This window comes from Bos indicus x Bos taurus, chromosome 8, assembly GCF_003369695.1.
Source record: "Bos indicus x Bos taurus breed Angus x Brahman F1 hybrid chromosome 8, Bos_hybrid_MaternalHap_v2.0, whole genome shotgun sequence".
Classification (NCBI taxonomy): Eukaryota; Metazoa; Chordata; class Mammalia; order Artiodactyla; family Bovidae; genus Bos; species Bos indicus x Bos taurus.
This window is the reverse complement of record NC_040083.1, coordinates 59,709,043-59,849,087: the sequence shown is the minus strand read 5'-3', so window position 1 is coordinate 59,849,087 and position 140,045 is coordinate 59,709,043. Positions and strand designations below refer to the sequence as shown.

Below are 140,045 nucleotides of genomic sequence, written 5' to 3'. Positions count from 1 at the left end.
GAAGCTCTGGCCACAGGTCCAAGGGCCTGCTCTACTGGTTGTGTGTGTGTGTGTGTGTGTGCATGTGTGTGTGTGAAAGAGAACAAGAGTGAGTGCCTGCTGCACATACACTCAAGCAAAGGACTGTACATGCACACATGAGCCTGATGTGGTGTGTATACTCACAGGTGAACGTGTGCACCCGGCTTCCAGTCAAGTGTTTGTGCACACAGGCAGGCAGGTGCCTGTGTGGTGGCCTGTGTGGGTGTATGTATCTTCTGACAAGCGTGTCTGCAGCCATTGACTGCAGACAGTTGCCAATGACTTTAGGGGATAAATTCTGTGGTCCGTTGAACTACGCAAAGAAGGAGGCCATGGTCTGACCCAGCCACTGGGGCTGTAGCACAGTGCCCACCACCTCTGTGCCTCCCCAACCCTGGTACGGCTCCTGCTGCCACTGCTACTCCATCCAGGGTGCCTCTCCAGGAAGCCAGCCTGGAGTTTCCCTGCTGAGACTTGAAGGGAGCTCCCAGCTCACGCTCTGCTGACCCAGCAATGTACATAGAAACAGTCAAAGTGAGGGAAGACTTTCTATCTGAGATCCCAGGGCAAGGCCAGTGCTCTCTTTGTTGCAGAAATGCCCCTCCGCCTCCGAGGCAGCGCGCAAAGCTCGGGACCCCACGTCTGTGCATGTGAGGGCAGAGTCCACAGGGGCCCCAGCCTGGGCCTGACTGGGTGCTGGAGGCCCAGGGAGACCCAGAGTGAGTCCACATCAGGAAGGATTTCGTGACGCGTCGAGTGGCCTGACAGCAAAAAGAAAAGTGTATCTAAGGGAGTAACCTTCCCGTCACTAGAAGCATGCCAACAGAAGCAGGATGAGGCTCAGCTAGGAACTGGAGAGGATTTTTATCAGGGAATGGTTGAGGATTCCTGACCTGGGGGCACATGTGTTCTCATTCCTTCCGCTAATGCCTAGCACCCTGTCTGGGGTGTGACAGGAACTCAATCCCTTCTCGATTCTGAAAGCAATAAACATGGTAGGACTAACAGAAGGAAATTGTCTCCCGCAAGGGTGGCATTGAGAGGACTGGTGCCCAGCCCAGACCAGGCTTGGACAGTGTGTCCCACGGGTTCCAAGAGCCCAAAACACTAGGGAAAGTTTAAGTTCTGCTCCTTAGCTGGTGAGAAGATTAGGAGTAGGGGGAGACACTTAGGAGAAAGATGTCCATCTAGGGTGATGAAAGAACAACCAATATTTGGGGTTTAACAGAAGCAAACATCTGCTGTGAGCTCAGTGCAGCTGTCATGCTGTTAGGAGAACAGGATTCTAGACTCATCTTGCCAGGAACCCACTGTGCAGCCTCAGTTTCCCTACCTGCACAGTGGGAGCTCCAGTGGATTAATGTCTCAGAGCTTATTGCAATTTGATGCCTAGGAGTTCATGAAGCCCAAGCAGCCCTGGCAAAGGTTAAGAGAAAATTGTAGGCAGGCTGAAAGGCCCATCAAACTTTCACTCAAAAACACATCAGTAGTCAGTTCAGTTGCTCAGACGTGTCCAAATCTTTGTGACCCCATGAACTGCAGCATGCTAGGCTTCCCTGTCCATCATCAATCCCAGTGCTTGCTCAAACTCGTGTCTCTTGATTCAGTGGTGCCATCCAACCATCTCATCCTCTGTCTTCCCCTTCTCCTCCCGCCTTCAATCTTTCCCAGAATCAGGGTCTTTGCTAATTGGTCAGCTCTTTGCATCAGGTGGTCAAAGTATTGGAGGTTCAAATTCAGCATCAGTCCTTCCAATGAATATGGTGAAGATCAATTCTGAAGGTCAATCCACAGTAGCTGATGAAGCAGGACCTATGGGCTCACAGGTGGACGAGCCCCTAATAGGCTCAAAGGCCAGGACCCCCTCCAATACAAAGCACGTGTGCTTCATGCATGGAGACCAGAGCTGACTGCAGAGGTAAATCAGAGTTTTGCAGGCTGGGAGATAAATGAGACAGGTATCTCCATCCGTGGGAACAGTATGATACAACTCAAGACTTCCTGAAAGCCAGGAAGACCCTCAGAGACCATCTAGCCCAGTGATTCTCAAAGTGTGGTCCCCTGACCAACAGAACAGCATCACTCAGACTGAATAAGATAGAAACTGTGCTTTCACAAACTTTCCAGGTGATTCCCATGTAATCCTTACAGGTGATTCTAAGATTTGAGGACCTTCCATCCAGCCCATTGTTCCCAAAACTGTGCTGCTAGAATACTTATTTGCAGGAGGTTAACGGGTGCTCTGTAAAAGGAGGATCTATGGTCAAATAAGTTTGGGAACTACCTACTCTCTGCATCACTTTCAGAAAGTCACCAATCACAGTGGTGTGATAACGACTCTGAGAAGTTCCACAGTAAATTCTTTGCTTTTGATTAATCCAACGTTGTTTCAAATTGCTTTTTCAGATTGCCCACATTTCCATTAACACTCTCTTAGAGAAATTCTGACCCACCTCATTCCTCATTTTTCACATGGATCTATTGAAGATTGGAAGAAGTATGGGGACTGCCCAGAGTTTCAGAGACATAGTGTGTCAGGGATCGAAAAGCCCTAGCAATACGCTTCACCCATAAACCCTGCACCCTCTTTCCCTGCCTCCTAGCCGTGCGTCCCTCCAGAGGTCTGTGATATGGAGCCAGTCAACAGCACAGAGGTGTCTGAGTTCTTCCTGAAAGGATTTTCAGGTTACCCTGCCCTGGAGCACCTGCTCTTCCCTCTGTGCTCAGCCATGTACCTGGTGACCCTGCTGGGGAACACAGGCATCGTGGCAGTCAGCGTGCTGGATGCCCGCCTGCACACACCCATGTACTTCTTCCTGGGCAACCTCTCCATCCTGGACATCTGCTACACATCCACTTTTGTGCCCCTGATGCTTGTCCACCTCCTGTCAGCCCAGAAGACCATCTCCTTTCTTGGCTGCGCACTCCAGATGTGTCTGGGTCTGTCTACAGGCTCCACAGAGTGTCTGCTGCTCACCATCATGGCCTATGATCGCTACCTGGCCATCTGCCGGCCTCTTAGGTACCCCGTGCTGATGAGCCACCGGCTCTGCTGGTTGCTGGCGGGAGCCGCCTGGGTCTTCTGTCTCTTCATGTCAGTGACTGAGACAGTCATCGCCATGAGGCTGCCCTTCTGCGGCCACCGTGTGGTCAGTCACTTCGGCTGTGAGATCCTGGCAGTCCTGAAGCTGGCCTGTGGTGACACATCCATCAGTGAGGTCTTCCTGCTGGTGGGTGCCATCTTGCTGCTGCCCGTGCCCCTGGCCTTCATCTGCCTGTCCTACACGCTTATCCTGGCCACCACCCTGAGGGTACCCTCAGCCGCCGGGCGCTGCAAAGCCTTCTCTACTTGCTCAGCACACCTGGCCGTGGTGATGCTTTACTACGGCACCGTCATCTTCATGTACATGAAACCCAAGAGCAAGGAGGCCCGTATCTCTGACGAGGTCTTCACGGTCCTCTATGCTGTGGTCACACCCATGCTGAACCCCGTCATCTACAGCCTGAGGAACAAGGAGGTGAAGGAGGCTGCCAGGAAGGTGTGGGGCAGGATACAGACCTCCAGGTGAGGGAGACCAGGGCTCCTGCAGGTTAACAGCTCAGGTCTGCCTTCGCCTACAGAGAGGATGGGTAGGGCACAGGGTTGGGGGTCTGGAATCTTCAACCCAGAAAGGCAGCACCACCTCCCACTGATCCTGCCACAGATCCAAGCTCACAATTCCACCTTTGTTCCTTCCCCAGGCAGAGCCCTGGGCCAGCTCTCAGCATCAGTCTCCGCTACTTGACACCAGCCTCCCGGCTGGACTCAGGATTTCAGTCTTGTTCCAGCCAATCTATCCTCCAAGGATCATCCAAAGGGATATTTCGGAAAAGTCTATTTGATCATGTGTCTCTCTTGGCTAAAACCCCTGAATGGCTCCCAGAGCTCTCAGGATGAAGTGAAAGGGCTTTGCTGGGGGTATTCTAGACCCCTGTAGCCTGGCCCTGCTGGACATGACCAATCCCCTTCCCCGCCCTGTGCCCCACAGACTCCCTCCTGTCAGCCACACACACCAACCCGGCAGGAGCCTTGTGCTCCCAGCAATACCCGACTCTGTGCCCTTCTTGGTTCTTCCCACAAGGCAGCCCCCAGCCAGCACACAGCTCCCTGTGTAAAAGGACTATCTGATCCTCGAGGCCTGTCTTTTTATTTTTAAAATGTAATTCCCTACGCTACACATGAGGTCCTTGTTGTTTTCCTATTTTACATAGAGTACTGTAAATCTGTTAATCCCCAACTCCTGATTTACCCCTCCCCCACCTCAAGGCCCATCTTGAATGACACCTCCTCCAGGAAGCCTCCCCACTCTGCACCTCTCACTGTGCTCCTCCTGCTTTATTTCAGTGTTGCTCTAAGAGCCAGTAATACCGGATTTCACTCTGTCCCAAGGTCTGGCCCTGCCCAACCCCAAGCCCACACCGGTTTCTCAAATGAACAGAAAATACATCAATGTAGGGCAGAGCCTGGGGTCCTCCCCAAATCTGAGCAGAGCTGAGATGAAGTTCACAGATGACAGGCACAGTCTAGTGCCTGGGGAGCTCACAGCAGAGGCAGTGCCAAGGCCCAGCCTCCAAGATTTCCAGCCCAGCCCAGGCCCTGGGACGCTGGTCACCGGAGCAGTGGAGGGTCTGGCTTCCTCTGTCGCTTTAGCAGCAGCCGCTCCACTGCCTCCCTGCCGAGCGTCCAGGCTTCATGTGACCTTGGGGAGACTCTGCTTCACCCGTCCTCAACCCATCTACTAAGACCCTGCCATTTCCACCTCTTCCTGGAGCTCAGCCTCTTCCCAGGTTTGAACACACAGAGGAAATGGACTCAGGCTTGACAGCATCTCCATTCCCTGCCCCCTCTGGCCTCAGTGGTACCATCTTGTGTGATGGGAGAGCTCGGCCGCCAAGCAGCAGGCCAGCTCTCCTGCGCCCTGTAGGTAAGCACAGTGCTTCTCTGAGCCCTCAGGTACCCTCCAGTCTGTCTTCCTGCTTCCTCTGCTGGTCAGAACAGAGGCACAGAGGAGAGCAGCGCAGCCCGCAGCCCACAGCTGACCAAGCCTGGGTGAAGCTTCTGCAGAGATGTTCTGCTAGGCCTTTGATGCCATGACAGGAGTTTGGACTTTATGCTGTGGGGACGGGAGTTTACAATCACACTTCCTTTTAGCAGGGTCACTGATTAGACACCATACTTCACCCATGAAACTGCAAAGAATTTTTCTGACATATATCGCTAACTATTGTGCGGTGAAGCAGCATATATCATACACAGCTGGGGAGGGTGTGAATAAATTTATATGAACTTCCTGCCAATTAAGTTGTGCATATGAATCAAGAGACTTGAAAACTTCACACGCTTTGACCGAACACCTCTACTTTTAGGAACTAGTCGGAGAAAATTGTTACAGGTACAAAGATTTGTCTATTTATCTATATGTCATTAATCAGAGAGGTATTTTTGGTAATACCAAATTCTAAGACTCATAATGTCTAACTAGAGCAGAATGTGTAAATAAATTCTGGTCGAGCAAAATGATGGATTGTGACACAGCCATTGTAAATCTTATTTTTTGAAGAATAATTGATGAAGGGAAATGCTCACACTGTAATTAACATAAAAAAGGTTGAACAAGTAAGTTTGTACTCAATATAATCTCAATTTTTTTTTATAATCTCAATTTTTAATGATATTTTCTTAAGGATATATGAATAAGTATGTATATAGAAATTCCTGGAAAATTAGGACAAAACATTAACTAACAAATGTTTCCTACAGGTGATGGAGTTACAGATTAATATTGCTTTCTGAATTATTCTTTCCAACCTTGTTCAATAGTTCTAAAATGAACATGACTTAGAACTTAAAAGAAGTATTATTTTTGAGAAATGGAAGATCACGTGGCTCCAGATAGAGCACAGAGGGGAAGCGCCCATGCCTGAGGGCAGGAAGTGAGGAAGTATGGATGGGGCCTGAGCCAGGTGGGCGGTCAGGCAGAGAGCCTGCAGCTGATGTCCTGGGGACATCAGGCTGACGGCAGAGGCAGCTGAGGAAGGAGGAGACTTTCGTTTGATGCTTGAGCTTCTGGGGATTTTGGATGGATATCGCATCACCTTGAGTGACGCCCTGAGAAATAAGGAAGAAAAGAGTAGGCTGGAGGTGGCGGGAGGGCTCGGGGGAGCTTGTCTGTGGGCATCCACGGAGTGGCAAGATGGTCCTGTTCCTCAGCAGTTAGAAAACAAGCGGTGACAGTCTTCCAGTGTTTTATTTCGACCTGTGTTGTTGACAAAAAGATATTCCCAGAGACATATCACAGTTTATTCAGAAAATGTGCAATTGCTGCCACATTATTTAAGGCTGTTTTTAGTCCTAAGCTCTGTCAAGTTGTCATCGTTTCTTGTGAAGGAAAGAGAAAGGCACAGCAAGGGAAACATGAAAGGGGACCTGCAGAAACTCACACACCCAGCGCAATCACTGGCTTCACATGCATCACAGGGGCCCAGGGCCTCACCCTGTACAGCAATTCCCTTTCCTTAACCTTCCCCGGTGGCTAGTGGTCAAGAACCTGCCTGCCAGTGCAGGAGACACAGTTTTGATCCTTGGGTGGGAAGATCCCCTGGAGAAGGGAATGGCAACTCCAGTATTTCTGTGTAGGAAAGCCCATGGACAGAGTAGCCTGTTGGGCTACAGTCCACAGGGTCACAAAACTCACAAAAAGAGTCAGACACAACTTAGCGGCTGAACTATAACAACAACCTTTCATGAGCACAGGTTCCCTCGGCACTCCTGCCAGGAGACACCCCACTTCATAGCCCCCAGGTTGAGGTCCAAGGGCAGGGCTGCAGTGAGACCCAGTCTTCAGATTCCTGTCCAGTGTCTCTCCTGTGCCCACCTCACCCAGCCAGGCCCTCCTGGGGCAGCACAGGGAACCTGGAGTCTCTGAAGCCACATTGTGCCAAGTCTGCAAACTTGTGTCATTGCAGAGTCTAAACTTTAAATTGGGCAGGGACTACGAGTCCTGGAAGGCAGGGAGCAGGAGAGATGGCTACGTGGCAGGGGACCAGGAGGCTGGGCCTCGGGAGCTCGGGGCCTCGATCCTGGCTCACCCAGCACAGTGTGTCTGCTGGTAATGAACTCAGCACTCCCTCACCCTGCTCTCCCAAGCCTCAGATCACCTCACCTGGCAGCTTCTCCAGCCACCTGCCTGCCCTAATGTCACTGGACAACAGGTAGGAAGCAAGGAAAATCCATCTAGCATGTTGACTATTCTCATGAAATCTTTTTTCATCATACAGAAACCAGAATACCTGCTTAGAGAAGGGAACAAAGTCACACTATAATATCCACTTCACTTGCTGAATACTTACCCTGTGCAAACATCCGTGCTAACACCTTTCACTGAATCCTCAAATTCCCCCACAAGAAAATACTATTCTTATCCCTACAGGTAAGGAGGCTGAGACTGAGATAGCCAATAGCAAGTGGCAGGTCTCAGACTTGGGCTTGGCGGTCTGACTCCAAAGCCCACACTCACCGGCTCTGCCATCACAGTGTGGAGTGATCCGGGAAACAGATGAGGGAATTTCTGGGTCATTCTAACAGGAGCTTCTTCTTCTGCTCCTCAACTTCCTTTTAAAATCATGTCTGAAGCTTAAAATAAGAATGAAATGGTTCAAACTAGATTTACCAGCCAATGAAACATGATATTTACCTGGGTTGGAAGTTGCTAGAACGATGAGGGAATATTTCGGGGATGGTACAGAGTGTAAGAAACCACATATTGAATGATTCCATTTCACACAAGGAGAAACTCAATGAAGGTCATAGAGCAGAAGGGGAACAAGGGCAAGAATCAAACCTGGACCCCTCACTCCCAGTCTAGGGCTCCTTCCAGGGCATCACCTTGCCTCTCAGAAGGGCTACAAGTGGGGAGAGAGTTAGACAGTGATTGTCTGTGAACCTGACTTTCCAGGACATGATGAAATGACAGACCTGTCAAACAGATGCTATAGTGGTTTCCTGAGTCTACTGCAAAACACCATTGTCACCAAAATGCTCTGCAGCCTGTCTGGTCCTCCTCCTCTGGGCATTTGTAGGATTACACAGGGCAGCAGGCTGTGGACAGATGGGACACATGTCGCTTTTGAATCGGAGCCGTGACCTGCTGGCGTGAGATTCTCTGCTGTGTTCTTCCCCAGCTGTGAGAACTGGTGATGTCCCTGAGGGTGGAACCAGGGCCACTTAGGATGAGAACCTGGAACAGAGCCCCCTGAAAACCTGCAATGGATATGAAGGGTGAAAACTAAACCTCTGTCCTGCTAAGTCACTATAATCACGAGGTTGTGTGTTACTGCAGCAAGACTCTGCTCACCCACTGTAAGGTCTTTTTTATTTTAAACTTTAAGCTTTTTATTTTGTATTGGGGTATAGCTGATGAACAATATTGAGGTAGTTTCAGGTGATCAGGGAAGGGACTCAGTCATTCAGACACAAGGACCCATTCTCCCCTCACCCTCACCACCATCCAGGCTGGCACATAACAGTGAGTACAATTCCATCTGTTGTGCAATACGTCCTTGTTAGTTATCCATTCTGAAAATAGCCAAAACTCAGCTCATCTTGATGGACCAAGAGAGCTACAGTTGCTGTCTGTGGTGCCAGCCTGAGCCCATGTTGCAGTCCAAGCTGGCAGTAACCTGGCAGCATGGTGTTTTCTACACAGAGTCTTATTTCTTTGGGGTCACAAGCTACAGCCTCATGGGCTATTTCTGATTTCCATGGATGTTCTGTTCAGATGCTTAAATTGCAAGGAAACCACCTGTCTCCTCATTTAGCTCTGAGAGAGAGCAGTTGTTCTTGCATGGACGAGATGGCACCACCAAAGCTCTCGTCCTTGTGATCACATCCTGTGTGTGCACATGGGGGAAAGGGGAAGGAGGGTGATCTCACGGTAGGAAATCGGGGATCAGGATTTTAGCAGAAGGAAAGCACTGGATCTTAAATGGCAGCTCCTGTGTGGGGTGCTGGGGAGGTTGGGGGTAAATTGGACACAGCCCTGTGATTTCCGTGGCTCACAGTCTATTATATAAGAGAGAATGACACGCACAAGAAACCGTGCTAACAACTGTGTGAGCATCACGGTGTCAGGATGGTCAGTGCTATGGAGACGTCGAGAGGGCAGCCCCAGGGAGGAGGTGGGTGTGAGCTGAGCCTTGGAGGATGACCACAGAGAGAAAGGTGCTCCAGCCTGAGGAAAGCAGAAGAGGGAGGGGACAGGAGCTGGTGGGGTTTGTCCACCAATGGGGAGTGTGATCTGCTGAGGTGTGGAGGCATGCCCGAAGGCGCAGGAGGTGAGGCGGGGTTGAGGGGAGGCCAGAGCCTGATGACAAAGCCCTCCGATGTCCATGCTATTCCCACTTGGTCTCTCTGATGGAGACAAGATTGGGGAGAGAAATGCAGAGTCAGGTGGTTTCCTACCGTTTACTTGCCTGAAAACACCCCCACTCCTGTGTCCAGTGTCGGAATTGGAGGTTATCAGGACTCTTGGACATAGACAAAGGCCTTATACTTGAATCTGAAATGAAGCTGTGGACTTAATCCAGCCACAGGAAGTCATAACCTAGGAGAGACCTGCCCTTTTAACTTCTGCTTTCCAGACCTCAAGTTTTACTCTGTCTTTACATTCCAGACTCAAAGAGAATCTAGATGTTTCTAAAGCCAAGTGAGAGGAGGGAATAGGATCAAGGTCACCAAGAGACAAGGGGATGCCTGCAAACACTGCGAGGGAAGAAGGCACATAAGCCTCTGCTGTGTCGCCAGCACTCAGTGCATAGTAGGTGCTCCATAATAATATCCTGGATGTGCGAATTAATAAGCCATCACACTGAGGGAGTTATTCACCTGTTTGCCAAACTTCAGCAAGAGAATCCCTACCTTCAAGTGTTTGCATGAGTAAGATTTACGGTCAATGACTGACCCTGATTAATCACATACCCCATATGATCCAGAAACTTCCTTAACAATATCACCCTGATATAGGCTGGAGGAGGGAAAACCAGCACAATTTCTGGGGAGAGAGGGAGTCCTGACAGATGCTGGAGGTCTTGTCTGGGAGGAGGGGAGCGCCGATCCAGCAGGTGCCATGGTTGAAGGCACAGTCTCTGACCTGAAGCCTTGCCGCTAGGTGATTTACCAGTACTTTTTTATGTGAGTCTCAACTGGACTACACAGAATCCCTTTTCAAAAGGAAATTGAGGCTCACAGGCCAAGTGACTTGGTCAATATTGGAGAGCTATACTTAGTTATGAAGCTGTTATGCAGTGCTGGGTTTTTGAACTGACTGTCTGTTGACTGACTGGCCTTAGAAGCATTCGCAATATGAGGTGCCTGGAGGAAGTAGACAGAGTCTGCTCTCAGGTGTGACAGAGGAGCCAGGTGTGCAGCACAAGAACAGGGAGGTTGGCCAAGGGCTGTGGGAGGAAGAAGGGAGCAGACAACTGTGCAGGGGGCAGGTGGGAGAGGAGGAGAGAGGAGCTGGGCTCTGAAGAGGACAAGAAGCATCCCCCTAGTTTGGAGGAGAGGGAGGACAAGGCTTCCAAAGGGTACTTCTTGGGAAAAATTATAGTTTTGGGGACAGACATGGTTTATTTAGGAAGAGTAAGCTCACCGGCTGATATGAACGATAGATGCAATTCTACAGGAAGAATGAGAGGGAGGGAACCATTGCTGAAGGACAGAGAGGACTCTAATGTTGTCATAGGACATTGGCCTCACGTCCATCAAGGAGTGAAGAGATGGAGGGAGGGATGATTTGATCTTCTGACAAGTTAAAGTTCACTATCAGCTCCTATTTATCCCTAAGAGCAGGGGGTCACCTGGGCCACAAGACAGCTCTCCATCTGACACTTGACACTTGGCTCCCTCCAGACACTGGCATTTCCCAAGGGGCTGAGCCCACCTCAGAAGAGACATGGAGGCTCCTGGGCAAAGATGTGGCTGCTTCCCACCCTCCTTTTATAGAGTGGGTCAGTGACCCAGGACACCTCTGCCAGATTAGAACCTGCATTTCCCTCCTGTGTAATATTATTGTCAATATCATTTATTCTAAAAAGCTATATGGAGGCCAAGAGGAGACTCAATTGGCTTTTATATCCAGAGTTAAATATTGTGACCAGTGGCTCTATTGGGATAAGTATGTTCTTGTATATTCTTTTAAAAATCAATGCATGGTCTGTGATCTTAAGGAGAGACACGTGAATAAGGCTGTACATCCTATGTAGTAGAAATGTTCAACCTTTATGCCCAAAGGAATGAGGTGACCATCATTCAAAACCCATCTGCCTTCCCAAGCTCATCTCATTTAATTTGAGAAAGAGGAGCAGCACTTGTTATAATTGTAGCATCTTTGTTCACTTAGTTTTCTTACTGATATAGCCCAGCACCTAAACACCCTGCACAGGGTAGGCACTGTCAAATCCTCAGTAAGTGAATGAATCTGAAATCCTATGGGCATCATTCAGCCATATGAAGTCATAACCTAGAAAACGTGCTTTCTCTTAACAGCCAAGAACACTGCAGATTCAAAAGGAGCTCAAGAAACAAGAATTTATTCTCTTGTCTCCCCTAGGTCAGCCTGGGGAGAAGAGAGAAGAGCCTAGAAGTATGAATGGACCCCATCTCCTATAACTTACACCAGAACTACAGAACAGAGAGAGTTGGCTTGCAGACCTGAAGTCCACTCTCTCATTATAACGAAGGTGAAACTGAGTTCCAGAGGCAGGGCTGAGTCACCCCAAGTAACACATCCATGTTGCTTGGCTCCCAGGCCCACTGGTGCTTAATCCAACATCTTCGTGGAACAGACGGGAAAAGAGGGAGAATGAGATGGATGGAGAGTGAGACGAATGGGGCAAACCAGACGGTCGTGACAGAGTTTGTCCTGCTGGGGCTACACGACCACCACAACCTAGAGATGGTCCTGTTTGTGCTCTGCCTGGGTATCTACTCTGTGAACGTGCTGGGGAACGCACTCCTCATTGGGCTGAACATGCTGGACCCCCGCCTGCACACCCCCATGTACTTCTTCCTCAGAAACCTCGCCCTCATGGACATCTCTGGCACATCCTCCTTCGTGCCTCTCATGCTGGTCAACTTCCTGGAAACCCAGAGCACCATCTCCTTCCCTGGCTGTGCCCTGCAGATGTACCTGACCCTGGCGCTGGGCACCACAGAGTGTGTGCTCTTGGCCATGATGGCATGTGACCGGTACGTGGCCATCTGCCAGCCGCTTCACTACTCAAAGCTCATGAACCAGCAGACGTGCACGTGGATGGCGGTGTTGAGCTGGGGAGCAGGCTTTGCCAACTCCCTTCTCCATTCCATTCTCACCTAGAGCCTCCCCTTCTGTGGCCACAATATCAACCACTTCTTCTGTGAGATCTTAGCAGTGCTGAAACTAGCCTGTGGGGACATCTCTCTCAATGCACTGATATTAACGGTGGCTTCAGCGGTTGTGACACTGCCTCTGCTGCTGCTCATCTTCCTGTCCTACGTGTTCATCCTCACTACCATCCTGAGGGTGCCCTCTGCTGCCAGCCGGCACAAAGCCTTCTCTACCTGCTCTGCCCACCTCACAGTGGTGGTGATTTACTATGGGACTATCTCCTTCATGTACTTCAAGCCCAAGGCCAAGGACCTCTACTTGGATAAGCTTCTTGCGTTGTTCTACGGGGTCGTGACGCCCTCGCTTAACCCCATCATCTACAGCCTAAGGAATGCAGAGGTGAAGGCTGCCAGCATAGCTCTGTTGAGGGGAGACCTTCTCTCCAGGAAGATGGCCTGCTTTCCTGTTGTTCTCTAAGTCCATCAGGCAGGTGTGTGTGTGCTGAGTCGCTTTAGTCCTGGCCAAATCTTTGGGAATCTATGAGCTCTAGTCCGCCAGCCTTCTTTGCCCATGGCACTCTTCAGGCAAGAATACTCGAGTGGGTTGCCAGGTCCTCTTCCAGGGGATCTTCCCAACCCAGGTATTGAACCAGGAACTCTTATGTCTCCTGTATTGGCAGGGAGGTTCTTTACCACTCGCGCCACCTTGGGAACTAGTTATACTGTGGCGTGACTTCAAAATTGCAGAGGCTTAAAAACACAAAGGTTCTTTTTCTTGCTCACTCTCCGGGTCCATCAGAGGTTGGATGGGGGATCTACTTCATCTTTTTCATCCTGTGGGCCTCAAGATGATAAAGCATCTGCCTTATGCACACTGCTGGTCAAATGGCAAAAGAAGAAGAGAAGATGACAAAGCCTGTGTGGATTCTTTCAGCTCCCACTCAGAAATGACCTGGTACTTCCACTTCTACCTCCTTGGCCAATCATTCAGGGCACAGGCCAGAGCGGACACCAAGGCCTGGGGATGCCCACCTACCTCACTTCTGGAGGGAGGGGGAACACTAAGGAATTCCTGAAGAGCCTGGTGACAATGCCACTACCCTACAGTCAACCCAGGAGCTACTAGAGGTTTCTAGAGCTTCCATTCTCTGGCCAGCTGTGCCTCACTGGCTGCTTCCAGGTTAATCAACCCAGGGAGCACTGCTTAGCTGGGTTGTGGTGACTCTGGACTGGAGTATCCAGCTAGGTTTCCACCGGCCCTCCAAGAGCTTTCTTTGCTCTCAGGTTCTGGGTTCAGGCTGAGCACGAGAGAATCTGGAAGAGATGGAAAGGCAGAGGCAAGGCCGCGCTGAGGTGGTGGAGCCCTCACTTGCTGTCAGTGCAGCCCCTCGGGCTCCTGCCAGGCCACCTGCAGTTGCTCTGAGGCCCGAGAGAAGGGAGCTCCAATGCAGAGAGTGCCAGCTCCTCCTGTGAGTCACCAGTGTCACTGAGTCCAAGGCAGCGAGGGCCAGACACGGGTTCCAGTGTGTCCTCCTGGGTGCTGGTCTGTCCCCACCTGCCCCTTCATGCCACCCGAGCACAGCTTCAGACCTGACACCAAGGGCAGAGGCCCAGCATGGCACAGGCTTCTCCTACAGCTCCCGCAAATGACAGCTCTGTTCTCCACAACAAAGCCTTACATCATTCACACTGGTCCTGCTACTTTGGCTGGATTCTGGCTGATTCACCACCCAAGAACCTATGCTTGCTCCCCATTATCAGAGCAGGAAGATCACATTCTTCAGCTGAGTCCTCGGGACTCCAGAAAAGAGCCCCCACTTTGTGAGCCTGATGTTCTACTCACCCCCGCACACCACCAACCCCTCTCCACACTGTCGGTACTCCCCACATCTCTGTATGCTGTTCATGCTGTTCTTTGGGGAGATCTGGGACTTTTATTCAAGCCACCTTAGACACCATCACTTGAACACAGCCTTTCCTAGCTTTTTAAAGGGGCTCTCTCCTTTGTGTCCCACCACACTTTGTTGGCACATTTTGTTTGCTATGTAAACCCTTCTGACTGATGTTGAGGCTGAAACTCCAATACTTTGGCCACCTGATGCAAAGAACTGACATTTGAAAAGACCCTGATGCTGGGAAAGATTGAAGACAGGAGGAGAAGGGGACAACAGAGGATGAAATGGTTGGATGGCATCACCAACTCAATGGGCATGAGTTTGAGTAAACTCCGGGAGTTGGTGATGGACATGGAGGCCTGGCATGCTGCACTCCATGGGGTCACAAAGAGTCGGACACAATTGAGTGACTGAACTGAACTGAAGCCCTTCTGCTTTGTGTCCACAATGTTTCATAACAATGTGGGTGCCTCGAGGGCAGGACTCTTTAGGGGCTTGTCTCTGCAGCTCCACAGAGCTTTCCCAACAGAAGGTTATTGAACTGTCACTCAAATACGCAGATGACACCACCCTATTGGCAGAAATTGAAGAGGAACTAAAGAGCCTCTTGATGAAGGTGAAAGAAGAGAGCAAAAAAGCTGCTTTAAAACTCAACATTCAAAAAACAAAGATCATGGCATCCAGTCCAATCACTTCATGGCAAACAGATGAGGAAACAATGGAAACAGTGACAGACTATTTTCTTGGGCTCCAAAAATCACTGTATATGCTGACCACAGCCATGAAATTCAAAGACACTTGGCGACTTGGAAGAAAAACTATGACAAACCTAGACAGCATATTACAAAGCAGACACATTACTTTGCCGACAAAGGTCTGTCTAGTCAAAGCTGTGGTTTTTCCAGTAGTCCTCAATGGATGTGAGAGTTGTGCCATAAAGAAAGCTGAGCACCAAAGAATTGATGCTTTTGAACTGTGGTGTTGGAGAAGACTCTTGAGAGTCCCTTGGACAGCAAGGAGATCAAACCAATCAATCCTAAAGGCAATCAATCCTGATATTCATTGGAAGGACTGATGCTGAACCTGAAGCTCCAATATTTTAGCCACCTGATGCGAAGAACTGACTCATTGGGAAAGACGCTGATGCTGGGAAAGGTTGGAGGCAGGAGGAGAAGGGGAAGACAGAGGATGAGATGGTTGGACGGCATCACCAACTCAATGGACATGAGTTTGAGTAAGCTCTGGGAGTTGGTGATGGGCAGGGATGCCTGGCATGCCGCAGTCCATGGAGTCACAGGAGTTGGACACGACTGAGCAACTGAACTGAACTGAATTGAACTGTCACTCAAAAGCCCTCACATGTCACACCTGGGGACTGGATCCTGTGCTGTACTAAGCAGTCAGGGGCTTAGTCTGAACAGACACGAGTGGGGAGCAAAAGTATCTCATGGTGACAGCCCTGCCTTCTAGGAAGTCACTGAAACAAGTCAGGAGACAGCAAAGGACCACCATTTGGGGAGCCAGGAGACCACGGTTCCAGACGTGCTTCAGTTGCTTTTCCCAGCAAGATGTTCCTGCTGGCCCTTCCCCTCCAGGAATCCCAAAGGCACCTCACACTTAAACTGCCCACAGCTGAACTCATCCCTCTGCCCCTAAAGGTCTGTCACCCTCTCAGGGAACAGCACCAAAACTCCCTAAGTCACCCAGCCAGAAACCAGGCAGTCATCAGAGGCATATATATCTCACGCTCACCACGCCACACATCCAATCCATCACCACGGCCCAGAGCAGCCACCTCACAGCAGCTCCTGGTCAGTCCTCTCCTTCCTCTGATGTCACTGTCACCTCCTCTCTCTCTCAGATAGTGAAACAGCTGTGCCAGACTCTAAAATCCATCCTCTGCACTAACTAAAAAAAAAAAAATCTTTCTGAGAAAAGAAAACAAAAAATCACACCAATCTGATCATACTACACACTTGCTTAAATCCCTCCAATGTCACCATTGCTCATAGGATAAAAGCCAGACCGTCTACCGGCCCAACCTCATCACTGCTTGCTTATTTCCACCACACACCACACACACACACATTCCAGACACACTAAACTAGTCCCAGTTTCCCCATGAACATCATGCCCCTTCTGGCCTCTCTGTCTTCCCCTTGCTGTTGCCTCTCATGTCCAAACACCTCTGGCCCTTTAGCTAACTTATATTGGACACTTATCACACACCAGGCTAGGCACTGTACTTGTGTCCTCAGGGCTTTACTGGCTGGGGACCAGATGGGATGATGCAAATCTCATGTGAGGAATGCAGTATGCACACTAGGGGCCAGAGAGACCACCTCCCCAATATCTTGGCATTATGGAAATTCATTCAGTTCTCACTCAGTGCCCACACCCACCCCCCTTCCAGAAAGCCCCTTCTGATCCCTCCTTCCTGGGTGAGGTCTGTCTCAGCTCTGTCTCCCTCTTCAGGGCCTTCTGTGCTATGCTGACTGTGTCCTGAATCCCAGCTATTTAAGTTATGGGTATGCATCAAGAGATTTCAAAACACCAAACCTTCTGACCCAACCCCTATACTTCTAGGAAATACTCTGAGAAAATTACTAGAGATGCAAAGATTTCTATATGGGTATTAATCCGAGAGTTATTTGCGGTAAAAAAAAAAAAAAATTGTAAAACTCTTCAAGCGCAACCATAGCAGAATGTTTAAATAAATCCTGGTGGAGCCCAATCATAGATTGTGACCCAGCCATTAGAAATCTTATATTTTTAAGAATATTTGATGGTTTGAAATGTTCACACTGTAATTAACAGAAAAAGGCAGAACAAATAAGTTTGTATTCCATATAATCCCACTTTTTAAAGGTATTTTTCTTATGGATATATGAATAAGTATGTCTATAGAGTATTATGGAAAACTATAAAAAATATGGCTAACAATTGATTCCTCTGGGAGATGGGATTACCGATAAATACTATTTTCCTGATTATTCTTTCCAGTAATGGTCAATACTTCTAAAATGAACATGGTTTTGAATTTTAAAAAATATTATGTTTAAGAAATGGAAGATCATGTGGCTTCAGATAGAGCACAGAGTAGAAAGGCCCCCGCCCAAGGGCAGGAAGTGAGGAAACACCGATGGGGCCTGACCCAGGTGGGCAGTCAGGCAAAGAGGGTGGAGCTGAGAAAGCTTGGGGACAGTCAACTGATGGCAGAGGTGGCTGAGGGAGGAGGGGACTGTAGGGCCATGACAGGCTTCTGGGTTATTTGGGCCGATAGTGCTCTATGCTGTGAGACACCCTGAGAGATTGGGAAGAAAAGAGAAGTAGGCTGGAGGGTGAGGGAGTGCTGTCAAGGAGCTTGTTTGGATGTTTGTGGGCATCCATGGGGTGCCAAGATGGGCCCGGTCCTGAGCAGCTAGAAAATAAGTGGTGATGAATGCCAATATTTTATTTGACCTGTATTTTGACCAAAAAAAATTCCAAGAGACAAATCACAGTAAACGGGAAGTTTACAATTGCTGCAGTGTTACTTAAGGCTGCTTTGTAAGCCCTGAACTGTGTCAAGTTATTGTTTCGTGTGAAGGAAAGAGAATGGCATAAGAAGGGAAAAATGAAAGGGGACCTGCACAAACTCACCCACCCCCTCAATCCCTGACTTCACATCCCCAACAAGTGTCCGGCGCTTCACCCCCTACAGCAATTCACTTTCCTTAACCTTTCATGAGTGCAGGTCCCCACAGCACTCTTGCCAGGAGACACCCTGGACACCCAGGCGAGGCTACGGAATCACAACCCTCGAGCCTCACATCCAAGGGGCAGGGCTGCAGTGAGACCCAGTCTTCATATTCCAGTCCAGGGTCTCTCCTGGGCCCACCTCACCCAGCCAGGCCCTCCTGGGGCAGCACAGGGAACCTGGGGTCTCTGAAGCCCCATCGTGCCAAGTCTGCAAACCTGTGTCATTGCAGAGTCTGAACTTTAAATTGGGCAGGGACTGCGAAGTCCCTGGGGGCAGGGAGCAGGAGAGATGTCTACGTGGCAGGGGACCAGGGGGCTGGGCCTCGGGGGCTCGGGCCTCGATCCGGGCCCACCCCAGCACAGTGTGTTTCCTGGTAATGAACTCAGCACTCCCTCACTCTGCTCTCCCAAGCCTTGGGTCACCTCACCTGGCAGCAGCTCAGCTACCTGCCTTTACTAATGTCACTGGACAACAGGTGGGAGGCAAGGAGAGTCCATCTAGCGTGTTGACTACTCTCCTGAAATCTTTTTTAAACATACTGAAACCAGAATATCTGCTTGGAGAAGGGAACATAATGATATTAATAATATCGGTTGCCACTTACTGAATATTTACCCTGTGTCAAGCTCTCTGCTAAGACCTTTCACTGGATTCTCAAAATCATCCCATGAGAAATGCTACTCTTATTTCTACAGGTAAGGAGGCTGACACTGCGAAAACCATTAACAAATGGCAGGTCTCAGACTTGGGCTTGGCAGTCTGACTCCAAAGCCCACACTCACCGGCTCTGCCATCATAGTGAGGAGGAGTGACTCAGGAATCCAGATGCAGGCACTTCTGGGACATTGTAACAGGAGCTTCTTCTTGTGCCACTCACCTTCCTTTAAAATCATTTCTGAAGCTTAAAATAAAAACGAAATGGTTCAAACTAGAATTACCAGCCAATGAAATTGACATGATATTTACCTGGGTTGGAAGTTGCCAGAAAGATGAGGGAATGTTTTGGTGATGGTACAGAGTACCAGAGATCACATATCGAATGGCTCCACTTCACACAAAGAGAAACTCATCCAAGGTCATACAGAAGAAAGGGAACAAAGGCAAGAATCAAACCTGGATCCCTCACTCTCAGCCTGGGGCTTCTTCCATGGCATCACCCTGCCTCTCAGGAGGAGTAAAACTGAGGAGAGAATTAGACAGTGATTCTCAGAGACACTCAATCTCCCATCACTCTGTAAACCTGACTTTTCAGGACATGATGGAATGAGAGACCTGTCAGACAGATGCTAGAGTGGTTTCCTGAGTCTACTGCAAAACACCATTGCACCAAAAAGCTCTGCAGCGTGTCTGGTCCTCCTCCTCTGGGCATGTGGTAGAATTACACAGGGCAGCAGGCTGTGGACAGATGGAACACATCTCACTTCTGAGTCAGAGGAATGACCTGTCAGTGTGAGATATTCTGCTGTGTTCTTCCCCAGCTGTGAGAACTGGTGATGTCCCAGAGGGTGGAGCCAGAGTCTCTGAGGTTGACAATCTGGAACAGAGCCCCCTGAAAACCTCCAATCTACACGAAGGGTGAGAACTAAACCTCTGTCCTGGCGAGCCACTAAAATCACAAGGCTGTGTGTTACTGCAGCAAGACTCTGCTCATCTTTTTTCTTTTCACTGTAAGATCTTTTATATTTTCAAACTTTAAGCTTTTTATTTTGTATTGGAGTATAGCTGATGAACAATATTGAGGTAGTTTCAGGTGAACAGGGAAGGGGCTCAGTCATTCAGATACATGGACTCATTCTCCCCTACCCCTCCCCACCATCCAGGCTGGAACATAACACTGGGTAGAGTTCCACGTGTTGTGCAATATGTCCTTGTTGGTTATCCATTCTGAAAATAGCCAAAACTCAGCTCATCCTAATTGATGGGCCGAGAGAACTACAGTTGCTGTCTGTGGCGCCAACCTGAGCCCATGTTGCAGTCCAAGCTGTCAGTAACCTGGCAGCATGGTGTTTTCTAGACAGAATCTTATTTCTTTGAGGTCACAAGCCTATAGCTTCATGGGCTGCTGCTGATTTCCATGAAAATGTTCTGATCAGATGCTTAAATTGCAAGAAACCCACCTGTCTCCTCATTTAGCTCTTGAGAGAGAGCAGTTGTTCTTGCATGGAGAAAATGGACCCCCAAATCTCTTGTCCCTATAGTCAAATCCTGTTTGTGTACATGGGGGAAATGGGAACGAGGGTGACTAGGAAATCCGGGATCAGGATTTTAGCAAAAGGAAAGAACCATCTCAAATGGCAGCTCCTGTGTGGGGTGCTGGAAGGTTTGGGGGGGAGTTGCACACAGCCCTGTGATTTCTGCAGCTCACTGTGTGAGAGAGAATGATACACACACACAACAAATCAATCGTGCTAACAGCTGTAGGCATCATGCTGTCAGGATGGTCAGTGCCGTGGAGACGTCTCAGAAGCTGACCCCACAGAGGAGGTGGGTGTGAGCCGAGCCTTGGAAGATGGGTCGGAGAGAAAGGTGCTCCGGCCTGAGGCAAGCATGAGAAGAGGGAGGGAACAGGAGCCTGTGGGGTTTGTCCACCAGCAGGGAGTGGTCTGCTGAGGCTGGAGCAGGCCAGCACAAAGGGATGTGTAGGAGGTGAGGGCAGGCACAGGCCACAGCCTGATGACAAAGGCCTCTGATGTCCATCCATTCCCACCTGATCTCTCTGATGGAGACAAGGGTGTTGAAGAGAAAAGCAGAGTCAGGTGGTATCCTGCCTTTTATCTCCCTGAAAACACTCCCCATACCTGTATCTGGGGTCAATACTGGAGGTTACCAGTTCTTTTTGCAGCAACACACCAACAAAGACCAAGTTCTTATAAATGAATTAAGTTAAGCGGCAGGATTAATCTAGCCACATAAAGTCATGACCCAGGTGCCCTTTTAACTTTTGCTTCCCAGACCTCAGGTTTTATTTTGTCTTTACATCCTAGACTCAAAGAGAATCTAGAGGTTTCTAAAGCCCTGAGAGAGGAAGGGATATGACCAAGTCACCAAGGGACAAGGGATGACTATAAACACTGCGAGGGCAGAAGGCCCTATTTGCCTCTGCTGTGTTCCCAGCACCAGCACATAGGAGGTGCTCAGTAATAATTTGCTGGATGTGTGGATGGATGAGCCATCGTACTCAGGCAATTCTTCACCGTTTTCGCCAGACTTCAGCAGGAGAATTCCTACCTTTAATGTTTACATGGATAAGATTTATGCTCAATGATTAACACAGATTAAACAACTACCCCTGTCTGTTTCATAAACTCCCTTAACAATCATCCTGATTTAAGCTGGAGGAGGGAAAATCAGCATTGCCTCTGGGGAGAGAGAGGGTCATGGCAGATGCTGGAGCTCCTGTCCTGGAGGCAGGGAGCACAGGTTCAGCAGGTGTCAATAGCTGAAGGCACGATCTCTGATCTGGAGCCTTGCTGCTGGATGGATCAGCAGCCTTTTTCTCTGTGAGTCTCATCTGCACTACACAGAATCCCCTTTCTTCAGAAGGAAATTGAGTCTCAAAGGTCTAGTGACTTGGTCAACATCACACAGTTAGGCTGGTGATGAAGCTGTTATGCGATGATTTTTTAATTATTTTTTTTAATTGAAGGATAATTGCTTTCCAGAATTTTGTTGTTTTCTGTCAAACTTCAACATGAATCAGCTATAGGTATACATATATCTCCTCCTTTTTGAACCTCCCTCCCATCACCTTCCCCATCCCATCCCTCTAGGTTGATACAGAGCTCCTGTTTGAGTTTCCTGAGTCATACCCAAATTCCTGTTGGTCATCTATTTTACATATGGTTATGTAAGTTTCCATGTTACTCTTTCCATACATCTCACCCTCTCCTCCCCTCTCCCCATGTCCATAAGTCTCTTCTCTATGTCTGTTTCCCCATTGCTGCTCTGTACATAAATTCTTCAGTACCATTTTTCTAGATTCCATATATATGTGTTAGAATACGATATTTATATTTCTTTCTGACTTCCTTCACTCTGTATAATAAGTTCAAGGTTCACCCACCACATTAAGACTGACTCAAATGCATTCCTTTTTATGGCTGAGTAACATGTTCTTTGGAAGCACTGATGTTGAAGCTGAAATTCCAGTACTTTGGCAACCTGATGCAAAGAGCTGACTCATTTGAAAAGACCCTGATGCTGGGAAAGATTGAGGGCAGGAGGAGAAGGGGATGACAGAGCATGAGATGGTTGGATGGCATCACCGACTCAATGGACATGAGTTTGGGTAACCTCCGGGAGTTGGTGATGGACAGGGAGGCTTGGTGTGCTGCGGTTCTTGGGGTCAAAAGATTTGGACACGACTGAGCGACTGAAATGAACTGAACTGAATATTCCTTTGTGTATATGTACCACAACTTCTTTATCCATTCATCTGTTGATGGACAGTTAGGTTGCTTCCATGTTCTAGCTATTGTAAATACGGCTGCAATGATCAATGGGATACATGTGTCTTTTTCAATTTTGGTTTCCTCAGGGTATATGCCTAGGAGTGGGATTGCTGGGTCATTTGGTGGTACTATTCCTAGTTTTTTTTAAGGAATCTTCTTATCATTTTCCATAGTGGCTGTATCAATTTGCATTCCCATCAACATTGCAAGAGCATTCTCCACACCCTCTCCAAATTTGATGTTTGTAGACTTTTTGATGACGGCTATTCTGACCAGTGTGGGGTGGTATCTCATTGTAGTTTTGATTTGCATGTCTATAATAATGAGCATGGAAAAGAAATGCAGAAAAGCAAAATGGCTGTCTGGGGAGGCCTTACAAATAGCTGTGAAAAGAAGAGAAGCAAAAAGCAAAGGAGAAAAGGAAAGATATAAGCATCTGAATGCAGAGTTCCAAAGAATAGCAAGAAGAGATAAGAAAGCCTTCTTCAACGATCAATGCAAAGAAATAGAGGAAAACAACAGAATGGGAAAGACTAGAGATCTCTTCAAGAAAATTAGAGATACCAAGGGAACATTTCATGCAAAGATGGGCTTCATAAAGGACAGAAATGGTATGGACCTAACAGAAGCAGAAGATATTAAGAAGAGATGGCAAGAATACACAGAAGAACTGTACAAAAAAGATCTTCACGACCCAGATAATCATGATGGTGTGATCACTGACCTAGAGCCAGACATCCTGGAATGTGAAGTCAAGTGGGCCTTAGAAAGCATCACTACGAACAAAGCTAGTGGAGGTGTGGAATTCCAGTTGAGCTATTTCAAATCCTGAAAGATGATGCTGTGGAAGTGCTGCACTCAATATGCCAGCAAATTTGGAAAACAGTGGCCACAGGACTGGAAAAGGTCAGTTTTCATTTCAATCCCAAAGAAAGGCAATGCCAAAGAATGCTCAAACTACCGCACAATTGCACTCATCTCACACGCTAGTAAAGTAATGCTCAAAATTCTCCAAGCCAGGCTTCAGCAATATGTGAACCGTGAACTTCCTGATGTTCAAGCTGGTTTTAGAAAAGGCAGAGGAACCAGAGATCAAATTGCCAACATCCGCTGGATCATGGAAAAAGCAAGAGAGTTCCAGAAAAACATCTATTTCTGTTTTATTGACTATGCCAAAGCCTTTGACTGTGTGGATCACAATAAACTGTGGAAAATTCTTCAAGAGATGGGAATATCAGACCACCTGACCTGCCTCTTAAGAAATTTGTATGCATGATCAGGAAGCAACAGTTAGAACTGTACATGGAACAACAGACTGGTTCCAAATAGGAAAAGGAGTACATCAAGGCTGTATATTGTCACCCTGCTTATTTAACTTATATGCAGAGTACATCATGAGAAACGCTGGACTGGAAGAAACACAAGCTGGAATCAAGATTGCTGGGAGAAATATCAATAACCTCAGATATGCAGATGACACCATCCTTATGGAAGAAAGTGAAGAGGAACTAAAAAGCCTCTTGATGAAAGTGAAAGTGGAGAGTGAAAAAGTTCGCTTAAAGCTCAACATTCAGAAAACGAAGGTTGTGGCATCCGGTCCCATCACTTCATGGGAAATAGATGGGGAAACAGTGGAAACGGCGGCAGATTTTATTTTGGGGGGCTCCAAAATCACTGCAGATGGTGACTGAGGCAATGAAATTAAAAGACACTTACTCCTTGGAAGGAAAGTTATGACCAACCTAGATAGCATATTGAGAAGCAGACACATTATTTTGCCAACAAAGATTTGTCTAGTCAAGGCTATGGTTTTTCCTGTGGTCATGTATGGATGTGAGAGTTGGACTGTGAAAAAGGCTGAGCGCCAAAGAATTGATGCTTTTGAACTGTGGTGTTGGAGAAGACTCTTGAGAGTCCCTTGGACTGCAAGGAGATCCAACCAGTCCATTCTGAAGGAGATCAGCCCTGGGATTTCTTTGGAAGGAATGATGCTAAAGCTGAAACTCCAGTACTTTGGCCACCTCATGCGAAGAGTTGACTCATTGGAAAAGACTCTGATGCTGGGAGGGATTGGGGGCAGGAGGAGAAGGGGATGACAGAGAATGAGATGGCTGGATGGCATCACTGATTCAATGGACGTGAGTCTGGGTGAACTCCAGGAGTTGGTGATGGACAGGGAGGCCTGGCGTGCTGTGATTCATGGGGTCGCAGAGAGTCAGACACAACTGAGCAACTGAACTGAACTGAATTGAATAATGAGCAATGTTGAGCATCTGTTCATGTGTTTGTTAGCCATCTGTATGTCTTCTTTGGAGAAACGTCTGTTTAGTCTTTTTCCCACTTTTTGTTTGGGTTGTTTGTTTTTCTGGTATTAAGTTGTATGTGTGGCTTGTATATTTTGGAAATTAATCCTTTATCAGTTGTTTCATTTGCTATTATTTTCTCACATTCTGAGGGTTGTCTTTTCACCTTGCTCATAGTTTCCTTTGCTGTGCAAAAGCTTTTAAGTTTAATCAGGTTCACTTGTCTATTTTTGTTCTTATTTCAATTTCTGTTACTCTAGGAGGTGGGTCATAAGGATCTAGCTTTGATGTATGTCATCGAGTGTTCTGCCTATGTTTTCCTCTAAGAGTTTTATAGTTTCTGGTCTTATATTTAGATCTTTAATCCATTTTGAGTTTATCTTTGTGTATGGTGTTAGGAAGTGTTCTAATTTCATTCTTTTACATATAGCTGTCCAGTTTTCCCAGCACCAGTCATTAAAGAGGCTGTCTTTGCTTCATTGTATATTCTTGTCTCCTTTGTAAAAAATAAGGTACCCATAGGTGCATGGATTTATTTCTGGGCTTTCTATCTTGTTCCATTGGTCTATATTTCTGTTTTTGTGCCAGTACCATACTGTCTTGATGACCGTAGCTTTGTAGTATAATCTGAAGTCAGGAAGGTTGATTCCTCCTGCTCCATTCTTCTTCCTCAAGACTGCTTTGGCTATTTGGGGTCTTTTGTGTTTCCATATGAATTGTGAAATTCTTTGTTCTAGTTCTATGAAAAATTCCATTGGTAATTTGATAGGGATCGCACTGAATCTGTAGATTGCATTTGGTAGTATTGTAATTTTCACAATATTGATTCTTCCTGCCCAGGAACATGGAATATCTCTCCCTCTGTTCATGTTATCTTTGATTTCTTTCATCAGTGTCTTACAATTTTCTGTGTACAGTTCTTTTGTCTCCTTAGGTAAGTTTATTCCTAGATATTTAATTCTTTTTCTTACAATGGTGAATGGGATTGATTCCTTAATTCTCTTTCTGATTTTTTGTTGTTAGTATATAGAAATGCAAGTGATTTATGCATATTGATTTTATATCTGAAACTTTGCTAAATTCACTGATAGGCTCTGGTAATTTTCTGATACTATCTTTAGGGTTTTCTATGTCAACAATGGGTTTTTGAATCATGTGTTGACTTTTGTGGGACTACCATTGGCAGCACTCACTGTATGAAACACAGGAGGGAGGTATACAGAGAGAGTCTTCTCTCTGGTGTGGCAGAGGAGAAAGGTGTGCAGCATAGGAACAGGGAGGATGACCAAGGGCTATGAGAGGAAGAAGGGAGCAGGTAACTCTGCAGGGGTCAGGTGGGAGAGGAAGAGAGATGAACTGGGTTCTGAAGAGGAGGAGAAGACCCCCAAATGGGGAAGAAAGGAAGGACATGCCTTCAAAAGGAAACTTCTTGAGCAAAGATGTAGCTCTGGGAAAAGGCATGGTTTATTCAGAAAAGGGTAGGTCCATTGGCTTACAAGAATGATAGATACAATCTAGCAGGAGAATTCAGGGATATAGCCAGCCCTGAAGGAGCTACCAGGCTCTAATATTTTCACAGGACACTGGCCTCAAGTCATCTAGGTGTGAAGGGACAGAGGGAAGAGTAATTATGTCTTCTGAAAGGTTAAAATTCACCATCAGTTCCCGTTCCTCCCATAGAACAGAGATCACATGGGCTACAAGACAGCTTTCCATCTAACACTTGACACTTGGCTCCCTCCAGACACTGGCATTTACCAAGGGGCTGAGACCAGCTCAGAAGAGACATGGAGGCTCCTGGGAAAAGAATGTGGCTGCCTCCCACCTTCCCTTTATAGAGCTGGTCAGTGACCCAGGACACTTCTGCCAGATTAGAACCTGCCTTTCCCTCCAGTGAAATATTATTGTCAATATCATTTATCCTAAAAATGGAGGCAAGAGGAGACTCACTTGGCCTTTAGGACAAGAGTTAAATGTTGTGACCAATGGCTCTATTGGGATACATACGTTCTTATATACTCTTTTAAAAATCAATGCATGGTCTCTGATCTTATGGAGAGACACCTGAATAAGGCTTGTACATCCTATGCAGTAGAAATGTTCAACCTTTATGCCCAAAGGAATGAGGTGGCCATCACTCATCACCCATCTCACTTCCCAAGCTCATCCCACTTAATTGGAGAAAGAGGAGCAACACTTGTTACAAATGTGGCATCTTTTGGTCCACGTAGTTTTCTTACTGCTATAGCCCAGCACCTAAACACCCTGCACAGGGTAGGCATTCAACAAATCCTCAGTGAGTGAATGAATCTGAAATTCTACTGATGTCATTAGCCATGAGAAGTCATAACCTAGAAAACATGCTTCCTCTTAACACACAAGAACACTGCAAATTCAAAAGGAGCTCAAGAAAAAAGAATGTATTCTCTTGTCTCCCCTAGGTCAGCCTGGGGAGAAGAGAGAAGAGCCTAGATGATTAGAATGGACCCCATCTCCTGTAAGTTACACCAGAACTGCAGAACTGAGAGGGCTGGCTTGCAGACCTGAAGTGCACTCTCATTATACCGGTGGTGAAACTGAGTTCCAGAGGCGGGGCTGACCTGCTCAAGGTCACACATCCACGTTGCTCGGCTCCCAGGCCCACTGGTGCTTAATCCAACACCTTCATGGTGCAGAGGGGAAAAGAGGGAGAATGAGATGGATGGAGAGTGAGACGAATGGGGCAAACCAGACGATCGTGACAGAGTTTGTCCTACTGGGGCTACACGAACACCACAACCTAGAGATGGTTCTGTTTGTGCTCTGCCTGGGCATCTACTCTGTGAATGTGCTGGGGAACGCCCTCCTCATTGGGCTGAACATGCTGGACCCCGCCTGCACACCCCCATGTACTTCTTCCTCAGCAACCTCGCCCTCATGGACATCTCTGGCACATCCTCCTTCGTGCCTCTCATGCTGGTCAACTTCCTGGAAACCCAAAGCACCATCTCCTTCCCTGGCTGTGCCCTGCAGATGTACCTGACCCTGGCGCTGGGCTCCACGGGGTGTGTGCTCCTCGCCATGATGGCGTGTGACCAGTACGTGGCCATCTGCCAGCCGCTTCGCTACTCAGAACTCATGAACTCGCAGACGTGCACGTGGACGGCGGTGCTGAGCTGGGGGGCAGGCTTTGCCAACTCCCTTCTCCATTCCAATCTCACCTGGAGCCTTCCCTTCTGTGGTCACAATATCATCAATCACTTCTTCTGTGAGATCTTGGCAGTGCTGAAACTAGCCTGTGGGGACATCTCTCTCAACACGCTGCTAACAGTGGTGTCTGCAGTTGTCTTGACGCTGGCCCCGCTGCTGTTTATCTTCCTGTCCTACGTGTGCATCCTCACTGCCATCCTGAGGGTGCCCTCTGCTGCTGGCCGGCACAAAGCCTTCTCTACCTGCTCTGCCCACCTCACAGTGGTGGTGATTTTCTATGGGACTATCTCCTTCATGTACTTCAAGCCCAAAGCCAAGGAACTCAACTTGGATAAGCTTATTGCATTGTTCTATGGGGTCGTGACCCCCTCGCTGAACCCCATCATCTACAGCCTAAGGAAGGCAGAAGTGAAAGCTGCCACCATAGCTCTGCTGAGGGGAGATCTCTCCAGGAAAATGTCTCGCTTTCCCGTTGTTCTCTAAGTCCATCAGGCAGGTGTGTGTGTGTGCTGAGTTGCATTCAGTTCAATTCAGTCACTCAGTTCTGTCTGACTCTTTGTGACCCCATGAATTGCAGCATTCCAGGCCTCCCTGTACATCACCAACTCCTGGAGTTCACTCAAACTCACATCCATCGAGTCAGTGATGCCATCCAGCCATCTCATCCTCTGTTGTCCCCTTCTCCTCCTGACCCCAATCCCTCCTAGCATCAGAGTCTTTTCCAATGAGTCAACTCTTCGCAGGAGCTGGCCAAAGTACTGGAGTTTCAGCTTTAGCATCATTCCTTCCAAAGAACACCCAGGACTGACCTCCTTTAGAATGGACTGTTTGGATCTCCCTGCAGTCCAAGGGACTCTCAAGAGCCTCCTCCAAGCCACAGTTCAAAAGCATCAATTCTTTGGCGCTCAGCTTTCTTCACAGTCCAACTCTCACATCCATAAGTGACTACTCGAAAAACCATAGCCTTCACTAGATGGCCCTGTGTTGGCAGAGCAACGTCCCTGCTTTTGAATATGCTATCTAGGTTGGTCATAACTTTCCTTCCAAAGAGTAAGCATCTTTTAATTTCATGGCTGCAATCACCATCTGCAGTGATTTTCGAGCCCCAAAAAATAAAGTCTGACACTATTTCCACTGTTTCCCCATCTATTCCCATGAAGTGATGGGACCAAATACCATGATCTTCATGTTCTGAATGTTGAGTTTTAAGCCAACTTTTTCACTCTCCTCTTTCACTTTCATCAAGAGGCTTTTTAGTTCCTCTTCACTTTCTGCCATAAGGATGGTGTCATCTGCATATCTGAGGTTATTGATATTTCTCCCAGAAATCTTGATTCCAGCTTGTGCTTCCTCCAGCCCAGCGTTTCTCATAACGTACTCTACATATAAGTTAAATAAGCAGGGTGACAATATACACCCTTGACATACTCCTTTTCCTATTTGGAACCAGTCTGTTGTTCCATGTCCAGTTCTAACTGTTGCTTCCTGACCTGCATATAGGTTTCTGAAGAGGCAGGTCAGGTGGTCTGGGATTCCCATCTCTTTTAGCATTTTCCACAGTTTATTGTGATCCACACAGTCAAATCTTTGGCATAGTCAATAAAGCAGAAATAGATGTTTTTCTGGAACTCTCTTGCATTTTCAATGATCCAGCAGATGTTGCTTTCAGATCAGATCAGATCAGTTGCTCAGTCGTGTCCAACTCTTTGCGACCCCATGAATTGCAGCACGCCAGGCCTCCCTGTTCATCACTAACTCCCGGAGTTCATTCAGACTCACGTCCATCGAGTCAGTGATGCCATCCAGCCATCTCATCCTCTGTCGTCCCCTTCTCCTCTTGCCCCCAATCCCTCCCAGCATCAGAGTCTTTTCCAATGAGTCAACTCTTCGCAGGAGGTGGCCAAAATACTGGAGTTTCAGCTTTAGCATCATTCCTTCCAAAGAAATCCCAGGGCTGATCTCCTTCAGAATGGACTGGTTGGATCTCTTTGCAGTCCAAGGGACTCTCAAGAATCTTCCAACACCACAGTTCAAAAGCATCAATTCTTCAGTGCTCAGCCTTCTTCACAGTCCAACTCTCCCATCCATACATGACCACAGGAAAAACCATAGCCTTGACTAGACGAATCTTTGTTGGCAAAATAATGTGTCTGGTTCTCAATATGCTATCTAGTTTGGTCATAACTTTCCTTCCAAGGAGTAAGCATCTTTTAATTTCATGGCTGCAGTCACCATCTGCAGTGATTTTGGAGCTCAGAAAAATAAAGTCTGACACTGTTTCCAGTGTTTCCCCATGTATTTCCCATGAAGTGATGGGACCAGATGCCATGATCTTCGTTTTCTGAATGTTGAGCTTTAAGCGAACTTTTTCACTCTCCACTTTCACTTTCATCAAGAGGCTTTTTAGTTCCTCTTCACTTTCTGCCAACATAAAGTGTTGCTTTAGTCCTGTCCAAATCTTTGGGAATCCATGGACTCTAGTCCACCAGGTTTCTTTGTCCCTGGCATTCTCCAGGCAAGAATACACCAGAGGATCTTCCTGAGCCAGGTATCGAACCAGGATCTCTTATGTCTCCTGTATTGTCAAGGGGATTCTTTACCACAGGCGCCACTTGGGGAACTAGTTATAGTGTGGTGTGACTTCATAACTGCAGAGGCTTAAAAACACAAAAGTTCTTTTTCTTGCTTATGCTGCAGGTCCATCAGAGATTGGATGGGGGATCTACTTCATCTTTTTCATCCTGTGGGCCTCAAGATGACAAAGCATCTGCCATATGGCACACTGATGGTCAAATAGCAAAAGAAGAAGAGAAGATGACAGAGCCTGTGTGGATTCTTGCAGCTTCCACTCAGAAATGACCTCTTCCTTCCACTTCCACTTCATTGCCCAATGTGAGGTACAGGCCAGCGCTAACACCAAGGGTTGGGGATGCCCACCTACCCCACATCTGGAAGGAGGGGGAGGACTAAGGAATTCCTGAAGAGCCTGGTGACAATGTCACCACCCTACAGTCAACCCAGGAGCTACAAGAGATTTCTAGAGCTCCCATTCTCTGGCCAGCTGTGCCTCACTGGCTGCTTCCAGGTTAATCAACCCAGGAGGCACTGGTTAGCTGGCCTGTGTGACTCTGGACTGGAGTATCCAGCTAGGTTTCCACCGGCCCTCCAAGAGCTTCCTTTGCTCTCAGATTCTGGATTCAGGTTGAGCAGGAGAGATCTGGAAGAGATGGAAAGGCAGAGGCAAGGCCACGCTGAGGTGGTGGAGCCCTCACTTGCTGTCAGTGCAGCCCCTCGGGCTCCTGCCAGGCCACCTGCACCCGCTCTGAGGCCCGAGCAAAGGGAGCTCCAATGCAGAGAGTGCCAGCTCCTCCTGGGGTCACGATGTCACTGAGTCCGAGGCAGTGAGGGCCAGACACGGGTTCCAGTGTGTCCTCCTGGGTGCTGGTCTGTCCCCACCTGCCCCTTCACGCAACCGAGAGCAGCTTCAGAGGCGACACCAAGTGCAGAGGCCGAGTGTGGCACAGGCTTCTCCTGCAGCTCCCACAAATGAAAGCGCTGTTCTCCACAACAAAGCCTTACATCACTCACACTGGTCCTGCCTCTTTGGCCATATCCTGGCTGTTTCTCCACTCAAGAACATATGTTTGCTCCCCATCATCAGAGCAGGAAGACCACATTCTTCAGCTGATTCTTCAAAACTCGAAAACCAGCCTATCCACTCTGTCAGCCCGATATTCCATTCACCTCTCATACAGTCGACCCATCGCTAGTGTCTATACTGTATCGCATCTTGGTTTGTTGCGCAGGCTGTTCTCTGGGGAGACCTGGGACTTTTTTTCAAGGCAGCTTAGACACCATCTCTCTGATACAGCCTTTCCTGGCCCTTTAAAGGCGTTCTCTCCTTTGCGTCCCACAGCACTTTGTTGGAACCTTTCCCTTGGTATCTATCCCTGTCTCCTTTGCATCCATGATATTTCACAACAATGTGGGAACTATGAGGGCAGGACTCTGTGGGGTCCTGTCTCCTCAGCTCACACAGAGCTTTCCTGATAGAGGGTTACTGAACTGAACTGTCACTCAGAAGCCGTCACTTGTCACACCTGGGGACTGGATCCTGTGCTGCTCCAGACAGTCAGGCTCTTAGTCTGAACATGTGGATGGACACGAGTGGGGAGCAGCAGTATCTCCTGGTCACGCCCTGCCTTCCACGAAGTCACCGAGACAAGTCAGGAGACAGCAAGGAACCACCATTTGTGGAGCCAGGAGACCAGGGTTCCAGACCTGGTCCAGCTGCTCTCCCTGCAAGGTCTTCCTGCTGGCCCTTCCCCTCCAGGAACCCCAAAGGCACCTCACACTTAAACTACCCACAGCTGAACTCATCCCTCTGCCCCCAAAGGTCTGTCACCCTCTCAGGGAACAGCACCAGCACTCCCTAAGTCATCAAGCCGTCTGGGCAGTCATCAGAGAGGTATATATCTGACACTCACCACCCCACACATCCAATCCATCACCACGGCCCAGAGCATCCACCTCACAGCAGCTCCTGGTCAGTTTCTCCTTCCTCTGATGCCACTATCACCTCCTCTCTCTCTCAGATAGTGCAACAGCTGTGCCAGACTCTAACATCCACCCTCTGCACTAACTAAAGAAAAAAAAGAAAAAACCTGTCTTAGAAAAGAAGACAAAAACCACACCAATCCAATATTACTACTCATCTGCTTAAATCCCTCAAATGTCACCATTGATCATCTCTCCTAGGATAAAAGCCAGATCCCATCTACCTGCCCAACCTCATCACTGGCTGCTTATCTCCACCCCACTCCACCCACACACACATTCCAGACACAGTTCCCTCATGAATATCAGTCTTTCCTATGCTTCTGTCACCCCCTTGCTGTTGCCTCTCATGTCCAAACACCTCTGGACCTTTAGGTAACATATACTGGACACTTATCACACACCAGGCTAGGCACTATGCCAGAGTTCTGAGAGCTTTCCCGGCTGGGGATCAGATGGGGTGATGGAAATCACAGGTGAGGAATGCAATATGGACACTGGGGACCACAGAGACCAGTCCCCCAGCATCGTAGCATTATGACCACACATTCAATCCTCACTCAATGCCTCCACCCCAGCCCCCTTCCAGAAAGCCCCTTCTGATCCTTCCTTCCTGGGTGGGGTCCCTCTTTCTCAGCTCTGTCTCCCTCTTCAGGGTCTTCTGTGCTCTGCTGACTGTGTCCTGAATCCCAGCTATTTAAATTATGGGTATGAATCAAGAGATTTTAAATTTCATACCTTTTGACCTGACACCTTTACTTCTAGGAGTTCTTTGAGAAAATTACTAGAGGTGCAGATTTATGTAAAGCATATATATGGATGTTAATCACAGAGTTATTTGTGGTAACAAAAATTGGTAACTCTTAAAGGGCAACCATAGCAGAATGTTAAAATAAATCCTGATGGAGCCCACTGATAGACTGTGACACAGCTATTAGAAATCTTACTTTTTGAGGAATATTTGATAATTTGAAATGCTCACACTGTAATTAATAGAAAAAAGTAATACACGTAACTTTGTACTCAGTATAATCCTAATTTTAAAGGTATTTTTCTTAGGATATATGAATAAGTATGTATCTAGAAAACCAGGACAAAATATTAGCTGACAATTATTTCCTCTGGGAGATGGGATTACAGATAAATACTGTTTTGTTAATTATTCTTTCCAACATTGTTCAATACTTCTAAAAGAACATGACTTTGAACTTAAAAGATAGTATTATTTTTGAGAAATGGAAGATCATGTGGCTCCAGATAGAGCACAGAGGAGAAGGCCCCATGCCCAAGGGCAGGAAGTGAGGAAGCACGGATGGGGCCTGAGCCAGGTGGGCGGTCAGGCAGAGAGCATGGAGCTGAGGACATTGGGCTGATGGCAGAGATGGCTGAGGAAGGAGGAGACTGTGGTTTGTTACTTGAGCTTCTGGGTTTTTTGGGTGGATATCGCACCACCGTGAGAGACAGTCTCAGAGATGGGCAAGATGAGACAAGCAGGTTGGAGGAGGTGGGAGACTGGAGAGAGCTTGTTCCGGGCATCCACAGGGTGGCAAGACGGCCCCAGTCCTGAGCACCTGGAGACTAAGTGGTGACAATCTTCCAATATTTTATTTTGACCTGTACTCTTGAAAAAGTATTCCAAGAGACAAATCATAGTATAATGGGGAAATTTGCAACTGCTGCTGTGTTGTTTAAGGCTATTTTTTAATCCCTGAGCTGTGTCAAGTTGTCATTGTTCCTTGTGAAGGAAAGAGAATGGCATGGGAAGAGAAACAGAAAAGCGGACCTGCAGAAACTCACACAACCAGCTAAAACCCTGACTCCATGTCTGTTGCAAGTGTCCAGGCCTCACCCTGTACAGCAATTCACTTTCCTTAACCTTCCCTGGTGGCTCAGTGGTAAAGAACCCGCCTGCCAATGCAGAAGACACAGATTCCATCCCTGGATAGGAAGATCCCCTGGAGAAGGAAGTGGCAACTCAATCCAGTATTTCTGTGGAGGAAATCCCATGGACAGAGTAGCCTGGTGGGCTACTGTCCATGGGTCCCATAAGAGTCAGACACAACTTAGCAACTAAACTATAACAACAACCTTTCATGAGTGCAGGTTCCCACAGAACTCTTGCGAGAACACACTCCATTTCAAAGTCCAGGACACCCACCTGAAGGACACAGGGTCACAGCCCCTGAGCCTCAGGTCCAAGGAGCAGGGCTGCAGTGAGATCTGGTCTTCAATTCCTGTCCAGGGTCTCTCCTGTGCCCACCTCACCCAGCCAGGCCCTTCTGGGGCACCACAAGTAACCTAGGGTCTCTGAAGCCCCATCATGCCAAGTCTGCAAACCTGTGTCATTGCAGAGTCTGAACTTTAAATTGGGCAGGGACTGCAAGGTCCCTGAGGGCAGGGAGCAAGAGAGATGTCTTCGCGGCAGGGGACCAGGAGGCTGGGCCTCGGGGGCTCTAGGCCTCGATCCTGGCCCACCCCAGCACAGTGTGTCTGCTGGTAATGAACTCAGCACTCCCTCACTCTGATCTCCCAAGCCTTGGGTCACCACACCTGTCATCTGCTCAGCCACCTGCTAATACCAAGGTCACTGGGCCAACAGGTAGGAGGCAAGGAGAATCCATCTAGCATGTTGACTATTCTCATAAAATCTTTTCTAAACATAGAGAAACCAGAATATCTGCTTGGAGAAGGCAACATAATGATACTATAATATCCACTAGTACTTACTGAACACTCACCCTGTGCCAAGCTCTGTGCTAAGACCTTTCAATGGATCCTCAAAATCATCCCGTAAGAAAATGCTACTCTTATTTCTACAGGTAAGGATACTGAGGCTGAGAAAGCCGTGGTAACTGGAAGATCTCAGACTTGGGCTTGGCAGTCTGACTCCAAAGCCCACACTCACTGGCTCTGCCATCACAGTGAGGAGGAGTGACATAGGAATCCAGATATGGGCACTTCTGGGACACAGTAACAGGAGCTTCTTCTTCTTGTGCCCCTCACCTTCCTTTTAAAATCATGTCTGAAGCTTAAAATTAGTATGAAATTGTTCAACATAGATTTACCAGCCAACAAACCTGATATGATATTTACCTGGGTTGAAGTTCCTAGAAAGATGAGGGAATGTTTTGGAGATGGTACAGAGTACCAGAGATCATATATATTGAATGGCTCCATATCACATAAGGAGAAACTGAACCAAGGTCAAACAGGAAAAAGGGAACAAGGGCAAGAATCAAACCTGGATCGTCACTCCCAGGCCGGGGCTCCTTCCATGGCATATCCTGCCTCTCAGGAGGAGTAAAATTGGGGAGAGAATTAGTGACTCTCAGAGACACTCAATATCCTATCACTCTGTAAACCAGATTATCCAGGAAATGATGGAGTGTAAGACCTGGCAGACAGATGCAAGAGTAGTTTCCTGAGTCTGGTGCAAAGCACCATCGTGCCCAAACACCCTGCAGTGTGTCTGGTCATCCTGGGCATGCGGTAGGTTTACACAGGGCAGTGGGGTTTGGACAGATGGGATGCATCTCGCTTCTGGGTCGACGCGGTGATCTGCTGGTGTGAGATGTTCTGCTGTGTTCTTCCCCAGCTGTGAGAACTGGTGACGTCCCAGAGGGTGGAGCCAGGGTCTCTAAGGATGACAACCTGGAACAGAGCCCCCTGAAAACCTGCAGTGCTACAAAGTCTGAGAACTAAACCTCCGTCCTGGTAAGTCACTAAAATCATGAGGTTGTGTGTTACTCTAGGAAAACTCTGCCCATCTTTTTTTTTCTCCACTGTAAAATCTTTTTTATTTTCAGACCTTAAACTTCTGTATTGGGGTGTAGCCGATAAACAATACTGTGGTAGTTTCACGTGAACAGGGAAGTGACTCAGCCATAGATACACATGTAGCCATTCACCCCCAACCCCTTCCTGTTCTCCAGGCTGTCGCATAACATTGAGTAGAGTTCCATGTACTGTGCAATATGTCCTTGTTGGTTATCCGTTTTCAATATAGGCAAAACTCAGTTCATCTCAACTGATGGACTAAATGAACTAGAGCTGCTCTCTGTGGTCCCTGACTGAGCCCATGTTGTAGTCCAAGCTGTCAGTAACCTGGAAGCATGGTATTTCCTAAACACAGTATCTCATTTCTTTGGGGTCATAAGCCCATTGCCTCATGTGCTGTTCCTAATTTCTGATTGAATGCATTCTGATAAGACTCTTAAATTGTAAGGAAACCCACTGCTCTCCTCATTCAGCTCTTCAGAGAGAAGTTCTTCCGTGCAGGAGATGGCACCCCCATGGCTGTGACCCTGGGACCTCCACATGGGCATCCTGGGCCCTGGAATGGAGTGTATCCTGGCAATAGTGCTGTGGGAACCTGCACTCATGAAAGGTTGTTGTTTTAGTCCTCCCAGCAATCACATCCTGCGTGTGCATGTGGGGAAAAGGAGAGGAGGGTGATCTGAAGGTAAGAAATCTGGGATCAGGATTTTAGCAGAAGGAAAGCACGGGATCTCAAACAGCAGCTCCTGTGTGGGGCGCTGGAGAAGTTGGGGGTTAACTGGACTCAGTCCTTTGATTTCCGTGGCTCGCGGTCTATTGTATGAGAGGGAACGACACACACAACAAACCAACTGTGCTAATGGCTGTGTGAGCGTCACGGTGTCAGGACGGCCAGTGCTGTGGAGACATCTGAGAGGTCAGCGCCAGGGAGGAGGTGGGTGTAAAGCTGAGCCTTGGAAGATGGGTGGGGGAGAAAGGGTGCTCCAGCCTGAGGAAAGCAGGAGAAAAGGGAGGGGACAGGAGCCTGTGGGGTTTGTCCACCAGCAGGGAGTGGTCTGCTGAGGCTGGAGCAGGCCAGCACAAAGGGATGTGTAGGAGCTTAGGGCAGGCACAGGCCAGAGGCTGAGGACAAAGCCCTCTGATGACCATGCCATTCCCACCTGGTCTCTCCTATGGAGACAAGGGCGGGGAAGAGAAAAGCAGAGTCAGGTGGTATCCCACCTTTTATCTGCCTGAAAACTCTCCCCACACCTGTATCCAGGGTCACAATTGGAGGTTGCCAGTTCTTTCGTTCAGAGAAGGCAATGGCAACTCACTCCAGTACTCTTGCCTGGAAAAATCCCATGGACCGGGGAGCCTGGTGGGCTGCAGTCCATGGGGTCACTAAGAGTCGGACACGACTGAGCGACTTCACTTTCACTTTTCACTTTCATGTATTGGAGAAGGATATGGCAACCCACTCCAGTGTTCTCTCTGGAGAATCCCAAGGCTGGTGGAGCCTGGTGGGCTGCTGTCTCTGGGGTCGCACAGAGTCAGACACGACTGAAGCGACTTAGCAGCAGCAGCAGCAGTTCTTTCTGTAGCAACACACCCAATAAACACCAAGTTCTTATAATGAAATCTTAAATTAAGCTGCAAGCTTAATCCAGCCACATGAAGTCATGACCTAGGAGAGATGCTTCCTTTTAACTTCTGCTTTCCTGACCTCAAGTTTTATTTTGTCTTTATATGCCAGATTCAAAGAAAATCTAGATGTTTCTAAAGCCCAGAGAGAGGGATATGACTAAGGTCACCAACAGACAAGGGGATGACTGTAAACACAGGACTGTACACTTCCGAGGGTAGAAGGCACATCTGCCTCTTCTGTGTTCCCAGCACCCAGCACATAGTAGGTGCTCAATAATAATTTCCTGAAAGACTGAATGAATAAGCCATCACACTCGGGCAGTTATTTACCTTTCTGCCAAACTTCAGCAAGAGAATCCCTACCTTAAAATGTTTACATGGATTAGATTGATGGTTAATGACTGACCCAGGTTAATCAACTACCCTTGTATGTTTCATAAACTCCCTTAACAATGATCTTGATTTAGGTTGGAGAGGAAAAACCAGCACAGACTCTGGGCAGAAGGGTGTCATGACAGATGTTGGAGGTCTTGTCTGGGAGGCGGGCAGATAGATCGGGCATGTGCCCATGGTTGAAGGTGTCGTCTCTGATCTGCAGCATTGCTAGGAGACTCATCAGACCTTTCCTCTATGAGTCTCATCTGGACTACACAGAATCCCCATTTTTCAAAAGGAAACTGAGTCTCAAACCAAGTGACTTGGTCAACATCACACATCTGGTTAGTGCTGATCCTGTTACACAGTGCTGGGTTTTTGAAACATGTGTGTACTACCTGTTGAGGGACTGCCCTTGGCAGCACTCACTGTATGAGATGCTGGAAGGAACGTGACCGAGTCTGCTCTCAAGTGGGGCAGAGGAGACAGGTGTGCAGCACAGGAACAAAGACGATGGCCAAGGGCCGTGGGAGGAAGAAGGGAGAGGTAACTCGGCAGGGCTCAAGAGGGAGAGGAGAAGAGATGAACCGTGCTCTGAAGAAGAGAAGCAGCACCTCCACTGGGTAAGAGACCAAGGACCTGCTTACAGAAGGGAACTTCCTGGGCAAAGCTGTAGCTCTGGGAAAAGACATGGTTTATTCAGAAGAGGGAGAGCCCATCGGCCCCTACGATGATAGATGCAACTGAGCAAAAGGACAGGACCTGGAGTAGGAAATGGCAACCTGCTCCAGTATTCTTGCCTGGAAAATCCCATGGACAGAGGAGCTTGGTGGGCTACAGCCCACGGGGTCACAAGGAGTCTGACACAACTGAGTGACTGAGCAGGTGCATGACGGGGAAAGATGCAGCACTAGGACGGTAGGACTCTAGTGCTTACAGGAACCTGGCCTCACAGCCAGTGTAGCTCTGAAGGGACTGAGGGACGGGTGATTTGATCTTCTGACAACTTAAGGTTTCCCATCAGCTCCTATTTGTCCCTCAGACCAGGGATCACAGGGGCCACAAGACAGCTTTCCATCCAGCACTTGACACTTGGCTCCCTCCTGTCACTGGCATTTCCCAAGGGGCTGAGACCAGCTCAGAAGAGACATGGAGGCTCCTGGGCAAAGACTGTGGTCTCTTCCCATCCTCCCTTTATAGAGAGGGTCAGTGACCCAGGACACCTCTGCCAGACTAGAACCTGCCCTTCCCTTCTGTGTAATATTATAGTCAATATCATTTATCCTAAAAAGCTATATGGAAGCCAAGAGGAGACTCACTCGGCTTTTAGGACCAGGGTTAAATGTTGTGACCGTGGCTCTATTGGGATATGTATATTCTAGTATATTCTTTTAAAAATCAATGCATGGTGTCTGATCTTATGGAGGGATGCCAGAATAAGGCTTATACATTCTATGCAGTAGAAATGTTCAACCTTTATGCCCAAAGGAATGAGGTGACCATCACTCATCACCCACCTGCCTTCCCAAGCTCATCCCACTTAATTTGAGAAAGAGGAACAGCACTTGTTACAATTGTGGCATCTTTTTGTCCACGTATTTTACTTACTGCTATAGCCCAACATCTAAACAACACCCAGGACAAGGTAGGCACTCAACAATTCTTCAGTGAGTGAATGAATCTGAAATCCTATGGGCATCATTCAGTCACATGAAGTCATAACCTAGTAAACGTGCTTCCTCTTAACACCTAAGAACACTGTAGATTCAAAAGGAGTATGGCGAACGTGAATCCCATTTTATTGTCTCCACAGAGCCCTCCTGGGGAAAAGAGAGAAGAGCCTAGGTGATTAGAATGGACCCCATCTCCTTTAAGTTAACCAGAACCACAGAACTGAGGGGGCTGGCTTGCAGACCTGAAGTCCACTCTCTCATTGTACCGATGGTGAAACTGAGTTCCAGAGGCAGGGCTGACCCGCCCCAGGTCACACATCCATGTTGCTTGGCTCCCAGGCCCACTGGTGCTTTTATCCAAACCTTCATGGTGCAGATGGGAAAAGAAAGACAATGAGACGGATGAAGAGTGAGACGAATGGGGCAAACCAGACGGTCGTGACAGACTTTGCCCTGCTGGGGCTACACGACCACCACAACCTAGAGATGGTCCTGTTTGTACTCTGCCTGGGCATCTACTCCATGAACGTGCTGGGGAACGCCCTCCTCATCGGGCTGAACATGCTGGACCCCCACCTGCACACCCCCATGTACTTCTTCCTCAGCAACCTGGCCTCATGGACATCTCTGGCACATTCTCTTTCATGCCTCTCATAATGGTCAACTTCTTGGAAACCCAAAGCACCATCTCCTTCCCTGGCTATGCCCTACAGATGTACCTGACCCTGGCACTGGGCTCCACGGAGTGCGTGCTCCTGGCCATGATGGCGTGTGACCGGTACGTGGCCATCTGCCAGCCGCTTCGCTACTCAGAGCTCATGAGTTGGCACACGAGCATGTGGATGGTGGCGCTGAGCTGGGGGGCAGGCTTGGCCAACTCCCTTCTCCATTCCAATCTCACCTGGAGCCTTCCCTTCTGTGGCCACAATATCATCAACCACTTCTTCTGTGAGATCTTGGCAGTGCTAAAACTAGCCTGTGGGGACATCTCTCTCAATGCACTGATATTAATGGTGGCTTCAGCTGTCTTGACGCTGGCCCCACTGCTGCTCATCTTTCTGTCCTACGTGTTCATCCTCACTGCCATCCTGAGGGTGCCCTCTGCTGCCGGCCGGCACAAAGCCTTCTCTACCTGCTCTGCCCACCTCAGAGTGGTGGTGATTTTCTATGGAACTCTCTCCTTCATGTACTTCAAGCCCAAAGCCAAGGAACTCAACTTGGATAAGCTTATTGCATTGTTCTATGGGGTCGTGACCCCCTCGCTGAACCCCATCATCTACAGCCTAAGGAACGCAGAAGTGAAAGCTGCCACCATAGCTCTGCTGAGGGGAGATCTCCTCTCCAGGAAAATGTCTCGCTTTCCCGTTGTTCTCTAAGTCCATCAGGCAGGTGTGTGTGTGCTCAGTTGCTTTCAGTTCAGTTCAGTCACTCAGTCATGTCCGACTCTTTGCGACCCAATGAATTGCAGCACACCAGGCCTCCCTGTCCAACACCAACTCCTGGAGTTCACTCAAACTAACGTCCATCGGGTCAGTGATGCCATTCAGCCATCTTATCCTCTGCTGTCCCCTTCTCCTTCTGCCCCCAATCCCTCCTAGCATCAGAGTCTTTTCCAATGGGTCAACTCTTCACATGAGGTGGCCAAAGTATTGGAGTTTCAGCTTTAGCATCATTCCTTCCAAAGAAATCCCAGGACTGATCTCCTTTAGAATGGACTGTTTGGATCTCCCTGCAGTCCAATGGACTCTCAAGAGTCTCCTCCAAACCACAGTTCAAAAGCATCAATTCTTTGGCACTCAGCTTTCTTTACAGTCCAACTCTCACATCCATACATGACTACTGGAAAACCATAGCCTGCTCTAGATGAACCTTTGTTGGCATAGTAATGTCCCTGCTTTTGAATATGCTATCTAGGTTGGTCATAACTTTCCTTCCAAGGAGTAAGCATCTTTTAATTTCATGGCTGCAATGACTGTCTGCAGTGACTTTCGAGCCCCCAAAAGCAAAGTCTGCCACATTTCCACTGTTTCCCCATCTATTTCCCATGAAGTGATGGGACCAGATGCCATGATCTTCGTTTTCTGAATGTTGAGCTTTAAGCCAACTTTCCCACTCTCCTCTTTCACTTTCATCAAGAGGCTTTTTAGTTCCTCTTCACTTTCTGCCATAAGGGTGGTGTCATCTGAATATCTGAGGTTATTGAGATTTCTCCCAGCAATTTTGATTCCAGCTTGTGTTTCCTCCAGCCCAGCGTTTCTCATGACATACTCTGCATATAAGTCAAAGAAGCAGGGTGACAATATACAGCCTTGACGTACTCCTGTTCCTATTTGGAACCAGTCTGTTGTTCCATGTCCAGTTCTAACTGGTGCTTCCTGACCTGCATATAGGTTTCCCAAGAGGCAGGTCAAGTGGTCTAGGATTCCCATCTCTTTCAGAATTTTCCACAGTTTATTGTGATTCACACAGTCAAAGGCTTTGGCATAGTCAATGAAGCAGAAATAGATGTTTTTCTGGAACTCACTTGCTTTTACAATGATCCAGCAGATGTTGCTTTAGTCCTGTCCAAATCTTTGGGAACCTATGGACTCTAGTCCGCCAGGCTTCTTTGTCCATGGCATTCTCCAGGCAAGAATACTCCAGAGGATATTCCCGACCCAGGTATTGAACCAGGATCTCTTATGTCTCCTGTATTGCAGGGGGATTCTTTACAACTAGCACCACCTGGGAACTAGTTATACTGTGGTGTGACTTCATAACTGCAGAGGCTTAAAAACACAAAGGTTCTTTTTCTTGCTTATGCTGCAGGCCCATCAGAGATTGTATGGGGGATCTACTGCATCTTTATCATCCTGTGGGCCTCAAGATGACAAAGCATCTGCCATATGGCACATGCTGGTCAAATGGCAAAAGAAGAAGAGAAGATGACAGAGCCTGTGTGGATTCTTGCAGCTTCCACTCAGAAATGACCTCTTCCTTCCACTTCCACTTCATTGCCCAATGTGAGGTACAGGCCAGCGCTGACACCAAGGGTTGGGGATGCCCACCAACCCCACATCTGGAAGGAGGGGGAGGACTGAGGAATTCCTGAAGACCCTGGTGACAATGACACTACCCTACAGTCAACCCAGGAGCTACTAGAGGTTTCTAGAGCTTCCATTCTCTGGCCAGCTGTGCCTCACTGGCTGCTTCCAGGTTAATCAACCCAGGAGGCACTGGTTACCTGGCCTGTGTGACTCTGGACTGGAGTATCCAGCTAGGTTTCCACTGGCCCTCCAAGAGCTTCCTTTGCCCTCAGGTTCTGGGTTCAGGTTGAGCACGAGAGAATCTGGAAGAGATGGAAAGGTAGAGGCAAGGCCGTACTGAGGTGGTGGAGCCCTCACTTGCTGTCAGTGCAGCCCCTCGGGCTCCTGCCAGGCCACCTGCACCCGCTCTGAGGCCCGAGCAAAGGGAGCTCCAATGCAGAGAGTGCCAGCTCCTCCTGGGGTCACGATGTCACTGAGTCCGAGGCAGTGAGGGCCAGACATGGGTTCCAGCGTGTCCTCCTGGGTGCTGGTCTGTCCCCACCTGCCCCATCATGCCACCCGAGAGCAGCTTCAGACGCGACACCAAGTGCAGAGGCCGAGCGTGGCACAGGCTTCTCCTGCAGCTCCCACAAATGACAGCGCTGTTCTCCACAACAAAGCCTTAATCACTCACACTGGTCCTGACACTTTGTCCAGATCCTGGCTCATTAGCCACCAAAGAAACTATGTTTGCTCCCCATCATCAGAGCAGGAAGACCACATTCTTCAGCTGAGTCCTCAGAACTCGAAAACCAGGCTCTACACACTGTCAGCCCGATATTCCATTCACCTCTCACACAGTCGACCCCTCGCTAGTGTCTATAAGGTGTCATATCTTGGTTTGTTGCTCATGCTGTTCTCTGGGGAGACCTGGGACTTTCTTTCAAGGCACCTTCAACACCATCTCTCTGATACAGCCTTTCCTGGCCCTTTATAGGGGTTCTCTCCTTTGCGTCCCACAGCACTTTGTTGGAACCTTTCCCTTGGTATCTATCCCTGTCTCCTTTGCATCCATGATATTTCACAACATGTGGGAACTACGAGGGCAGGACTCTGTGGGGTCCTGTCTCCTCAGCTCACACAGAGCTTTCCTGATAGAGGGTTACTGAACTGAACTGTCGCTCAGAAGCCGTCACTTGTCACACCTGGGGACTGGATCCTGTGCTGCTCCAGACAGTCAGGCTCTTAGTCTGAACATGTGGATGGACACGAGTGGGGAGCAGCAGTATCTCGTGGCCACGCCCTGCCTTCCACGAAGTCACCGAGACAAGTCAGGAGACAGCAAGGAACCACCATTTGTGGAGCCAGGAGACCAGGGTTCCAGACCTGGTCCAGCTGCTCTCCCCGAAAGGTCTTCCTGCTGGCCCTTCCCCTCCAGGAACCCCAAAGGCACCTCACACTTAAACTGCCCACAGCTGAACTCATCCCTCTGCCCCCAAAGGTCTGTCACCCTCTCAGGGAACAGCACCAGCACTCCTTAATCACACAGCCAGACACCGGGCAGTCATCAGAGAGGTATATATCTGACACTCACCACCCCACACATCCAATCCATCACCACGGCCCAGAGCATCCACCTCACAGCAGCTCCTGGTCAGTCCTCTCCTTCCTCTGATGCCACTATCACCTTTCTCTCTCAGATAGTGCAACAGCTGTGCCAGACTCTAACATCCACCCTCTGCACTAACTAAAATTGAGAAAAGAAGACAAAAAACCATACCAATCCAATATTACTACTCATCTGCTTAAATCCCTCAAATGTCACCATTGATCATCTCTCCTAGGATAAAAGCCAGATCCCATCTACCTGCCCAACCTCATCACTGGCTGCTTATCTCCACCCCACTCCACCCACACACACATTCCAGACACAGTTCCCTCATGAATATCAGTCTTTCCTATGCTTCTGTCACCCCCTTGCTGTTGCCTCTCATGTCCAAACACCTCTGGACCTTTAGGTAACATATACTGGACACTTATCACACACCAGGCTAGGCACTATGCCAGAGTTCTGAGAGCTTTCCCGGCTGGGGATCAGATGGGGTGATGGAAATCACAGGTGAGGAATGCAATATGGACACTGGGGACCACAGAGACCAGTCCCCCAGCATCGTAGCATTATGACCACACATTCAATCCTCACTCAATGCCTCCACCCCAGCCCCCTTCCAGAAAGCCCCTTCTGATCCTTCCTTCCTGGGTGGGGTCCCTCTTTCTCAGCTCTGTCTCCCTCTTCAGGTCCTTCTGTGCTCTGCTGACTGTGTCCTGAATCCCAGCTATTTAAATTATGGGTATGAATCAAGAGATTTTAAATTTCATACCTTTTGACCTGACACTTTTACTTCTAGGAGTTCTTTGAGAAAATTACTAGAGGTGCAAATTATGTAAAGCATATATATGGATGTTAATCACAGAGTTATTTGTGGTAACAAAAATTGGTAACTCTTAAAGGGCAACCATAGCGGAATGTTGAAATAAATCCTGATGGAGCCCAATGATAGACTGAGCCACAGCTATTAGAAATCTTACTTTTTGAGGAATATTTGATAATTTGAAATGCTCACACTGTAATTAGTAGAAAAAAGTAGTACATGTAACTTTGTACTCAGTATAATCCTAATTTTAAAGGTATTTTTCTTAGGATATATGAATAAGTATGTATCTAGAAAACTAGGACAAAATATTAGCTGACAATTATTTCCTCTAGGAGATGGGATTACAGATAAATAATGTTTTCTTAATTATTCTTTCCAACATTGTTCAATAGTTCTAAAATGAACATGACTTTGAACTTAAAAGATAGTATTATTTTTAAGAAATGGAAGATCACATGGCTCCACATGGAGCACAGAGGAGAACAGCCCATGCCCAAGGGCAGGAAGTGAGGAAGCACCCATGGAGCCTGACCCAGCTGTGCGGTCAGGCAGAGAGGTTGGAGCTGAGACCTCTTGGGGACATTGGGCTGATGGCAGAGATGGCTGAGGAAGGAGGAGACTGTGGTTTGGTGCTTGAGCTTCTGGGTTGTTTGGGTGGATATCGCACCACCGTGAGAGACACTCTGAGAGATGGGCAAGATGAGACAAGCAGGTTGGAGGAGGTGGGAGGACTGGAGAGAGCATGTTTGGGGCATCCACAGGGTGGCAAGACGGCCCCAGTCCTGAGCACCTGGAGACTAAGTGGTGACAATCTTCCAATATTTTATTTTGACCTGTGCTCTTGAAAAATATTCCAAGAGACAAATCATAGTATAACAGGAAAATCTGCAACAGCTGCTGTGTTGTTTAAGGCTATTCTTTAGTCCCTGAGCTGTGTCAAGCTGTCATTGTTTCTTGTGAAGGAAAGAGAATGGCATGGGAAGGGAAACAGAAAAGCGGACCTGCAAAAACTCACACAACCAGCTAAAACCCTGACTCCATGTCTGTTGCAAGTGTCCAGGCCTCACCCTGTACAGCAATTCACTTTCCTTAACCTTCCCTGGTGGCTCAGTGGTAAAGAACCCGCCTGCCAATGCAGAAGACACAGATTCCATCCCTGGATAGGAAGATCCCCTGGAGAAGGAAGTGGCAACTCAATCCAGTATTTCTGTGGAGGAAATCCCATGGACAGAGTAGCCTGGTGGGCTACTGTCCATGGGTCCCATAAGAGTCAGACACAACTTAGCAACTAAACTATAACAACAACCTTTCATGAGTGCAGGTTCCCACAATACTCTTTCGAGGACACACTCCATTTCAAAGTCCAGGACGCCCATCTGAAGGACACAGGGTCACAGCCCCTGAGCCTCAGGTCCAAGGAGCAGGGCTGCAATGAGACCTGGTCTTCAGATTCCTGTCCAGGGTCTCTCCTGTGCCCACCTCACCCAGCCAGGCCCTTCTGGGGCACCACAAGTAACCTAGGGTCTCTGAAGCCCCATCATGCCAAGTCTGCAAACCTGTGTCATTGCAGAGTCTGAACTTTAAATTGGGCAGGGACTGCGAGGTCCCTGACGGCAGGGAGCAGGAGAGATGTCTATGTGGCAGGGGACCAGGAGACTGGGCCTTGGGGGTTCGGGGCCACTATCCTGGCCCACCCCAGCACAGTGTGTCTGCTGGTAATGAACTCAGCACTCCCTCACTCTGATCTCCCAAGCCTTGCGTCACCACACCTGTCATCTGCTCAGCCACCTGCTGATACCAAAGTCACTGGGCCAACAGGTAGGAGGCAAGGAGAATCCATCTAGCATGTTGACTATTCTCATAAAATCTTTTCTAAACATAGAGAAACCAGAATATCTGCTTGGAGAAGGCAACATAATGATACTATAATATCGACTGCTGCTGCTGCTGCTAAGTCGCTTCAGTTGTGTCTGACTCTGTGCGACCCCAGAGACGGCAGCCCAACAGGCTCCCCCATCCCTGGGATTACTGAACACTCACCCTGTGCTAAGCTCTGTGCTAAGACCTTTCACTGGATCCTCAAAATCATCCCATGAGAAAATGCTACTCTTATTTCTACAGGTAAGGAGGCTGAGGCTGTGAACGCCATTAGCACATGGCAGAACTCAGACTTGGGCTAGGCAGTCTGACTCCAAAGCCCACACTCACCGGCTCTGCCATCACAGTGAGGAGGAGTGACGTAGGAATCACATATGGGCACTTCTGGGACATTGTAACAGGAGCTTCTTCTTCTTGTGCCCCTCACCTTCCTTTTAAAATCATGTCTGAAGCTTAAAATTAGTATGAAATTGTTCAACATAGATTTACCAGCCAACAAACCTGACATGATATTTACCTGGGTTGGAAGTTCCTAGAAAGATGAGGGAATGTTTTGGAGATGGTTCAGAGTACCAGAGATCATATACATTGAATGGCTCCATATCACATAAGGAGAAACTGAACCAAGGTCAAACAGGAAAAAGGGAACAAGGGCAAGAATCAAACCTGGATCGTCACTCCCAGGCCGGGGCTCCTTCCATGGCATATCCTGCCTCTCAGGAGGAGTAAAACTGGGGAGAGAATTAGTGACTCTCAGAGACACTCAATATCCTATCACTCTGTAAACCGGATTATCCAGGAAATGATGGAGTGTAAGACCTGGCAGACAGATGCAAGAGTAGTTTCCTGAGTCTAGTGCAAAGCACCATCGTGCCCAAATGCCCTGCAGTGTGTCTGGTCGTCCTCTGGGCATATGGTAGGCTTACACAGGGCAGTGGGCTGTGGACAGACGGGACGCATCTCGCTTCTGGGTCGGCGCAGTGATCTGCTGGTGTGAGATGTTCTGCTGTGTTCTTCCCCAGCTGTGAGAACTGGTGATGCCCCAGAGGGTGGAGCCAGGGTCTCTGAGGATGACAACCTGGAACAGAGCCCCCTGAAAACCTGCAATGGTACAAAGGCTGAGAACTAAACCTCCGTCCTGGTAAGTCACTAAAATCATGAGGTTGTGTGTTACTCTAGGAAAACTCTGCCCATCTTTTTTTCTCCACTGTAAAATCTTATTTTATTTTCAGACCTTAAACTTCTGTATTGGGGTGTAGCATGTAAACAATATTGTGGCAGTTTCAGGTGAACAGGGAAGTGACTCGGCCATACATATACATGTAGCCATTCACCCCTTTCCTGTCATCCAGGCTGTTGCATAACATTGAGTAGAGTTCCATGTACTGTGCAATATGTCCTTGTTGGTTATCCATTTTGAATACAGGCAAAACTCAGTTCATCTCAACTGATGGACTAAATGAACTAGAGCTGCTCTCTGTGGTCCCTGACTGAGCCCATGTTGCCCAAGCTGTCAGTAACCTGGATGCATGGTATTTCCTAAACAGAGTATCTTCTTTGGGGTCATAAGCCCAATACATCATGGGCTGTTCCTAATTTCTGAATGAATGTGTTCTGATAAAACTCTTAAATTGCAAGGAAACCCACAGCTCTCCTCTTTGAGCTCTTCAGAGAGGTGTTCTAGCATGCAGGAGATGGCACCCCCATGGCTGTGACCCTGGGACCTCCACATGGGCATCCTGGGCCATGAAACGGAGTGTATCCTGGCAATAGTGCTGTGGGAACCTGCACTCATGAAAGGTTGTTGTTTTAGTCCTCCCAGCAATCACATCCTGCGTGTGCATGTGGGGAAAAGGAGAGGAGGGTGATCTGAAGGTAAGAAATCTGGGATCAGGATTTTAGCAGAAGGAAAGCATGGGATCTCAAACAGCAGCTCCTGTGTCGGGGACTGGATAGGTTGGGGGTAAATAGGACACAGCCCTTTGATTTCTGTGGCTCACGGTCTATTGTGTGAGAGGGAACGACACACACAACAAACCAACTGTGCTAATGGCTGTGTGAGCGTCACGGTGTCAGGATGGCCAGTGCTGTGGAGACGTCTGAGGGCAGCACCACGGAGGAGGTGGGTGTGAGCTGAGCCTTGGAGGATGAGTATAGAGAGAAAGGTGCTCCAGCCTGAGGAAAGCAGGAGAAAAGGGAGGGGACAGGGGCCTGTGGGGTTTGTCCACCAGTGGGGAGTGGTCTGCTGAGGCTGGAGCAGGCCAGCACAAAGGGATGTGTAGGAGCTGAGTGCAGGCACAGGCCAGAGGCCAAGGACAAAGCCCTATGATGTCCATGCCATTCCCACTGGTCTCTCTGATGGAGACAAGAGCGGGGAAGAGAAAAGCAGAGTCAGGCGGTATCCTGCCTTTTATCTGCCTGAAAACTCTCCCCACACCTGTATCCAGGGTCAAATTGGAAGTTGCCAGTTCTTTCTGTCAGAGAAGGCAATGGCAACTCACTCCAGGACTCTTGCCTGGAAAAATCCCATGGACCGGGGAGACTGGTGAGCTGCAGTCCATGGGTTGCGGAGTCAGACACAACTGAGAGACTTCCCTTTCACTTTTCACTTTCATGTATTGGAGAAGGAAATGGCAACCCACTCCAGTGTTCTTCCCTGGAGAATCCCAGGGACGGAGGAGCCTGGTGGGCTGCGGTCTATGGGGTCACAGAGTTGGACAAAACTGAAATGACTTAGCAGCAGCAGCAGTTCTTTCTGTCGGAGAAGGCAATGGCAACCCACTCCAGTACTCTTGCCTGGAAAATCCCATGGACAGGGAAGCCTGGTGGGCTGCAGTCCATGGAGTCGATAAGAGTTGGACATGAGTGAGCGACTTCACTTTCACTTTTCATTTTCATGCACTGGAGAAGGAAATGGCAACCCACTCCAGTGTTCTTGCCTGGAGAATCCCAAGGATGGCGGAGCCTGGTGGGCTGCCGTCTCTGGGGTCGCACAGAGGCAGACACGACTGAAGCGACTTAGCAGCAGCAGCAGCAGTTCTTTCTGTAGCAACACACTCAATAAACACCAAGTTCTTATAATGAAATCTTAAATTAAGCTGCAGGCTTAATCCAGCCACATGAAGTCATGACCTAGGAGAGATGCTTCCTTTTAACTTCTGCTTTCCTGACCTCAAGTTTTATTTTGTCTTTATATGCCAGATTCAAAGAAAATCTAGAAGTTTCTAAAGCCCAGAGAGAGGGATATGACTAAGGTGACCAACAGACAAGGGGATGCCTGTAAACACTGAGGACTATACACTTCCGAGGGAAGAAGGCACATCTGCCTCTTCTGTGTTCCCAACACCCAGCACATAGTAGGTGCTCAATAATAATTTCCCGAATTCCTGAATTAATAAGCCATCACACTCGGGCAGTTATTTACCTTTTTGCCAAACTTCAGCAAAAGAATCCCTACCTTAAAATGTTTACACGGATTAGATTTATGGTTAATGACTGACCAAGATTAATCAACTACCCTGGTATGTTTCATAAACTCGCTTAACAAAGATCTCGATTTAGGTTGGAGAGGAAAAAACAGCACAGGCTCTGGGCAGAAGGGCGTCATGACAGATGTTGGAGGTCTTGTCTGGGAGGCAGGGAGACAGACCCAGCATGTGCCCATGGTTGAAGGTGTCGTCTCTGATCTGCAGCATTGCTAGGAGACTCATCAGACCTTTCCTCTGTGAGTCCCATCTGGACTACACAGAATCCCCATTTTTCAAAAGGAAACTGAGTCTCAAACCAAGTGACTTGGTCAACATCACACATCTGGTTAGTGCTGAACCTGTTACGCAATGCTGGGTTTTTGAATCATGTGTGGACTATCTGTTGAGGGACTGCCCTTGGCAGCACTCACTGTATGAGATGCTGGAAGGAATGTGACTGAGTCTGTTCTCAAGTGTGGCAGAGGAGACAGATGTGCAGCACAGAAACAAAGACGACAGCCAAGGGCTGTGGGAAAAGAAGGGAGAGGTAACTCGGCAGGGCTCAAGAGGGAGAGGAGAAGAGATGAACCGTGCTCTTAAGAGGAGAAGCAGCACCTCCACTGGGTAAGAGACGGAGGACCTGCCTACAGAAGGGAACTTTTTGGGCAAAGATGTAGCTCTGGGAAAAGACGTGGTTTATTCAGAAAAGGTGGAGCCCTTTGGCCCCTATGATGATAGATGCAATTGAGCAAGAGGAATGAAGGAGAGCTGGGTTAGGAAATGGCAACATGCTCCAGTATTCTTGCCTGGAAAATCCCATGGACAGAGGAGCTTGGTGGGCTACAGTCCATGGGGTCATGAGGAGTTGGACATGACTGAGTGACTGAGCAGGTGCATGACGGGGAAAGATGCAGCACTAGGACGGTAGGACTCTAGTGCTTACAGGAACCTGGCCTCACAGCCAGTGTAGCTCTGAAGGGACTGAGGGACGGGTGATTTGATCTTCTGACAACTTAAGGTTTCCCATCAGCTCCTATTTGTCCCTCAGACCAGGGATCACAGGGGCCACAAGACAGCTTTCCATCCAGCACTTGACACTTGGCTCCCTCCTGTCACTGGCATTTCCCAAGGGGCTGAGACCAGCTCAGAAGAGACATGGAGGCTCCTGGGCAAAGACTGTGGTCTCTTCCCATCCTCCCTTTATAGAGAGGGTCAGTGACCCAGGACACCTCTGCCAGACTAGAACCTGCCCTTCCCTTCTGTGTAATATTATAGTCAATATCATTTATCCTAAAAAGCTATATGGAAGCCAAGAGGAGACTCACTCGGCTTTTAGGACCAGGGTTAAATGTTGTGACCTGTGGCTCTATTGGGATATGTATATTCTAGTATATTCTTTTAAAAATCAATGCATGGTGTCTGATCTTAAGGAGGGATACCAGAATAAGGCTTGTACATTCTATGCAGTAGAAATGTTCAACCTTTATGCCCAAAGGAATGAGGTGACCATCACTCATCATGCACCTGCGTTCCCAAGCTCATCCCACTTAATTTGAGAAAGAGGAACAGCACTTGTTACAATTGTGGCATCTTTTTGTCCACGAATTTTTCTTACTGCTATAGCCCATGGAGAAGGCAATGGCACCCCACTACAGTACTTTGCCTGGAAAATCCCAGGGATGGAGGAGTTTGGTAGGCTGCAGTCCATGGGGTCGCTAAGAGTCGGACACGACTGAGTGACTTCCCTTTCACTTTTCACTTCCATGCATTGGAGAAGGAAATGGCAACCCACTCCAGTGTTCTTGCCTGGAGAATCACAGGGACGGGGGAGCCTGGTAGCTGCGGTCTGTGGGATCACACAGAGTCGGACACGACTGAAGGCACTTAGCAGCAGCAGCTATAGCCCAATATCTAAACAACACCCAACTCGAGGTAGGCACTCAACATATCTTCAGTGAGTGAATGAATCTGAAATCCTATGAGCATCATTCAGTCACATGAGGTCATAACCCAGTAAATGTGCTTCCTCTTAACACCCAGGAACACTGTAGATTCAAAAGGAGTATGGGGAACTTGAATACAAGTCTATTGTCTCCACAGAGCCCTCCTGGGGAAAAGAGAGAAGAGACTAGGTGATTAGAATGGACCCCATCTCCTTTAAGTTACACCAGAACCACAGAACTGAGGGGGCTGGCTTGCAGACCTGACGTCCATTCTCTCATTGTAATGATGGGAAACTGAGTTCCAGAGGCAGGGCTGACCCGTCCCAGGTCACACATCCACGTGGCTTGGCTCCCAGGCCCACTGGTGCTTAATCCAACACCTTCATGGTGCAGAGGGGAAAAGAGGGAGAATGAGATGGATGGAGAGTGAGACGAATGGGGCAAACCAGACGGTCGTGACAGAGTTTGTCCTGCTGGGGCTACACGACCACCACAACCTAGAGATGGTCCTGTTTGTGCTCTGCCTGGGCATCTACTCTGTGAACGTGCTGGGGAATGCCCTCCTCATTGGGCTGAACATGCTGGACCCCCGCCTGCACACCCCCATGTACTTCTTCCTCAGCAACCTCGCCCTCATGGACATCTGTGGCACATCCTCCTTCGTGCCTCTCATGCTGGCCAACTTCCTGGAAACCCAAAGCACCATCTCCTTCCCTGGCTGTGCCCTGCAGATGTACCTGACCCTGGCGCTGGGCTCCACAGAGTGCGTGCTCCTGGCCATGATGGCGTGTGACCGGTACGTGGCCATCTGCCAGCCGCTTCGCTACTCAGAGCTCATGAACCGGCAGACGTGCACGTGGATGGTGGCGCTGAGCTGGGGGGCAGCCTTTGCCAACTCCCTTCTCCAATCCATTCTCACCTGGAGCCTCCCCTTCTGTGGCCACAATATCATCAACCACTTCTTCTGTGAGATCTTAGCAGTGCTAAAACTAGCCTGTGGGGACATCTCTCTCAATGCACTGTTAATAATGGTGGCTTCATCTGTCCTGACGCTGGCACCGCTGCTGCTCATCTTCCTGTCCTACGTGTTCATCCTTACTGCCATCCTGAGGGTGCCCTCTGCTGCCGGCCGGCACAAAGCCTTCTCTACCTGCTCTGCCCACCTCACAGTGGTGGTGATTTTCTATGGGACTATCTCCTTCATGTACTTCAAGCCCAAGGCCAAGGACCTCTACTTGGATAAGCTCCTTGCATTGTTCTACGGGGTCGTGACCCCCTCGCTGAACCCCATCATCTACAGCCTAAGGAACGAAGAGGTGAAAGCTGCCACTATAGCTCTGCTGAGGGGAGATCTCTCCAGGAAGATGGCCCCCTTTCCTGTTGTTCTCTAAGTCTGTCAGGCCGGACAGGCTAGTTACACTGTGGTCATGACTTCAAAATTTCAGTGGCTTTAAACCACAAATGTTTTTCTTCTCGCTTACGCTGCAGGTCCTCCAAGGTTGGTTGGGGGATCTGACTCATCTTCATCCTCTGGGCCTTAGGGTGATAAAGTAGCTACCACATTACTGGTCCAAATGGCAAAAAGGAAGGGGAAAATGACAAAGCCTGTGAGGATTCTTAAAGCTTCCACTCAGAAGTGAGGTGTTACTTCCACTTCCACCGCATAGGCCAATGCAAGGCACAGGCCAGGGAGGATCACAAGGGAAGGGGATGCCCACCTGCCCCACATCTGGAAGGAGGGGGAGGACTGAGGAATTCCTGAAGGGGCTGGTAAGGACCCCAAACCCTACAGTTCACCCAGGAGCTACTATCGATTTCTACAGCTGCCATTTTCTGACCAGTTGTCCCTCACTGGCTGCTGTCAAGTTAATCACCCCAGAGAGTGCTGTTAAGCAGGCGCGTGGAGACTCTGGACTGGGGCATTCTAACTAGGTCAGATCCAGGCCTCACAGAGCTTTCTTTGCTCTCAGGTTCTGGGTTCGGGTTGAGCACAAGAGAATCTGGAAGAGATGGAAAGGCAGAGGCAAGGCCACATTGAGGTGGTGGAGCCCTCACTTGCTGTCAGTGCAGCCCCTCGGGCTCCTGCCAGGCCACCTGCAGCTGCTCTGAGCCCTGGGCGAAGGGAGCTCCAATGCAGAGAGTGCCAGCTCCTCCCGCGGGTCACCAGTGTCACTGAGTCCAAGGCAGTGAGGGCCAGACACGGGTTCCAGTGTGTCCTCCTGGGCGCTGGTCTGTCCCCACCTGCCCCTTCACGCCACCCGAGAGCAGCTTCAGACGCGACACCAAGTACAGAGGCCGAGCGTGGCACAGGCTTCTCCTGCAGCTCCCACAAATGACAGCTCTGTTCTCTACAACAAAGCCTTACATCACTCACACTGGTCCTGCTACTTTGGCCAAATCCTGGCTGATTCACCACCCAAGAACCTATGATGCATCCCCCTTACCACAGAAGGAAGACCACATTCTTCAGCTGAGTCCTCAGAACTCGAAAACCAGGTTCTCCACCTTGTCAGCCCGATATTCCATTCACCTCTCACACAGTCGACCCCTCGTAGTGTCTGTACTGTGTCGCATCTTGGTTTGTTGCTCATGCTGTTCTCTGGGGAGACCTGGGACTTTTTTTTCAAGGCAGCTTAGACACCATCTCTCTGACATACCTTTCCTGGCCCTTTAAAGGGGTTCTCTCCTTTGCGTCCCACAGCACTTTGTTGGAACCTTTCCCTTGGTATCTATTCCTGTCTCCTTTGCATCCATGATATTTCATAACATATCATGGGAGCCTCAAGGGCAGGACTCTGTGGGGACCTGTCTCCTCAGCTCACACAGAGCTTTCCCGATAGAGGGTTACTGAACTGAACTGTCACTCAGAAGCCGTCACTTGTCACACCTGGGGACTGGATCCTGTGCTGCTCCAGGCCATCAGGAGCTTAGTCTGAACGTGTGGACGGACACGAGTGGGGAGCAGCAGTATCTCGTGGCCATGGCCCTGCCTTCCAGGAAGTCACCAAAACAAGTCAGGATACAGCAAACAATCCCCATTTGTGGAGCCAGGAGACCAGGGTTCCAGACCTGGTTCAACCGCTCTGTCCAGCAAGGTCTTCCTGCTGGCCCTTCCCCTCCCCAAAGGCACCTCACACTTAAACTACCCACAGCTGAACTCATCCCTCTGCCCCCAAAGGTCTGTCACCCTCTCAGGGAACAGCACCAACACCCCAAGTCACCCAGCCAGACACCAGGCAGTCATCAGAGGTGTCCTCTCACCCTCACTGCCCCACACATCTGATCCATCACCACGGCCCAGAGCATCCACCTCACAGCTGCTCCCGGGTCAGTCCTCTCCTTCCTCTAACGCCACCATCACCTTCTCTCTCTGAGTGTGCAACAGGTGTGCCAAACTCTCTAAAATCCATCCTCTGCACTACTTTAAAAAAAAAAAAAAAAACCTGTCTGAAAAAAGAAAACAGAAAACCACACCAATCTGATTATGCTACTCATTGGCTTAAACCCCTCCAATGATACCATTACCCATCTCTCCTAAGATAAAAGCCAGATCCCATCTACCTGCCCAACCTCATCACTGGCTGCTTATCTCCACCCCACTCCACCCACAGATACCTTCCAGACACAGTTCCCCATTAATATCAGTCTTTCTGCCCCTCTGTCTCCCCCTTGCTGTTGCCTCTCATGTCCAAACACCTCTGGATCTTTAGCTAACATATATTGGACACTTATCACACACCAGGCTAGGCACTATACTAGTGTTCTGAAAACTTTACTGGCTGGGGATCAGATGGGGGATGAAATCTCAGGGGATGTATGGGATATGGACACTTCTGACCAGAGAGGACACCCTTTCCACGTCTCAGCATTATACAAAACCCTTGGGACTTGGCTGTGACCTTTGTGGAAAGAGAAGAATATCCAAAATGACAAAAGATTACGTTTCTGGCACAGGGGCAAAATGGGGGTTGAAAAAGGAGCTACAGTCTTGTGATATATCTTGCAGATCTGAGATTCGTACCAGCTCATCCCATCTCCTGAGCCCTCAGCTTCCTTCCCTGTTGAGTGTGGGCACCACAAAGGAGGTCTGTTTCACTGATTTGCATCATCTCATCAAGTACACACACACACACACACTCACAACTCTGTACCAAGCTGCTGCAGCCTGACCCAATAGGGCAAAAGTCTCAGGAAGCTGCTCCAGCAGCTCATGCCAGCTGGGCTGCGTCACCCACGCCCCTCTCCTCAGGGTCCATCTCTCCCTCCTCTTCCCCAGACCCCTGCCCACAGGAAAAAGGGCAGCACAGAATCAGGAAATTCTTCATTGGAGACACACCAGACTCCACCTGTATCACGCCAGGGTACTAGCACCCCCAGCCCAGTCCCCGCCCTGTCTGTCCTGCACCCCCTCGCAGTGCAGCACGGCCCTGACACTGCCCCCGGGAAGGAAGCCAAGGCCAGAGAGGCTGAGCTGCTGGGAGACAGGGGACTCAGTTTCCCCAAGATGGACTCCATCTCCTTAGGGACAAAGCTGTGTCCTGTTAGGGCTCTGTCTCCACATCCTCAGCAGGTTCCACACCCTGGACAGGACCCCTCAGTCCTGAGGGGGCTTGGTGGCCCTGCACAGGCTCCAGTCCTGAAGATGCTGGAGGTCTCCTGGCCCTCAGGAAGTTGCCAGGTCCCCAGAAGAGTTCCATGTCCTTAAGAAAGACTCCATGTCCTCAAGAAACACAACTTGTCTCTTAGCCCTGAGAGGGCTCCATGCTCCCAGGAGGAACCCCAGGAAGGGCTCTGTGCCCTGAGGAAGGGTTCCAGTTCTCCCAGGGCCGGCCCTAAGCCCCTCTCAGCTGGCACAGATGCTGCTGACAGTGGCCCCTCCCGGACCCACAAGGCCCAGCTCCTCCTGCTCATTGATGCACAGCTGGTACCCGCAGCCCCGAGCCCGGGCTCCAGAGGGGACCCGGCGGTCAGTCTTGGCACGAGGGGGCAGCAGGAAGCCCACACTGCCAGCGATGAGCATGTGCCAGATGCTGTGAATGTAGAAGTAGTTGTCTCGGGTCTCCACAAAAGCATACAGCAGGATGGCACTGCCTGCGATGAGGCTGCCCGGGCACAGGCAGAAGAGCCAGCGGCGCCATGTGGGCGGGTAGCAGTGCCGGCGGCGGACGCTGCGTACTGTCTGGGGGAGGCAGAGAAGTGGGGCTCAGGGACTGACTCTGGAACCTAGGCCAGAGCCGGTCGCTCTCAGGTGTCCCCTGAGCCCTGGTGGTGACCCTCGGCGTCTGCCGAGACGAGTTCGGCTCTGTAAGCAGCAGAGTGATGACAACAAGGTCCGGGCCCACCTTAAACTGGAAAGTGGATACCCAAGTACCTGCACCCAAGTCCTGCTGGGACCTCCCCTCCCCCAGCCCTCCCAGCCTTACCCAGGCTGTGGCCAAGATCCCCAGAGCAAAGAGACTCGGTCCAAGCAGGTTCCAGAGTCCATGCCGGTCAAGCTGCAGAGCCATGGACAGCAGCATCGCCCCCAGCAAGTATAGCACCTAGAGAAAGAGGTCTCCAGGGGCTGGGCCAGGGTGGTGAGGGTGCTTGGCCATGCCCCCGGGAGAGGTCGGGAAGTGAATTTCAAATAGATTTGGGCAATGGTTGTCTCCCAGGGCCCTCTCCAGACTGACCTGCTTGACCACAGGCTGTAAGCGAGCCATGGCAATGACAGTGACCCACACGGACATTAAGGAGCCCAGGAAGTCACAGAACTGCAGCACATCATAGTCCATGATGCAGAAAACCACAATGCCAGGCTGGTCACAGGCATGGTAGAACTGGAGGAAGAAAGGACAAGCATTGAGAGAACTCAGGGCAGAGAGCCAGTCTACAAAGCTGGAGAAACAGGCCACGGGGTGGAATGCTGTTGTCAGAAAAGCAGAGGGCAGAGGGAACCAACTGAGCAGAACTGGGGAATGCCTGACTCCCCACCCCTGAGAGTATGGTAGAGGCCAGTCTGTGTCCTATTGCATGTACCCGACAGCCCTGAACCTCGGCCTCACCTTCCTAATCTTCCTGCTTCCGGAATGTCCTGTCAGAGCACCAGGCCTGGGGGAGGCCAGGACTCTCAAGCTCAGGCCAATCCTTGCCTATAGCTCCCTGTACTCACACAGGGGTCCCACATGTAATCCTCAGCCTGACCCAAGCTCTGGGGCTGGACTCTGACCTCCTGGTCAATCCAAACCCCAAGCCTCATTTGATAGTTCAGACTCTTGAGTTATGTTTCACCTTCAGATCTTGGACTAACTGGTCCTCTGCATCCCTTCCCACCCAATAACATGGAGGCAGGAGGCAGTAATTAAAAAGGCAGTCTCTAAAGCCATGGAGAAGAGCATGGCACCTTGGGGAAGGGACAGTGTTCACCTACCCTACACTGTGGAAACACAGCAAAGAATAGAGTACTAAGGAGTTTAAGAAGGGAACGTGCTGGGGACACAAGTAGAACTGGAATAAGCTCTCTAATATTCTATGACTGATCTACAACTGATCCAAGTATACTAAAAGGTCAAAGAGATTGTTTAAGTTGCAGATAACCCATAGGGGTAGAGTTAATTAAAGCTTCAGGGTGAGGTGAACAACATGATCTACATTTCACCAGTCCTGACCAGGCCACTGTCACCTCTCAATGTCCAAAATGCCATCAGTAAAGTCCATCACTGACTCCATCATGCAGCACAATTTGTTAGAGGAACCAGCCAATAACTTGTGGCAGCTCACTTCATTAAAACTCCTCAACCTGAAGGAGACAGCATCTTGTCATCATATATTCTACGCATATGTCTGTCTCTTCTACCTGCAGTGCTTCAGCCTGCTTTGTTATTCATGGAGCAGAATTCATTATCGATTGCCATGGCACCCATTCATTGCCATCTCTAACCAGAAGACACAATTTATAGTAAATACGGTTAAGCAAACTTCACTGGTGTAACCATTTACCCATAACCTAGAAGCAACTGGCTGTATCAAATACTGGAATGAGCTTCAACATTCCAAAAACTAAGATCATAGCATTGGTCCCATCGCTTCATGGCAAACATTGACAGACTTTATTGTCTTGGGCTCCAAAATCGCTGCAGCCATGAAATTAAAAGATGTTTGCTCCTTGGAAGAAAAGCTGTGACCAATTTAGACAGCATATTAAAAAGCAGAGACATTACTTTGCCAACAAAGTTCCATCTAGTCAAAGCTATGGTTTTCCAGTAGTCATGTATGGATGTGAGAGTTGAACCATAAAGATAGCTGAGTCCCGAAGAATTGATGCTTTTGAACTGTGGTGTTGGAGAAGACTCTTGAGAGTCCCTTGGACAGCAGGAGATCAAACCAGTCAATCCTAAAAATCAGTCCTGAATATTCGTGGGAAGAACTGATGCTGAAGCTGAAATGCCAATACTCTGGCCACCTGATGCGAAGAACTGATTCATTGGAAAAGACCCTGATGCTGGGAAAGACTGAAGGCAGGAGGAGAAAGGGACGACAGAGGATGAGGTGGTTTGATGGCATCACCGACTCGATGGACATGAGTTTGAGCAAGCTCCGGGAGTTGGTGATGGACAGGGAAGCCTGGCATGCTGCAGTCCATGGGATCACAAAGAGTTGGACATGACTGAGCGACTGAACTGAACTGAAGGCTGGGTTATATATGGTGGCACCTGGGAGAGACTACCCTGAAAGTCTGGAATACTCTCCTATATGTTTGGCACACAGTATGTGCTCAATAAATGTTAGTCATCTTATACTTTATATCATGTATATTCATGGGATAATATCCCCACACTAACAGACTTTCCCCTATACAAAAAAAATCTATGTTTATATAGCACTACTGTTGTCTCACAGAAAATTGTGGACTAAATTTTAGGTTAATATTCCTTTTGCATTACCAATAAAAAGTGGTAGAAATAACACAGAAAGACTGGGAGGTTTAAGAAAACAAATTCAGACTACAAACTGGCTTCCATTAGTATAATCTGACATCTTCCTCAATTTTGGCCATCTCTTTACTTATAAGGTAATTTTGGAAAATTATCCTAAATTGTTCTTCTCTGTGGATTTTTATATTTTTATAACATAACTATATAGCTCATCTAATGCTCCAAATAGAGTATCCTGGCACTACAGAATTTTAAATTGGAGATGCAAATATATTCATTCTGTACGAAGATGGGAATATTTATACTCAGGATAGACTGAAACTTACTGCTATTCTCTTATTTTCTGCTTCTGTTTCCTCTTGGAAACATCATGGCATTTTGCCAAGGGCCACTGAGAATGACTGTGCTGATGTGAGGAATAGAAGAGGAGGTGGAATAATGAGTAGGTGGGCTTGCAGCCAGGATCTCAGTAATCAGCAAGGAAGGCTGCCGGGGCCCCAGAATGCCAGCTCTGTCTGGGTCTTATGGGATCCAATTATGAGGTCTCTAGCACTGGGAAGGACATGTGGCTTGAGCTGTATGAGCAAGAGATGTACAACCTCCATGTCTGATACATTTTCCCTGTTCTTTCTAATATATGGCTTGGTTATAATTTCTGACCAAATTATAAGCCAAATTATTTTTGGCTGGCTCTCCTTTAAGAGTTTAAGAACTACTAACCTGAGGTCATTAGTATCCCCACATACTCCTGGGCTTCTGAGAAGCTAGATTCAGGTTGGGAATGTATGTACGCATGCTCATTGCCTGGGGCAAGGACAGCCCTACAGCTCAGTGGTGACATGAGAGGGACCAAGAGGCAGGCTGAGTGATAAGTCCAGTTTCTCCACTCACCTCAGGCCTTAACCAGAGTATTTAAACTTTCCTCATCTGCAAAAAAGGGATGATAATAATAATAGCAGTACTTCTCCATTGTTACAGTGCTATGGGAAGGATTCAATGAGCAGTGTCTGACACACAGCGTGTATCAGCAGATGTGTTTTTTCTGTTATCGTTATCTGAACTATCAGTTCAGTTCAGTCACTCAGTCATGTCCTACTCTTTGCGACCCCATGAACTGCAGCATGCCAGGCCTCCCTGTCCATCACCAACTCCCAGAGTCCACCCAAATCTATGTCCCTCGAGTCAATGATGCCATCCAACCATCTCATCCTCTGTCGTCCCCTTCTCCTCCTGCCCTCAATCTTTCCCAGCATCAGGACTATCAGCTACATACAAAATCAAGTGCTGGGTTTGTAGCCTGTTTTGTCTTTTTTTAAAATACATTTACATTTTGCACTTTAAACTCCTGGATAACAAAGCTACTGTCTGCTCCCAGGCCCTGGACAGGAATCAACACACTACTCCCAGATGTAGACTGTCCTGGATTTAAGACAGGAGAAGACTGCCGCCTCCGGTGCTGGTGCTGACACCTGCAGTAGGACCGATGGGTCCTTACACGGAGACTGCTGAGGAATGAATGAAGTCTACGCTAAATAAAGAACAAGAAAGAGGGACTAGAGGGATCCTGCCTGGGAAAATGGAATCACAAGTAGCTCTACACTTTGGCACACATGGGAAAAGAGCAGGAGTTAGAGCAGGACTTTAGGCAACCCCTCAGAGCCAGTATCTTCTCCGTGATCATTTGCTTACTGCCTTATTTACAAAAGTGGAGGCATTGTTCGTGGGACCAGGCACTTTTGGCCCCCACAGTGTTCCTACTAGGGGAAGGTCTTTTCTTTTCAGGATGATATGCCATCAAACCCAGATGATGAGGAGTCATCTGGTACTAAACACCCTGGGGCCAATTTTCAGGATGCCTTGTGAAGTGCAGGAGACTGGATAAACTCTCCTCACATGCTCTAGGCTCCTGACTCACTTAGATGTTCTTACTAATTGTGAACCACATTATATCTGCACACAACTAAGAATATACTGGTGAAACTGCTGTTGCTGGAAGATTTGGTGAGCAACAGTATAAAGGGCATCTGGCAATAAAGAAGAGAGAGGAGAATATTGAAAATAAAAGTATAATGGAGCATTGTCAGAACAGGTCTAAAAGGGGGGGCATTCAGACAAAACTGGGGTGTGCCATTCTCATGCAGGTTAAGAGGCCAAGGTCTCACTGCATGCCACAGTTACAACCACTGTTCCTCACCTATGGAGAAGTATCCAGGACCTTAGAACATGACCCCTCAGTCCCCACTTCCTCCTAAGATGACAGGTAGAATTTTTGTGATTTGGACAGAGGTCTGATCTATTAATACTGGACAACAGGGAGGCATGTACTGGTTTCTGTGATATCCTTGTTCCTAAGAAACATGGAAGCCTGAATCCATCTAAGACGTTTGCAGTGCTCATAGGTAGGCACTGTACATCACAAGATGCCAAGAGCCCACGGATGAGATGAACAGATCCCTAGATATAAGCATCTCAGGGGAATTGTGTAGACACAATTCCGTATTGTAGGTCTGAGCTTCTTGGCTAGCGTGTTGAGGTAAAGGTCCCCTCACCCCTTAGAGTGGACAGGTAGGGTGCGGGATGCTGAAGACCCCATGCTGCCTGTAGTGGCGTTATCTTAAGTCGCAAACAGCCTTGTTCATTTATTCCCATGTGTCTTATAAAAATTATCGTGTTCTATGATAGGAAGATATGATATCTATTATCGCATGCCATGATAGGAAGCGGTGGGGAAGCCCTGCTGTAGAGGACAGTGAAGAGAGACAGCTCCAAACCCCGGGAGGCCCATGGTGGAAATGTAGACCCTCATCCACCACCACCGCTAAGGACTCGGTGCAGACACTGATGGCACCGCATACCGTGGAGAAGAACATGGTGAAGGTATAGACAGCCGCTTCCAGCACATATCGGCTCCGAATGGCCAGGACCACGGGTGGCAAAAACATGAGGTTGCTCAGGCAGAGCAGTAGTGTGGACAGCAGCTGGAACCCGTAGGTGAGCGCGTCCGCACTGTCCGTGCAGCCCCAGCCCCGCCATCCTGCAACGGGACAGGCACAGGGTGGAAGAGGTCAGAAGGCAGCCCAGGGTTCAGCAGACACTCCTGCTGGCCCTTCTGGTCAGGCCCTATGTTACTGCCAGGGAAGGGTACCCTGACCCCGCACCACCCTCTCCAAACCCTGCTACATAGGTTACCATCTCCCTCCCTCCCGCCCCAGGCGGGCTCCCTCACCAGCCCAGCCTGCTCACCGGCCTTGCACTCGCAGGCCGCGTACAGGTAGTTGTGCGTGCGCAGCAGCTTGCACTGGCCATAGGGCCCGCAGTCATCTACACACGGGGACAGGAAAGTTCGCAGCCGCACCTCCGCGGTCGCGTTTCGGCATCGCACGAACCTGCGCACAAACTCGCCGTCACCTGGCGCTCAGGCGCATCCTTCCGGGCCCCACCACCGAGGCCCCGCCCTGCTCACCGAGGCCCCACCCCACACAGGGAGCGCAAGGTAAGGAACCAGGTCCCCGTCTGCGGAAACGGGATTCTCAGCCTGGCCACTCTGGAGGCGGCACTGACCGTGAGCAGGAAGCCGGCCAGGGACTCTGAGGGGAGAAGGGAGAAGCCAGTGTGGGGTCAGGACCTAAAGAACCCTCACCCGCCTGCCCTCAGTTCCCAGACGCCCTAGCCCATCTTTCCTCCATACCCTACCCCTGCCCTGGTCTTCCAGCCCCTCTTCTTCCCCAGTTCCTCACCCTACCTTTGGAACAGGTCACTGCGGCATCCCCCAGGCTCAAGGGCACCTCATGAGTCAGGCATCCAAACACTGTCACATTTTCTTGGCGCAGGGAGCTCTGGGCAGGCAGATACAAACATGAGGCTGCCACATCCTCCAGGTCTTCCCACCACCACCCCCAGATTCCTCCACCTCTTAACCCTTCCCTAGAAACTCCTCCAGGCCCTCACCTAACACCCCTGGTCCTGTAGGTGCTCCCACAGGAAGCACACCCACCCCCTTCACTCTAACAACCAAAAAATGGGGAAACACCATCACCAGATCTTCCATAGCAGAGATCTTTCAAAGACTGATGAGAAGCCAAGGCCACTTCTAAACCCTTTCTTTGGGCAGAATTGTTTAAATTCTGCCTAGGCAAGAGACAGCACCCACTTTTTCAGTCCTACCTAGCTTTTTTGGGGGGGTGGGGGGAGAAGAAGAGCACTGTTGCTGGATGTAGAAACTAGCTGTAAAAAAGCTCTGCAATTGTGCAGCTCATAAATCATCATCACATCTTCACATAAACCTGAAAGCAGGAAGTGTGTAAAGATACACACGATTCCTCAGGTGAAATGATTCTAGGTACTAGTGGTAAGAGAACACCTGTAGGACTAAATGTAGCAACCTGGCTGGGACTGAAAGAAACTGGATATCCACAGGACTAAATGAAAAGGGTTGTCTACAAGAATAAAGGTAACAGGATCTCATAAGCTCACCTCATTCAAGAAGGATTTGGGGCAGCTTATTAAATACAAATAACAGGCCAGAATAAATGCATGAGGGAAATTTATACATCAGGATAAGAAAAGAAAGTCTGTACCTAGATGTGAGCCATATATTTGACGCTGACTTTTAAGCAACCAAAGCAAGGAAATGTGAGTTCATCACTGCTCTCAGCCCAGTCTTGTTCAGTGCTGAAAATAATGACTAAGAGGTTTAGAAGTGTGTGAATTATACAAAGTAGTAAAGGCCCACAGTTCAAACCAATGTTAGGCAATGCCTCAAAGATGAACATTTGATTATGAAAATAAGGAATGTCTTGGGGTTGAAGAATCAGCTCTGTCCTAATCAGCAGGATCACTAGAAATGTGAGTCCACGCGATAAGTTAATCAGGGTCTTGGGAGAAGCACTGCACCCAGAGGGATGGTTCTTAGTTAAATTCATATCAAAGAAGCACTGTGTGCTGCCCCGTCTCCAATGCTTAGCTGCAAGAGTGAACTTCATGCAACTTGCTCCTAACTTCCCTCAACGCAAGCCCAGAAGACACCAAAGTTTTATTCAGCAAAAGCCATTCTGGTGGGAACCAGAAAATGTCCTCTAGGTATGCAGTTCTCTGTTCCAAATGTCCAGTTCTTGATGCAAGGGAAAACATCAAAATGCTTGGAGGGAAAGATCAGAGTAGGTGTACCAATATACCTCTCAGAATAAATAGAACAGGTGCTCTGAGGTATGTAGCTGTGTCATGGCATGCAGATGATAGAATGTAAGCAGATGCCCTTTAGAGAAAATAAACAAGAATGCAGACAGTGACAGGGCAAGACAGTAGGGGAGGCAGGCCTCTCCTTTCCAGAAACAGAGGAAGAGAATGCGTGAGGCTGGGCTCTGACACAGGTTCTACAGTTTCAAGGTCAAATCGAGGCTTCACTGTCATTGCCTAAAGGCATGGCAATAAGCAAACACAAAATATGTACAGTCTTAGCCAGAACACGGTCAGAGAAAATTTGAGTATGAAAATAAGGAATGTCTTGGGGTTGAAGAATCAGCTCTGTCCTAACCAGCAGGATCACTAGAAAGTTCTGAGCCATGTCCCACAAAATACCACCTCAAGTCACAAACCAGGTATCAGATGGACTGATAGGAAAATGGTCCCTGCCCCAGAGCTGAGGAATAGTAAAGTTAAAATGATTAATGATTCTTGGCTCAGGGAACAGTAGATAAATAATTAGATCAATGCCAACCCAAGACAGTTGCCAAAGGCCTGAAAGGGCTCTGCTCTCAGCCCAGTCTTGTTCAGTGCTGAAAATAATGACTAAGAGGTTTAGAAGTGTGTGAATTACACAAAGTAGTAAAGACCCACAGTTCAAACCAATGTTAGGCAATGCCTCAAAGATGAACATAAATTCTTCCATTCAGGTTAAAAAGTGCACTGCAAAAATACAAGATAGGAATTGGCAGCTGTTCACATGAACCATGCTCAGAGCATGAAGATGTGTGTGGTCCTTGGTTACAACTTGATAAACACATCAGTTACTGTGGATAAGGACTAGGACATATAACCAAAAAGCTAAGCAGTTGTGTTACGGGGGATATCTTCCTCTATTTTCCAAAGTTTTTATATGTGATCCTATCATTTTTATAATAAAAAAGCAAATGTATCTAATTGTTTTGAAGCAAAAACAGGAAGTAAAGAAAAACGATCCAGAGGTCTTAGTCTACCACAAGCCTCAGGTGAGGCAGCAGCTGAAAGAGGTACCTTGATCTCAGGCTGCACAAACACTGCCTGCCACCCAGGTCAGACCACCTGGGATCACTTGTTTCAGAGGCATGATGACCAGAAGTATGACCAGAGGAGACAGCAGAGGAAAAGAAGTCTCAGATGTGGAGGTTGTTCAGCTTTGGCAAGGCTGAGAGGCATCTGAAAGACTGGACAGGGATGCAGCAAATGTACCACACTAACATAAAATGTAAGTAATAGGGGAAACTGCGTGGGGAAAGAGGAGGACTCAATTTACTTTCCTCAATTTTCCTGTAAGCCTACAACTACTCTGAAAAATAAAGTCTATTAATTTTTTTTTATAAAAGGACAGGAGTAGACTACTGGATATAACTTCTAGGACAAAACAAAGATCAGTGGGCAAAAATCCATGGAGACAAATTTTGATGGAATGCCAAGAATGCCTCTAGCAATCAGAGCTGTCTAAACATGGACTGCATGGCCTCAATAGGCGGTAAGCTCCCCATCACAAGAGATACGTAAGGAACAATGAACACCTGCCACGGAGAGAGGCCTTTAGTGAGTGGCAGGTAAGCCTACAAAACGGGAAATCTGGATCCCTCTGAGCTGCCCTGGCTGACCCAGCCCATTTGCAGTAAATGCTCAGAGCACATTTGTTGACCAGAAGTGGGCTGAGGCATAGTCTCTAACCATAAACTGGAAGCAACCTGGACGGGCTTCCTGGAGGAGGTAAGGGCCCCTTCACCCCTGACATCTTCTCCTTCAGATTCCCCCACAGGGCCACCTCCCTGCCCTCCACAAAGAGTACCACGTTGAGCTGGAGCTCCAGGCTGAGCACACCTCCGCTGTCCAGCACTGGCAGCAGCCTCAGGGCAAACACGGCCGGGCGCTCAGGAGGGAGGGCCACGCTGGGGCCAAAGAAGATGTAGAAGTGGACGGAGAAGGTGTCCAGTTCATTGCGCAGCGTCGGGCGTACCGGCCAGCAGTGCTCAGGTGGGGATGTGGCCCCAGGCCCCTCGGCAGGGGTCCTGAGGGATGGTGGCTCTGGGGGCAGCGGCTGGTTGCCCAGTGACTGGGGCATGTTCATAGCAGCTCCAGGGACCAGGGCACGGGACAGGCTGGGCTGTGGGCACTCTGTGGGGCAGAGGAAATCTGAGCCGTGGCCTGCCGCCCTCCCAGTCCTGCAGCCCTACCACACACTGGATCTGAGCCACACAGGGTTTAAGAGAGGGTGGGGAGGGAGAGAACTCGAAGCAAATATCCCTGTGGCGTTTGGCATCTAAAGTCACAGGACTGGGTCCAGGCACTTTCTAGTGGTCACAGCTAGTGGCATGTCATGTTGGAGGGACTGAAGGTCATCTCTCCCTCCCCAGTGGCAGTGAGGGCAGTGCTGAAACGGATGATGGACCCTCTCACTGGCCTGCAAGGGCTCTGGCAAGAACCATGTCCCAAAGGTCCTAGCTGTCCCTGCCTGCCCCATTACACTGGGAGGTTAGATCAAGGAGAGTAAGTCCCTTAGTAAGCCTAAGTCAGGTACCAAAAGTGACCTGAAGGCCTTCTCATGACTTGAAGCTCCAAGTGGGAGGGCTTTGGGGAATAAGGAAGCCGGATGGTGCTGGGGAGGTCACAGGGACATGGCCGAGGACCAACGAGCACAGCCATCACGCCTGCCTCTTCCCAGCCACAATGTCAGCACAGGCCAGGTGGCTGGGGCAGGTGCAGGGCTTCTGACCTTGCAGCCACATGCACAGCTGGAAGCGGACGGTCCTGCCAGGGCCCCGGGATGGTGTCTCCACACGCACGTAGACCCAGTGCCCCCAGGGGGCAGTGCCAGCTCCAGCTGGCATACCGAGGCTCCTCCACAGGCCACAGAGCTTGAGTTGTGCAGGGGTGGGGCCTTGGGACGTAGGCGCAGTGTCAGGGGGCAGGCGGATGCCCCACGGCCCCCCACACACACCAGCTGTGCTGAAACTCTGTAAGTGAAGCTGGGCACGAAGACCCTGGGCAGAAGGGAGGGTGGAGATGAGAAAAGACAGGGTACAGAGAGGTGAGAGGGACACAGGATGAGGGGAACACTGGGAAGAATGGAGAGGTGGAGGACAGAGGAGAACAGGAGGCCTTTTCTGGTCTTCCCCTCCATGCTAGGGGAGAGGGAGGGGTCAGACCCACCCTGGGGTTCTGGGTGGCCCAGCAGTCCAGGCTAGCCAGGGGGAGTGCAGGATCAGCAGGCAGACTGAGGCCAGGGAAGGAAGATGGGAAGGGCCCGGGTTGGGGGAGCACTCGACTTACTTGTACAGGGCTGAGCGATTGTGGGCGGAGAGGGTCTGCTCGGAGGGTCTCCCAGGCACCAGCACGGCCACGTCCAGCAGACGCCGGACAATCAGCTGTGGCTGGAGGAGGTACTGACACTCATCCTGGAGACCCTGAGGCACAAGCAGGGGTGGCAGGAGGGGAGAGACCGCAATGCACTACTAAAGCGAGGCCAAAGCCTGCGGAGGTGGGACAGACCTCTGGCCCTCCTGCTTCTGGGGCTGTGACTACGGTCTCTCTAAGCTCTGGGTCCTTCCTTGGTCTGCAGGGTCTGCTATGATCCTCAGGATTGGGGTTTTGAGGGCCTCAAACCCCACTGAGGTTTAGGGGCTCAAATCCAAGCCCCTCCTGACAGGCCCTGCCTGCCCTTCCTCTAGTAACCCCTCCTGCACACCCCCAGACAGCCCATCAAGGTCATTTCAAACCAGCCCATTCACCTACCAAGCCCACAGGAATCAGCACTCTTTGGGTACTAGCATGCCCCCCAAATAAAGTTCCTTAAAGGCCTCCAGTCCAAACCTCCCCCCTTGCCCCATTTGAATCTCTCATTTCCTTTTCTACCTGCCCTCCCCAAGTGTTAATACCTGTCCAGCCTCTGCTTTAACACCCCCAGGGAAGAGTCACCCTACCTCCGCAGGCAAATTCCCAGACTACAGGTAACTTGAAAACAGAAACCTGGTCTTATTTTTGCTCCTCCAGACACAAAGCCTAATGTAAAGTGCACACCTCACAAATGAATGTTTGCCGGATAAATGAATAAGTGAATCAACCCAGCTGGGGGAGCTGTGACCTTTCTGAAGCCAAAGCCTATCTTCTGTCTCCCCATATCGTTCTGCCTCAGGGGCCCCAGATACATCCGCTCCTTCTGTCTAAGCCTGGGTTCCTTCTGTCACTGGAGGAGAACCACCACATCTCCCCGAGCTGCTCTTCTGGATAAAATCACTAACACTTCTCTACTCAGGGGACACCACCCGGGCCCAGGCAGCTGCAGCATCTCCAGTGAGGACGGGCTCGTTAGTTCCAGCATTTGCACTTCTCTGGGCCCTCAGTCCTAGCAGTTCAGGGGAGCAGGGTGGCGGGGTGGGGGGGCCTTATTAGGTTTCTCTCATCTTCTGGACAAACTGCCTTACACTAGCCGAATAAACTAGAGGCCACTGTTCACTTTTGTAGTTCTTCTGACCAAGACACACCATTAGCCTTGATCTGGGACAAGAATTCCAGGCTCTGACATCCTACTGAGTTCCCTGTCATGGAACAAGCCAGCCAAGGCTTGTTTGTTGACTTGTAGCAAAGATCCACAAGGCTGGAAAGGGGCCTTGATGGGTGCCAGTCCGGAACACCTTATTACCCTCTGCCTGGAATTTTCCTGTGTCTTTTTTATCACTGCATTCCCAACACCTATCACACCACCTGGCACATACTAGGTGCTAGAAAATACCTGCTGAGTTAAAGAACAAGCGTCAAAAGAGGTCCCTTCAGAAAGCTCCTGAACCCACCTTGTTGCTCAGAAACCTCCATCTCTGCTATACAAAGCAGATGTCCCTCATCTTTGGTGAGGACCAGAAATACTCTCATGAGTTATTTCACTGAGCCCACTTCCTAAGGTAGGAATCACCACCATAATATCTTGCGGTTAATGACCCTGAGGGTGGGGACTCACACTTCAGGAGATAGCCCCCATCCTTACTAGACGGTCCAGAAGGAGGAAACACCTTGTTCCATGTCTTGCTTGCTGTTGGCCTAACAAAGGATCAGTGGACATGACCTCTCTGGTTAAGATGTGCTTCTTCCTGAAACTATATTGTGTGCATGTCTAACACCTCCCTTATTGTGGACGCGAGTGTTCAATCAGTGGAGACCAGGGAAGGTGCACGAACCTTCACCCTGACACAGAACCACAGAGAGGGCACCAGAAGTCAGGTCTCAAGAGCTGCCAAGACAAAAGTCAAGCGAGAGCATCCAAACTCAGTCAACAGCAGCAGTCATGGAGGGAGTAGGGCCAAAGTGAGGCAGGTTGAGAAACCAGGAGGGCCCAAAATGAGAAGTGGAGTGAGAAGTGATCTGAACGAAGCTAGCGTGGAAGACCCTCAGCTGATTCCTAGATTGTACTAGTACAGGTGGGCTAAGTTTCTACAGAAGCACCTGAGCTTCTGGGTGAGGCTTGCAGGCTGAAGATGCCCAAAGATCTTGGTCTCTGTGGCCATCTCTGTGGGAATACTCCAGCATTCAAGACAGCTCCAGCCCACAGTTAGCTGGCACCAATCAACATGGAAGCAAATGAGCGCTGGACAGATGGCAGGGGGCAGGAGTGGAAGCAAAGAGGCCACTTCGGAGGTTACTGTGACGGCCCAGCAGATGGCTGAGGGAAGGTGCTAAGAGTGAACAGAGAAGTAGATGTATCCAGGGCATGCTTTAGGAAGAGAGTCTCAAGACTTTTTCTTTATGGATTAGTTGTGTGGAAATAAGGGAAAAAGAAGAATCAAGTATGACCCCTAAATGTGGGGCTTTGAGCAACTGGTGACTAGCTGTGCCACTTACTGAGAAGATTAGAGAATGAAGAGGCTTAGACTTGGGAGAAGTGAATTAGGAATTAAAGAGATTCCTGACTTCAGGCTTTGTTTGGATATGTACTTGATAAGTTTGAGATAGGTCTTAGACATCGGAGATGTCAAGTAAGCCGCTGAGTATAAAATCTGAGATACAAATAAATTAGGGCTCACTTAAAACTCTTGGAAGACATGAACTTATAGGTGGTATTTAAAACTACTGTGCTGGAGACACTTAGTAAGAGAATGGAGAAATAAAAAGGAGTTATCCCAGGACCAAGCTTTGGGTACCACAACACAAACAGATCAAGCAGAGGAGAAGCCAGGAAAGGAGACAGAGGAGGGGGTGGTGGGCAGGAAGAAAACCAGGATGGTTCTATAAAGTCACAAAGGACAAGAGAAGAAAATATTTCAAGAGGAAAGAGGTACTAGGTAATAGCTAGTTACTAGTTAACTCTGGAGAGGGAACGTGGAGACCGAAAGGGGATGAAGGGAAGAGGAAGACTTACTTTTCACTGTATGCCTTTTGTACCTTTTGAATGTTGTACCAGGTGCATATATTACCTATTTGAAATACAAATAAAATAATTTAGGAGGAGGAGGAAGAACAGAAGGAAGATGGTTAGCAGATCTGAACCCCTTCGGTTGAGATGCTGAGTGAGCCACACTTAAGTTCGAGCTGGTGGAGTCAACTGAATTTGCTCCTTTTCTTTCCTTATGGTTGTTTTCATTATTTTATCTGCTTTCATTTGCTTTCAAATCTTGGAGCTGGGAAGAGGAAGCATTCAAGGAGAACCGTGCCCCAGGCATTTGGAGAACCTCTCCTAATAAGGCATTTGGGTGCCAGATGTTACCCAAAACCCAAAGGCCAGCCTTTCAGGACAGACTGGCTGGACACCAGAGGATGAACACATGCTCCAACACAAGACAGGCAAGGAGATGGAAGGCAGAGGTTAAGACAAAAGAGGTTGACGGAAAGAAGGAGAAATGATACTGGTTTCGGAAACACGAGTTTGAGATAGCAGAAGGGCAACAAAAATTTGCCAAGCCCCTACTATGTGCCAGGCTCTGTGTTGGGTGCTAGGAACACAGTAACAAAGTAAAAATAACACACACAAAGGCCCGCAGAAGTGTGGGACCAGAGTCCAGGAGAGTAGCCTGGACCAGGTAAGTCACCTTCCTTTTACAACATGTTAAGGCTCCCTATTGCTCTCAGGATAAAGCTCTAGCTTCTAGACCCTTCCTGATCTGACCCCTGTTCACCACTCCAGCCCCCTCACTCACCCTCACACTGAACCACTTCAGCCGTCCCTTCTCACCTTCAGCCCATGCTACTCCCAGCACCTGGAATGACCCCTTCCCTGCTTTCTCAAAATCAGATCTCACTTCCTAACAGTTTCTTAAAACCTAAAACCACCTCTCCACCACACCACCCAGCTGAGTTATAAACCTCTCCTTTGTCCTCTTAAAATGACTTCCATATCTCACTAATATACATCTTATTTATCTGTATCTCTAGCACCCAACCCAAGGCCAGTGATAAAGCTGGTGTGCAAAGACTAAGGTCTAAAGGGAGCTCATCCCCAAAGCTGAGGAACACTGCTGCCTTCTTACTGCCGGCACCCTTCAGTCCCCACCCAGGGATATTCCTGAACCCACATAATTTCCTGGGGTTACTAAGCCTCATGGGAAGTCAGGACCATGGGACAAAGAGGAGGCAAGGCAAGAAGTTGGAGCTCTGCAGGAATGCCCTGGACAACCCTCCAATAGGCTTGCTTCTAGAGAATTAACCAGAGAACTTAAGAACCCTTACAGGCCCAGGACTTCCCTGGTGGTTCAATGGATAAGAATCCACCTGCCAATGCAGAGGACATGGGTTCAATCTGGTCCCAGAAGATTCCACATGCCTCAGAGCAACTAATCCTGTGTACAACTACTGAACCCAAAAGCCACAACTACTGAAGCCTGTGCTCTGCAACAAGATAAGCCACCACAATAAGAGAGGCCCATGCACAGCAAAAAAGTGTAGCCTCCACTCATCGCAACTAGAGAAAGCCCGTGTGCAGCAGTGAAGACCCAGCACAAGCAAAATAAATAAAAATTTTTAATACACTTTTAAAGAAGAATCCTACAGGCCCATATGAGATTCCAAAAGATAATCAAATTTTTAGAGGAAACATAAAGAAGATCCTTGGCCCCCCTTCCCCCAGCCTCTAAAACAGGGCTGACTGGAGAGCTCCAGCTGTCATGGGGTCCCACTCGCAGCTGCCACTCCCGGGTAAGGCGTAACTGTGCCCGTTCTCTCTCTCACCACACCCAGAGATCTCTCCTGGCTAGGACTCCGGCTTGCAGTACCAAGTTCCTCAGGCCCCACTAGCTGTCTCTAGATGCACGTGGGCACATCAGGCCTGGTTCTGATCTCGCCTAACCCGGCTTCAGCTCCCACAATTGCAGCCCAGGCCTAGGCGCCAGGTTCCTCTGGTTTAATCAGAAAGGTTGTTGGGTAACTACAGCATGGCTCCCAAAAGATTTTCTCATCTCACAGACAGAGTCAAGGATCACAGCTGGGATCACAAACAAGCTCTCTGGGATTTGGCCAAAGACCTAAGAAGATATTCCTCCTAATATAAGAGACCTTGGATCTGACGGGAATCAAGAACCTAGAGCCCAGAGCCACTTCTGGGCAAGTTCCCAGCATGTTCTCACCCAGAGGGCTTCCAGGCCTGGAAAGGAAGTTCTCCCATCCTTCACTCACAGGAAAACCTATCACTGAGGGCTCAGCCTGAGTTCCCATCAGCCTGCATTCCCATCTCTGGCAACAGTATGGCCAGCACACTTGTCCCTGTGTAATTCTCAGCTCATTCAAAAGCACTGTAACACCTCTGAACGCTGGGCCTCAGAAGGAGGGGAAGGGGAGTCTGACAGTCCAGAGCGCCTGTCCTCAAGGAACTCACCCTGGAGAGAGACAGCTGGTCGAATCCTCACCTGACTGGGGATTTCTGCTCCTCCCAGTTCTCAGAGGCCAAACCCCACTCACTTTCTTGTTCTCTGTGTCCTGTTCTTTAAATCCTGCTCAGCTCACGCTTGTGCTTCTGCCGTTACCGCTGGCACCACACACCTGGCCATCCCACTCTGACATGGCCACCGTGTCCCAATCTCCCTTCCTGCTAACAGACAGGAATAAGAAATCCTCTCCCTGTGATGAAGAGGGCCAGCCTGCCCAGTATCTGAGAGTGGCAGGAAAACTCAGCAGCATTTCCTTCCCTTCAAACCACAACAGAGAAGCAACCTGACCTTGACCCCACAATACTGGAGACTTTAAGAAGCTCTGATCTATGCAATCACTGATATTTGGGAGAAAGGAGGGCAACAGTCAGGTTGGACACCAGTTGCCCAAAGCCTCCTCTTAACAGGAAAAGGGCTTGCCTATCACTGAGTGTTCTCTTACCCTCTTCATAAGGTTGTAGGGGCTGAAATTATGATAGAAAAGGAACACGTACTCCCAGAGGGACTAATGACTGGGCTGCAGCCTACAAGACTCTGCAGGGCTATCACCAACCAAGACGTAGAACAAGACTAGCCTTGGGTTTGTGCCGCAGCATCTGACCAGTCCCTGGCTGGCTTCTGACCACCGTGATTAACCCTGCATCTTCCAATAGGAAGGGACACCACTCCCCAGTACCAGGCTTCTGATGGCAGGCTCTGGACTTTCCCTCTAGCTTACCTGGACCCACGGTGTCTCCTAAGGCTCCCAAAGTGCCTCCTGCAGATCATGGCCTCTGGCCCACCAGGTGACCTGCTGACCTCTAGCTGTGCCCCACCCCAGCCACCCTTAGGCTGTTTTCCACACTGGCACAAGGCTGGAATGCCAAGTAGCCCAGAGATGGAGAAGCAGCTCTGGCCCCTCCTGCCCTGGACAGCATCAACTCACCTTGACAGAGATGTGGCCATGGGCCTGGGGAAGGTGGGCAGCCAAGAACCAGTCCCCAGGTAAGGGGCTGCTGACGTTAAAGATGCCAGAGGTGCGGTTGGGCAGTGTCCAGCTGAGAGTCAGTGAGAAAACCCCAGGCACAGCTGTGTCCCCTGGGAAGTGTGTGTGTAGGGGATTGATGACAGGGGGTGCCCCAGACCGGAAATACCTGGGGGACCAGAATGAAGAGAAAGGGAAAGCAGGCAATGGGGTAAGAGATGGGAAATGGGGAAAAGAAAGAAATGTCACTCACCACCAGTAAAACAAATGGATTCCCTCTACTGACCCACACAATAAAATGGTTCCAGGTCAGGGGTCAGACATAAGGGGAAAAAGATCAGCTTGGGCATTCATGTAGTCATACAGAACTCAGGAATGGTCAGCAGACAGAGGTCTTGGCCTTCAGCCAGTCACACTTCAATCTGGACGAAGGCCAGGGGTCGGGAGGGCAGCTTAGATACTCATAAGGTCTCATTTTAGGGTGGAGAGTGGCCTGGGGTTGGCACGGGATGGAGTCAGGCGGTTAACTCACACGGTCACACTTTGGTCTGGGCAGTGGTCCCCAAAGGTCCCTCCCTGCTCTTTGAAGATGATGAGATTCCACACAGCCAGGAACGTGTCTTCAGGCACATGGAAATGGAAGAGCTCGGTGCTGGCAAAGGAGCGGAAGGGACTCAGCTTGCGGGGTGAGCAGGTGGAGTAGTCAGTCAGGAAGAGGCCTCCTGGGGAGCAGACGGTAGAGAAAGGAGCAAAGTAGGACAGGCCATTCCCAGCCAACCCCAGGCCCAACAGGTTGCACCCCCCAAACACCCACTCAACAAACTGGGTCTCCTGCTGCCCTTGCCATCACCTGCTTTAACCCTTACACTGACCTTGGGGGAAATGACCTCTCTTTACAGGTAAGGAAATAGGCTCAAACCTAGACCAAACGAAGGACTCAAACCTTGATCTGTCTCAATCCAAAACCAGAACGCTTTTTATAATCCCCACAGTTGCCCCTCACTTAGAAGCCATTGTTCTCCTCTCACCAAGCCTAACAAAACAGGTGTGGATGGTGGGCATGAGTGCGTGCGTTATGCATGTGCGTGTGCCTGCACACAGTGGCACGGGTTCCCAGGCTACTGAGCAGCCTGGAACTCCACCTGTGGGCTTGGGAGTCAGCATGGGACTGTGAAACTTCCTTGTTATTTTCTTCCCCTTTCTGTTCCCCTGTGGTCAGGAGCAATAAAAACTCTCAGAAGCTTCACAAGAGCTGTCTGTACACTGGCTCAGGGCAGCAGTGGGGAGGGGAAAGTGTGGTGAGGCTGCAAGGGGCCTGCTTGGGTGGCAGAGGCAAGGACAGGAGCTGGCAGGCCACACAAGAGCCCCAGCAGAGAAGTAAAGGAGAGGACAGCAGGGCCTCCGGGATTCAGAAGGGAGGGCTGGGGACACTTCCTGGAGGTTGGCCCAGGGAAGCAGTCAAGTGGTGAGACAGTAGAATCTCAAACTGCTTGGGAACATTCATATCCAGCGAAGCCAGGGGTGGGAGGTGGGGAGGATGTGGTCCTCATAGCTGAAATGCCTAGATACCTGATCATGGCCATTAGGAGCAGAGTGCAACAGGTGAGCAGGACAGTCTGGTGTAAGCAACTGCCAGGCAAACACACAGGCACCAGGGCTGCTATCACAGTGAAAAGAACCCAGTGGCTCAGCTGGATAGAAAAGGGTCCAAATCAAAAAGGGCTCCAAAGGACAAAAAGTTCTGGGGAACCTGACTGCTCTGCAGACTGAACACCAGCCCCAGCGAAGCCCAGAAGGATGCCCTCAGGACAGATGAGAAGGTCAGGGACTTTAGCAACTTTAGAACAAAAGTAAGGGCAGTGGGTAAGGGAGACCCTGAGTGGATTTTTCAGCCACGGAGGAAATACCCATGGGTCTTGCCTATGCTGACAGTCTCTCCCTCTGGAGAAGGGAGATATAACTCCAAAATGAGGCATGTGAAGTATCAGAGAAAGAAGCATCTGGAAAGGGAGGCTGCTGATGGAGGGAGCGAGCACAGGTCAAGGTTGGCCCTACTGAATTTCAACAACCTCAAGTCACCGTGCAGAGAGCCATCCTCTGTAGGTGGAGGTCACTGGCCCTAGATGGGCCTGTGCTCTTCAAAAGTCGCAGTCACACCCAAGGCTAGTCTGTGCAGTTCAGATCACATAATTGCTCTCAACTGTCAGCAAGAAAGACCTGCCACCTTGCAAGCTGAGCACTGCCCAGGAACTGAAGAGGCTCACAGAGCAGCAGTGATGTATTCAAAAGGGATGAAGGGAAATGAAACAAGTGATGGGAAAGAAAGGTTTCCTAGGAGCCCTGGCAGTGACAACGGTGAGGCAGAAAGTCAAGAGCTGAATAGCCTGGATACTATTATTACAGGAAAGCAGAGTACTGAGCACCCCCTGCTGGAATTAGGAAAGGGCTCCTCCTTCTCCTTCTCAAGGCTGGTACTAGGGATGGGTCATTGGATGGGCCATTGCCAATGTTAGAAAAAATGGTGGCCAGGCCCCCCAGTGCAGGTTCTCAGAGAGCTGATGGTGAAAGTAGCTAGTGACCTTTAGGAAATAATGGACAGATATGCACAAAGAGCCCTGTGATTAAAGGAACAATGGCATGGCCTGCAAAACTGAGGAACTAATTAAGCCATCCGCAAGTGGCTAGGGCCTACAGAGGTCACAGAATAGGCTGGTGGGAAAGGGGAGTAAAAGCAGCTGGGGATGCCAGGAGGAAACGAGAAGTTCTGAGGGCAGATGTTTGAGAAAGCACCTGGAGCCCTGTTCACTGCAGGCTTTGGTTTGGGGTGTCACTAGGCCTACAGCTCTGTGTCCCAGAGGAAGCAGGCGGAAGGCCCTCACCAAGCTCAGATGAACCTGTCCTGGATGCACCAGCGCTTCCAAATGAGGCTAGGGTGATTTTCCATCACCACCTGAAACACACAGACACACACCCGTGGGCTCAGGCTGGCCCTGCTAGTGACACAAAAAGGTCTTTTCCTGTAATGGCAAGGCGTGCCTGGGTTATGCAACTGCAGTCAGACAAGTCCAAGGTAAAGATCCAAGGGTGTGCTGAGACTGACAGTGCCGTCGCAGTCCCGTGACACTGCCGGTCCCTGCTCAGGGAAACCTCTCCCCATCACCAGGTCACAGAGCACCCCTGCAGGCCAGTGACCATTAACTGTACTCAGGGCGGCCCTGCCTGCTGTGCGGCCTAGTCAGTGCTCTTTTTCAGCCTCATTACAATCCTCCCGAAGCACTGGAACCTGCTTCTGGGCAATCATGTTTTAACCCACATCTTTCAACTTTCTATAGCTCTGTGACTGATAATCACCTTCCTCTCCTAATGGGCTCATGAACAAAGAACCTGGGGTGGCAGGGATAGAAACTATGAACTGGGCTCAACAGAGTGGACTTCCCCTCACCCAAACTGAAAAACTGACCTGGCTTTTGTCTCGGCTGAGTGCCCACTCTGCCAGCAGCAGTAATCAACACTGAGCAGTTACCAGCACTGAGCCCTTCAAGGAATCTGACTGGGGGCAGATGGGTTACTTATATATATTGTGGGAGGCACCCAACACTGCCTCCAACCAAGGAGCTATCCACTTGGAGGTGACACTTCAGTCATCTGTCTGCAGGAGGAGCAAGAAGAGCTGAAGAGGAACGTGCATGGGCCACAACACATACCTTTCCCTCCCACAATAACACAGACACTAAGGACACACAGGCTCACACCACACAACAAACGTATGCCTATGCTTACCAACACACAAGCGTGTACACACTACATATGCCCAGCATTCCCACAGATCCCACAGGTACACACACAGACACATAAGCACCCAGATACCTGTGAGAATCCACACAGAGCTCGCACCTCTGCAGGAGCAGTGACCTTTGGCATGCATTGGTCTCCTCGAGATTATACTCTGAATGCAGCCCGCTACCTCCAGCTGCTCTGCTAGCTGTTATTGCCAAAGACTTCCTCAGGCACCTCCTCATCCCCTCTAGAGTGCTACCCACCAGAGATGGCTGGGGGCTGGGGCCATGAAGACTCTTTATTACAGAGCCATCCTTATGGCACATGTCCTACAGCCGGGACCCCCTCCTCTACCCACCTTCCACCCATTAGGAAGCTGGTTATCTCCTTCTGTCCCAGTCACTTCCCCTGGGCTGACAACTGGCAGATGAGGAAAGTTTGTGGATGAAGCCCCCTTGTGGGCAGACAGGGGAGAAGACAGGTTGTGCTTACAGCCTTTCTGCACTTGGATCTGTTTTCCTATTGGGCATATATTACAGTAAAAAACAACAACACTAGGACAGGGTAGGAATCAGGAAGCCGTTTTCTAGCCCCACACTGTCACTGTCAACACATATGACCTCAGGTCAATTGATCCCTTGCTGTGCCTCAGTTTCCCTATCTGTAAAACAGTCTCCAAATTTCAACCCTGCTCTGAAAGTGTCAGAAATAATTCCTAAGCAAATCAAACTTATTTGGAACGAGTTTCACTACAAGAAGAAAACTCATTATAATGGCAACTAACCCGTGGCCATCTGTTTGCTACACATTATTTTCAAAACTGCTTTCTTAACCCTGCTTCAATGTATGCCCAGTACGTCAAAGGTTTAGGCCAGATCTTCCCACACTTGACTAGAAGTTCTCTGTTGGGGGACACTCACCCCCATCAAACTTCACGAGCCGGTACAAAGCACTCAAGACTTCCTTGGAAGAGTCAAAGTGGAGTCCAGATAGACCCCCAGAAAGAAAACCATGCAGTCTCTGTCAGCCACCTGCTGAGCTCAAGCCCACAGCTGCCACTATTCTGACCCTGCCAATTCCTCTCAGTTATGTAAGACTTCTCTCCTCCTCCCTATTTCTCTCTGCTTCTTCCCCAGCCATCTGGTTGCCAACGTCCCACCTCTCCTGAATCCCTCCAGTCCACCCCTCCCTGCCAGAACCCCATCCCTGCCTCGTTCTTTCCTGCTCTGCACTCACCAGCCCCTGGGCCAAGGACAGACAACAGCAACAGCAGCAGTAAGGCTGACGGCAGCTGGAGCCCAGACCTGAGTCGAGGCTGGTAGAGGGGCGGGGTATGAGAGTGAGAGGTGGGCAGTGGGAGAGACTTGGGTAAACACAGAGATGAGGGCACAGACGGGGATAAAGAGTTGGGCTGGGCTGGACACAGGGACTTATGCAAGGGTAGGGGGTGTGATGGAAGGAGGGGCTGTGATGGGGGCTCGAACAAGGGCAGGCGTTGGGACCCGGGCTTAAGCAAATTTTGAGAATGGGGTTGGCACAGGGGCCGGGCTGGGATATGGGGAAAGAGGTGCAACAGGGCCAGGGACTGGGATGGGGCCCAGGTCAGGGACTGGAGGGGGCGCCTGAGCTGGAACCTGGATCTGGGCATTCGCTGGGACCCAGGCGGGAACTGGAACCGATTTGGGAAGCGGGGCGAGGGCGGGGTCGGGGGCCAAGGCCCAGAACGGGATAGGACAAGGGGCCGGGACAAGGGCTGAGCCATGGCCCGGGGCGGGGGCGGGGCCGGACAGGCCAGCGCGGGCGCTCGCTGAGCTGACCCGCGGCTCCGCTCCCACCCCCCGGGGGTGGCCTCCGGTGTCCTCGCGGGCCTAGGGCCGGAGTCGAGCCGGCTGGGGCCAGGCCGGGGACTGGGTAGGAGTTCAGGCCTGGGCGACTCCGGGCTGCGCTGGACAGGCGATAACCAGGCCCCGCGGCTGCGGCCTCCGCCTGACGTTGTACGACGCTCCGCCCTCCGATTAGGTCGATTGGTCCTTCTCACTAAAGCCCGCCCCTGGCCCTATTCTATTGGTCTCCTACTTGGCCCCCGCTGGGCTCGAGGACAGACTCCGCCCCAATCCCCGCTACCCGAGTCCCCGCCTTTCTCACCCCAGCCACTGAGTCCAGACACCCACATAAGGTCCTCACAACCCTCACTGACCAACTCACAGACATCTCATAGGAACCCTACAGAGACCTTCACAAACCCAGACACCACGGACGTCCCCACAGATATCCGCAGACCCTACTCAGAGACTCTCAGAGTCTCACAAAGATCCCGCAAAAAACCACGCACAGAAATCCGGCAAAGCCCCCTTAACAGAAGTGAACCCTCTAGGTTTGTCCCTCCAGATCAACGCAGCCCCTTAGGAGACCTCACTCACCGAGGAGGTGACCAGACTGCTGTTGCCACGGTGACTACTAAACGTTCCGGTTGCCCTGGTGACGGATCCTCCACTCCGGGGCAGGGTTCCAGAGGCTTCAGTCAAGCCTCTCCCTCATTCGGCCCTGCACCGCCTCGTCCCTTCCCCTCCCCAACTTCCTCAGAACCGGCCCGAACTCCCTCACGAATTTCTGCAGGTGTCCAAGTCCCTTCCTCAAGCTGTAACTTGTAGGCAAGGGCTCAGCACACAACGCCTGCTGCCAGGGCTAGTCCACAACCAAGCGCCTTCTCTCCCTCGGGGCCAACACCTCCCCGTCCCGCTTCAGACAAGATCCTGACCTAAAGACTTGTAACAGACGAGACAAAGCCTAGAGGTATGTAGTCTCTCAAGTGGCCCTCCTCCAAATCCGCATCCCACTTCCTCCTAATACCTTCCTGTCCCTTCCCACCTGACTCCAACCCCCTCCCATCCTCTGCTTTTCATCCTTATCCTCTCCCTCCCCCACTTTTCTCCACTCAGGTCCCTCCTCCCCTTTTTTCCCTTTCTGTTCCTCCCATCCTGTGGTTATTCACTCTCAGGACCCCTTTCTCGTTTTGCTGAATGTCTGGCTACCTTCCTCTCCATCATCCTACTTCTCCCCCTACTTTCTGACACAAACTTCCTCTTTGGAAAGGCCCTGATGAGTTTAGTTCGGTTCAGTTCTGTTCAGTCCAGTTTCGTCGCTCAGTCGTGTCCGACTCTTTGCGACCCCATGAATCGCAGCACGCCAGGCCTCTCTGTCCATCACCAACTCCCATAGTTCACTCAGACTCACCTCCATCGAGTCAGTGATGCCATCCAGCCATCTCATCCTCTGCCGTCCCCTTCTCCTCCTGCCCCTAATCCCTCCCAGCATCAGGGTCTTTTCCAATGAGTCAACTCTTCGCAGGAGGTGGCCAAAGTACTGGAGTTTCAGCTTTAGCATCATTCCTTCCAAAGAAATCCCAGGGCTGATCTCCTTCAGAATGGACTGGTTGGATCTCCTTGCAGTCCAAGGGACTCTCAAGAGTCTTCTCCAACACCACAGTTCAAAAGCATCAATTCTTCAGCACTCAGCTTTCTTCACAGTCCAACTCTGGCATCCATACATGACCACAGGAAAAACCGTAGCCTTGACTAGATGGACCTTTGTTGGCAGAGTAATGTCTCTGCTTCTGAATATGCTATCTAGGTTGGACACAACTTTCCTTCCAAGGAGTAAGCGTCTTTTAATTTCATGGCTGCAGTCACCATCTGCAGTGATTTTGGAGCCCAAAAAAATAAAGTCTGTCACTGTTTCCACTGTTTCCCCATCTATTTCCCATGAAGTGATGGGACCAGATGCCATGATCTTCGTTTTCTGAATGTTGAGCTTTAAGCCAACTTTTTCAGTCTCCACTTTCACTTTCATCAAGAGGCTTTTTAGTTCCTCTTCACTTTCTGCCATAAGGGTGGTGTCATCTGCATATCTGAGGTTATTGAGATTTCTCCCAGAAATCTTGATTCCAGCTTGTGTATCTTCCAGCCCAGCATTTCTCATGATGTACTCTGCATATAAGTTAAAGAAGCAGGGTGACAATATACAGCCTTGACCTACTCCTTTTCCTATTTGGAACCAGTCTGTTCCATGTCCAGTTCTAACTGTTGCTTCCTGACCTGCATATAAGGTTTCTCAAGAGGCAGGTCAGGTGGTCTGGTATTCCCATCTCTTTCAGAATTTTCCACAGTTTATTGTGATCCACACAGTCAAAGGCTTTGGCATAGTCAATAAAGCAGAAATAGATGTTTTTCTGGAACTCTCTTGCTTTTTCCATGATCCAGCAGATGTTGGCAATTTGATCTCTGGTTCCTCTGCCTTTTCTAAAACCAGCTTGAGCATCAGGAAGTTCACGGTTCACGTATTGCTGAATCCTGGCTTGGAGAATTTTGAGCATTACTTTACTAGCGTGTGAGATGAGTGCAATTGTGCAGTAGTTTGAGCATTCTTTGGCATTGCCTTTCTTTGGGATCGGAATGAAAACTGACCTTTTCCAGTCCTGTGGCCACTGCTGAGTTTTCCAAATTTGCTGGCATATTGAGTGCAGCACTTTCACAGCATCATCTTTCAGGATTTGAAATAGCTCAACTAGAATTCCATCACCTCCACTAGCTTTGTTCGTAGTGATGCTTTCTAAGGCCCACTTGACTTCACATTCCAGGATGTCTGGCTCTAGGTCAGTGATCACACCATCGTGATTATCTGGGTCGTGAAGATCTTTTTTGTACAGTTCTTCTGTGTATTCCTGCCACATCTTAATATCTTCTGCTTCTGTTAGGTCCATACCATTTCTGTCCTTTTTCGAGCCTATCTTTGCATGAAATGTTCCTTTGGTATCTCTGATTTTCTTGAAGAGATCTCTAGTCTTCCCCATTCTGTTGTTTTCTTCTATTTCTTTGCATTGGTTGCTGAGGAAGGCTTTCTTATCTCTTCTTGCTATTCTTTGGAACTCTGCATTCAGATGCTTATATCTTTCCTTTTCTCCTTTGCTTTTCACTTCTCTTCTTTTCACAGCTATTTGTAAGGCCTCCCCAGACAGCCATTTTGCTTTTTTGCATTTCTTTTCCATGGGGATGGTCTTGATCCCTGTCTCCTGTACAATGTCATGAACCTCAGTCCATAGTTCATCAGGCACTCTATCTATCAGATCTAGTCCCTTAAATCTATTTCTCACTCCCACTGTATAATCATAAGGGATTTGATTTAGGTCATACCTGAATGGTCTAGTGGTTTTCCCTACTTTCTTCAATTTAAGTCTGAATTTGGCAATAAGGAGTTCGTGATCTGAGCCACAGTCAGCTCCTGGTTTTGTTTTTGCTGACTTATATAGAGCTTCTCCATCTTTGGCTGCAAAGAATACAATCAATCTGATTTCGGTGTTGACCATCTGGTGATGTCCATGCGTAGAGTTTTCTCTTGTGTTGTTGGAAGAGGGTGTTTGCTATGACCAGTGCATTTTCTTGGCAAAATGCTATTAGTCTTTGCCCTGCTTCATTCCATATTCCAAGGCCAAATTTGCCTGTTACTCCAGGTGTTTCTTGACTTCCTACTTTTGCATTCCAGTCCCTTATAATGAAAAGGACATCTTTTTGGGGTATTAGTTCTAAAAGGTCTTATAGGTCTTCATAGAACCGTTCAACTTCAGCTTCTTCAGCATTACTGGTTGGGGCATAGACTTGGATTACTGTGATATTGAATGGTTTGCCTTGGAAACGAACAGAGATCATTCTGTCATTTTTGAGATTGCATCCAAGTACTGCATTTCGGACTCTTTTGTTGACCATGATGGCCACTCCATTTCTTCTAAGGGATTCTTGCCCGCAGTAGTAGATATAATGGTCATCTGGGTTAAATTCACCCATTCTGATGAGTTTAAGAAATGATAAATGTAGTATTTGGGGAACATGGACCAAAGTAGAGAGCAGGAGAAGGTAAGGCTGGAATCCTTAGGCAGTGCTTCAAATGATGACAAGCCTTGAATGTCAGGGCCAAGAAATTTGGACCTAATCCTTAGGCTGAGTCATTTGATTGTTTTTAGGCAAAGGAATGCCATTTCAGAAAGGTCTCACACCTGGGTCATTAAGAAGGACTGACACCCTTTGTACCTGGGCTTCCCAGGTGGTACTAGTGGAAAAGAACCCACTTGCTGATGCAGGTAGACATGGGAGATGTGGGTTCGATCCCTGGGTTGGGAAGATCCCCTGGAGGAGGGCATGGCAACCCACTCCAGTATTCTTGTCTGAAGAATCCCATAGACAGAGGAGCCTGGCAGTCTGTAGGGTCACATAGAGTCAGACACAACTGAAGTGACTTAGCATGCATGACCCCGTTTGGACATCCTTCCAAGATAAATTAGGCACACCCCAGTCTCCACAGCATCCTGGGCTTACCCCAGCACAACACCAACTCATTTGTATTGTCATTTTGGTTAACTGGTCTCCTTTCTAGATTCTTTCAGCTGAGTCCAGTGCCTGAGTAAAAGTATTAAGATTAGGCTCTTTAAAAGCATAAGTTACATAAATCAATGAAAGAATGGACGATTAGATTAATATGCTAGGAAAGGCAGCAGAGGAGCAAGGGTATTACATAATCCAGGTAGAAAACTATGAGAATTTGAACAAAATGGGAGGGAAAGGAGAGGAGAGAATGGACTTGTGGGATATTTAGAAGATAGGAAATATAGTCTTTGGTGCCCATTCTAAGATGTGGGCTGAGAGGAAAGGAGAAGACCATGATAATTCCCAGAGTTCAGTTTTGATGACCTGTGGGACATCAATTTAGCAATGTCTAGCAGACAGTTGGGTACGACTGTGAAGTTCAGGGTCTGAGCTGGAAATATGGATTTAGGGGTCATCAACATATAACTGGAAGTAGCTGAAGCACTGAACATGAATGACATTACCAAGGGCAGGGAGGGGTCCTTGGACAAGACTAGACTGTGGTCACTGCATCCTGCACTCTTCGGAGCAAACCCCCACTTTGGCTTGGTCTTCCCAGTCTCTAGAACTTCACAGCCTGACCTCTATGATCCTAAATTACACCCAGAATCCTGCTCTCGGACTAGCCAAGATGCTATGTTCAGGATCCCTTCTCTGCTACCATCTACTGATGGGATTCTGACTGCTTCAGACTTTCAGTACGCAGTTTGGGTCTAGGCACATGGGTGAACCTCCTAGCACCAAGCCCTGGCCCAGAGCTCATCTGGCTTCCCCCAAGTCATATCTCAGGTGCATTAAAAGCTTTATCTTAATTCCATAGCCCCCTGTGAATCCTGACTTGCAGACCCTCTAATCCTAACCTAATGAAACATGTACCCTGTTCTACCGCTAGATGGAAGCAGACAAGGTCACAGAAGAGCCTCATACCACCTTGGATGCAGAAGAGAGCCTTTCTTCAAAGGACCCCTCTCCTGAGGACTCACAGGAGCCCCCTATCCCTGAAAGCCCCTTAGAGCCCGCCGTCTCTGAAACCCTGTTAGAGTCCCTTGCCTCTGAATCTCCTGTGTTGCCCTCCACTTCCCAGACCTCTTTAGACATCCACACCTCTGAAGCCCCTGTAGAGCCTTCCACCTCTACCACCCCTTTAGAACACTCTGCCTCTGAAGTCCCTTTGGAGACCCTTACCCCTGAGACCCAGTTGGAAACCCACATCCCCAAAGTCCTAGATCAACAACTTGCTTTTCAGACTTCGTCACTAGGCCATGCCTCCCCTGATAATCCAGAGGAAGATTTCTCTGAGTCTTCCTCCAGCGAGAGCTCATGGGCAAAGAGGTCCATCCACACCTCTGAATTTGAAGGCTTTCCAAGGCACTCCCTTTCAGGCTCTCCATCCCAGGTCTACTTGGACACATCTACAAAAGTGAAGGAAGAGGAAGAAGAGGGCGAGAAAGAGATGGATGTCGCTGACAGTAATACTCACGCAGCTCAGCCTGAACACCGGCTGGGCAAGAAGGGGAAGAAAGGAGTCAGCCGTAATTGCTCCTGCTCATTCCCCTTTTCTCAGCACTGTCTTTGACCTGCCTCAGGAGGAGGAGATTGGGTTACTCTGTGACCTGGCCCCTTCTCTTAGATTTGGGGCCTCCTCACTTCGCCTTAGTTACTTAGCCTTTCCCTCCCCAGGTTACACCATCCACCCAGTGGTCCCTGCTAAACAGGCAGACCTGGTGGGTGTGGCTAAGGCAATGCACAGAGAGAAGTTTGGTACGCAAGTGAATTATCTTTTCCAATGGGAGAAGGATGCAGCCCTGAATGCCATCCAAACAGGTGAGCCCAGGCAGCCTTTCAGGGAACTGTGAGAGGCCCATGGCCATCCCTCTGTCCAACAGGATCTAGGAACCTGCTCCTTCAGTGGATAGCCCTTGTGGAAAATGGCACCACCACCTTCCTGGAATCTGGGAGGGGAGCAGATGGGTAGGCCAAAGTAGATGAGGGTGGATGCAGACAAAAAGTGAGGATATTCATATAAAGCCAAGCAGGAACAGGTGGCTGAACTAGGGCTCAGGTAACCTGCACCAAACAGATCCTAAAGCAGAGATGGCCCAGGACCCTGGACAGTTTCCAGGTGACTTGTTGCTCTAACAAGGCAAAAGGCCTTAGTCCCCTTGGTGGAAATGTATTAAAAGGCTGTCATGGGGACTTCCCTGGCAGTCCAGTGGTTAAGACTCTGCACTTCCACTGCAGGGGGTGCAGGTTTGACCCCTGACACTGATGTGGGGGAACAAGGATCCCACCACATGGTGCAGCTAAAAGTTAAAAAAAAAAAAAGGCCATGATCCCTGAATGCCAAACCCATGATCACCTGGAAATCCAAAGCTCTAAGTCTTCTCACCAAAGAGAGCCATGTCTTCTAGTCCCATTAACTCCAAGTCTCAGCCCAGAAGTAGTATTCTAGACGGTCCTGTTAATGGCATGCCAGGCTTCACTATGTCTGTATATAAAGGGTGTGCATGTGAACCATGTGAGCACACACCATTCTGTGTGTGAACACGTGCATCTGTGTCACTGAACTTCACGTCTGTAGGAATTCGGTAAGAAGGTCACCTGACCTGTTATGAGGATTCTGGGATTTCTCAACTGAATTCAATAGGTATCACTGCATTTGGGGGAAGGGGGTTTATTTCCCTATTGATTGGAATAGAGTTATGTTCTAACCATAAGAGATGTTATCATGCAAATGAGACTGTGTGATCATGGAAATGAATGTATTGTGCAGTCAAAATGGCATCCCCTATAATGTCTCCTCCCCAGTCCTCGTCCAATTATAACAGGAAGAGGGTTTGGAATCAAGGCAGAGTAGAAGGCCCTACTCTGGAATGCACAGCCCACTCTATATTGTCCCACATTAAGGGGATTATAGAGTCTGAGGTATAATTGCCATTCCTCTAGCTCAAACTTCAGTCTTCTTCATCTGAAAGATGAGCAATGACTCCGACAACAGTGCTTGAACTTGACTCTCCCAGGCCCTCAGGCCAGGCCTTGATCTATGGGGCACTGCACAATTGCACTCATCTCACACGCTAGTAAAGTAATGCTCAAAATTCTCCAAGCCAGGCTTCAGCAATATGTGAACTGTGAACCTCCAGGTGTTCAAGCTGGTTTTAGAAAAGGCAGAGGAACCAGAGATCAAATTGCCAACATCTGCTGGATCATGGAAAAAGCAAGAGAGTTCCAGAAAAACGTCTATTTCTGCTTTATTGACTATGCCAAAGCCTTTGTCTATGTGGATCACAATAAACTGTGGAAAATTCTGAAAGAGATGGGAATATCAGACCACCTGACCTGCCTCTTGAGAAACCTATTTGCAGGTCAGGAAGCAACAGTTAGAACTGGACATGGAACAACAGACTGGTTCCAAGTAGGAAAAGGAGTAGGTCAAGGCTGTATATTGTCACTGTGCTTATTTAACTTATATGCAGAGTACATCATGAGAAACACTGGGCTGGAAGAAGCACAAGCTGGAATCAAGATTGCCGGGAGAAATCTCAATAACCTCAGATATGCAGATGACACCACCCTCATGGCAGAAAGTGAAGAGGAACTAAAAAGCCTCTTGATGAAAGTGAAAGAGGAGAGTGAAAAAGTTGGCTTAAAGCTCAACATTCAGAAAACGAAGATCATGGCATCTGGTCCCATCACTTCATGGAAAATAGATGGGGAAACAGTGGAAATAGTGGCAGACTTTATTATTTTGGGCTCCAAAATCATGGCAGATGGTGACTGCCGTGATTTTAAATTAAAAGACGCTTTAATAAATTAATTTCATTTAATTAAATGAAATTAAAAGACGCTTACTCCTTGGAAAGAAAGTTATGTCCAATCTAGATAGCATATTGAAAAGCAGAGACATTACTTTGCCAATAAAGGTCCGTCTAGTCAAGGCTATGGTTTGTCCAGTGGTCATGTATGACCATGGATGGTTACGGATGTGAGAGTTGGACTGTGAAGAAAGCTGAGCGCCAAAGAATTGATGCTTTTGAACTGTGGTATTGGAGAAGACTCTTGAGAGTCCCTTGGACTGCAAGGAGATCCAACCAGTCCATTCTAAAGGAGATTGGTCCTGGGTGTTCATTGGAAGGACTGATGCTAAAGCTGAAACTCCAATACTTTGGCCACCTCACGTGAAGAGTTGACTCATTGGAAAAGACTCTGATGCTGGGAGGGATTGGGGACAGGAGGAGAAGGGGACGACAGAGGATGAGATGGCTGGATGGCATCACCGACTCGACGAACGTGAGTTTGAGTGAACTCTAGGAGTTGGTGATGGACAGGAAGGCCTGGCGTGCTGCGGTTCATGGAGTCGCAAAGAGTTGGACACGACTGAGCGACTGAGCTGAACTGAACCCTTGTTCAACTCTGCACCTCACCTGTTCATGCACTGGATCCTGCTATTCTAAACAGAGTTCAGAATTCCTCCAGTGGAATGCCAGCCTCCACCCAACCTCATTGTGACTCGGTCTAAACTCTGCCCCCTTTCAACCAAGCTTCCCTGGTGTGATGGGGCACTAATACAACGGGCTGGCGGTGTAAGTCAGAAGCATCAAAGCCAAAAGCCACATCTGGACAGGCTTCAGATGCTAAGAGACCATGGGTAAGACAAGAAAACCTAGTTTGACAGGCACAGAATTGTGGATTGTGGTCCTGGCCAGAGTCAAAGAGCAGAGGACACTTGACTCTTTCTCATTCTCCTTATGGAACTTCAGGGTTTTACCTGAAATACTGGGTCTCTCTTCCCTCCTAAAGGAATTTGCTCAATCGCTTATTCAGTCAAGCTTCTATGTTCTCAGAGCACCTGTTTTGTACCAGGTCCTGTGTGAGGACTCAAAACAGTGATGAAAAGACTGACCCTGCCTTAGAGGAACTCACAGTGGAAGGAGAATACAAGTGAACAGTCCACTAGAAGGCACTGTGATGTGACAAGGGTAGCACAAGAGTCATGGAAGGCAGGAGGAGAGGGACTCCTAGACAGAAGGGGAAATCAGGGACAACTTTTTGATGGAGATGGCAGTTCACTGGAGCTTTTAAATAGGATTAAGAGTCCTAGAGCTGAAGGCCCCACTCCTGGGGGGTTGAGGGGGAGACCCAGGATTGTTGACTTCAAGTTGGGATACTCTCAGCTCTCACAGAGGATGAGAAAACCTGAGTGGGAAAGGCTCTGGATCTCCTCCCACATTTACTCAGCACCACCCTTGCCTTGTGGTGAGACTAATTGTGAAGCCAGACCGTTTCTCATCTCAAGGGCAGCAGCCTCTGGCCAGTGCCTGCTCTCAGGGATACAGCTTAGGCTCTTCTTCCTTCCCATGCCTCCTTTCTTAGCCTCACAAGACTCTATTTTTGCTGTTCACCCCACTCATGACTTCTGGCCTCCCCTTTTCTCCTGAACCTTGGAGAACCATAGGCAGCCCTTCTCAGGTTCACAGAGGGCATTAGTTCAGTAACCTCAGGAATGTAGAAGGGACATATGACAGTGCCAGCCTGAAGAAGTGAGGGAAGCCCGCCTCCTTCCTCGTGGCACTGGGGCTGCCCCACCTCCTCCTCTTCAGGTCCCTTCACCACCATGCTCCTTAGGAGCCAATCTCCACCACCTACTCTGCACCTGGCCCATCATCTTCCTTTGCCCTCACCTTAGACACTTCAAGGAAACCAAGCAAAGGTGGGCTCTAGCGTTGGGAGGGGAGGAGATGAGAATCCCACAGTCACAGAGAACACAGCAAGATACATGTGCATCATCACACAGAAGCTCATTTATAATAATCTTCCTGCTCAGAAATGAAGGCTGTCTTCAGTCACCTCTGACAGGCCGACACAGGTGGAATGGATCCTCGGGTGGGACAGGCTCTGAAGACACTCGTAGGGTGATGAGAAAACCTTGAACAAAAAGTCTAAAGGGGCAGGGAGGAGGATGTGTGGGTGGTGATAGAGACACATGGAGGGAGAGGTAAGAACACTTTGGGCGGAGCTTAGGCTATTTTTCCCTGTTCAGATCAGATCAGTCGCTCAGTCGTGTCCAACTCTTTGCGACCCCATGAATCGCAGCACACCAGGCCTCCCTGTCCATCACCAACTCCCGGAGTTCACTCAGACTCATGTCAATCGAGTCAGTGATGCCATCCAGCCATCTCATCCTCTGTCGTCCCCTTCTCCTCTTGCCCCCAATCCCTCCCAGCATCAGAGTCTTTTCCAATGAGTCAACTCTTCGCAGGAGGTGGCCAAAGTATTGGAGTTTCAGCTTTAGCATCATTCCTTCCAAAGAAATCCCAAGGCTGATCTCCTTCAGAATGGACTGGTTGGATCTCCTTGCAGTCCAAGGGACTCTCAAGAGTCTTCTCCAACACCACAGTTCAAAAGCATCAATTCTTCGGCGCTCAGCTTTCTTCACAGTCCAACTCTCACATCCAAACATGACCACTGGAAAAACCATAGCCTTGACTAGACGAACCTTTGTTGGCCAAGTAATGTCTCTGCTTTTGAATATGCTATCTAGGTTGGTCATAACTTTCCTTCCAAGGTGTAAGTAAGTGTCTTCTAATTTCATGGCTGCAGTCACCATCTGCAGTGATTTTGGAGCCCAAAAAAATAAAGTCTGACACTGTTTCCACTGTTTCCCCATCTATTTCCCGTGAAGTGATGGGACCAGATGCCATGGTCTTCGTTTTCTGAATGTTGAGCTTTAAGCCAACTTTTTCACTCTCCACTTTCACCTTCATCAAGAGGCTTTTTAGTTCCTCTTCACTTTCTGCCATAAGGATGGTGTCATCTGCACATCTGAGGTTATTGATATTTCTCCTGGCAATCTTGATTCCAGCTTGTGTTTCTCCAAGTCCAGCGTTTCTCATGATGTACTCTGCATATAAGTTAAAGAAGCACAGTGACAATATACAGCCTTGATGTACTCCTTTTCCTATTTGGAACCAGTCTGTTGTTCCATGTCCAGTTCTAACTGTTGCTTCCTGACATGCATACAAATTTCTCAAGAGGCAGATCAGGTGGTCTGATATTCCCATCTCTTTCAGAATTTTCCACAGTTTATTGTGATCCACACAGTCAAAGGTTTTGGCATAGTCAATAAAGCAGAAATAGATGTTTTTCTGGAACTCTCTTGCTTTTTCCATGATCCAGCAGATGTTGGCAATTTGATCTCTGGTTCCTCTACCTTTTCTAAAACCAGCTTGAATATCTGGAAGTTCACGGTTCACATATTGCTGAAGCCTGGCTTGGAGAATTTTAAGCATTACTTTACTAGCGTGTGAGGTGACTGCAACTGTGCAGTGGTTTGAGCATTCTTTGGCATTGCCTTTCTTTGGGATTGGGATGAAAACTGACCTTTTCCAGTCCTGTGGCCACTGCTGAGTTTTCCAAATTTGCTGGCATATTGAGTGCAGCACTTTCACAGCATCATCTTTCAGGATTTGAAATACTTCAACTTTAATTCCATCACCTCCACTAGCTTTGTTCGTAGTGATGCTTTCTAAGGCCCACTTGACTTCACATTCCAGGATGTCTGGCTCTAGGTCAGTGATCACACCATCGTGATTATCTGGGTTGTGAAGATCTTTTTTTGTACAGTTCTTCTGTGTATTCTTGCCATCTCTTCTTAATATCTTCTGCTTCTATTAGGTCCATACCATTTCTGTCCTTTTTCGAGCCTATCTTTGCATGAAATGTTCCTTTGATATCTCTGATTTTCTTGAAGAGATCTCTAGTCTTTCCCATTCTGTTGTTTTCCTGTATTTCTTTGCATTGACTGGTGATAGAAACAAGGTCCAATGCTGTAAAGAGCAATATTGCATAGGAACCTGGAATGTCAGGTCCATGAATTAAGGCAAATTGGAAGTGGTCAAACAAGAGATGGCAAGAGTGAATGTCGACATTCTAGGAATCAGCGAACTGAAATGGACTGGAATGGGTGAATTTAACTCAGATGACCATTATATCTACTACTGCGGGCAGGAATCCCTCAGAAGAAATGGAGTAGCCATCATGGTCAACAAAAGAGTCCGAAATGCAGTACTTGGATGCAATCTCAAAAACGACAGAATGATCTCTGTTCGTTTCCAAGGCAAACTATTCAATATCACAGTAATCCAAGTCTATGCCCCAACCAGTAACGCTGAAGAAGCTGAAGTTGAATGGTTCTATGAAGACCTACAAGACCTTTTAGAACTAACACCCAAAAAAGATGCCCTTTTCATTATAGGGGACTGGAATGCAAAAGTAGGAAGTCAAGAAACACCTGAAGTAACAGGCAAATTTGGCCTTGGAATATGGAATGAAGCAGGGCAAAGACTAATAGCGTTTTGCCCAGAAAATGCACTGGTCATAACAAACACCCTCTTCCAACAACACAAGAGAAGACTCTACACATGGACATCACCAGATGGTCAACACCGAAATCAGATTGATTATATTCTTTGCAGCCAAAGATGGAGAAGCTTTCTTTGCAGCCAAAGATGGAGAAGCTCTATACAGTCAGCAAAAACAAGACCAAGAGCTGACTGTGGCTCAGACCATGAACTCCTTATTGCCAAATTCAGACTTAAATTGAAGAAAGTAGGGAAAACCACTAGACCATTCAGGTATGACCTAAATCAAATCCCTTATGATTATACAGTGGAAGTGAGAAATAAATTTAAGGGCCTAGATCTGATAGATAGAGTGCCTGATGAGCTATGGAATGAGGTTCATGACATTGTACAGGAGACATGGATCAAGACCATCCTCATGGAAAAGAAATGCAAAAAAGCAAAATGGCTGTCTGGGGAGGCCTTACAAATAGCTGTGAAAAGAAGAGAAGCGAAAAGCAAAGGAGAAAAGGAAAGATATAAACATCTGAATGCAGAGTTCCAAAGAATAGCAAGAAGAGATTTTTCCTTGTTACTTTCCCTTATTACTCAATCCCTCCATACCCAGGTCTCTATATTGGCTGGCGCTGCCCCCATTATCTATGGGACTGTTTCCGAATTGGGGATGAGTCCAAGTGCTTTTGTGGACACTTGCTGAGAGAGCACCAGATCATCTCAGGTGTGAAGGGTAACTGTCTTCTGTCGTGTGTTGAGATGTGTGAGAGCATGTGTGTGTGTGTGTGTGTGTGTGTGTGTGTGTGTTGGTTTGGGGGAGACGTTGACATGGGAAGACCAAGCCCTGTCAAGTGCTGGTCTAACCCTCTTCACAGACATATCCGTGCCCTGCAACATGGGCCAGTGCCGCTGCCTCATGTTCTGCTTCATCCCCTCACGCCCAGAGGAGGTGGGTGAGTTCTGGCTCAAGAGACGGGCCACTTTTGACCCCAGGTCTTGGAGGGCCCAATGTCGCTGCAAACACAGCCATGAAGACCACACAGCTACTGGGTCCCATTCCTGCAGGGTCAAAGGTACTTTCTTAAGCAAGGGGAGTGCAGGGGTGGGCATGGGTTTGGATAGGCTGCAAGTAGTTTGGGGATGCAGATGGGGAACTGGGAGGAGAGATTTGGGCATGCAGTTGGTGAGGAAGATGTGAGGATGTGGTCAGCCCCTAGGGAAGCCCGAATTCCCTGCACTCTCCTTGGCTGCCCCCTTGCCTTAGGCTGTTGCTGCAGCTGCTTTGAGTCTAATTTCCTCTGTGCGGCCTGTGACCGGCGCTGGGAGGAACATGAGACTTTCTTTGAGACTGAGGAGACCCGGCGGCGAGGAGGGAGGCCACACGGTGAGAGGGCAACCTGGGCTCAGGGCCCACTCAAGGGTCTATAATCAGCCAAGCTGAAGGCACTCCTGCCCTAAGCCATCCCACCCAGGACTACTTTGCCCCTCCTTCCTGCAGCCCACACCCACACTGATTTATACCCCCAGGAGCAGACTATGTGCCTTTTGCAGAGATGCCTACCCTCCAAGAAGCCATCATCAACCACTCTGACTTCGAGGCCCTCCAGAAGCAGGGGCTCTCTGGCCATCCCAGCTCTTACCCTAGTCCCCCAGGGCTCCCTAGCCCACGCGATGTCCAGCCTGGCCCTCCATCTAAGCCCCGTATCTGACCCTTTCACCTCTGCTCTTCCGTTCTCCAGGGACAGACACTGTCGACACCTGGCGCAGGCCTCTGTGAGCCTGGCCCAGATCAGCAATAAAGAGAAAACCACTGGAATCTGACTGACTCTGTATGAGGCAGAGAGAGCCCAGCCTGGGGCAGACACCCTAGGACCTTGGAGTTAGCACCTCCAGGGGGGCAAGAGACAGGGTAGATCCAACCATCTGCCTCCACCGCACGTGCATTCAAAAGGCTATTTCTGGCATCAGGAAGAGAGAATGGCTTCAAGGGAGGGATTTCAAGAAGGAGCACTGATGTCAGATATAGCTGGGGGCTCCAGGAAGATAAAGACTGAAAGTGTCCATCAGATCTGCAATTAGAAAGTCTTTGGTGACTTCAGAAAGTGCAGTTTTGGTGGTGCAGTGGAAAGCGGAACCAAACAATAGTAAGTGTGAAGGCATTTCTGTAAGAAGCTTAGATGAAAAGAGCAGGGAAGAAGTCAGACAATATCTACAGGGGGATGTGGAATCAAGAAAGCAATTTTTAGTTAGGAAAAAAGCATTCTTTTTAGTTAGGAGAGACCAGTAGAGAAAAAGACCTTGAAGGATACAGTAGAAAAAGAGAAATGCCTAGGGAAGACAGATCCCAAAGACAGAAGGAGAGGATGAGGTAAAGGCAGAGGTGAAGGGATTCAGTCTGGACAGGAGAAACACCACTTCTGGGGACCAGGAAGAAGAAAGAAAGGATGGGGCCCTCACTGAGTTGCAGGGAGTAGAATTCTGTGGACGCTCCCCTGGGAACGTAGGAGACAAGGTCAGTTTCTGGTGGGGGAGGAAGGGGATAAGAGTGGGGGGTGGGCGGGTAGGAGACAGGAAGAGGGATAAAGGCTTGGGAAGGTTAAAGAAAGGAACTGGAGAAAACCCTGATGGGTGGGTAATTGAGGATTCAGGTATAGTTGGAAGCTGGAACCAAGTCAGAGGAGCAGAGAAGCAAAATATTTAGATTAATGGGTGGTGATGGGAAGAGTGTCAGGGAGGAAGAAAATAAGCCAAAAGAAGCCTTGAGGATGTGGAGGGAGCTGACCACACAAATAAGAAAAAAAAGTAAAGCCAGGATGCAATCAACAGATTTTTTAAAAAAGGAACAGAAGTCTCTAATGAGGTCCAGTAGCAGATGCAGTGGTAGGGATCAAAGTACAGGAGACAGTGGCCAGAACCCACAGAGTGTTGCAGCTTTCAGAGAGCAGCTACAAGTGATCACAAGCACCTGGAGCAGAGAATCCAGGGGCCGGGGGCCAGAATGGGTGAATGTGTGGGAGTGACTAGGAAGCCCATACATGATTCTAACGGAGAATAGCAGGTTCTGACAGTAATGGGCTCTATGATCTTAGGCCAGTCACTTTCCCTCCCAGAGCCTCTGTTTCTGGGTCTATAAAATAGGATGGACCTATGTGCTACCTGTGTCTTTAAGAACCCAAAGAAATAACCAGTTTCAAAGTGTTTTGTACTCACCTACCAGTCCTGGCTGGTTTCCTCTTCCTACATCCCAGCACCTCTTATCTCTTGCCCTTCTCCACAGGCACACAGACTACTGTAGCCTCCAGGGTACAGAAAAGGCCAATGTACATTTCCACATTTAATGAGGTCATCTATTCTTCCAAGGAAAGGAATGCAACTTTGACTGCTAGAACTCCTGGGGGAAATCCCAGGGTCAAATGTCTGCCTTCAGAAGCAGAAAAGACTCTCTAATATGGCTATTCAAAAGAAATCATTACTATCTCCAGAAGTAGAATTCCTTATTACTGGTTATTTTGGAATTAGCACCACGATGACCATTAACTAAAACCAATTCAAATAGCAGTCAACAATAAAAGAATGGTAAACTCATTTAACGGAGAAGGCAATGACACCCCACTCCAGTACTCTTGCCTAGAAAATCCCATGGGCGGAGGAGCCTGGTAGGGTGCAGTCCATGGGGTCACTAGGAGTCGGACATGACTGAGCGACTTCACTTTCATGCATTGGAGAAGGAAATTGCAACCCATTCCAGTGTTCTTGCCTGGAGAATCCCAGGGACGGGGAGCCTGGTAGGCTGCCGTCTATGGGGTCACACAGAGTCAGACACGATGGAAGCGACTTAGCAGCAACAACAAACTCATTTAAACTCATAAACTGTGATAAACTCATTTAAAGAAGTATTAATATTATGCAGCCATTACAAAATATTTATATAGACTATGTAATACTATGGGAAATTGTGAAAAGGATAAGAAATGGTAATAAGAATGTAATATGTAATACATATGTATTATATATTATGGAAAAGGAAATGAAAGAAAATACCAAATGTTATCCATTCCACAAATATTTCTTGAGTGTCTATATATGTCAGGTCACATGCTTTAAAACAAAAAAGACACAGTGGTGACTTTTGCCCTGTATTAAATATCAGACTAAAACTTACCTGGTTTGAGTATATTAGAGTATATTAACATTTTGTGATCACATGTTTCTGATGTCAAAAAATGTATATTCCAGCAGAACAAAATATACTTCTAACCTAGCCATAAGGCATTTTCCCTCATCCTTCGAACCCGCCTGACTCACTGAAAATGTCAGGCATGGAGCTTACCGTTCAGTTCAGTTCAGTCGCTCAGTCTTGTCTGACTCTTTGCGACCCCATGAATCGCAGCACACCAGGCCTCCCTGTCCATCACCAACTCCCGTAGTTCACTCAGACTCACGTCCATCGAGTCAGTGATGCCATCCAGCCATCTCATCCTCTGTCGTCCCCTTTTCCGCCTGTCCCCAATCCCTCCCAGCATCAGAGTCTTTTCCAATGAGTCAACTCTTCACATGAGGTGGCCAAAGTACTGGAGTTTCACCTTTAGATCTCAGTCCTTCCAATGAACACCCAGGACTGATCTCCTTTAGAATGGACTGGTTGGATCTCCTTGCAGTCCAAGGGACTCTCAAGAGTCTTCTCCAACACCACAGTTCAAAAGCATCAATTCTTCGGCGTTCAGCTTTCTTCACAGTCCAACTCTCACATCCGTACATGACCACTGGAAAAACCACAGCCTTGACTAGATGGACCTTTGTTAGCAAAGTAATGTCTCTGCTTTTGAATATGCTATCTAGGTTGGTCATAACCTTCCTTCCAAGGAGTAAGCATCTTTTAATTTCATGGCTGCAATCACCATCTGCAGTGATTTTGGAGCCCAAAAAAATAAAGTCTGACACTGTTTCCATTGTTTCCCCATCTATTTCCCATGAAGTGATGGGACCAGATGCCATGATCTTCGTTTTCTGAATGTTGAGCTTTAAGCCAACTTTTTCACTCTCCTCTTTCACTTTCATCAAGAGGCTTTTTAGTTCCTCTTCACTTTCTGCCATAAGGGTGGTGTCATCTGCATATCTGAGGTTATTGAGATTTCTCCCGGCAATCTTAATTCCAACTTGTGCTTCTTCCAGCCCAGTGTTTCTCATGATGTAATCTGCATATAAGTTAAATAAGCACAGTGACAATATATAGCCTTGACGTAGTCCTTTTCCTATTTGGAACCATCTGTTGTTCCATGTCCAGTTCTAACTGTTGCTTCCTGACCTGCAAATAGGTTTCTCAAGAGGCAGATCAGGTGGTCTGATATTCCCATCTCTTTCAGAATTTTCCACAGTTTATTGTGATCCACATAGACAACGGCTTTGGCATAGTCAATAAAACAGAAATAGATGTTTTTCTGGAACTCTCTTGCTTTTTCCATGATCCAGAGGATGTTGGCAATTTGATCTCTGGTTCCTCTGCCTTTTCTAAAACCAGCTTGAACATCTGGAGGTTCACGGTTCACATATTGCTGAATCCTGGCTTGGAGAATTTTGAGCATTACTTTGCTAGTGTGTGAGATGAGTGCAATTGTGCGGTAGTTTGAGCATTCTTTGGCATTGCCTTTCTTTGGGATCAGAATGAAAACTGACCTTTTCTAATCCTGTGGCCACTGCTGAGTTTTCCAAATTTGCTGGCATATTGAGTGCAGCACTTCCACAGCATCATCTTTCAGGATTTGAAATAGCTCAACTGGAATTCCATCACCTCCACTAGCTTTGTTCGTAGTGATGCTTTCTAAGGCCCACTTGACTTCACATTCCAGGATGTCTGGCTCTAGGTCAGTGATCACACCATCGTGATTATCTGGGTTGTGAAGATCTTTTTTGTACAGTTCTTCTGTGTATTCTTGCCATCTCTTCTTAATATCTTCTGCTTCTGTTAGGTCCATACCATTACTCTCCTTTATCAAGCCCATCTTTGCATGAAATGTTCCCTTGATATCTCTGATTTTCTTGAAGAGATCTGTAGTCTTTCCCATTCTGTTGTTTTCCTCTATCTCTTTGCATTGATCGCTGAGGAAGGCTTTCTTATCTCTTCTTGCTATTCTTTGGAACTCTGCATTCAGATGTTTATATCTTTCCTTTTCTCCTTTGCTTTTCACTTCTCTTCTTTTCACAGCTATTTGTAAGGCCTCCCCAGACAGCCATTTTGCTTTTTTGCATTTCTTTTCCATGGGGATGGTCTTGATCCCTGTCTCCTGTACAATGGCACAAACCTCATTCCATAGTTCATCAGGCACTCTATCTATCAGATCTAGTCCCTTAAATCTATTTCTCACTCCCACTGTATAATCATAAGGGATTTGATTTAGGTCATACCTGAATGGTCTAGTGGTTTTCCCTACTTTCTTCAATTTAAGTCTGAATTTGGCAATAAGGAGTTCGTGATCTGAGCCACAGTCAGCTCCCAGTCTTGTTTTTGTTGACTGTCTAGAGCTTCTCCATCTTTGGCTGCAAAGAATATAATCAATCTGATTTCAGTGTTGACCATCTGGTGATATCCATGTGTAGAGTCTTCTCTTGTGTTGTTGGAAGAGGGTGTTTGCTATGACCAGTGCATTCTCTTGGCAAAATTCTATTAGCCTTTGCTCTGCTTCATTCCATATTCCAAGGCCAAATTTGCCTGTTACTCCAGGTGTTTCCTGACTTCCTACTTTTGCATTCCAGTCCCCTATAATGAAAAGGACATCTTTTTTGGGTGTTAGTTCTAAAAGGTCTTGTAGGTCTTCATAGAACCATTCAACTTCAGCTTCTTCAGCGTTACTGGTTGGGGCATAGGCTTGGATTACTGTGATATTGAATGGTTTGCCTTGGAAACGAACAGAGATCATTCTGTCGTTTTTGAGATTGCATCCAAGTACTGCATTTCGGACTCTTTTGTTGACCATGATGGCTACTCCATTTCTTCTGAGGGATTCCTGCCCGCAGTAGTAGATATAATGGTCATCTGAGTTAAATTCACCCATTCCAGTCCATTTCAGTTTGCTGATTCCTAGAATGTCAACGTTCACTCTTGCCATCTCCTGTTTGACTACTTCCAATTTGCCTTGATTCATGGACCTGACATTCCAGGTTCCTATGCAATATTGCTCTTTACAGCATCGGACCTTGCTTCTATCACCAGTCACATCCACAATTGGGTATTGTTTTTGCTTTGGCTCCATCCCTTCATTCTTTCTGGAGTTATTTCTCCATTGATCTCCAGTAGCATATTGGGCACCTACTGACCTGGGGAGTTCCTCTTTCAGTATCCTATCATTTTGTCTTTTCATACTGTTCATGGGGTTCTCAAGGCAAGAATCCTGAAGTGGTTTGCCATTCCCTTCTCCAGTGGACCACATTCTGTCAGGATGTGGACCACTTATTCTGAACAGGAAAGGACATTGGACACACAGTCCTTTGCTTATTAGTCGTGCAACAGGACACTCCTGCCCCTCCCGTTAAAAAAAGAAAGAAAGAAAAATGCAAAACCGCCCTGAAAACAAACTGCAGAACTTTTAGTCTTGGAGTGAACAAGCACATAAACTAAGAAGGAATTGCCCTCAGACGAGTAAGTAAACACCTTTGAAATGGTCAAGAGGCTGAAACTGTTTGTGGGGGAAATTCTGGGTAATTATCCCACCAGTTAAAAAAAGATCACGTCCCTACATACGAACCTGGAATGTCAGGTCCATGAATCAAGGCAAATTGGAAGTAGTCAAACAGGAAATGGCAAGAGTGAAAGTGGACATTCTAGGAATCAGCGAACTAAAATGTCTACAATGCGGGAGACCTGGGTTCGATCCCTGGGTCGGGAAGATCCCCTGGAGAAGGAAATGGCAATCCACTCCAGTACTATTGCCTGGAAAATCCCATGGACAGAGGAGCCTGGTAGGCTACAATCCATGGGGTCACAAAGAGTTGGACACGACTCAGTGACTTCACTTTCTTTTCTTTCACGTCCCTATTCACTTTCAGCCCTATTCGCCGGGCGTCCCCCACCCGCTTCTTTCCCCGGTACTTCGGCGGTCTGGAACTTCCGTACTAGTGTCCTGGGGCCAATAAGCGCCAAGTGGCCACCTCTCCAAACCCCGCCCTCCTACTGGCCAATGAGCTTCTGCGCGGCAGGTGACGGAGCACCGCCCCCTTCCTCTCAGCCCACCAATAGGGGCCCGACCCGACTAGGCGGTGTCAATAAGGTGAAAGCCCCACTACTCGGGAGCCTCAGCCTAAGATGGGCCGACTTTGTGTTGAGAGCCAATTGGAGGAAAATCCCACCTCTAGGTGGCTCAGTCCTTCCAATAGAGTGAGAAACTATCTCACAGCGAAAACTAGTGAGGGGACCCAATGGTATAGGAACTTTCACTCTGACTAGAGGACGAAGCCAATGGAGTAAAAAATTCACCCTCGAGTTGGCACAAGAAGCCAATGGGATGAAAAGATTCCGCAACGACCGTGGCGACGGAGCCAGTGGAGTGCCAGGCCCAGAAACGCTACCCAATGGGATGACGGAGTTCGCTTCCGGCCTCGGCCAGAGCCAATAGCAGTCGCTCGCCGGCTCCCCGCCGCCCCACCTCAACAGGCTGCAGAGCTCGAGTTGCTGGCCCAGGTGGGAGGTTCCCGCGGCCGAGGGAAAGATGGCAGCGGCAGTGGTGCTGGCCGCCGGGCTCTGCGTGGCGCGTCGGGCGGTGGCGGTGGCAGTGGCAGGGCCTCGGGGGGTGCAGGTGAGAGGTGGCTATGGGGCGAGGAAGGGGTCCCGCGGGCTCTGACTCTCTCCAGGGCCGGGGTCTGCATTCCTCCTCGGCTCCCCCGCCCCGCCCCCCACTCCCGCCCCGCACTCCACCCTCCCCACCCCACCCCCGCTCCGCACCCCCCCAACCCCCCCCCCCCCCGGGGCTAGAGCAGCCCTAAGGCCTCGCGGGACCGCAGCCTGAGTGCCCGGCGGGGTACGTTGTCCCTCCCGCAGCGCAAACTCCAGGGCTCTGCGCCGAGGTCGGACTGATGGTCGAGGTGGCCTCTCTTAAAACCTCGCCGCGGGAGAAACGAGCCCGCGATGACCTATGCCACACACAGGCCCTGGCCCCGAGGTCGACACAAGGTCACTGCACCATGTGCTGCCCTTTACCAGCCAACCGAAGGCCTACCCGCCTCCCCACCCCCCTCCCCCACCCTGCAGAATTAGAGGGAGCCATTCTTCTCCCCGTTTACTAGAACGATTCAAGGAGTCATGCACCTCATTCCTTTCTCCCACAGTGTGACACCTCTGACTTCAGCCTTCTCTCAGCCCCTGGGAAACTGAGACTTACCCTCAGTTCCCTGGGGCTGGGGTTGTGTGCACTCAACTCCTCCCTCCACTGATTCAGGAGACTGGAGGCAAAATTCACATTAAGAGGTCAGGTGTGACACCCAGACGCCCTGGTGTCAAACAGGGCAATTGTATTAAACCTCAATAAAACAAGTAAGACAGCATAAAGATCAGACAAAAAGTAATGGAAGTGGAAACATAAACAAAGAGATCCAAAGTAGTCTTAAGAGATGATACAAATCACCCCTTTATATTTGATGCTGAGAGAAGAGATTTACCTAAGGTAATTCAATAGTCCATGGGGTCGCAAAGAGTCGAACAAGACTGAGCGACTAAACTCACAATTAAACACACACTACTAAACAAAAAAAAAGTAGTAAAATAGGAACCAGGACATAAGCCTCTGGGTTCTCACTTGGCACCCTTTCACCTGAACAGGGATATGTTTCCTTAGTGCTTCAGGGGCAGCACTCAATCGCATTGCTGAGACCTGCACTGTAATACTGCCTGTTATATAACCAGGCCCAGCATTATCTGGGCCTACTCCCTGCTGCTGATACTGTGAAAGTGAGGAACTCTCTCTTTTAGTGGGAACCACTAATAGGTTCTTAGAAGGGTGAAGTTAATGGCCATCAAGAGTCCAGTCTCTTGCCAGCCCCACCTAAGTACATGAGAGAGGTATTGCCAACTTCCTCCTTTGGGTGTGTCTGACCCACCTGCAGGTCCGAGGAGCTGCAGGTGTGACTGATGGGGATGAAGTAGCCAAGGCCCAGCAGGCAGCTCCTGGGGGAGCAGCCCCAACCATCTTCTCCCGGATCCTGGATAGAAGCCTCCCAGCTGACATCCTATATGAGGACCAGCAGGTGAGGTGCCCTTAGGACCCACCCCCCTAGGAATTTCATAAATACAATCCAGCCTGTTGAAGTAACATGTTGGCCTCTGGCCTGTCACTGCTCCCAGTGTCTCGCATTCCGGGATGTGGCCCCTCAGGCTCCTGTGCACTTTCTCGTCATTCCTAAGAAGCCCATTCCTCGGATTAGCCAGGCTGAAGAGGAAGACCAACAGGTGGGAAGGACAGGGCCAGGGTTTGGCTGGGGGAGCCCTGTATTCCTCTAGAAATTTTGCTCCCTTATAAATGAAGCAACCTGTCTCCCTCCCCTTTCCCTGTAGCTTCTTGGACACCTTCTCCTTGTGGCCAAGGAAACAGCAAAGGCTGAGGGGCTGGGTGATGGATACCGACTTGGTGAGTGATGTTTGGCCCCTGAGCCCTTCCCTCGACTGTTAATTCTCATACCTGCCCCTCTGTGTGACCATTCTTTGACCTTCCCATGATCCTCACCCCCAACCCAAAACTCCATTTCAGTGATCAACGATGGCAAGCTGGGTGCACAGTCTGTGTATCACCTACACATTCACGTACTTGGGGGCCGACAGCTCCAGTGGCCTCCAGGTTGAACCTACCAAATGACCAGGGACCCCAGACCTGGATGTTTGGATGGGATGGGGGAAAACGGCACCCTGTGATGCTAATAAACTTGCTCTCCCTCAATTCTGGATCCTTGTCTTAAATATATAAAGATTTATACTACAAATAGGAAAGAAAACTGATTCAAGACTATGATCCCCCTTGACTATGGTCTGAGACACTTAAGGAATCCCATTCTGTAAAGGAGTATTTGCCTATATATCTCTGAGCTCAAGACTCGTGGTCTACCTGGGGCAGGCTTCTAGAAAAGTAGTGGTAGGAATTCGCCTGAATGGATAGGAAGAGACTGAATCCCAAGACTTGCTCAATTTACATGCCAAGCCACATTCTAAGGGGGGTCTATAAGGACTGTCAATGTGAGGGCCTTTTACTGGAAGAGAAATAATCACACCAAAAAAAACTGGCTACCCTTTGGCTAATCCCCATGTCTCACCATTTTGCTTTTGAGCTACTTGTCTGATGCCTCTTCGTCCTTAAAAGCTTTGAAAAAATGTCCCTCCATAAACACACGAGGTAGGCTTTTGACTGATACCTCAGCCCTGTGCCTGTTCTAAAACACAGTTTAGTTTAGTTCTAAAACACAGTTCAGTTTAGTTCAGTTCAGTCACTCAGTCGTATCTGACTCTTTGCAACCCCATGAATCACAGCACGCCAGGCCTCCCTGTCCGTCACAAACTCCCGGAGTTCACTCAGACTCATGTCCATCGAGTCAGTGATGCCATCCAGCCATCTCATCCTCTGTCGTCCCCTTCTCCTCTTGCCCCCAATCCCTCCCAGCATCAGGGTCTTTTCCAATGAGTCAACTCTTCGCAGGAGGTGGCCAAAGTACTGGAGTTTCAGCTTCAGCATCATTCCCTCCAAAGAAATCCCAGGGCTGCTCTCCTTCAGAATGGACTGGTTGGATCTCTTTGCAGTCCAAGAGACTCTCAAGAGTCTTCTCCAACACCACAGTTCAAAAGCATCAATTCTTCGGCGCTCAGCCTTCTTCACAGTCCAACTCTCACATCCATACATGACCACAGGAAAAACCATAGCCTTGACTAGATGGACCTTTGTTGGCAAAGTAATGTCTCTGCTTTTCAATATGCTATCTAGGTTGGTCATAACTTTCCTTCCAAGGAGTAAGCATCTTTTAATTTCATGGCTGCAGTCACCATCTGTAGTAATTTTGGAGCCCCAAAAATAAAGTCTGACACTGTTTCCACTGTTTCCCCATCTATTTCCCATGAAGTGATGGGACGAGATGCCATGATCTTCGTTTTCTGAATGTTGAGCTTTAAGCCAACAGAATGGGAAAGACTAGAGATCTCTTAAAGAAAATTAGAGATATCAAGGGAACATTTCATGCAAAGATGGGCTCGATAAAGGACAGAAATGGTATGGACCTAACAGAAGCAGAAGATATTAAGAAGAGGTGGCAAGAATACACAGAAGAACTGTATAAAAAAGATCCTCACGACCCAGATAATCACGATGGTGTGATCATTCATCTAGAGCCAGACATCCTGGAATGTGAAGGCAAGTGGGCCTTAGAAAGCATCACTACAAACAAAGCTAGTGGAGGTGATGGAATTCTAGTTGAGCTATTTCAAATCCTGAAAGATGATGCTGTGGAAGTGCTGCACTCAATATGCCAGCAAATTTGGAAAACTCAGCAGTGGCCACAGGACTGGAAAAGGTCAGTTTTCATCCCAATCCCAAAGAAAGGCAATGCCAAAGAATGCTCAAACTACCACACAATTGCACTCATCTCACATGCTAGTAAAGTAATGCTTAAAATTCTCCAAGCCAGGCTTTAGCAATACGTGAACCGTGAACTTCCTGATGCTCAAGCTGGTTTTAGAAAAGGCAGAGGAACCAGAGATCAAATTGCCAACATCCACTGGATCATAGAAAAAGCAAGAGAGTTCCAGAAAAACATCTATTTCTGCTTTATTGACTATGCCAAAGCCTTTGTGTGGATCACAATAAACTGTGGAAAATTCTGAAAGAGATGGGAATCCCAGACCACCTGACCTGCCTCTTAAGAAACCTATATGCAGGTCAGGAAGCAACAGTTAGAACTGGACATGGAACAACAGACTGGTTCCAAATAGGAAAAGGAGTATGTCAAGGCTGTATATTATCACCCTGCTTATTTAACTTATATGCAGAGTACATCATGAGAAACGCTGGACTGGAAGAACCACCTTGCTGCTGCTGCTGCTAAGTCACTTCAGTCGTGTGTGACTCTGTGCGACCTCATAGAACCACCTTAGAAAACCTCAAAAAGTTCTGCTTAGGTACAGAGGCCAGCGGAACTTTAAGAGCCGGGCTGACGCGGAAGGGAATCCAGACGGAAGGCAGCCATACCAAACCACAGCGGGTTTAAGACTTCCGCCCCGCAGAGAACTTGCCAGCACCCTGACCCTCCACGTCCGCCCAGCTCTAGTTCTGCGCAGTCTCCTGGCATGATTTGCCGTCCCTATGGCAACCCGGTAGCTGGCGTCGGAAGATGGAGACCTCTGAGTCTACTGACAGATCGCAGTCGCGGTGAGAGCCACAGCTCTGGCTGCGGGCGGAAGGGGACAAGGAAGTTAACAGACTGCTGTGCTTCTGACAGCTTTGCCGCTTTCTTTTTTTTTTCAGATGTTTAGACTTACAGCCCAGCTCGGACGGACTAGGGTCCAGTTCCGATCCCTTTTCTTCTTGGGATGGCCGTCATAGATCTGCCCTGGTAGCTGCAACCGCAGCAGCTTCAGCAGCTGCCACAGCCGCCTCCACTGCCAGAGCAGCTGCATTATGGACAAAGAGCCCAGCCCCCTACTCTCATGGGAACCTGCTCACGGAGCCCTCCTCTGACAGTCTGACAGAGCGCTACACTGGACCCAGATTTACCCACAAGATAAGCCACGGGAGACTCGGCTTTCAGCCTGCCTATTTTCCCCATATTGCTCGGAATCCCTATACTACAAATGACCTTAGCTCTAGCCGTGGCCCTATTCCTGGCTCCAGTTCTGGCCCTGTTCCTGGCTCCAGCTCTAGCCCTGGTCCTGACTCCAGCTCTGACCCTGGACCTAGCTCCAGTTCTGGTCCTGGTGGTAGTCCTGGTGGCTCTGGTCGAGGTCCTGGCCATGGCCCTGGTCCTGGTGGTGGCTCTGGTCAGGGTCCTGGCGGTGGCTCTGGTCAAGGCACTGATCTTGGTCCTGCTATTGATTCTAGGCATAGCCCAGGCCATGGCCATGGCCCTAGGTTCAACTTCTCTGCTCCTGTAGGCTTCAGAAACCCCAGGGGAGATCTTATCCCTAATTATACCGGCTGCAAACACCACTGTCACTGGGAACCGCAGAAACAATCCTGGAAATTTTTGAAAGTCTCAGAACCTGGTGCCCGAGGGCTGTGGAAGCCCCCCGAAGTTGAAGGGAAGAGTACAGTTCTCAGTGAAACACTGCCACGGGGCCAGTGCCTTCTCTACAACTGGGAGGAGGAGGTATTAAGGTTTGACCTGCTCCCTTTTCTTGAAGGCTGCCCCCAGTTGATGGGGGTGGGTACAAGGAAGGATATCATTGTCACTCAACTTGGGGCCTACAGAGAGCCACCAACTACCTGGATCAAGTCCCAGTCATGCAGGATGGCTCTGAGAGTTTCTTTTTCCGACACGGACACCGGGGACCGCTGACCCTGCAGCCACAGTCACCCACGTCCTCCTGCACCACCCAGAAAGACTCATACCAGCCCCCAAAAAGCCACTGTCAGCCAATTCGAGGTATGAAACATGAGAGAATGGGCAAGAATGAGTTCAGTAGAGAAAAAAAGGAATATCAGGTGGGCCTATGGTTGTCTGAGGGGTATAAGGACAAAACCCAATTTTTCCTCCTTTCCCCAACTTTGTTTCTTCTGGGCCTGTTTCTTAAGCAGCCTCCTCTATTCTGTCCATTCTCTGACCTCCCCCAGGGAAGCGTGAAGCCATACTGGAGATGCTCTTGCGCCAACAAATCTGGTGAGATGCTGGGTGAAGGGAAATGGGGAGGGAGAGGACAAAAGTCAGTGGAGAATGCCCTTGACACTCCCCAGGTCTCTGTAGTAAAGAGGTGCAGGCAGAGCAGGAACCCACAAGGAAGGACTCTGAGGTCGAGTCTGTGACACACCACGACTACAAAAAGGAGCTGGTGCAGGCAGGGCCTCCTGCCCCAACAAAGGTAAGAACGCAGTCACCCCCACCCCCCACTCTTGTACAGCTGGGTCCTGACAGGCTGTGGGAAAGCAGCCAGCCCAGAGGCTGAAGAGTTAACTCTTCAGGCCAAGAGTTATGCAGTATTTCCCTCACAGATCCACGACTACCATACAGAGCAGCCTGAAACCTTCTGGCTAGAGAGGGCACCTCAGCTACCGGTATGTGAGGGTGACCGGCTGTTGGGAGTGGGTGAAAGGAGGGGAGGAGGCTGTTCTGTCCTGGCTTGGGGCAGAGCAGGCCCCGTCCTCATTCTGGCACTCCTCCAGGGTGTCAGTAACATCAGGACACTAGACACACCGTTCCGGAAGAACTGCAGTTTCTCAACACCTGTGCCTTTGTCTCTAGAGCAGCCGTTGCCCTTTGAACCTGAGAGTTATTCCCAACACGGAGAAATATCTTCCCTTGCCTGTCAGGGAGGGGGGCAGGGTGGTGGAGGGGGTTGAACTACTCCTATCTAAGGGCTGAGGAGGGAAGTAGATGTGGAATATGGAATCTCCTTCTCTCTCAACTGGAGAGGTGGGGAGGAAATGAATTTGGTCTGTACTTGGTGACAGGGTTTCACATAAAAAGTGTTCTCTCTCATCCTGAGACTGCTGATTCAGTGATTCTGTGAGTTACTGTTTCCATACCCCAGAACCTTTCCTTGGCGCCGCCCCTAACGCAGACTATGTCACAAACTGTTTTGTTTGTTTGTTTTATATTTGGCCAAAATATTCTGGTCTAGATACAGATATTTACAGAAGGTAGGGAGGAAGGAGACCAGGCCAGAGAGGGACAGGTATATGTACAAGACTGAGCTGCAAAGGGCAACAGCTTCCATATAAGGTGGGGGTTTTATGCATGTTGATTTCCATCTCATGTGACAATGTCCACTTCTGATGTGTGGAGAGATGATGGCTACTGCCCACCCAGGTACCAGCAGCAGGGGACTGTCTGACTTGGGAAGAAGTAGGGTTTATAGGAGCCCAGCAGGTCCTTTCCGCTCTCCTAGGAGCCAATAAGTTCGCATCTTTCCTTTTCCCTGGAATTGGGGGAGCAGAGATAATTCAGATTCTTCTGTTATTCCTCGTACCTCCCTCTCTTCCCCCACAGCCTCCACAGTCACGTTGATCCTCCCTTTCCATGACTCCCTCCCTGTGGCCTGCCATCACCTTCATCTCCACATCCCCTCGAAGCTCTAGCTGGAAGCATCCAAGTTCATCCAGGGCATCCTTGGTGGTAGAGGAGACATGAATCTTCAGGGCTGGGGCAGGACAAGAGAGATGATGGAAAGAGGAATCAAAGAAAAGGCAACCGAAGAACTGCAGTATCAGGGAGAGCTTTACCCAACCACCATCCCTCAGGAGGGTCTCAGTCTTCCCAGGGCACATGCACTAGAACCAAAATATGTCCAAGGACGGGGAAATCAGGAACTGCAGTCTATCCAATTGAGAGATTTGGAGGAACTCTGAAAAGAAGAAAAGGCCAACCCAGATGGAGGCTGGGGCTGAGGTTGAGGGTTGATGTCTCACCTTGACCGTTAGACTCCATTCGGGAAGCAGTGTTCACTGTGTCTCCAAAGAGACAATAGCGGGGCATCTTCAGGCCAACGACCCCAGCACAGACGGGCCCTGTGAGAAGAAACAGGTTGGAAGAGCCTGGGGAAAGTGGATACGAGAGCAGGAGGGAGAATCAGCCCTACCTGTGTGGACCCCTATGCGTAGCCGCAGTTGGTCATGGGGTCGGTGGCGGATGCGGAAGGAAGAAACTGCATCCAGTAATGCCAGGGCCATACGAGCAATTTCTGGGGCATGACGCTGACCATTTCTGCCTGGGAGACCAGATACCACCATGTAGGCATCTCCAATCGTCTCTACCTGATTGAGAGGGGGATAAAAAGGTCATCTCTATCTGTATCAATGGGCATGGGGAAGAGTAAGAGGAGACAAGCTGAGTACCACTATGAGTCATCCTGGCAGCCAGGAAGCCAGACAGTGACTGCCAAATAAGTGCCCCAGTCCTGAGAATCTGGGAGAAGCAGGCCCAATGAAATAAGCCCTACATAGCCCAAAGTGTCAAAGGAAAGAAAGCAGGCACTTGGCTTTGTTAACTGTACTGAAGCTGTGTTAGAGAAGGTCCTGGTTTTTAGGAACTACACACAGACTTATTTAGGAATGAAGGGGCACTGTGTCTGCCACTTACTTGCAAAAGGTTCAGAAAAAAATTATATGGATATATAGATAAGTTTTTTTTAATAAAGCAAATGGGAAATACAAACAATTGGTAAATCCGAATAAAGAGTTTATCAGAATTCTTCATTATGGTAAATAAGAGATGGCAGAGTGAATCCAAAGGGAAGGGACAAGAGTGGGTATTTATTATCTACACAATGTTAGGCACTTATTCACAATAAGTCTATTATTCCCATCATACAGATAAAATATCTGAGGCTCAAGGAGCTTCTCTTACTTGCCCAAGGCCACACAGTTAGCCACAAAGTCAGGTCGTTTTTTACTCCCAAGCACCATAAAGCCTACCTTAAATGACTCAATGACTTCAACAAAAAGCTTTCACTACATAGCTTGTCCTTCATCCCAATATATCATTCTATACCCACATCCTGTATGCTCCCTCCATGTCGAGGGGATGAAGAGAAAAGATGGCTAGACTCTGACCATACCCTCAGGCAAAAAGTGGCAGACTAGATCTTGTGATGGTTCTGATTAGGGAAGCCTCAAGGATTCACAAGAGATTAGACTGGGATGTACAACTACAGTGCCAGAGCCTCAGTTGTCTATAAAGGGCACTCCAGCACTGGAATGCTGGAGACTCAAGCAGGAAAACTGACCACGGGGCAGGTAAGGCACGTGGGGTTTGGGGAGACTGGTTTTTAAAGGACTGTCAGTGGAAGGGCGGCCCCAGCTCTCACCTTGTAGACGTCAAAGTTGTCAATTATGGCATCGAAGCATGTATATAGATCGTTAAGAAGTGTCACCACCTAAAAGGGATGGGAAAGTAGAGGCCTCAAAACTTGTGCCTGACTTTCTAAGAATTCTTAACACACGAGCCGTGGCAAGATATGGAAACTCCAGAACAAGCTAGTCTTTCCTATTATCAAGTTTCTCTATGCCCCAGCTAAGCTTCCCTAGGTCCCCACCCCATCCCTGGCCCCTAACCTGTCTCTCACCTGCATGGGGGTGCTCTCTGCCGACAAAGCTGTGAAGCCAACGATGTCACTGAAGTAAATGGTAACGCTGTCAAAGGCCTCAGCCTGTACAGTCTCTCCCCGTTTTAACTGCTCTGCCACTGAACTAGGAGGCAAGGGTACAGTCCAAGCCAGACTCAGAGAAGTGGGCAAAGGGAGAGGAAAAGAGTGTATGGCTGGAGCAGAGATGGGTTCTAACATGAAAGCTGAGCCTAGGGGAGGAGAAGGAAGGTGGCTGGGAAGTCCTGACAGTCCAGAGCAAGATAGGGTGGACACGTGGTGGGGGTTGGAAGAGGATCCCTGGGGCTGCAGGCCAAATGTCCTAAGATGGGACTGTTCTACCTATACTCACTGGAGTGAAGCTCTGGTAGAGCAGCATCCTAAGAAGAAGGGATAGGAGGCCAGGAAGAAGGCAGCACAGCTCATTTGGAGACAGAATGAAAAACATGGTCTAGAGCCAGAATGGGTTCATGGTAGCAAAGATGTGACAAAGCAGGGTTCTGAGGGTTAGGAAGGGAGTTGTCAGGAGCTGGATGAGGTAGAAAGCAACAGAGCAGATACCAAAGGAAAATTCAGGAAGGGGTCAGAAGTCTCACTGGGGTAGAATTTGGTAGAGCAGAGCCTCAGCCTTGCGTTTCTCCTCCAGGTAGGCCTGTGTGCGCTCCTCCACCAGCTTCTCCAGGTTGTTGGCATACTGCTCCATGCGCAACAGGAGGTTGTCCAATATACTGGTGCCTCCTTCCCTGGAAGGAGGCCATGATATGGTACATGCTCCAAGATGGTCAAGGCTCCGGGGCTTTCTACCCAGCCCACCTACCCTCTTGGCCACACCAGCCCCACCTCATCCACTAAGACTGATGAGGCCTCTATCCCTGGGGAGCCCCTGCCCCGTCATGCCCTCTTACTTGTTAAAGCGGCGAATGAAGCCCTTAATCTGTCCAAAGTCTGGTCGTTCAGCTGGGTCCTGGGCCCAACATCGCTCCATCAGCAAAACTAGCTCTTCATTCAGTTGCGTCCGGTCAATACTTGGCCGGAAATAAGGCCGCTGACCATTTCGGACCTTCTGGACAATCTCTGAGGGTGATCAAAGGCTTGGTTGAAGAAAAGGTCCTCCAGGTAGGGGAAGCGCTGGGTAGATTTTTTTTTTTTTTTTGCTGGGTAGTAGATTGACTTACCTTTGGGGCTGAGATCCAGGCCCTCCAAGTAGAAAGGCCCACTGCGAAGTGCTATCTCCTGTAAGATGATCCCAAAGCTATAGACATCAGCCTTCTGCATGCCTGTGGTTGGCAGGGGGTTCCCACTGAGCAGTTCTGGGGCAGTCCACAGCTTCTCTGAAAAGAAGGAACCAGGTCCTCAAAGATGGAATCCCCAAGCCCACTTGGGCTCATTCGCATAATACTCGCCACAGTACTGCCACTCCATCTCCCTCTCCCACCCTCACTAAGTGGAAATGATCAGGGCCAGGGGAGGGCAATGCAGAAGTGGGTTGTGGGGAAAGGCCTCACTGGCATAGAGGGCATGGCTGTCATCAGGTTCAGCAGTTGATCGGAAGCTGGCCAGGCCATAGTCTGTGATTTTGAGCACGAAACGACTATCCACCACACAGTTTGAGGACTTGAGACTCCCATGGGATGCAATAATGCTGTTATGGAGAAAGGCCATGCCCTGCAGGATACAGATCAAGTCATAGGATTGGATCATATCTGGCTTAGGATACCCCCTCTCCACGAGATGGGCATTAGCTAGCTGTCTAAAGATCTCAGGGCCATAAAAACAATATGCTAATTTTGGAAGGCATCATTTGTACAGTTTCCACTTAAAGAAGCAGGCAAAAATAGGAGAGTCATCTTTTCCATGGGCTTCCCTGGTGGCTCAGATGGTAAAGAATCCACCTACAATGCAGGAGACCTGGGTTTGATCCCTGAGTTGGGAAGATCCCCTGGAGGAGGGCATGGCAACTCACTCCAGTATTCTTGCCTGGGAAATCCCATGGACAGAGAGCCTGGCAGGCTATACTCCATAGGGTTGCAAGAGTCCAACACAACTTAGCAACTAAACCACCACCATCTCTTCCTGGTACCTTAAGCAGTATATCAGCGCCTAAGCACCAGGGACAGGAGACATACATAAGAAGAGGGACAAGGGGAGCTATCAGCTATTACCCTGGAAAGGGTAGTTTGTCTTCCAAGTAATGAAGGGAACAGAACTATGAGGGTGAACTCCAAGAATACTACACCCGTGATGGCCTCAAACGCTTGGCCACTGCTCAGGAAGGCGTGCTTTGAGATCCAGGTATTAAGACTACCTAAATGCACCAAGGAAGATAAGCCAGTTGGAAACTTTAACATATAATCATAAACAGGCAGGCAGGTCGAGATGGAGAAGAAAAGTGATCTACTAGAGGGAATGCGGACCAGAGAGAAAGTGGAGAAGATGGTAAATCAGGAAAACCTAGGACTTTCCTGGTGGCATAGTGGTGGGAATCTGTCTGCCAATGCAGGGGACACAGGTTCAATCCCTGGTACAGGAAGATCCCACATGACCCAGAGCAACTAAGCCTGTGAACCACAACTACTGAAACCTGAGCACCAGAGCCTGGGCCCTGCAACAAGAGAAGCTACTGCAATGAGAAGCCCATGCACTGCAATGAAGAGTAGCCCCTGCTTACCGCAACTAGAGAAAGCCCACATGCAGCAGTGAAGACCTAGCACAACCAAAAATAGAGACATAAATAATTTTTTAAAAAAACTCTGGAAAATGGACCAAGGTAGGAGGTAGCTGCCAAATCAATGCAGAAGCCTGAAACTTCTGACCCCACAGGGCCAGAGAGGAGAGAACCTTTGCCTGTGAAGGACTCTAAGGCAGGTCCTAAGAGGATAGAGTGATGCTTCCCCTGGGAAGTCAGTTTGGGTGGAATAAAAAAAGGATACAGTGCTAACCAAAACTCTTCTAAATGTTTAGCTTTGGGCCTAAACAATTCAAAACTCTAGTCTCTGTGAACTCTTTCTTCTTATTTGTTTCATCTTGACATCAACAAACCTTTGGAAATCTCCAAATTTGTGAATATAGATATGATTAGGCTTCTGGATTTGTTATAAATCACCTTTCCATCAAATCATTGCTCTCTTAAGAGTCATGTTTTTCTTATAATTTATCATCACACCTCCAGTTGAGTACCACATCAACGTGACCTAATAATTTCTCTCTCATGTGATGGCAAACTTTACATTACACACAAAATTTTTAAAATAACTTCATTAGAACTCATCAGAATAACCAAAGCCAGATCAGGTGTGGTATAGGTGATCCACTAGGCTAGCTCACTGACCCAGGGACTTGCTTCTAAACACATATGCAAGATGCAAATTTGCTGCTGCTGCTGTGCAACCCCATAGATGGCAGCCCACTAGGCTCCCCCGTCCCTGGGATTCTCCAGGCAAGAACACTGGAGTGGGTTGCCATTTCCTTCTCCAATGCATGAAAGTGAAAAGTGAAATTGAAGTCGCTCAGTCGTGTCCAACTCTAGCGACCCCATGGACTGCAGCCTTCTCCAAGATGCAAATTTAGATCTCCACAAATCCATGGATCTCTGGGTCACTTGAAAATAGATGAAGCCTAGTATCTTGGATGGACAAGGCAATGGCAACCCACTGCAGTACTCTTGCCTGGAAAATCCCATGGATAGAGGAGCCTGGTAGGCTGCAGTCTATGGAGTCACTAGGAGTCGGACATGACTGAGTGACTTCACTTTCACTTTTCACTTTCATGCACTGGAGAAGGAAATGGCAACCCACTCCAGTGTTCTTGCCTGGAGAATCCCAGGGGGAGCCTGGTGGCTGGCGTCTCTGGGGTCGCACAGAGGCAAACACGACTGAAGCGACTTAGCAGCAGCAGCAGCAGCAGCAGTAGCAGCAGCATCTTAGATACCAAATGATCAGCATCGTTTTCCTTGGCTTCTCAGTTTTATTTAGAGAAGTAAGTAAAACTTACTTTTTTTATGTAAATTTAAACTTTACATTTACTTAGTAAAATGTTCTTTTTGAATTTCAGTTTTTCTGAACAAAAGAGCAAATGTGCCAAATATTGGCTAGAGGGTAAATGACAGAGAAAAATGAGAGTAAAAAACCCAGAAGATAAGTATGTTTGAAGACCCCATTCATTTTTCCCTGCTAAGAGATTTTAATATAAACTCTTGGAGGTTAAAAAAAATAAAAGGATGATGGAGAGAGATTTGAGGTGTCTAGTGTAGGAAAACAAAAGTTTCCTATGAAGACTCTTTGTGGCAAATAAAACTCATTCCTCCTAATTGAAAGCCCCAGATCCCTTGTTTACCCATTATTAGCCAATCTTCAGAATAAGGGGAAGTGGAGAGAATGGAATTTTTAGAGGACCAGGAAGAGAAATCCTAAGCAAAGACAGAAAAAAGGAGGCATTATTAATGTGGATGAACTCAAGGAGTGGGGAAGACTCACCTTAACAAGGTCATTAATGAGTGAATAACGAAACATCCAGTCCAGGTTGATGCTGTCATTTTCCAGAATATCCTGGTAGGTGACATGGAATAGATGATGTGACTATCCTCGCCCCACTGTCACCCACACAGTTGATGTAATTTTGGGTCTATCTCCCTTGGCCCCATAATCCCCACCTAGATCCCACACCTGTAAACTCCCACGAGGACAATACTCGGTGACAATGCAAATGTTGGGAGGGTCTATGCAGGCACCAATGAAGCGAGTGAGATGGTTAAACTGAACATCTCTCATCTAGCCAAAAGGAAAAAAAAAGGAAGAAAAGAGAATTCAAAGAGCTAAAAATTAGATACAGAAATCTACCACTACAGGAGAGGACCTTTCTCTTAATTGTACTCACAACTCAAAGTCATTTACAAATGACCCACTTGCCCTCCCAGCCAGTATTACTATTCCCTAGTCCTCTCCTTCCCCTTCCACATCCGTGTCTATCCTGGGCCCTCAACCCATACACCAGGACTTACATGTTTCAGTTCAAACAGAACCTGCCGGGTCAGCTCAATGCGCTTCTTATTCACATGCTTGATGGCCACAACGTTTCCCTGAGGGTAGGGGTGAAAGGGGAAGAGGAACGTGAATCTCTGAAGGAGCCTCTGGGTGCTGGGAAAGACTAGAGAACTGTGGGAGCACCCAGGAGCTCAGCTGGACAGAGAGAGGAGGCTGACAAGGGGCAGAGGGTCACGGGAAGAGGTGAAAGATGAGGATGAGACAGGATGAAATGGTGGGGACCAGAATAAGCGGATGACTGTTCACCTTGAAGTGACCGGTGTTGGCAAAGATCTGGTATTTCCCATGGGCTGTCATGAGCGAGCCGTAACTGGATCCCCGCTGGGGCCAAGGGCAACATGGAGGCGGAAGGATGAAAGGAACATTAGATGGTGGTGGTGGTGCAGGCGCTATCATTACAGGCTGATGTGCTGGGAAAGGTCCAGGGTATGAAAGGACAGGCACTCAGAGGGAAGCGGAGGGGCAGCTGAGAGGAGGGCTCACCAACGACAGCGTGAGGCGACTGCCTGCACCCTTGTGGCATCGCTCTGAATTGCCGAACTGCAGCTCTTCCCAGCGGATGCGCCACAACATGCTGGCCAGCTCCTTCTCCAGCATCAGTTTTCTGTAAGGACTGCACCCCTCAGCTGACTGGCAAGCCCGATCCTACCACCCCAGAAGCCAGCTGCAGGGTGGCGGGGGCTTCCTGGCAGCTCTTGAGGCTGCAGTTGTCACACCGAGAGACAGGACAGAGAGAGAGTGAAGCACTCTCTGTGGGTCGGACACAAGCCCTGTGCTTATGTAAAAACACAGAGGCTGAAAATAAAGTACCTGCTTAAAATGCTGCCCGACTCTTTGCAACCCTATGGACTACAGCCCACCAGGCTCCTCTGTCCATGGAATTCTCAAGGCAAGAACAGTGGAGTGGGTAGCCATACCCTCCTCCAGGGAATTGAACCCACATCTCTTATGTCTCCTGCACTGGCAGGTGGTAGCACTAGTGCCATGGTAGCATCCATGGAAAGTTCACCTTTGCCCATAGAAGACCCCACTCAAAATCAGTAATTCTAAACTAGTGTACCCAGTCCAGACCAAAGTCGGGGCGGGGAAACAAGACCAAGGCTAAAAGACAAATGACAAGAAAGGTTAGAGACGACGGAGTTACAGCTAAGGGAGCCTGTCAGCGGAAAGCTCAGAACTCACCGGAAAATGAGGAAGCTGGAAACACCAAACATGATGAAGGTGATTCCTGTGCCCAGTGCCACAATTGCCAGAGTTGAAAGTGGAGCTGAAGGGGAGAGGGGGACCCTGAGAAAGACTGTGTGTGGCCTTGTGAGCCAGAAGGGGGCGATGCTCTTAGGTGCAGGGAGCAGACCCATCTCGAGGTAGAGAGGAGGGAGGGGGTAGAGGAGACAGGTGAAACAGAGCAAAGAGTCGGGGGCAGGGGGTGCATGAGGAGGAATAAGAGAAAGGAAAGCAAAGGGAGGAAGAGCTGCTCCCAGTCCCTGCACACACCCACTTTTATCACAGGATGGGTCGTCCATGTCAAAGGCACAGGGGGGATTGTCCAGGGGTGGGACCCCCTTCACCCAGGGGATGGGCCGTCCTGTCCACCAAATCTGCTTCTCGGCTCCCGAGTAGTGGGCTGCAGGCTGTGAGGATGGAGAGAACGGGGCCCACAGGCCTGCTCCCACCAGCCTCCTCGCCCCATACCCAGCTACTTTGCTGCTTTTCTCCCCAACCTGCCACTCCCCCCACCACTATCATGCAGCTCCAGGAGAGAAAGTAAGGCCCTGCCTCCAGTGCCTTTGGTTCTTCCCCCAAAAGGATCCTAAAAGCTGGGTTTGTGGGCCCCACACTCTCTTCCCTGCCTCCTCCCCCATCACCTGAAAGTCCCCGGAAACCAGGTCTCCCATGGCCCACAGGACAAAATCAGTCTCCCGGTCATTGTTCTTGTCCATAACGACCAGTCCAGTTACACCTAAGACAGAAAGGAGCACCCCTTACTTGGAGATCTGCCCTTGGTCCCTCTCCTATCTTCCCAAGCCCTCTAGTTACCTGGTGGTCCGTCCCTGCCCCCATTCTTAGCATGTGTCCACCTCAGCCGGGTGCTCTGACCCCAGCTAACTCTCTCTCCTGCCCCTGGTGTCTGTGTTTGCCTCTGCCCACTCCACTCCTGAGCCTGAAAGCAGCACTCTGGCCCTCATCTGACCCTCTCCATTACCACGGTATCTTCGTCCTTGCATCTTCTCAACAATTCGAAGTCCATCTTCCCGGGTGCCTCCCTCCTGTATGGTCTCGTTCAGGACTTCGGCATACAGAAGGATCCCATCGTAGAAGCAGCCAGCAATGAGGTTCATCTGGGGGTGGTAACTTCAGCAGTGCTCTCCAAAGGTCCTGCCAGGCCCCTTCTCCAGCCCCCCTCCCATCTCTGAGGTCTCTTCTTCTCCTCCTGGTTTGCTTTCTTCCCTCCTCCCATAACTAAGGGGCCATCCCTGCCTCACTAGGGCAGACGGAAAAACCCAGATGGAAGCCCCCCACAGTAGGGCTGGCTCTGTGGCCAAGGCTGTATTCTGAGTTAGGGAGAAGAGCCTTTCCTCAAAGCCTGGCCTGACTCTCAGGGAGAGAGAGATCTGCTTACCAAGGAAGGGGCCAGCTCCACACCAAAATCCTCCCGTGCTCTAATCAGAAGACGATTCTGGAATTCCTGGTACTCAGGATTCGGGGGTTCTCGGTATGTGATGACCAATACCGTCTGGATCCACAGCACATGGGAGAGTGAAAAGGATTCAAGATGGGAATTAGGGGAAGAGAGGAAGCAGGATAGAGAGACGTGGTGAAATACACATGATATAAAATGTACATGGCTGACCCTGAAGGCTGAGAGGATACTAAACACTCTGTGTGTGTGTTTAATACATCTGGGAGAAGGGGTGGCACTCCTCCATACAAGGTAGATAGAACCATCTGTCTATGGATGGTTCCGGGAATGTGGAGACTAAGAAACAGACAAAGTCAACTCCATCCCCCAAATGGGCTCTTCATCTTCCTGAAGCTCCTACTATCCCTCAAGGCTCCTCGGTCCCTTCCTTTCTGGGTACCTGTTACCAGCAAGGACAACCCTGAGCAACAGCTTCTCTCCCTGGTGTTAATACTGCTAATACTATCAGCAGAATGTTGGCCCAGTGCTTCCACCCAGTGAGTTAAAGAGATTTCAGGTCCTATGACAAGTGGGGGAAATACTTTGAGACAGTGATTCCATCGGTAAAAAGCCACGAGCCCATTCCTTTAACGTGTGTAGAACACCCACTATATGCAGTACTGCCCTGCATACCAGCCTAGTCCCACAAGTCATGAGTCACAAGGAAAGCACACGGTCCCATGCCCACACACACCTCACAGGTAAGCCAGTGACACATGTGGTCTCAGCTGTGCACACTTCTCACTGGCCACGGTCAGCATTTCTCTGTCTTCCACGGGGGTGCCTGCCTGGCTCCCACCGCCCTCCCACACTTCCCCCTTCCTGGCCTCGGCCTGCACCTCAGGCCTCCACAATCACTAGCCTCTCTGCCTTGGTCAGAAAACTGGCATGGCAACTTTGGGGAAAGACTTTAGATCAATATATTTTGTGAAATGAAAGATTAAAACTAGTCATTTCTAGCAATTGTGTTAATCCATGTCTTTAATCCCTAAAGTACTGTAGAGATACTAGATACATTACTTATGATCTATTCTAGATCAATTCACTCCAGGTACGAAATAGTGAAGTCAGTTTATAACACATATTCAATATATAGACTAGAGTTTGCCTACTGAGGTAATTATTCTTACTGGAGCGTGTGAATGCTTGACCACACATTGCTAATACTCTCCCATTGTCAGGCAGAATTAAAAAGGAGAGGGAGACTGAGGGTGGGGCTGGAAGGGTTCATTCAGGAACACTTACTCAATGAATAAAATAAAAACAGAAAGGTAGGATATGGTTGACAGTGCAAAAAGTTAGTTAAAAGACTCGAGGGACTTCCCTGGTGGTCTAGTTGTTAAGAATCCACCTGCCAATGCAAAAGATACAGGTTTGAGCCCTGGTCCGAGAAGATCCCACATGCCACAGAGCAACTGAGTCCATGCGCCACAGCTGCAGAGCCTACGCTCTAGGGCCCGCACTCCACAACAAGAGAAACCATTGCAACGAGAAGCCCACACACTGCAACGACCGTAGCCCTGACTCACCACAACTAGAGAAAGCCCACACGCAGTAATGAAGACCCAGCACAGCAAAATAAATAAATAAAATGTTTAAACATTACAAAAAGAAACTTGAAAAGATCAGGCTTCACACAATTTACATTTCAATACAAATGTTGATAATAGATTTCCAGTGCTTTTTAAAAAGTAATTCCCTAGGTTTGTTTGTTTGCTAGAACAGCAGTTCTCAAATGTTTTTGGTCTCACAACCCCTTACTACTAGAAATTACGGAGGACTCCAAGGAGTCCGTAATTTGGATTACATCTATCAATATTTACCATAGGAGAAATAAAAACTGACAAAGTTTTAAAGCACAAGAATACACAAGCACACCTTCTATAGCTGCCAGAGTGATGACATCATCTCACATCACGTAGCCTCTGGAAAACTCCACTGTACAATCATGGAAGAATGAGAGTGACAGAGGCAAATAACATCTCAGTATTTTTAAAATAGTTTTGACCTCACGGTCCCCATAAAAGGATTCCAGGGGCCCCCAGGATCCCAAGACCACACATTGAAAACTGCTATGCTAGACTCTTCTGCTGTGGTTACTAGCTACTAAAAAAGAGAGAGAGAAGCAGAAGAACCTCCAAAGAATTGCTGTTCTTGCTCAGGGGCTAGAGAGAAGGTAAAGAGGTAGGTCATTGTGTCCCATTTCATAGGGGACCCCAGGTGGGAAAAAAAAAGCAAGCAAAGGCTGCCAAAAATGAGTGCAGCTGTGATGGAAGCCAGAAGGGCACCCAGGAAATGTGGAAGGGCAGCAGACACCTGGCTCAGCCTGTGGGCCCACCCACACCTAACCCCGATTAATGGACAGAATGGTGGTCTCTAGAAGAGATGCTGCCCCACACAGCCCTTGGTTTAGTGCTAACTTCCATTCTAGATGCTGGAGTCCCCCCTCTGTAACCCAGTCTCATGCTGGTCACCTAGGTGGTGGCTTCTGCCTGGGTTTCTGGGCCAGTCTGTCTAATGTTCCAAAATGTCCAGACAGAGGCTCTGGGTCCTTAGAGCTGAGTCATTTGTTTAGCTCCACTGTATCTACTTATTTTCCCCTCTCCTGACTGATCATCTCGGTTTATAGTATCTGCCAGCTCTACTCCTCTCTAGAACAATTCCTGACTCTGTCCCCCTCTTCCCAACACACACCTTGATTTAACTCAGTAAACACGTGCTGGGCACATGGACTACACAGATAGGTATGATCCCTGCCCTCTAGCAGCTACGGTTTAATGACATTTAAAAATCATAGCAACATACTTAATTTTAGGGTCTCCTCCCCAACTCTAGCTAGTATCCAGCAAGAGCCGGGACCCTTTCCTTGGGCACGACACCCGCCTGGAAAGCCGTGGATATCTGTATCAGGAGCTCCTCACCTCTGCTGCCGCCTTCTCCAGGTTAGCCTGGTCCAGGACCACAGTGGGCCAGGTATGTCTGGGGTGTGGCCTCTCTGCTCTTTCATCCTTGTCTGAAACTGACCACACAATCTCCCTAACCCCCTGCCCGGCTTCAGGATCAGAAAAGGCTAAGAAGAGCTTTGTCAGAGGATACCCCATCACCCTCTCTCCCCACCTCACTACCTTGATTTTCCCGTTGGCATGTTCTTGACTGCCCCTTCTCTTATACTGTAGCAAAACCTCTCTCTTTGCTTTTCTGTCTTAATAATGCCTACAGTGAGTGGGAGAGCTGAGAATTAATTTATAGTCGGCCCTTGAGCAACATGGGTATGAACTCAGGTATCAGCATGGGTCCACTGATGATGCGGCTTTTTTTTTTTCCAGTAAACACAGACCACAGTACTGTATGATCCATGGTCGGCTGAATCCACAGATGTGGAACTTCTGATGGGAAGGCCCGACTGTAAAGTGATGCTCAGATTTTTGACTGCATGGAGGGGTGGGTGTCCCACTTCCCACAATGTTGAAAGACCAATTGTCAGTAACTAATTGTTAGTGGACTATATCCCTCCTCCCCTATCCTAAGTGCTGGGGCCTCTTGGCTGATAGGAATTCTCCCACAAGAGAGAGAGATGTTCCCTCAGCAAAGAAAATGTGGCCCAGAAGGCTGTGGAGTCTTCCCATATGGGAGGGTCAGGGAGACCTTCCTTGACCACGGTAGCGAAAGCACAATTCCCTTATTACTCTCTTCTCAAACCACTCCATTCCTTTTTTTTTTAAAGTACCATACCACATCACAATTTGTTCTGTACTAGTATTATTGCTTATTTGTTTATGTTGGTCTACTCTACTGGATGTGGACTCCAAAAAGGCAGGGACTATATCTGTCATGTTCTCTGCTGTATACTAGTACCTAGCACAGCGACTGGGACTTAACAGGTGCTCAATAAACTCGAATAGAATGAGTCAGTCTTCAGGTGACTCAAACATTGACTGAATAGTAACTTCCAGAGCAGACAGTTCGACACAACAGTGGGAAATCCGGTCCAGCCTGAGGATTCAGGGATTGTTTCTAGAAGGGAAGATAACTGATCTGAGTCCTAAAGAATGCCTTATTCAGACAGACAAAAGGTGAGAAGGTCGTTTTAGGCAAAAGTTACAGTATCAACAAAGCCTGTCCTGTCACTGCCTGTGTTCATGTGTGACAGTCACAGACTCAGGAGGGCAAACAGATGTGTCATTCACAGTCAGATGCAACCAAATACAAAATCACACCACAGCCACAGGGAGCTCAACCCAGTGCGCAGTGACAACCTGGAGGGGTGAGCTGAGGAGGGAGATGGGAGGGGGTCTCAGGAGGGAGGGCACATATGTATGCCTGTGGCTGATTCCTACTGATGTGTGGCAGAAACCAACACAAATATCGTAAGCAACCATCCTCCAATTAAAAAAAAAAAAAAAACCAGTCATATAAAACCTCACTTACTGAAGAAGGTGGCCAAACAAGTCCAGCACTTATACATACCTACTTAGAATCTAAGGGTTGAAAGGACCTTAAGGTTATCCCATATGCCACCTCAAATCCTTTTGGGAAAAGGAGGGATATGCATAAATAAGTTAAAAAAAATACTTATGCACACAAATCGGTGAAAAATTGGTGGAAGAAGAGGGGAGCAATTCATGGGTATGATTTTAAGAGGCAGAGATTTGGGGTGAAGGGAGGAAGAGCACTGTGAACAGAAGGAGCAGAGAGCATAAAGATGGGGGGCAGCGTTTGGTTGCGGATTTGAGAGAGGTCTAGCCGCTGACATACTCAGCAGTACTGGAAAGTAAGATTTTAAAAGTGGGTTGAGAACAGACTGTAGAAAATCTTAAAGGTCATGATAAGGAGTCAGGACTTCATTCAGTAGGAAATCAGTCATTTAAAGTTTTGAGCAGAGAAGTGAACAGAGTCATGTCCCTTCTCCCTACAAGTTGTTTCTCACATCCGTTTCTTTTCATTCCTGCTATCATCAACACCCCCTGGAGAAGGAAATAGCAACTCACTCCAGTATTCCTGCCTGGAAAACCCTGTGGACAGAAGAACCTAGCGGGCCACAATCCATGGGGTTGCAAAGAGTCAGACACAAATGAGCAAACACGCATCCTTACCACAGCTCAAGCCCATACCTCTAGGCCTCATTCTAGGCTAGCACATACAGGTGGTCTCACTGCCTCCCATCTTCTCCTCTTCCAATCCAACCTGAATTCTGTCAGTATACTTCTCATCACAAAAAACAAACACAAACCAACCTCGAAAACTCAGCCATTCAAGTCCAAGCACCTCAATCTTAGGTTCAGGGCTCTTCTTAAGCTGAGGCTACCCCTGCAACATTATTTCTTATAATCTGTCCCAAGTGAACCACTCTTTCTTATCAGGTCAGTTTGCCTTGGAGCTCCAAACAGGTCCATTCCTGTCTTTTTCTCTTAGCCTCCTGGATCCTCTTTCCCACTCTGACTAGGAAAACAACATCTGTCTTTAAAGTCACAATAGAGTCTTGCTTCCTTTATAAAAGCCATCCCTAAACCCAGCCCACAGTGACTCTCTCCTCTGAATCACTCAAGTTCTTAGCATCTCTTCCAGGACCCATAATCACATCCTATCTCATACTTATATCTAACTGTACTGCAATCATGCCTCACCTCTTCAGAAAGGGTGGAAGCCCTCCCAGGGGCTGGGACTAAATCTTCTCCTGAACTTTTCTCCCTGACAGTATATCTACCATTGGTACTTAGGAAAGCCAGCCATTCCAAGATCTTAAGAGGTGGCCTTGGCAGACTCACTGAGAAAGAGCCACAAAGGTGAGACTAGGCTAGAAAATCCTCTGTCCTTTTTCACCCCTATAGTTTACAATTCTCCCCTATTGCTGGGGCTTCTGTGGGGTCTTATGAGAGAAAGAGAATCCCCCAAAAGTTCCTCTCCCTCTTCCTTCAAGTTTGGTTCAAATGATACCTGAAATGCTTCTCTGAGGGCCTGGGCCTGTTCCCGGGTGCGATTATCCTGCCAGGGCCGGCCCATGGAGCGTGTGGGGCCTGCACGGAGACTCTCCCCAAAGACATCCAGGTAAAAGAAGACGTAGTCCCCGTTGGTCAGGTTCTCCCTCTGGGCCTGCAGCAGGATCTCATGCAGCATCTCCAGAGGGCCACAGATGTACACAACTGCGGCAGGTACATGACAGAGGGGCCCCTGAGAGAGGGGCTGGGACCCTCAACAGCCCCCTTTCTGACCGTCTGCATTTCCACACTTAGCAAGGAATAGAGGCCCGAACCTATCAACCACCCACCAGATGTGCCCCATCCCTCCCCTTGGGAGTCTATGTCATAAGTACCCTGGGGCCATAAGGACCATCTGGCAGAAGTCAGAGCCTGACTCCAGACTCCAAAGGAAGGGAGCTATCCCTAGAGCCCCTCCCCTTCCCAGAGCCCTGCCTTCTGCTCCCCACCCAGACCTCCTCACTCCCCCACTCTGCCCTGCCTCTCCCTAGGCTCAAAGGCACTGATTGCTCAGAATTTCTCTCAGTGTGAGCTTTACCTGTCTTTCCCCACCAAATCTGCTGTACCTCAAAGCCCATTAACAGAGTCCTCACTCTTCTTATGCCTCCAAGGGGTCTTGGCAGCCCAGTCTGAGAAGTCTCTGCTCACAGACAGGCACACATTTTGGAGTGACCATCAACTACATTCACTACTCCAGGGCACTCACATTGCTCTCCAGATTCAACGTCCCCCAACCCCATACTCTCCCTGACCCAAGCTTCACCCTCCATGCTATCTTATTCCTTGTTCACACTACCTGTGAACGGCCACCAGCAGCGCCGCCACCCCACCCCACCCCACCCCCCGCCCCAATACAATGCCTCGGGCCTCTCCCAGGAGCTCCATCCATGTCTGCTTATTGATCCCAACCACCACCATCAGCTCCTCAACACCTATCTACATCTACAGCCTCCCAGTGCTGAGCCCCAGGGACACCGCAACCCTCCTCCCCTAGCCCTAACACAGCCCGGGCCACACTCACTGCGCCCGTTGGCCCGGATGAAGTGGGTAGCCTGCTCAGGGCCCCCCGGCTCACGGGCATACACCTGGTGCTGTACACTGAGGTTGCTGCCCTGCAGGGCCTCAAAGACTCCCTCGATGGTGAAGTAGTGAGGCCGGTCATCTGTGCGAGCATCCAGATACAGCAAGGCAGCACGGGCAGTCCAATTGAAGTGCCCGTGGAGCATCACTACAAACTCACCCAGCTTAGGAGCAGAGGGGCCAGTGCGCACCAGGGTTCGGTAATGCTCACTCTTAGCCGAAAAACCAGAGGCCACAGCACCCGCGGTCAGCAGGGGAAGGCGCCAGTGTGAGGCAAAGCGAGCCACAGAGGCAGCGGGGTACACGCAACCCGGGCCCAACAGAAGGTCGGGGTCATGGTACAACTTGAGATCCACAGCGCGCAGAGGGGCCAGGTACTCAGAGCAGGCACCGTCCAGCTCAGAGCTGACAAAGCGGAGGTCCACGGGCAGCGCCCGGCCCAGCGCCTCCATGGCAAGCGCCACAGCGGGACCCACCCGTGGCCAGGCCCAGGCATAGCTCAGGTTGTGTTCGGGCAGCACCACCGCCAGCGTCAGGTTGCGCGCCCCGGGAGGACGCACCCCACCTGCCAGGGCTGCCACCACCAGCAGGAGAGATGGCAGTGCCATGGGGAGAAAGCGGCGGCGCCACCGCCCCCAGAACCCTGGGCCAGGCGGGCCTACGGGGGAGACACCAGCACCACCCAGCCTGGAACCAGGGGAAGACCGCCAGAAGAGAAATGATGATGAGCCAGGAGGGTTGGGACACAGGAGAGGGGCAAGGATGGGCGAGGAAAAGGAGGGAGCGGGTGAGGACTGGGTCCAGCAGCCCAGGGCAGAGACTGAGGAGGACTAAGGGTAGGGTGGCAGGAGGACGGCGGGACCGAGGGGGCCTGTGACTGGGATGTGGACAGTGAGGGGTGAAGTCGGCTGATGAATCTGAAGCTGAGGAGCAAAAGGGGATCCGAGACTGGGATGGGGTGGGGGTGGGGGACAGGCTGGTATAAAGAGAAGGCCTGGGGGGCACCTCACGGCCGAAGGGGCTAGGAGGGCAGAGAGCTGCGGAAAGGAGGACCAGGGGGGTAAGGTGGGAGGGGGCTGGCGCGGCGGAAGGACTGGGACCATGGGCGGCGGGGAGCGAAGCGAGGCCTGGGCCGGAGGGGAGGGAAGGCAGGGGTGAATCTCCCGGAGAAGGCTTCTCCCGAAGCTCCTGCTTGGACTAACGGGCCCAGGGCGCTGGTCCCATCCGGAGCTGCGGCGGCCCTGCCCGTGTCCCAGCTCCTCTCTGCTCCGCTTCTCCTGGGCCCGGGCGGCCGGCGCAGCCCCGCGCTTCCTCCCGCCCCCTGCCTGGGCCCCCGGGCGCGCCGCTCGTCCGGGTCAGGTCGCCGCGGCCCGGCCGTCTCCGCTCGCTGCGCCGGCGGCGGCCGAGTGCGACTCCCCGGGCAAGCCGCCCGCCCCCGCCCCGCGCCTTCCCCGCCCCCTCCCCGCGGCCCCTCCTTCTCCCCCGCCCGGCCCCACCCTCCGGCGCCTGCTGTCTCCCCCAACCCGCCCCCCCGGACCCCCCCCCACCCCTACCCGGCCGCCCGGGGACCTCCCAGGTCTCACACCCACCCAGGGGGCGCCGCGCAAGGGCCTCCCAGGCCGGCGAGGTTCAGGGCGTCCCCTCACTTTGAGGCCTGCCCGGTCTCCTCCGGGCCCCCCGGGCCACCCCAGCGCGCGCTGTCCATGTCACTCCCAGGAGCCAGGGCCTCTCTACACGGCCCTCGCACATCCCGCTCTTCTTAGGGTCTCCTTTCTCAATTTCCCCGAGTCCCTCAGACACTCCAGCCTCAGGAAGAAGTCTGGAACCCCCACGTATTTGGTATCCTCACTGGTCCTCCACCTAGCGAGCCACACCACCCTTCTCACTGCTGCGAACTCTCTCTCCTCTTCACCAGCAAAACATGCTTGCTCCTGGAAGAACAGGCCCCTCCAGGACCAAGGTGTCCCAAGGACCGATTTTTCCCTAGTCCTTACGAAGTCCATGAGTCTCCCTTTTCCTTAAGACTTAACTCTCCAATCTCTCTTCCTGGCCCTACGCCCCGTCTGTGCCCTCCCGGGTCCTCAGAGGCCACCACAGCCCTCTGGGCTTCCATCACACCATCTGTTCCTGGGCAGGACCCCAGAACAGCCTCTTCTCTTTGTCTTCCTTCACAGCCCAGGCTCGCAACCGACAAAAGCTCAGGGACTGACTCAGCAGAACATTTCCAGCAGTGGAAGCCCACTGTGTCCCCTTTGGGTTCCACCCTCCCTCCTAAGCATCCAGCCTAGAAGGCTCACCCCAGACACCCCAGATCTGGAGGAGCTGTTCTGATTGCCAGGACTAGCTTGGGAGGGATGAAATCATGGTTGCTGGGAGGAACTGCCATGGGACCTTAGGGAGTTTTCCTCAAATTGTCATTAAGGAGATGCACATCAACCCATTTTCCTCCCCCCTCCCAAGAGCCACAGTGCATCTCCTGCTTCAGGCCACTTCTCCAGCAATCACAATTCCAAGAAGCTGAAAGCTCCCGGAGTAGAGCGAGAAGGGTGGGTGTGCAGGGAGAGGAGGGGCTTAGTTTCTCTGAGGTGGAGGCGACACCTAGTGGTTTGGGGAGGGAACTAAAGGACAATGCCATTTTATTCTCAGGTACAATATTTCTTTATTGAACACTGTCTGCCTTGCACAAGCTATGGGGATGAATGCACAAAGCTGAATGATACAGGCTTACCTTTGCGGAGCATTCATTTGGAATCCCTTGGGCTCAGAGGCCAAAGGCAAGCCCCCCAACAACCTCTTTTGCCCTCAAGCCAGTAGAAATGGAAACCTTTGGATAGCTCTTTAAACTAGACTTGTAACTCCAGTTCCAGCTCCTGACACTGTTAGTGCAAAGAAACTTCATCCTATCTGAGCAAGGAAAAGAAGGATAGACCAGACAAAAGGGTAATGGGACAACCTGAAAAAGACATGACTCTAGCTTCACATACAATCAACCAAATACTTTTCAAGCAACTACACACATTTTAATCAGAGAAGCAAATCCAAATGACACAGTCTCTGCCAGAATCACAGAATTTCAGTGCTAAGAGGAATCTTATAAATATATTGTTCACTCCTGTTATTTAAAGATAATTGAAAACTGAGGCTCTGAGAGGGAAGTCCCATAACTTCCTCTCGAAAACTGAGTCTCTGAGAGGGAAGTCCTGTAGCTTCCTCTCCTGCCCCTCTCCCCCAACTCTACATGGTTTTTTCTTTTTTAAAAAATTTTCTGCTCAGGGTCTTAGCTGAGGCACACAGTATCTTTCATCTTCCGTGCAGTATGTGGGGTCTTTAGTTGCAGAGCGCGATAGCATATGGGATCTAGTTCCCCAACTAGTGGAGAAGAAAATGGCAACCCACATCAATATTTTTGCCTGGAGAATCCCATGGACAGAGGAGTCTGGTGGGCTACAGTCCATGGGGTCGCAAAAAGTCGGACACGACTGAGCGACTGACACTACACTACACTACATTCCCTGACTACGATTGAACCTGGACCCCTTGCATTGGGAGCGTGGAGTCTTAGCCAATGGACCACCAGGGAAGTCCCCTTTGTGGCTTCTTAATAGCAGATCAGACACTAGAATACAGGTTTCCTGGTCTCTAAGGTGGGCTCTGGACAGATATTTGCTGACTCATGGAACTTACCATGTGAAGCTATGCTTAGAGGGTAATGGCCACCAAAGACCCAAAAGAGTCTCTCTAGAACACCTGCAGACCCAAGAGAGGGAGGATCAGACACCACTGTTGCCCAGACTCTCCAGATGAGTTCAAATACATGATATATCATTTCAAGCATCTTGCCCCTTCCCTCTTCCTTCCAACTTGCCACTAAGACTATAAAGTGGGAAGGGCAGGGAAATAAAGTTAACTGTTTAATACTGTTTCTTATTTCTTTTTTAAAAAATTTATTTATTTTTTTGGTTGCTTTTGGTCTTAGTTGCATCATGCAAGATCTTTGCTGCATCATGAGGGATCATGCCTTGCAGCGCATGGACTCTCCAGTTGTGGCACGAAGGCTCGGTAGTTGCAGAGCACGGGCTTCGTGGCTCTATAGCATGTGGGATCTTCATTCCCTGACTAGGGATGCAACCCACATCCCTGCATTGCAAGGCTGATTCTTAACCACTGGACCACCAGGGAAGTCCGCAATGCTGTTTCTAATTAACACCCAGTGAAAATTTTTTGTTTTTTCATTTGCAAGAAGAGACCGAAAATGTTAGATAAATGAGAACTTTGATTATATCTATATATTCTAATCATCTAATTATGTTCTCCCTCATATAGACAATAAGATTTTTACTATTTGGTGGCCATACTGCTACTCATACAAAGCCTTGGAAGCCTAAAGGTCCTGCTGGCCTAAGCAGCACCCAGCTAGGAGTCAACTTTCTCTCTGGAGGGTTGGTAACGCCTCATACTACTTCGCAGACACCCTCTATAATTTCTTCTGGGACAGGGCCAGCCGAAACAACTCATATCTGATCCAGAACTAAACTGTGGAGCATCAAATTAGCTAACTACTAAGGAAATGGCAACCCACTCCAGTATTCTTCCCTGGGAAATCCCATGGACAGAGAAGCCTGGTGGGTTATAGTCCATGAGGTCGCAGAGAGTTGGACATGACTTAGCGACTAAACAACCACAGAAGCTATGGTAGTTTCCAAGTTGTTCTGTTCCTTATTACAAAGAAATCCTGAGGCCTGTCACACTCTGGCCAAAGGAGCCTCAAGACCCTTGCTGAGTTCTGAAACCAACATGGGATTCAGGCTCATGACAATCTCCATGTTAAGCCTTGATGCCCCAAACAGACTCCCAGTTTAGTACTGAACTTGTAACTTACCTGATATCACAGCTAACTCCAGACCCTCTGGCCTGCTGTACACCAGATTGTGCCTCCAAGCCCATAGGATTCCAGACAAACAAAACACCTCGCTGTCTTTTCTCTGCTTAACCAACCTCACTTGCGGAAAAAGGCTTTGACTTATACGTGCTTTGCACACAAAACAGGTCCAAGAAAACCTGCCAACAGAGGACAGAGAGCAATTATGGAAAATAAGATAAAATAAGACAGAAAAGATACATTTTCAAATGCAGCATTTTGGTAAGGGAGAGGAGAATGCAGTATAAAAAAAGAAACATAGTGGAAATTCCCTTGCAGTCCAAAGGTTAGGACTCTGCACTTTCACTGCAAGGGTGTGGGTTCAATCCCTGGTCTGGGAACAAAGATCCCACAAGATCCCACAAGGCTTGTGGCTGCAGCCAAAAACCAAAAAAAGAAAAAAATAATAGTGAAACATATTAAAGGAAAAAAAGACCTCACTATAATTCTACATTATTTCTTATAGTCCCAGTGAGGGAAAGAGACAAGCCGGAAAACAAGTCAAACCCCCATTTTTGGTCATGTGGCCCGCTCCCATCCCCCTCCTGACTCCCCTCCCCCTCCATACAGCATGGTTCTAGACTTTGAGGTCACCTTCTTATCATATGTAATATTCTCAAAGAGCTGCTCTTATTGTTTAAAGGATCAAAGGTTTTTACTTTGAATTTACACACAGTTTTCTAAGTTAAAATGTTTTAAAACATTTTCAAATCAAACCCTGGCTTCTAACTTACCTATTAGGATATGTATCCTAAAAGCTGAAACGGTACATACTGTGAGGGTCACAAACACAAGTTTTGTGAAAAGATGGTACAGAAGAGTAGTTATTTTCCATGGAAAATGCTTCATGGAGACCCAGTGATTTCCTAAGAAGCCATTTACGAATTGTCAGGAGAAGCCACCATGCACTTTTATCTCTGTGATGATTCAAGCTCCAAGTGAACCCATTTTCCACCCATCTGCTCCCTCCAAGCCTGGACTAACACCTCTGTGGGTGGCCAAGAAGGTCCCAGTGGTTCCCATTGCTCTTCTACACTCGGCCTGTTCCCCCAGGTTCATATACTGCTTCCCCATGTTCCTATTTCCCCTCTTCACCATTGTTACCATCCTCAATAATGACTTATTACTCCTTGGGAGTATCTGACGCCACAAAGTCTTAAATATTTTCAATTATATTTCTTTCTGCACTATACTTAAAATTCTAGTTTCTTCACAAAATCTTTCACTGAGAAAAAGTGGCATGTGTCGCCTCACTTTTTAAGTCCTGCTCAATTTACAAAAATCTCACATAAAAAGAAGCAAAGGAAATACGATCTTATAGACCTAAACAATAGCTTCTAGAGAATGGAAATGTATTAATTTCTATTTTAATCTTCTGCTATGCTTAGGATTTTTCTGGAGAAGCCAAAGACTGGAAGAGGAGGAGAAATCTGAAGCAAGGTTTGACAAAATTGTACTCTTTTTGTGTGGCTGAATTATGTCATAGAAAATAAAGAGTAGCTATAGTGGCAATGTCGGAGAAGGCAATGGCACCCCACTCCAGTACTCTTGCCTGGAAAATCCCATGGACAGAGGAGCCTGGTGGGCTGCAGTCCATGGGTCGCTAAGAGTCAGACACAACTGAGCGACTTCACTTTCACTTTTCACTTTCATGCATTGGAGAAGGAAATGGCAACCCACTCCAGTGTTCTTGCCTGGAGAATCCCAGGGACAGGGGAGCCTGGTGGGCTGCCGTCTATGGGGTTGCACAGAGTCGGACATGACTGAAGCAACTTAAGCAGCAGCAGCAGCAGCATAGTGGCAATGTAGGATTGGCTGGCAGACAGACTGAAAGCAAGAAAAGTTAAGGGAACTCACCTGGTACATACTGTGAGTGTCACAAACACAAATTTTGTGAAAAGATAGTGCAGAAGAATAGTTTTTTTCATAGAGAGCCAGTGATTTCCTAAGAAGCCATTTAAGAATTGTCAGGAGAAGCCACCATACACTTTTGTCTCTGATTCTCCATGGAAGCTGTGCTTTGCAAAGTGTTGTTTTTAGCAGCAAAACCCTGCCTTCAAACACAAGTTTAAATATTAAATGGAAAAGAAGCCCAGGTGCTCCAGGTAAAGTAGTAGAGGTGAGCCCCAAACTCCTTACCCTCTGCCCTTAGCGCTCTCTCAGACAGAGCTCCTGGGCCCTGAACCTCTGGGTGGAAGCTTCCAAACAGGGAGAGGACAGAAGGATGTTCCACGGGCCATGTCTGTACAGATGGTTTCAAGGGAACTCATTTCCAGATCCTCGTCTTCCATATGAACTGTTTCCAAAAATTCACCTGCTGGAGAATGAACTTGTGCTCACACAGTCCTTCCCACACTTGACAAAAGAAAGGCCTGTCCCTCACTCCACCAAACTTTACTATGATGAATTGTTCTAGAGTGTAAATACACCCAACAAACAGATATGTAAATGAACACATTGGTCTAGGGAGACATTTAAAGGCTAGTTAGTGCCTTAAACTACTGGGGCTTCCTGTCTTCCTCACCAGATACAGACTTCTATTATGGGTAAAACCTGGCATTGGAAATGGGGTGTTAAGCCCATTCTGGGATTTCCTACAATCGGCATAGCCAAAGGGAAATACATCAGTGACATACTTTCTTTTAAAAGTAACCAGAGTACACATTTGGGTTTTACCATCTATAAATTATACCTCAATAGGAGCCCGGAAGGCTGCAGTCCATGGGGTTGCTGAGGGTTGGACACGACTGAGCGGCTTCGCTTTTACTTTTCACTTTCATGCACTGGAGAGGGAAATGGCAACCCACTCCAGTGTTCTTGCCTGGAAAATCCCAGGGACGGGGGAGCCTGGTAGGTTGCGGTCTATGGGGTCGCACAGAGTCGGACACGACTGAAGTGACTTAGCAGCAGCAGCAGCAGCAGCAACCTGACTTAAAAAAAAAAAAAAAAAAACAATAAAAAATGTAATTGGAAAGTTTTATGGGCCACCAAAAAATTCACATACACTGAAAAATATCTATGGATAAAAAGTTCAGTAACTTATTTTGTATTTGGCATGCGTTATTCCATAAGATAGTTAAAATCTACTTCATCAAATCATCATGAAATATTTTTTATGATTACAATCAGTCCTCAACTTATGAAGTGATTAGTATTTTCTGCCTCCTATTAACTTGAATAGTAAATGTTAGATTTCAGTGTAAAGCTGTGTGAGGAGGTTATTGCTATTTTAGGGAGCTCGTGAGCAAAACGTCTGAGCTCTGTAGCTTCCAACAATACTTTGGAAACCAATGGCTACCAATGATAGTGGCTCTTGATCCTATCAGACCTAAGTCTCCCTTCTTCTAATAAACATTTTAAATAATAGCACCCTTACTCTCCTAGAATGGAATACATAAGTGATCTATACACATAATTTCAAAACACCAATACAATGTCCTAAATCTAACACAAAAGAGAAATAAAAAACAATAGTTTATAATGAAATATAGAAGACTTACTGAAACACTCAGTTTCTTGTACCTAATTGTATGGAATGAGTAAGCTAGGGTTTAAAAGAAGTAAGATCAGAAGCCATATCATTTAAAAAATATACTAGATTATACATCAATATTAGAATTAGTAACAATAGCCCAGATTCAAAAATTATGCTGAACTCAGGACGTTTGACATCAAAAACATATTGCTAGTGTTGAAGTACAAAGATTAACAGGATAAAAGTCCTTCTCAGACTTTGCTAGTGGTCTGGTGGTTAAGACTCCAGGCTTCCACTGCAGGGGGCAAATGTTTGATCCCTGGTCAGGAACTAAGATCCCACATGCTGTGCAGTGTGGCAAAAAAAAAAGTACTTCTCTCATAAAATATACGACCTAGTGGAATAAGCAGATATCTACTTTAAAACAATATATTCTAAACTATGTGGAACTATTCTCACATTGTAGAGTCTAGCATCTGTGGTCCCTAACTACTGAAATGCCAGTAGCACCCACCTTCCATCACATTACAATGAAAAATGACCCACAAATGTCCATAACACCCCTCCCAGGGAAGTACCATTGCTATGAAGAACCATCATCTACAGGGTAGAGAACAAGCAGGTTAGCCCATCAGGATCTGCCTCCTGCCTTTCTATCCAGCCTCCTCTGCTGCCAAGTCTGCCTTCCCAACAGAACCATCTGTTGTTCCCTAAGTGGACACAGTGCATGTAGTCCATACCCACTGTTTTTCAATTAACCTGAAATGTCTTGTCTTCTTTTGCTTTCTGATCGCTATTCTTCTTTGAGACCTTCCAGTCCACTTTTAATAACCCTTAATACATTGTTTTTAAAGCAGGTAGTTACCTTCTACTCTACCCCACTAATCTGTGCATTCCACAAGGGAAAGAATTCCTTCATGTTTAACCTTTGTACCTCAACACTGGCAATAAATTTAAGACATCAAATAAATGTTCTCTCAATGAATAAACAAGAGTACAGATGAAGGAATTCACTTTACAGGAAAATAATTATTTCCTTTTAGACTGAAGGGAAAGATGGGACAGTGGATTCAGGGATGGGTTTAGTGATAAATCAATGTAACTGTTGGTTGAGCATTGAACTCAGATGGGTATAAACACTCCCACCCACCCTATAAGAGTCTTCCTCTGTGCCTTGACATGCACAAACAGCACACAACAGCCTCACAACAGCACAAACAGATTCCACGTCTCTCTGCTCCCTTTTAGTTATGTGAAAGCTTGGTCCAACCCAACTCGTTTAAACTCTAGTCTCAGATCCAACACAGAAATCATCTCCTTCCCTCTTCCAGCCCAACCTGAGCCATGGCTGAAGGACCCTGAAGTGGAGAGCCTGTTCCCTCCTATGGCTTCTCCACCTCTTCTTCTACTTCTCTAGAAGGTTCTCTAGAAGGGGGTCTAGCTTCTAGGTAATTGTTACTTCAAACCACTGTTGGCTGTGGATGACAGGCCAGCCCAGACTGTTGTTTGACAGACATCAAGATGCCAGATCTCTTATGGCACTTGTGAGACCTCTCCACTGAGTTGTGCCCCAGTGTAGACCATCCAGCCCCTTTAACCCTCTTAACCTCTGTCCAACGGGGAGCCTCTTGCATGGACTACCAGCAGAATGGCTCAAGTCCAGCTATCTTCCTCCATGTCCCCAGAACCACAAGAAACTCACATGCCCATGCTAAGACAAACAGAAGGAATGCAGGCTATTCTACTGCTAAGCCCCTTCTCTGTCTTTCCACACTTAATTGCCTTTCTTCTTAGATAAATGCAGAGCTAAATAAGTCCATTGTCCAAACAGAGAGTCTAGCCAGGGAATCAGAAGTTAGTCTCTTTCTGTAGACTCTCTTTGATACCCTCCTGCTTGGTTTGGGGGGCAAAAGAAGGGGGAGGTATTGGCTGCTAGGCTCATGACTCCCTCCCTTGAGTCATAGTACACCTTACACAGACTGGAATCGAGGTGAGGTGATGAGGTGATGAGGGATGGGTGGGGTTAGTGCTTAGAGGTACCAGGACCAGTTGGGCTACCTCGAGAGGCTGACTGACCCAGGCCATTTGCAGCTCTCTCCAGGATGTGTGATGCTTAGTATTTCTTTGTCCTCATTTTTAGACCCTAGTAACCAATTCCAGGGAAATAGGAACTCAATATCTTCTATAGAATGCTGAAGTGAAGGAAAAGTTATACAAAATAAAGAGCTCAACTGCATTCCAAAATGAAGATGCAAAGCTATCTTCTGAGTGAGGGAAAGAACTGGGAGTTAAAGGTTTAGGCAGAAATAAGAAAGAAGACAGAGATAGGTTGGGGGCAGAACACTGAATGAAAGCCATGGACACTTTCTCTCCTCACTCCCACTCTCCCCAAAAAGGCACGTATACATATTACACACAAAATTTTGCATTATCATTTTGGGGATGCATGGACCCAGGATCTTCTGAAAGCCTTGAAGGCCAAAGGACCCCAGATTAACAAGCCTTAAGCTAAGAGAAAGCAGTCAGGAAGAGACAGTTCACGTGTATATGTAGGAGGAAGGAGTGGTATCTGTGCAGATAAAGCAAATCCTGGAAGGTCAGACATTTAGGGACAGGCATACACTCAGAAGCAGTCTGTGCTAGATGTCAGTTTTCTAAATGAAATGTTTAATCTAAACTATTCTGATTGCTTAACACTATTCAACTTATTTTTCAGTATCATGCCATGATGTCCACTTACATGCAGATTTTTTTCCATTATATCGGTACTACAGTACTACACAGTTGGTTGAAACCACAGATGAGGACCCACACATGGAGGGCCAACTATATAGTTCTGTGTGAATTTTAGACTGCCTGCAGGGTTGGCGCCCAAAAGCCCCGCATTATCCAAGGGTCGACTGTACATATATACATATTTGGATGAGAATAGGGCTCTAAAAATAACAGGTGTGCTATATATGACTGCAGAGACTCTATGTGAGTATATGAGACAGTCACTGTCCTCAAACACCTGCTAGATCTGAGAGAGAAAGATGGAGCAGTAATGTGATGCCAGTCTCTCCCACCAAACAGCAGCTGAGAACATGACCCACCAACTACTGAGAGTAACCAGACTGTCTATCAAAAAGGGCAAGAAGATGGTCCACCATCTGTGGTTCAGAAGAAAACAAGAAAAGAACCCTGGTGTTTTTCTTTCAAACCTAAACTTTATAGTAATCTAACAGAGGACAAATAAACGGATTCCAGGATCCCCATATTAAAACCTACTCATGATGAAAATAAATGTAAAAGTGTGTTCTAAGTTGTCCAGCATGGTATACATGTTCATTATTATGGTAATCATTACAGATATTTCCTACCCAAAGAAGAGAAACTAGACCCCAGCATCAGCAGTTTGAAGTCATATTCTGGAAAGGTGAAATCTTTGAAAAGAATGAGTCTGCTTGTTTTCATAACAAATGTGCAAAGGTTTTCAAAATTTTCATGTCCTCATTGAAAAGCCTAAGAAGAGGAGCCAGTCAGTGATACGTGACCAGGAGTTAGAAACTCTAGTTCAAATTTGGTTCAATATAACAAATATTTTATTGAGAGGTCTTCAGAGGACACAAAAATAAGTCAGAATATAGCTCCCTGCTTGACCCTCACACACACAAGAAGTGTACTAACTAGGAAGGACAAACACCAGTTGCTGTGGCCAAGTGCTGACATGCTCCTTCCTGTCCTACTCACCCCTTTGTCCTTGGCCTATTTCTTATCAGATCCATGCCGCTCCCTCTTCAGCAAGTCTGACAGTCACAGACTGAGCCCATGGCTCCTGGAGTCCCTACTGAATCCTGTCAACAAAGGGCACTGGCAGAAGAACAGAACTCAGTAGGAAGTGAGAGAGCGAGAATGTCTCCTCCCCTTCTCCTTCCACCTTGGCCAGCATCTCCTGCAGAACCTGTGTGTTCCCTGTGGCTGCCGCTGCCCTCAGGTAGGCGCTCCTTCCAGCTTCTAACTCATCCTTGTTCCCCCAGCCTAGGGATGACAGAAGATTCCTGCTGTTGCTAATATCTGGGTTGCCTTGCCTTCCCTTGAATAACTTCCCAGGTCTTCCTTCACTTGTATAGCTAGTTCTCTGGATGAAGTTCCCTCTAATTTAAACACTTACAGTAGTTAATGTTCTCCTGGCTGAACATGATATGTGGCAGCTAAAAGTGAACTGACTGCTATTGAGAGCAAAGACCCTGATTTCACCATTGCTAAATTCAAAGCTCACTGCTATTGGTGTGGGTCCAGAGTGAGTAACACAGAGGAATGAAGAGACAGAATTGATTTTCCTCTTCTCCCAAAAGAACACACAAGAATAAGAGAGAAAAACAATGGGGGAAAGAGAGAGGAAGAAGCATT

At 48.7% G+C, this 140,045-nt stretch overlaps 9 protein-coding genes, 1 long non-coding RNA gene and 1 pseudogene across 20 annotated transcripts in view; 9 read left to right on the top strand and 2 right to left on the bottom strand.

Moving 5' to 3' along the window:
* Nucleotides 1-2,651: 2,651 nt before the first annotated feature.
* Nucleotides 2,652-3,590, top strand: LOC113897837 (olfactory receptor 13J1-like). The gene has a single exon (XM_027550799.1). It carries the CDS (start codon nt 2,652-2,654, stop codon nt 3,588-3,590), a length of 939 nt encoding a protein of 312 aa, XP_027406600.1.
* An 8,260-nt stretch (nt 3,591-11,850) lies between these two features.
* Nucleotides 11,851-12,902, top strand: LOC113897446 (annotated as a pseudogene).
* Nucleotides 12,903-27,516: 14,614 nt separating this feature from the next.
* Nucleotides 27,517-28,487, top strand: LOC113897445 (olfactory receptor 2S2-like). Its single transcript, XM_027550209.1, is given in 2 exon segments — nt 27,517-27,685; nt 27,688-28,487. Coding segments are annotated over 2 exon segments (969 nt in total).
* Nucleotides 28,488-39,827: 11,340 nt separating this feature from the next.
* LOC113897835 (olfactory receptor 2S2-like) lies at nt 39,828-41,458 on the top strand. The gene is given in 2 exon segments (XM_027550798.1): nt 39,828-40,622; nt 40,625-41,458. Coding segments are annotated over 2 exon segments (1,053 nt in total). The 5' UTR covers nt 39,828-40,333; the 3' UTR covers nt 41,389-41,458.
* Nucleotides 41,459-50,352: 8,894 nt separating this feature from the next.
* Nucleotides 50,353-56,606, top strand: LOC113897186 (olfactory receptor 13C7-like). Its single transcript, XM_027549646.1, has one exon. It carries the CDS (start codon nt 53,151-53,153, stop codon nt 54,129-54,131), a length of 981 nt encoding a protein of 326 aa, XP_027405447.1. The 5' UTR covers nt 50,353-53,150; the 3' UTR covers nt 54,132-56,606.
* Nucleotides 56,607-57,046: 440 nt separating this feature from the next.
* TMEM8B (transmembrane protein 8B) lies at nt 57,047-81,870 on the bottom strand. Its single transcript, XM_027549643.1, is given in 14 exon segments — nt 57,047-57,919; nt 58,164-58,280; nt 58,413-58,559; nt 63,509-63,687; nt 63,897-64,039; nt 64,117-64,240; nt 64,396-64,489; nt 67,675-68,000; nt 68,599-68,691; nt 68,694-68,866; nt 69,156-69,289; nt 75,654-75,861; nt 76,225-76,414; nt 80,706-81,870. Coding segments are annotated over 14 exon segments (2,790 nt in total). The 5' UTR covers nt 81,232-81,870; the 3' UTR covers nt 57,047-57,583.
* Nucleotides 81,871-81,889: 19 nt separating this feature from the next.
* Nucleotides 81,890-96,742, top strand: FAM221B (family with sequence similarity 221 member B). Of its 2 annotated transcripts, XM_027549644.1 has the most exons (7): nt 81,890-82,262; nt 86,775-87,414; nt 87,563-87,706; nt 94,850-94,960; nt 95,112-95,309; nt 95,501-95,620; nt 95,764-96,742. In XM_027549644.1, exons 2-7 carry the CDS (start codon nt 86,775-86,777, stop codon nt 95,943-95,945), a joined length of 1,395 nt encoding a protein of 464 aa, XP_027405445.1. In that variant the 5' UTR covers nt 81,890-82,262; the 3' UTR covers nt 95,946-96,742. The 2 variants fall into 2 exon arrangements, with proteins under 2 accessions (XP_027405445.1, XP_027405446.1); XM_027549645.1 differs by lacking the exon at nt 81,890-82,262 and having other exon boundaries at nt 85,701-87,414.
* Nucleotides 96,743-102,672: 5,930 nt separating this feature from the next.
* On the top strand, nt 102,673-105,152 carry HINT2 (histidine triad nucleotide binding protein 2). Of its 2 annotated transcripts, none has more exons than XM_027549641.1 (5): nt 102,673-103,022; nt 104,326-104,466; nt 104,564-104,668; nt 104,774-104,846; nt 104,967-105,152. In XM_027549641.1, exons 1-5 carry the CDS (start codon nt 102,936-102,938, stop codon nt 105,056-105,058), a joined length of 498 nt encoding a protein of 165 aa, XP_027405442.1. In that variant the 5' UTR covers nt 102,673-102,935; the 3' UTR covers nt 105,059-105,152. The 2 variants fall into 2 exon arrangements, with proteins under 2 accessions (XP_027405442.1, XP_027405443.1); XM_027549642.1 differs by lacking the exon at nt 102,673-103,022 and adding an exon at nt 103,337-103,396.
* A 2,112-nt stretch (nt 105,153-107,264) lies between these two features.
* SPAG8 (sperm associated antigen 8) lies at nt 107,265-109,884 on the top strand. 3 transcript variants are annotated; one of them, XM_027549639.1, is made up of 7 exons: nt 107,265-107,621; nt 107,718-108,558; nt 108,660-108,834; nt 109,023-109,068; nt 109,153-109,267; nt 109,398-109,460; nt 109,569-109,884. In XM_027549639.1, exons 1-7 carry the CDS (start codon nt 107,584-107,586, stop codon nt 109,743-109,745), a joined length of 1,455 nt encoding a protein of 484 aa, XP_027405440.1. In that variant the 5' UTR covers nt 107,265-107,583; the 3' UTR covers nt 109,746-109,884. The 3 variants fall into 3 exon arrangements, with proteins under 3 accessions (XP_027405440.1, XP_027405441.1, XP_027405439.1); XM_027549640.1 differs by lacking the exon at nt 109,023-109,068 and having other exon boundaries at nt 109,143-109,267; XM_027549638.1 differs by having other exon boundaries at nt 109,398-109,884.
* A 98-nt stretch (nt 109,885-109,982) lies between these two features.
* On the bottom strand, nt 109,983-128,665 carry NPR2 (natriuretic peptide receptor 2). 7 transcript variants are annotated; one of them, XM_027549630.1, is made up of 23 exons: nt 127,202-128,641; nt 126,719-126,820; nt 126,140-126,345; nt 120,146-120,259; nt 119,729-119,864; nt 119,391-119,485; nt 119,024-119,156; nt 118,708-118,792; nt 118,009-118,138; nt 117,772-117,846; nt 117,483-117,560; nt 117,148-117,252; nt 116,959-117,030; nt 113,992-114,151; nt 113,662-113,817; nt 113,392-113,560; nt 113,083-113,229; nt 112,469-112,592; nt 112,211-112,279; nt 110,984-111,158; nt 110,814-110,912; nt 110,454-110,545; nt 109,983-110,323 (listed from the first exon to the last, which is right to left on the bottom strand). In XM_027549630.1, the coding sequence occupies exons 1-23, from the start codon at nt 127,866-127,868 to the stop codon at nt 110,258-110,260; spliced, it is 3,255 nt and encodes a 1,084-aa protein (XP_027405431.1). In that variant the 5' UTR covers nt 127,869-128,641; the 3' UTR covers nt 109,983-110,257. The 7 variants fall into 7 exon arrangements, with proteins under 7 accessions (XP_027405431.1, XP_027405432.1, XP_027405436.1 ...); XM_027549631.1 differs by having other exon boundaries at nt 118,009-118,129; XM_027549635.1 differs by lacking the exon at nt 126,719-126,820 and having other exon boundaries at nt 118,009-118,129; nt 127,202-128,665.
* A 10,769-nt stretch (nt 128,666-139,434) lies between these two features.
* LOC113897834 overlaps nt 139,435-140,045 on the top strand; it is a 7,523-nt gene continuing 6,912 nt past the window's right edge. Inside the window, exon 1 of the long non-coding RNA XR_003512441.1 lies at nt 139,435-139,629. This is a non-coding gene — a long non-coding RNA (uncharacterized LOC113897834). The remainder of the gene's footprint in view (nt 139,630-140,045) is intronic.

What these genes read in the sequence shown, in the direction of transcription:
- LOC113897837 (XM_027550799.1), top strand. Translation starts at nt 2,652, where the DNA reads ATGGAGCCAGTCAACAGCACAGAGGTGTCTGAGTTCTTCCTGAAAGGA.
- LOC113897186 (XM_027549646.1), top strand. Translation starts at nt 53,151, where the DNA reads ATGAGATGGATGGAGAGTGAGACGAATGGGGCAAACCAGACGGTCGTG.
- FAM221B (XM_027549644.1), top strand. Translation starts at nt 86,775, where the DNA reads ATGGAAGCAGACAAGGTCACAGAAGAGCCTCATACCACCTTGGATGCA. An exon ending in CCTGAATGCCATCCAAACAG is followed by an intron (nt 87,707 to 94,849) that starts GTGAGCCCAGGC and finishes CTCCATACCCAG; the next exon opens with GTCTCTATATTGGCTGGCGC. An exon ending in AGAGCACCAGATCATCTCAG is followed by an intron (nt 94,961 to 95,111) that starts GTGTGAAGGGTA and finishes CCCTCTTCACAG; the next exon opens with ACATATCCGTGCCCTGCAAC.
- HINT2 (XM_027549641.1), top strand. Translation starts at nt 102,936, where the DNA reads ATGGCAGCGGCAGTGGTGCTGGCCGCCGGGCTCTGCGTGGCGCGTCGG. An exon ending in CAGGGCCTCGGGGGGTGCAG is followed by an intron (nt 103,023 to 104,325) that starts GTGAGAGGTGGC and finishes ACCCACCTGCAG; the next exon opens with GTCCGAGGAGCTGCAGGTGT. An exon ending in TCCTATATGAGGACCAGCAG is followed by an intron (nt 104,467 to 104,563) that starts GTGAGGTGCCCT and finishes CACTGCTCCCAG; the next exon opens with TGTCTCGCATTCCGGGATGT.
- SPAG8 (XM_027549638.1), top strand. Translation starts at nt 107,584, where the DNA reads ATGGAGACCTCTGAGTCTACTGACAGATCGCAGTCGCG. An exon ending in ACTGACAGATCGCAGTCGCG is followed by an intron (nt 107,622 to 107,717) that starts GTGAGAGCCACA and finishes TTTTTTTTTCAG; the next exon opens with ATGTTTAGACTTACAGCCCA. An exon ending in CTCTTGCGCCAACAAATCTG is followed by an intron (nt 109,069 to 109,152) that starts GTGAGATGCTGG and finishes AGGTCTCTGTAG; the next exon opens with TAAAGAGGTGCAGGCAGAGC.
- NPR2 (XM_027549630.1), bottom strand. Translation starts at nt 127,868, where the DNA reads ATGGCACTGCCATCTCTCCTGCTGGTGGTGGCAGCCCTGGCAGGTGGG. An exon ending in GTCCTCGTGGGAGTTTACAG is followed by an intron (nt 117,031 to 117,147) that starts GTGTGGGATCTA and finishes GTCACCTACCAG; the next exon opens with GATATTCTGGAAAATGACAG. An exon ending in ACGCATAGGGGTCCACACAG is followed by an intron (nt 110,913 to 110,983) that starts GTAGGGCTGATT and finishes TTCTTCTCACAG; the next exon opens with GGCCCGTCTGTGCTGGGGTC.